This window comes from Chelmon rostratus, chromosome 5 (assembly GCF_017976325.1).
Source record: "Chelmon rostratus isolate fCheRos1 chromosome 5, fCheRos1.pri, whole genome shotgun sequence".
Taxonomy (NCBI): Eukaryota; Metazoa; Chordata; class Actinopteri; order Chaetodontiformes; family Chaetodontidae; genus Chelmon; species Chelmon rostratus.
Genome location: NC_055662.1, coordinates 27,205,595 through 27,321,619, shown reverse-complemented (window position 1 = coordinate 27,321,619; position 116,025 = coordinate 27,205,595). Strand labels below are relative to the sequence as shown.

The 116,025-nt window shown below is 45.2% G+C and overlaps 6 protein-coding genes across 6 annotated transcripts; 3 read left to right on the top strand and 3 right to left on the bottom strand.

The window, feature by feature from the left end:
• Nucleotides 1-1,152: 1,152 nt before the first annotated feature.
• neflb (neurofilament light chain b) lies at nucleotides 1,153-3,339 on the top strand. Its single transcript, XM_041936493.1, has 4 exons — nucleotides 1,153-2,223; nucleotides 2,417-2,541; nucleotides 2,653-3,062; nucleotides 3,155-3,339. Exons 1-4 carry the CDS (start codon nucleotides 1,153-1,155, stop codon nucleotides 3,337-3,339), a joined length of 1,791 nt encoding a protein of 596 aa, XP_041792427.1.
• Nucleotides 3,340-9,406: 6,067 nt separating this feature from the next.
• Nucleotides 9,407-38,419, top strand: dock5 (dedicator of cytokinesis 5). Its single transcript, XM_041936296.1, has 51 exons — nucleotides 9,407-9,579; nucleotides 15,640-15,723; nucleotides 15,934-15,974; nucleotides 16,058-16,113; nucleotides 16,386-16,482; nucleotides 16,570-16,718; nucleotides 16,839-16,974; nucleotides 17,080-17,237; nucleotides 17,999-18,080; nucleotides 18,593-18,722; nucleotides 19,326-19,398; nucleotides 21,294-21,436; nucleotides 21,599-21,724; nucleotides 21,857-21,981; nucleotides 23,037-23,135; nucleotides 23,374-23,446; nucleotides 23,537-23,640; nucleotides 23,871-24,051; nucleotides 24,237-24,334; nucleotides 24,435-24,524; nucleotides 25,517-25,617; nucleotides 25,747-25,881; nucleotides 25,966-26,077; nucleotides 26,422-26,492; nucleotides 26,716-26,822; nucleotides 26,979-27,115; nucleotides 28,336-28,431; nucleotides 28,554-28,652; nucleotides 28,973-29,143; nucleotides 29,262-29,362; nucleotides 29,447-29,505; nucleotides 29,759-29,913; nucleotides 30,046-30,131; nucleotides 30,450-30,606; nucleotides 30,733-30,773; nucleotides 30,855-30,945; nucleotides 31,085-31,204; nucleotides 31,459-31,548; nucleotides 32,018-32,122; nucleotides 32,373-32,514; nucleotides 33,454-33,535; nucleotides 33,647-33,731; nucleotides 33,904-33,990; nucleotides 34,082-34,258; nucleotides 35,075-35,158; nucleotides 35,246-35,383; nucleotides 35,613-35,779; nucleotides 35,973-36,096; nucleotides 36,224-36,383; nucleotides 36,549-36,667; nucleotides 36,796-38,419. Exons 1-51 carry the CDS (start codon nucleotides 9,537-9,539, stop codon nucleotides 36,895-36,897), a joined length of 5,589 nt encoding a protein of 1,862 aa, XP_041792230.1. The 5' UTR covers nucleotides 9,407-9,536; the 3' UTR covers nucleotides 36,898-38,419.
• Nucleotides 38,420-41,008: 2,589 nt separating this feature from the next.
• LOC121606279 lies at nucleotides 41,009-41,986 on the bottom strand. Its single transcript, XM_041936492.1, has one exon. It carries the CDS (start codon nucleotides 41,984-41,986, stop codon nucleotides 41,009-41,011), a length of 978 nt encoding a protein of 325 aa, XP_041792426.1.
• Nucleotides 41,987-44,801: 2,815 nt separating this feature from the next.
• vsig8b (V-set and immunoglobulin domain containing 8b) lies at nucleotides 44,802-49,615 on the bottom strand. Its single transcript, XM_041937583.1, has 8 exons — nucleotides 49,540-49,615; nucleotides 49,157-49,236; nucleotides 47,534-47,703; nucleotides 47,203-47,404; nucleotides 46,844-46,996; nucleotides 46,149-46,271; nucleotides 45,823-45,961; nucleotides 44,802-45,733 (listed from the first exon to the last, which is right to left on the bottom strand). The coding sequence occupies exons 2-8, from the start codon at nucleotides 49,227-49,229 to the stop codon at nucleotides 45,499-45,501; spliced, it is 1,095 nt and encodes a 364-aa protein (XP_041793517.1). The 5' UTR covers nucleotides 49,230-49,236; nucleotides 49,540-49,615; the 3' UTR covers nucleotides 44,802-45,498.
• A 14,286-nt stretch (nucleotides 49,616-63,901) lies between these two features.
• On the bottom strand, nucleotides 63,902-65,904 carry lrrtm4l2 (leucine rich repeat transmembrane neuronal 4 like 2). Its single transcript, XM_041936491.1, has 2 exons — nucleotides 65,901-65,904; nucleotides 63,902-65,523 (listed from the first exon to the last, which is right to left on the bottom strand). The coding sequence occupies exons 1-2, from the start codon at nucleotides 65,902-65,904 to the stop codon at nucleotides 63,902-63,904; spliced, it is 1,626 nt and encodes a 541-aa protein (XP_041792425.1).
• Nucleotides 65,905-74,808: 8,904 nt separating this feature from the next.
• LOC121606277 (leucine-rich repeat transmembrane neuronal protein 4) lies at nucleotides 74,809-115,730 on the top strand. Its single transcript, XM_041936490.1, has 3 exons — nucleotides 74,809-74,860; nucleotides 75,320-76,860; nucleotides 115,512-115,730. Exons 1-3 carry the CDS (start codon nucleotides 74,809-74,811, stop codon nucleotides 115,728-115,730), a joined length of 1,812 nt encoding a protein of 603 aa, XP_041792424.1.
• Nucleotides 115,731-116,025: the final 295 nt, after the last annotated feature.

The window sequence follows — 116,025 nt, the reverse complement described above, 5'->3', positions numbered from 1 at the left end:
CTTATTATGGGCTTGAATAATACAAGCCATGTTGTGCTGATTGTCTTATCCTTTGTACTATATTTGTACACGTTCATTAAAGGAAAAAAACAACAACAAAGGTAAATGCTTTAAAGTTATCAATTAATAATTTATTACTTGGTAACTTTAAACATAATATTGAAATAATATATAGACAAAATTATTAGTTTAACTGGATACTCAGAACAAATGTTCAAACCTGTCTACATTGTGATAAAACATTGCTTAAAGTACAGATATTAGTCGATATTTATTTGTGGGTATCATTTCAAATAAGCCACCCCAAAACAGAATTTCAGTTATGCAAGAACATATCTTACAGCCTACGCTATTTCTACTGCAGGGCCGTCCCTTACTGTAGCATCTGAGGTACTAGGTTCATTAAAAATGCAGTCTATGTAGAATAAATCAGGGAATAACAAGGAGGGATGCATGTAAATCTCTTATACTAATAATTAATAACAAGATAGTTATCTTATATCAGTGTACTCTGTCTTGTACAGGTATATATATCTATCAGTACTGTGTCCCCTGCATAGCAAACAGACAACCACCAGAGGGCAAACCTTTATTTTATAATTGTGTAGGTTTTCTCTGAAATTGCTGTGCTATTTTTTCCTAATCACAGGATCTTCCAAATTACTTAGATCATAATGATATTGTCATTAATGTTTTTTCTAACACACAGCAGACAGATGATGCAAAACAGTACAGAGCAGTGTCATCTTTCACAAAAGATGCTTTTCCATCAGACAGAGTTTGTCCAGTTACATGACAGATACGTGATGTCTTTGTCAGGATTTATGGTGGGAAATTGTATCAACTTCTGCAGTTTTTCGGAGTAACAGAATACTGTTTTTGTCCTCAGTGACCCTGTCTGTTGCAGTCCCTCGATGCTCTACCGCGTATCCCCGCCTCCTCCACCCCCCACACCCTTCCTCATCCCACCCCGTCTCTCCCTTTGCTGAGAGTGGCTGGCTGGCACCATTATCAATTCCTTCTGTCAGCATGCCTGCAAAAATAGCTTACGTCATAGTCATTACTGGCTCTATAAAAGCCAGGGTAATGCAGATTCACAGTGCAGTCAGCCCAGCCACACTCCTAGAAGTAAAGCAGCCCGTCTCTCAAGTCATGACGTCCACCGGCTTTGACCCTTACTTCCCGTCTACTTACAAGAGGAGAGTAGTTGTGCGCAATGCAGGATACGGAGCTGGTGGAGGAATAGGATCTAGGTCTGCCTACTTCAGCCATTCTGCCCCAATCACTTCCTATGCATCTTCACGCAGAAGTTATCCAACACACACCCGAGCTATTTCCAGCTACTCCTCCCTGCTTTCTGCTCCAGTGTCTGCAGCCGCCACTGAGCTACGCCTTGACCAAGCAGCCCAGGTCAGCTCTGAGTTCAAAGCAATAAGGACCCAGGAGAAGGCTGAGCTGCAGGACCTTAATGACCGCTTTGCAAGCTTCATTGAGAGGGTCCATGAACTGGAACAGCAGAACAAGTTGCTGGAGACTGAACTCCTGCTGCTCAGGCAGAGGCAGACGGAGCCATCCAACCTTCGGGCCCTGTTTGAGCACGAGATCCGTCAGCTCCGAGCCGCTGTAGAAGAGGCCCGCCATGAGAAGCAGGCGGCCCAGACCCACAGGGATGAGATGGAAGATGTGCTGAGGAACATGCAAAAGCGCTATGAGGACGAAGTGCTCGGCAGAGAGGAAGCAGAGTGCAGGCTCATGGATGCCAGGAAGGGAGCAGATGAGGCTGCAATGGGCCGGGCCGAGCTTGAGAAAAGAGTCGGGACCCTGCTGGATGAGCTGGCCTTCCTGAAGCGCCTCTGTGAGAGTGAGATTGCGGAGCTGCAGGCCCAAATACAGTACAGCGCAGAGGTGTCAGTGGAGATGGAGGTCACCAAACCTGACCTATCCGCTGCCCTCCGTGACATCCGAGCCCAGTATGAGAAACTGGCTCAAGACAACCTTCAATCGGCCGAAGAATGGTTCTGCAGCAAGATGAATGTGATGACCGTAGGCACTGCTCGCGACACAGAGAGCGCACGAAATGCCAAAGACGAGGCTGGAGAATACCGCCGCCTCCTCAAGTCCAGGACGCTGGAGATTGATGCCTGTCGTGAGATGAGTCAAGCTCTGGAAAACCAACTACAGGAAGTGGAGGAGAAACAGAGTGCTGAGATCTCTGCTCTGCAGGTGAGGAACAGAATAAAGCAGCAGGCCTGCAAGTATCTCAGTGTCCTTTGTATGAGCATGAATGAATGAAAGTCACTCAAATATATTGATGTGAATTTTTATATTTTGTGGCTTTTGGATGAGCCTAACTGCCGGTGTTTTGCATCCAGCCCATAATATACCACTAACGTGCTACTCAATCTTTTCAATACAGGACACAATAAGTCAGCTGGAGGATGAGCTGAGGGCAAACAAGAATGACATGGCTCGCTACTTGAAGGATTATCAGGATCTCTTGAATGTGAAGATGGCCTTGGATATTGAAATTGCGGCCTACAGGTGAGTGACTCTCTGGTGTTTTGTATGCTGTGCTGTAACTGTGGGATTTAAATGATTTCCACCAGTAACTTAACATCTTATTTACTTGGGATGTGTGTTCTATTCTGTTAGGAAGCTCCTTGAAGGAGAGGAGAACCGTTTCAACGTGGCGGCACCGGGGTCTGTCAGTGTTTACTCCCAGGCCATGTACGCTGCTCCATCCTACGGAAGAACACTGTCCTCCATTCAGCCTCAGCTGAGCTCTGCAGCTCCGTACCTGCTGACCTCCCGCTTGTATGCTTCATCACTCTCCACTGAGGAGACGGTTTTCGCAAGCCAAGCACAGCAGGCAGAGGCCAGCCCTCCTCAAGAGGAAGAGGAAGAGCAGGTGGAAGAGGAAGAGAAGGAGGAAGAAGAGGAGGAGCAGGGGGAAGAGAAGGAGGTGGAGGCAGAGGAAGATAAGGGGGAGGAAGAGGAGGAGGAGGCGGAAGAAAAGGAGGAGGAAAAGCAAGAAGAGGGAGAGGAAGAAGCAGACGGAGAAGGTTGGTGTGGTGCATTTGTTTAATTGATATGTGCATGTGTGTGGCAGTAAATTAATTCTTCTCTCCCTCCTCACATGGTTTTGCAAATGAAGAGGGTGAAGCAGAGGATGGAGAAAAGGAAGAGGAGGTGGAAGGAGGAGAGGAGAGCGCAACTCAAGAAGAGGGGGACGCTGAGCAGAAAGAAGAAGAGGGTGAGAAGGGCGAGGAAGAAGCTGGAAAACAAGAGGAGGTGGAGGCTGAAGACAAAGATGGAAAAATCTCAGATAAAAAAGTTTAGATTTGAATGCTTTAAAAATACCTGCTAGCATTGCAGACGTCTTCTCTGGTTCTTTGTATGAACAGCCAAACCAAATGGAAATCTCTTGAAATCAGAAGACAACATGTTGGTGAACAAATTCTCTGTATGATCAGCTTGAGTGACTCACAGCATGTGTGCACATTCTACCAGCAAAGATGTTAAAACAACATAAAAGCTAATCAATGCATTTACGATGGGAGGACGTGGCGAGAGCGTCCAGTAGAAATTCTGCTTTGTGGAGATTTGTTTGCAAACACCTGTGTGCTTTACTGTCACCGATACGCGCCTGAACTACTGTCTGTATGTGCAATACTCCGTCTGAAATGCCTTAATTCAAGTCCTTCGCTGAGGCCTTTAAGTCCATGATGTGCTGCATTGAACTTGAATAAAGCCTTGAAGCCTTGTCAACCTAAATCTGGCCCCAGGCTTTATACTTGGAACAGGAACAGTTGCAATGGATTAAATCAAATAGCATTTAGCATAAATAAACAAATTAGCAGAAAATCATATTCAATGTCCAAGCTCTGTGACTCACTTTACCCTGAAAGCATAGACAGCTTTAGTTGCTAATTAGCCCGAGGCTCCATTTTCATTCAGGGTTTAAAACAAAATGTTCCTTTTTCACCAGACTGTTAATGGAAGTTAATGGAAAAAGTACACTGACGGCAGCCAAAGAGCCCTTGGGTCTATCCATATTGATAAATCAGTGTGCCATTGACTGGAAGGGAGGGTGGCTGCAAACCAGCAGCAAGCCAGGAACCCTGAGTTGTTTAAGTTCTTCCTGCAAAAGACGCCAGAGCATGAAAACAAGGTGTTGAACAAATCAAACGTTTTCAACACGATCTGCTAATAAAGCCTCAACGGATTTCTCTTCGCTTGGTGACACTGAAGTCCAGCGTATAAGAAATGAGTTACAGAGGCATTTTCGTCTTTATCTCCAGTCAGCAGGTCGTGTCTGTTCTGATGTGCCTACAGTCTCTGTGCGATCAGCTGACACCGGTGTTTTTCCTGCTGCCTCGCCCTCGTCCACATCACTGTCCATAAATCAGGGCGCACTGAAACCTTTATGACTCAGCTCGTCTGCTGCACCAAAGAATCTGGCCAAGTGTCAACTCACGCAGGACGGCGAGAGAGTGAGGGAGAGCAATTTCATTATTTCACCGGGGAGAGAGAGATTAAGGAGGAATCAGGGAGAGAGAGGGAGAGAGGAGAAATATCTCACTGCGCTAAATGTTGACAGAGGACAGAATGTTTTTCTACCCAGCAAAGAGACTGAACGACCAGGGGCTTGCTTCAGGCCTCTGCAGAGATGCAATCCCTATCACACACACACACACACACACACACACACACTCCGTCTGCTCACAAACATACGTTTGATGTATCTGAAACACACTTGAAATATGGCATCGTCTTATAATTGTAACACATGACTACACTTTTTGTGCATGTGGTGCAGGCTCGAGCCGACGTTGCGTGTGTCCGTCTGTTCGCAATCTCCGTCTCCACTCCCTCTTCATCCTTGTCCTCAGTTTACCCCACCCTGAGCTCAGCTACACCATCTTCCTCCCTCGTGTTGCTACAGCGCAGCCAGTCCAAAGGAGCACTCAATTTAATCATTAGAAATCCTACTTTGCAATGAATTTGGCTCCGCTTGCGCACACGTCTCACCACTCAAAGAGATAGCAATGCTGTTAATGTTTTCTTATTGATTCAAAGTAAACTAATGATATACGAGCGGCTGGATTTTAATACTCAGACCACCCTGCAGACAGAATGCTGAAGCGGTGATAGAGCTCGTCACAATAAACCAACAGCAGGATACATAAATACTCCCTCAGGTGCTCGTAAGGATCACTCATGTTTCGTGCAGCCGGGGGTTTGCAAGGCCATGTGTGTGTCCAGTGTGTGTGTGTTGGTGCATCTCAGGGCATGGGGGCACACTGACCCCCTGTAAACGTAGCAGTTCAAGGCAAAGCTGTATTATTTTTATCACATTTCATCTCTCTGATATTGAGCTCCATCCCCTATTTCATCCGTCACATTTGGAACAGGATATAAATCTTATAGCTCCCTCTTCCTCGTGTGGACATACACTGCGTCAGAGGGGAGGGGGCCCGTCACCGAGGCCCACCGAGACCCCCCCATCCTTTCATGGAAAACAAAGAGCTGAAAGTGCAGCTGGAGACATCAGCAGCCGCTGGTTTCCTGTGGAAACGTAAGAGAAATAAGTCTCAGTATTGTACAATTACCCCAAAATAGATTTGACTGTTTCCGATAGAAAAGTTTCTGCATTCAGATTCAAACATTACAGGGAGGCAATAACACATGTTGGGTCGTCTCATTATACTGTCAAATCGTAACACCTAAATATGACATTTGTGTTACAAAAAACTGGGGAAAAAATTGGCTTTCATCTCCTCCTAGAATTTAAAAGCACACTGACTAAAGGCTGGCTCGGTCCCAGAGTCATAAAACATTGTCTGCATGAGGAAAAGAATATCAGCTTTCAATTACAACAAATGCATATTACATTTCAGGAGGACACAGAATACAGTGATATACTGTCAGAAATCTAATCTTCAAAGCAGCAACACTGGTTGTCATCTGGTTTTCCTCTCAGGCCTCTGTGAAATGCTGGACTTTACCCACAAGCAGGCATCTGCAATAGGAAAAACATATATTTACATTCGATCTTTCAATGAATACTGAGAGAATAAATCAAAACCCAGAGTTAATGTGTTCCCGCCTTTGGCTGGATGATATTTTCACCTTGACAGAAGCAGCTGTCATCCGGATTATGTTCTTTAAACTGGAGGTGGTGTGCAGCCCTCTCAGACAGCTCAGGCCCTGGTCCAGACAGCGAGGGTGGTCATGCTGTAGTCTGCCTTTTCACGAAGCCACGCTTTGTCTCCACAAATAAAAGGAAGCCTTAGATAAGAGTTGTGGCTCCCTCTGCTGATCTGGGAGAATCACCTAATTAAAAGGCTCTGCCGAATGAGCCGTCGCATTGGCCTGGAAGACAGCAGACAGAGCCTATTTCATTTAAAGACATGGCACTCTAAAAATAGGTACTCGCCTCTCCTGGTGTACACATAGCCACGGTTTTCAGATGGCCTTATGTACCCAGTACAGGGGTACAAAGGATGCTTCACTGAGTCAGATGGAGACAAATGGGAAAGCCTCAGGGCACATCCTTCCTCATGCATCACAACCTGGAAATGAGATGTTGGACTGGATATAAATGTGCTAACCCTAACTCACCCGAAGAAGACTGACTCTGTGATCATGTGCAGTAACACTATATATTTCCTGCCGTCGTGTCTGTGTGTCTTCAGACTGGGCTGTATGAGAAACCTGCAGAGAGGCCGGCCTGTCGCTCACGAGCAGAGTAAAGCTGCAGGAATTCACAGGAGCCAATATTACCTGTGACTTTAAGCTTGTGACCACGGTGACACAGGATCTGACGTCAAGCAGCAAAAAGAAACGTATCTTTGCCACAACATCGTGGAAAAGTGGAAAAGTTTTGATATACCTGCACCAAACTCAACTCAGTCAACTGCAAATCAAATTCTGCCTCAGGACGTTGAGCCCTTGTGCACAGATAGTGCAGTGACCTGTAGTTGCTACAGCATTGCAGGACCAGGCTATTACCTGATTCTGCTGCCAGACAGCCAGGTGGATGCCGAGGACCAATTTGCCTCTGGCGTCATGCGGTCCTGGCAGCGGCCCCATAAATCCATTAGGCCTTTTGTCCGCTGTTGTCTCAAGAATTGAACACCTCAGTGGGGGCTACATCTAGTGTTTAGAGCCCCACCATGCAGAAGTCTCTGAGGCGTTAGAGCTCCTCACATCACAGAAATCACAGGTCACTGAGTTTAGTAATGTCAGCCACTGAATAACAAAGGAGTCAAGTCAGGTCAAGCTTTATTTAAAAGGTACATTTCATACATATATGGATGCTCAGTGTGCTTCATCTTTGTGCATCCCATAAAAGCAAAACACAAGCACTCAAGCATGCATGTACACAAACACTAATGAAATGCTGCAGAGTGTAGGACGGTGGATGGTGGATAGGAGCATACAGTATGTATTATTCTTTCAGCTGTCTGTCATGCTAAATGTTCATTCATGGTGTTCCTGTTTGGCGAAGCACTGAGAAGCCCTCAGGCAAAGTAAACAGACAGGAAACCCTTGTTTCAAGACAACAGCAGTGGCTTCATCTCTAAATAACCGCAGCCCACTCACACCACAGCGCTTCTTGTCTTCCATGCAAAGAGTGAGAACAATCAGTCTCCATGTTCAGCTGTTCGGGCTCTGCATCCACATGTGCACCTGTTTCCATTTATCCCACACATCTGCACATGTTTTTTTAATCACTATTACTAAAATGCTGCAGATAGTCAGGGGGGTTTCATGGAAGGATGTCTGAGACGTAGCATAATCTGAGAAGATGAGTGGAGTGGGGATCACCTGTGAAGGCTCAGCCTTATGGAGCATTCAACTCCAGATGAACTCAGCGCTGCCCGTCACACACACACACCAATGCAAGACCTGCACGCACACACACCCCGAGCAGCACACCAGCATCTGAATTTAATGATTTCGCTTTAAAGACTCTGTGGGGGGAGAGTTAAGTTAAAGGTTCACAGCAGCAGATATCTGAAATACCACGGCAAGCGTAGCACAACCCTGGTTTTATCAGGGGCGGCCTGCTGTATGCAATAGCACAGAGCAGTCAGTTGATGGCAATATTGTATTCCTTTTTGTAGATTTCATTGTTTTTAACTGAGCCCAATGACAACTCTTCACATCTGATCAGAGCTGTGAGAGATTTTGCAGAAAGAATAAAGAGAATCGTGGGTGAAGAGGGTATGAGCAGATTTAAAGCCCCTTACAATAAATTCAAATACTCAGCACCTGCAGCTCAGCCAGAAACAGGTCACAATAATCATGTATAACAGCTCGAGTCATAACCTTGGAAATTCTACATTTATCTGTTCCTGTGTTTCAGGATGAGCTCAGTCAGTGTGTGTCAGTCCTTTAACACAAATAAATTCCACAACTACACCTGAAAACAAGGAAATAATTCACATGTTTTTCTGTGCGACTTCGCTTCAGGATTATGTGGTGAAAATGATGATCATTTTTGTTTTCCTTGATTATAGTTCGAGCCGGTACCAAGCCTTTCATAACGCTATTTAGCAGTTGTCAAACATTCAATATTTTGTCCTTTTCAAACTAACAAGATGCAATAATAGGTTTCAGTCAGACTCTGCTCACCACAAGCTGCGTTTTAAAGCAGCGACACCACAATAGATGGAAAAAAATGGACATCACACCGTCAAAGGGAACAACAAAAGAGCTGGATGGCTGAACGTTATTGACAGCAGCATTTGGCCGACCGGTGGCAGCAGAAAAAAACACACATGATGGGCAAACAAAAGGCTAAGTGGGCTACCAGATCTCAGCCAGCAGCTGGAAATGACTTCACAGCAGTGAGGGGGGCTGTGATATACTGACATTTAAATGAAAGCCAGCTGCCTCACTGAAGGACACACGTGTTTGGCCATAAGTTAATTGTGCTGCTTGTGTGAAATCATATGCAGATTTAATGAAATATATGTCTCTGAGAGTGTATAAATCTGATTGTGGTCTCTCAGGATCAGGTCTCAGGTTTAAATGAGCCGGTGTGAGCTGCAGCATGGACTCACAATTCAGACTCATGTTAAATTAAAAACAATAACCATTTATTTATGACTCTGATGGCAATTAATTTCTCTCCTCCACATCAAACTGTGTGTCAGTGTTTCCACAGCTGCCAGGAGGAGTTCAGCCTCATTAGGCTCCCTGGACCCGCACTGAGTCCGGACTGCGGCTGAGACCAGTTTGCGGGTTTTTGGGTGATTCATTGATTGACTGGTGATGTCTGGGCGCAGCCCTGATGGAGTGAGTGTGCGCCGGCTTCGGGTGGTTGTGGGGGTAGTTTGGAGGCTGGTGGTTCACGCCTCTCCTCCTCTGCTCCCAGCCGTGTGCGTCCTCCTCCCCCCTCCCCGCGCACAAGTCATGATGGCGGAACTGTAGTCTTCGGGACGAGCAGGAGTCCGCCGCCCGTCCTCGCTGAACGATTGTATGTAGGTACTCATTTACTCAGCCAGCTCCACCGTTTCCGCGCGATGACCCGCTGGATCCCCACCAAGAAAGAGAAGTACGGAGTCGGTAAGTGCGCTCGGCTCGCGGAGCTTCGTGCGTTTTGCTCGAGCGAACTCCCAGAAAGTGAAGTTGGAGGAAAGACGCCTCCCGAGTTTGGGAAGTTATTGGCGACTTTGTAGCCGTCGGTACATGTCGGGTGGAGCCGGTGCAGCCCAGCTGGGTCACAGTTCAGACCAGGAGAGCCTCCGTGTTGTCTTTGGGACTCTGAGTGTTTGCTTGTAGTCAGAAATGAGGTGGTGAGGAAACATGGAAGGGAGCCAAGAGTTCAATGAGCATACCAGTCGTACTTGTTCTTAATCTCGCTGAGCCGACTTGTTCAAGTTAGGGTGAACTTCATTGAATCCTCATTTTGCTGGAAGGTCCCTTGAAGCCCCCTCAAGGGCTCCTGTAGGGCCCCCACATGGGAGCCTGTGCTGTGACTGTACTGTGTGCATGTCAGATAAGAAGGCTGCATTTGAATAGAGGCAGGCTGTGCCACTTACATAAGGCTGAGCTGCCTTTCTGAGGCCAGCAAACACTTTCTGTGCTCCTGTAACTTTCTGGTTTCATGTGCAGCGCAGAAAGGAGTGGCCCTCACATGTGCTCTGTATGTGTGTGTTTGTGCGCTTGCAAAATATGCAAGTTCCTGCTATCAGGTAGTCGTCCACACCCTGAAGGCAAAGGAGCACAGCCAGGAGGCTCGGTGAGAAGTTCCTCAGGTTGGCTGGTCACTGGTTACTTTACTGACTCACCACTGAATCTGTGCTGAAAGCTACAGACACTTTTACAGACAGTGTTTCCTGGTGTGCAGCAGATGTTTTACACATAGTCTGCCTGCAGTGAGTGAATCAGAGTCCAGGACTGAAAACACCTCGTCTGTGTCGGATCCTCTCGCCGACTTTATCTCTGTTGCTGTTGTGACTAGAAACATTTTTAACTTTTTTTTTATATAAATTCAGGTGGGAATGGAGGCCCCTGCAGCACAAACACTCCCTGTCTTAGCTCTATATGACCTTGTTTTAGCAGCTGATGTTGAGGAATTTTTGGTGTTAATCCTTTCAGATCAGAACTGTTGTGATCACTGTGTGATTGTGCGCCATTCTCCCGCCATTCGCCTCAGAAACAGGCCAGGAGTCACTTACACTGTACTTAATCCTTAAAATGCCGTCGGACCCCGTACAAGGTCTTACATTTTTAATCCGATTAGCCAACCAGGCTGTGCCCAAATCCAGGCGACTACATTCTGGGATGAAAGAAGAGATCCTGAGGTTTCTGATAATATCAGTTATAACAGGGAAATGTGGATAATGTGAGGCTTAAGATAACACAATCTTTAATGGTGAATTTGTGACACCGTCATAATAGAATAGCTTCCTGAAGAGGAGCCCTGCACCAGAGGCTCAAGAGACGCATTGAGATCAGCAGGTGGACAACCTGTGTGCTCGCTGCTTACTTTCATTTACTGCAGCTCTGTGGCCTCTTCACATTCTTTGCATCTATAGTAAGGTTCAGGACAGGTGTCCTTAACGAGTGATTAATGAATTCTTCCAAGCCCAGATAGACTGTTTTTATTAACGCCTGACGTGGTCAACATTAAAGGTTTGAGGCCAGCTGATGCCCTCGATGAATAACAGCAATCCAGGCAGCTGCTTGTTACACATCACAGTCTGTTTACAGGTCTTGGGGAAAAAAAGCTGTTCTAAGTCCTGTGTGGCTCCAGAACGAGCTGCATGAAATCTGATAAATTGCCTCGAGTGATGTCACTTGAGTCGGCGGGAGCTGGGCTGGAGACGACGCATCAGGGGATGTGGAGTTTGAAAGACGTGAACTAACCAGACCTCTGCTGTGTTGCCCTTGAAGCTTGAGCTCTGCGCGAGGCTAGCGGCTTGATGCTACATTAGCTGCTACTAGAATAACACACCAGAATGGTGGTGGCTGAGTTGCATTATGGGTAATGTAGGAACCAGGTTTCAACAAGGAAGAAGAATGTGTGGAATACAGACGACTCTGTGAGTTGAACAGTGGTGCTAACACCTCCAGAAACAAATAGTTTCACTTTAAAATGTACCAGGATGCAAAGTGGACTCTCATTGTACCGTTTGTGAACTGGACGCATCAGACGCATCACACTTGAGTTGCATTTCGGGGCCACGATTGGTCATCTCACACAGGTTGTGATGTCACAAATCAGGCTCGTGCGTGACCTGAGATTGAAGGTGAGCACAGAGGAGCTCCTCATCTTCATCATATGACTGTGAAACAGCTTTCTGGCGTCAAACTCTGCACAGTGAAGCTCAAACAACAGCAAGCAAAAGGCATTTTTGAGTGGAGGGTACCTTTAATGTATAATTGTTGTGATTACGAAATTATGATCCATCACAGCAAACCCCTGGAGTTTACATGTGCTGTGTTCTTATGTATTAGAATATTAATGTATTCATAATGATTCGAATGCCTCACAGTTACTTACAGGCAACTCTATTGCCTCCTGTAATCATTTTCTTCAGGGAGCTGCTGTTCAAGCCGCTGAAGTCATAAAGACTGACTAATGCTTGCACTCTCTGCACTCGCATGAAAAAGCTTTCAAGCAGCCTCAACTTCTGCTTAGTAATATTATGCAATAAATTATAAGCTTCAGCTTTACGTTGTTGGCCCTGCAGGTGTCACATGCTCTCTGTGGCCATCTTATTTTGCAAAACAAATCGAAAGGTGTCGAGATTCGCAGCCTCCATAGATGACAATCAATACATCCCTGTTTGTTCATCTTGCAGTGTCGGACCTGATGGCTGCCGGGGAGATAAGTGTTGCCCTTGTTCTCAGTTTTGATTGACTGATCAGGTGGTTGGTCAGTGCTTTAAAACTCACACATCGTTTCAGGGTAATTCTTTGGGAACCCGGAGAAAGACATCGGTGCTTTTTGCTGCTTCAGATAAGACAGTTGTAATTTTCTCTCTGTTAATCATTGCTGCAGCGTCTTTAGCCAGAATTCAAAGATGAGCCCACACAGGTCCAATTTTATCCCCTTTTGCACAGTTAGCTTTGAACTTGAGAGTTAACTTTCTGATTTATGGATAACCTATAAGGACTTATTAGCTGGAGCACAGTTTTAAGAGCCGCAGATCGTTTCTGGCTGTCTAGACAGTAGACAGGAGGCAAAAGGCTTTTCTACCGACTTCTCTGCCTGGGGAGATTTGGCTCAAAAACAACCTTTTAATAGACTTGCTTTTACCTAATGGATTTTAGTAGAGATACTGTACCTCTCCCTGCTTTGGCACTCCTTGAAATTAGTTTGCTTGAATACTAGTTTTATAAGAGAGGTGTGATACATCGCTGAATGGAAGCTAACTGAAGACCCGACAAATGGTCGCTGATGTAAAACGTCTGTCTTTCATTGATTTTTAAAGTAGAACACTACCCTTTTTTTATTGTGCTGATTTTTTAGGATGTAAAATGTTTTGTTAACAAGTGAAAATGATGGTTATTACTGTGTTAAATCAGTGTGTTTGTGCTGCTCACAGCTTCTGTGAGCCCCCTTCACTGCCTTTATTATTTCATTTCTTTCATGAGTTAGATTGAAGAGGTTTCCAGCTGAGACTCAGAATGAATTCAGTGGACCTATTTTCCGTAGGCCTGGTTGCTGGGCTCTGCTATCTCACATTATTTTGTGCGTTTCATTTGTTTTATTTGTTTGTGAATTTTTATCATGGCCATAACTTTGAATAGTTGTTAATGTGTAGCTCTCAGTCGGTGATGAGAACGATAGATTCTCATTGAGTTTGATGAGCTGCCGGCAGCTGCTCAAACTGCTCAGCCATGGTGTTGTTTAATTGTTTTCTAATCTACCTCTATGATAAATCATTTAGTGTGAATCAGGATGACTTTGATTTGGAATTAGTATGCACATTAACCAGAACCTACACAGGCAGAGGCTCTATTTACAGCAGCAGCGACGGGCTCAGAAGTTTAAGAAGCTGCGTCTCAGAGTCGTTCAGACGAGCCGCGCTGCCGAGCCACAGACTTGTTGCCTTGAGTTGAGACAGTGTGGCATCACAACACGCTCGACCGGCCTGCCGTTGGCGTACAGCCACGCTGTTGCCAGGCGCGGACACTGTGTCAAGTTGTTGAATGGACCATTGTCGCTCTCGGCATGACCAGAGGCAGATGTCATTTCTTCAGTGCATGTTTCATTCAATATTGTTCTGGCTGCACAAATAATTTCCTGGTGAAAACAAAAACTCTTTTTCAAGAGAGCTCACGGTATGTCTTCTTTTCAAATAACACATCGCAGTGTGTGACTGTGCTCGCGCCAAAGGCCTGAACTTTCTGTTCATAGCTTTGTTCAGCTCAAATTCCCATTTAGATTTAAAGATCTGGTGTGCAGGATTTAGTGGCATCTAGTGGTGAGGTTGCAGATTGCAACCAACTGACTCGCCCTCTCTTTCCAGGCGTGTAGGAGAAGCTACAGCAGCCTTAACTTCACTGTGAAAACAGGAGAGGCCTCATCCTGAGCCAGTGGTCGGTTCTGTTCTGGGATTGGTTATGTGGTTATGAAGCGCTCATTCTAAGCTGTGATTCTTATTTTCAGGTGATTATACACTAATGAAAACATAATCATGAACATTATATGCCATTTCTGCCTATAGGTCCCATAAATCCCTCACACTGGACCTTTCAGGGGACCAAAAAGTAAAAATGGGTCGTTGGTATTTCAGAGTTTCTGAACTCCTCCGGGTTTCAGTACTTGTTTCCTTTTTAAAGACCAGATGAGGGATCTCGCAGTGAAGCGTCATTTACCTGGCCAGGTGATATCCAAACAACATAGCCAGCATGGGTCTATACTAATACTTTAAGAGGCCATGGGCCGGTTACACACACACACACACACACACACACACACACACACACACACACACACACACACACACAGTTTGAGAGTGAAACCGATTTCCTGTGGAGGTGTTTTGTCCTGGCAAATGTGCTTTATAGAGAGCCTGAAAAATCTGTGAGTGAGGAGGAAGTCATGGAGAGGGAAGGGTAGTCGCATTCAGTCATGTCAGGTTTTGGTATTCAGACTGAGGTGTGATAAGCTGAGCCAGTCGAAGCGTGCTGTGAAATCTAGCCTCCAGCAACAAGCATTATCACCATGCAAGTCAGGGCAGAGTTCTGCTCATAGTTCCTCCGTCTCACTATGAGAACGAGTGGCGGCGCGCTGCTGCGGCTCCCTCAAGTCATGACAAAGACCTTTGGTACAGTAGTGTTTGTCAAGGTTTCTCTTTTGCAATGTGTGTGTGTGTGTGTGTGTGTGTGTGTGTGTGTGTGTGTGTGTGTGTGTGTGTGTGTGTGTGTGTGTGTGTGTGTGCACACGCAGGTGTGTTCCTGTGTGATCCCTCCCATACATGTCTCTGTTCAAGAGTTACAAAGGGAAGACAGAGTGGCCTCCAGGAGAGCTGTTAGGTTAATAAAGTGGGTGCAGGGGAGGGCAGGGCTCACAGGTGAGCCAGCTGGCAGACACACAACCTGCATGTGTAATTATTGACCAGAGGCCACGCTGGGATGATGGTATCAGAAACATAGAGGATGTGACGCCGTCGCCTCCTCAGCTCCGCTCCTCACTTTTGACACTGAGGCTACCTGCTGCTGCACAGTCCCGTTTACTGGAATGTTAAACGCAGCCTCGGGGTGTCCTTTTCAATTAAGAATCGCCAAAATACCTTAAAGGTTAGAGTCACACAGCTCTGCTGCACAAACACACAGCCTGCTGTTAGAGAGAGCAGCAAGATGAGGAATTAATCAAAGATCAAGATCCTTTATGCTCGCGAGTCCAAGTTTTGCAACGAGGAGGGTGAATTGGTTTCGTTTCCTCAGAGGAAGCTCTGCAAGCCTCTGATCCAGAACGTTTCTAAAAGCAGACTTGCTCCTCTGTGCAGTGAGTGATTGGAAAGGGATTTGGAGTTTTTCTTAATCCACCGGACCTTGAGGAGGAACAGAACTCGTCAGTCAAACTGTCGGCCGAAATCTTTCCTGAGCAGCTTTTATCTAATGTTGTGTGTGTTTCCCATAATGAGACAGTCCCGCTTTGTCCTTCAGCAATCTACAATTATGGTCCCAGTGGCGAGCAGGAGCTGTGTCTGCAGGTGGGGGACACCGTGCACATACTTGAGAAATTGGAAGGTGAGTTAGTCTGAACACACAACAGGCCCTGACACATCCCCCCCTTTTTCCTGCTCCAAAGCAAGCTGCCACAGGAACATCAATGAAGTGCTGCGCTAACCTGCACTGTGCATAATGTTGTAAATGAGTCCACCTCATTGTCCCCCTGATGGGGTGGACGGTCATTACTCACACTGTAACATGTTCCTCTGTTAATTCATCTTCCCTCAGGCTGGTATAGAGGCTACACGCTACGCAAGAAGTCACAGAAGGTAAGAGCATCATCAGCTCTTATTATTCTGTAACCAAAGCTGTGATGTATGCGTATATGCTGATTACCCCGTTGTCTCCTCAGGGCATTTTCCCAGCGTCCTACATCCACTTAAAGGAGGCGACAGTTGAGGGACTAGGGTGAGATCACATATCAGTAAACATATTGTGATGATAATCCACTTTGCTCTTGGTTTTTCCGCCCCGCCTCGTCATTTGCCAATAACACAGCCGTGCGCTTGTAATTATCATAAGTGAGGATTCAGTAATGCGTTTCTTGGCTGTGTAGCTAAACCGTCCAACTATTTGTCATGTATAGAAATTTTCTTGTGTCTGTCCAAATTATATGACATGACGTATGAGTGATGAGCCACTTTTCCAATATCTTATTTTCCTGTGTTTGTGGCTGCTAGCCAGCAGGAAATAGTCATTCCAGCAGATTTACCCCTGGTGCAGGAGCTCGGGGCGACTCTGAGGGAATGGGCGCAGATATGGCACGAGCTGTTCGTGGTATGTGCAGATTGCTTCTTCCTCATCGGTTTCTGTCATACCTGTGAAGGATGTATTGTGATGAGTGTCTACATGTTTATCTGACAGGCGAACAAAACCACCCTGTTCAGGAGCGTTCAGCAGATGGCCTACAGCCTCATCGAGTATCGATCTCAGATAGTGTCTGGAACGCTGCCGAAGGATGACCTTGTGGAGCTCAAAAAGAAAGTCACAGCAAAGATAGACTATGGAAACCGGTATGAATCCTGCTTCCTTATTACACTGCAATGAGTTTTCTTGTGACACCATTGTAAAGTTTTATTTGCCTGAGTCATGGCTCTAAGATCGTCCCTGTAAACTCAACCGATGCTGCTCAGGATTCTGGGGCTGGACCTGGTGGTGCGAGATGAAGCGGGAAACACGCTGGATCCTGACTGGACCAGTACGGTCAGCCTGTTCCGGGCACACGAGACCGCTTCCCGCAGTGTCGATGACAGGATACAAGAAGAGAAGGCATGATATGGATTTGTTCGTAATATCATTCACTTTTTCCGTAGTAGCTTTCCATTTCGAATAACGCCCATGCCCATGCGCCGCCCGGGGCTTTCTTTTCTGCAGACGAGGCTCCAGAACCTGGAAATGAGACGTCAGACCCTGTTCAGCACGGTGCACACCTACAGTCTGCTCATGAACCTGAAGAACTTTGTATGCAACATCGGAGAAGATGCTGAGCTGCTCATGTCTCTGTATGACCCCGACCAGTCTGAATTCATCAGGTCTGCTCCTCTCTTCGCTCTGGATTCTACCTTTAAGTATCAAGATGAGTTTCGTTTTGTCACTTGTGTTCATTAAAGTTTGTCAGATGATTCCAGTTGTGACCCGTGAGCCGTTTGACTTATTGTAGGTTTTGTTGCATCGGTCCGTTGGCCCAAAAAATGTCAAACTCTTTGAAGAGTCGCAGGGCACAGGATTAAATTTTTAAACCCAGCGAGCAGAGAATGATTACACTTTGAGACGGCCGACAGTGACCAATAGGGGATGTGTCGCACTGCATGAGGCAAAAAAACAGATTAACCAGATACTGACTGTCCCCCCTCCATCAGAGAAATGCACATGTGTAGCCAAGTCATGTGAAGTCCATAGTTCAGTGTCTTTTTTCCAGAAAAATGCATTTAGTTGTGACCAGCCTGTGCAGTAGTCTGCTGTGTAATCAGCACCTTGATGTGCAGCACCTGTCAGGTGGACGGATGATCTTGGCAAAGAAGTGCTCACTAACACGGATTTGTGAACAACATGTGGGAGGAATTAACCTGTTGTGTACTTTTTAATTAAACTCATAAAAAATGGGAGCGAAAACATAATAGTAGCATTTATTATTGTTGTTCAGTGTAGAATTTTCTTGATGGAAAATTTGGATTTTACTGATAAAATAATGTGGTTTTGAGTTTTTATATTAGTTACTGTTGTATTTTTCTATTCCTCCTGATGCCTGAGCTAATATGATCTCTAACCGTGATTCTTATTTAAATTCATGCAGTGAGAACTTCCTGGTGCGCTGGGACAGTATGGGGATGCCTAAAGAAATTGAAAAACTCAACAACCTGCCAGCACTATTCACGGTAACTGAATCCCAACCCAGCGACTGTGCTCCCTCAGCTTCGGATTGAAACAATCCAAACGACGCCTGAAATCTGTGACAAAGATGACAATTTGCTGCTGGAACGCTCTAATTTACTGGAAGTTTCTTGAATGGCTCACATTCACGGCACATCTCTGAAACCTTGAATACATTTGCTTCCATTATAATGCTGCTGTTTATGTTAAAGACGCAGTCGGCAGTTCCCTGCAAACCCTGGAATTAGTGTTCAGATTGTGATAAAAATGGCATTCATCAAGGCAAAGAGCTGAAATTTTGTAGTCACATTTGCTTCCTCATGCAGTGAACTAAATGCATGAAGATGCTAGAAAGGTGATATGTTTGAGGGTTTTGCTGCATGCGTTCATCCTGTGATATTTGCCATCTCTTCTGCAGCTCCAGCCGCATTAATGCACATAATAACAGGCTCATGACACATGCAGCCCACCTGCTTCTGTATGCTGTGCTGTACCTCATCTTTGTGTTTGTATCCAGGACCTGAGCAGCAGCGACTTGATGAGACCGCGACTCTTCCTGGTGTGTCAGATCATCAGAGTGGGCAGCATGGAGCTCAAAGAGGGCAAGAAACACACCGGAGGCCTGAGGAGACCATTTGGAGTAGCGGGTGAGCCTCTTTTCCTAATATTTGTTTTAGCAAAACAAAAGTCACTTCAACAAAAACAGCCCCCACGTGCTGCTATAGTTGCATGAACAGTTCTGTCGAGGTGTAAAAATGAAGGATCCATGTGCTGAATGAAAATGCCTCCGCTCCGCCTTGGCAAAGCAGTCGGTGGAAATTGGTTTAGCACCCGTCTGTTTGTTTTTGGCCGGATGATTAGTGGATTTGATGAGAAATGGTTTCCTCGGCTGTTCCAGCAAATGGACTGAAACCAGAGTCAGAAAGAACGTTTTACTCAGAACTCACATTCTTCTTAGCCAAGGGAGAAAAAAAAAAACGCGTTAAAGAAAGAGCCGAGCGGAATGAACAATCCAAGAACCTTCAATCTGTTTTACGATGCCGTCTGTCTGCAGTGCCAGGCGACAGGTGAGTGAGATCTAACACCTGGCCTGGCTTCTGTTTAAAAGTAGAAACTACAGTTTGCAAAGTTAGACTAAATGAACTTTTAAAGAAGAACTATTAAAGCGGCTGTTTCTGCGATAACTGAAAGGCTGGATTGCGTCTGCTAAATCCTGCTGCCTAACCGTGATGTTCCCTGTGTCGCTGCAGTGATGGACGTTACAGATGTCGCCCATGGCAAAGCAGACGACGAGGACAAGCAGCACTTCATCCCTTTCCAGCAGTGAGTGTCTTTGATGTCGTCACACTTCGTACACGGCTCGCAGGCTCGACCTTGTTTCGCAATGTCACAATTGAGCACAAATAATGGAGAAGAATTGGAATAGGACTTCACTTTTATTTGCTTTTTTTTGGCTGTTTTTCCAATGTTGTGTTTCAAGGACAAATAGAAAGAGTGCTCACTCCTCTCAAAGACAGGCTTCAAGGCCACGTTGTCATAGTACCTGCACGACGGGGGGATGAGGACGGTGATGCATTCACAGGGAACTGAGATGGAGGAGCCCCAAAAATATCTTGACTGATTCTCGACATCTAAACCAAATTTTTCTAAGGTTTAGCCTCTGTGTCTCCTCACTGTGTCACAGTCTTCTCGAGGAGGTGCAGACAAAAAAAAAACATGCTTTTGTTGGATTCATCATTAAATGTCTGGATGATTATTTTAGATATTGAAGTGGGGTTTCGTGACATTTTTCTAACCTTCAATAAGAAGCATGCTGTATCTGGAGGGCTAATGCAGACCGAAGCATACTTTGTGTTTGCTCATACGTGGTGTTCTCTAAGTGAAAGTGACTCAAAGTTTCCTGGACGTGCAGTTTTCTGCCCTTCAGTATTCTCTAAGTGTTTCTTACAAGAGACAAATTGTAGCACAGAACAAGCTTTCCAGCCTTGACAAATGAATTTATATTTCATTAACACTGAGTAACTTATTTGCCACTGGTAATTATGTACTGGATAATTACAAATTAATGACAAAAAAGTCACGCTAAATGAATTTTCCAATGAACAGTGGAAAGAGTGTGTATTTCTAAGCTTGAAATAACAACAGAAAACAGATTTTTCTCAGTTGCTGAAGCACCTTTTGCAGTTCCCAAAGCATTGAGTGCAATTAGCACATCAGTCTGTACTACGACACTTAATTTGTCCCGCGAAAGGCCGTCAAAGCATTTAACTCATGAGTCATAAGTAAATATCAGTGGATTCATCACTGCCCCCACAATGACACGTCCTATTATCACTGCTTAACCAAGACGACTGTCTCAGGAGCTGTGTCAATTAAGTCCACTGACATTTCATTTCTCATTTTAACTTTCAAATGTTCAACCTCCTCTACAGCCAACTGAGTGTTAGTCATCAAAGCAAATCAAATGCCAGTTTCAACACAGTGTCTGCAGGGTTAGCTTCTGTTCTCATAAAACCTCTTCACAGTAATGCAAAATCCAAAAGAATGGAAGCTAATATAACATTGTACAGTAATCAATACAGCAGGTTAATGCAAACCAGGAGCTGCTGTCGAACAGCCACAGCATTTCATCTGCATCACAGCTGATACGTACGATACGCAAAGATGTTGCACCTGTAAACAAACTAAGTATTAAATGAGATAAGTTGAAAACAAATTGCGGACGAGGAGCCTGCTATCAGTTCTTTATTTGGTCATTTCTGTGGAGACCAAACCAGCCTTAGCTGTAGTTTGTGTGATTGCTGATTAGCAAATGTTAGCATGCTAACATGCTAAACTAATATGGTGAACATGGTCAACATAATACCTTTGCAGCGTCGGCATGATAGCATACGGACATTAGCCTTTAGCTGAAAGCACAGCCTCACAGAGCCGTTAGCATGGCTGTAAATTGCTTCCATGAATGAAACTTTTTCGTTTGCGAGGTCATGAAAGTTGGCTGAAATATTTTGTCTGAGAGGATTTACACAATGAGCTTGTCAGTGTCTGAGAGTTCCTCAGTTCATTAGGGAAAATTGGTCACTAAGACTAATTGATGCACCGCTCGATCAATTCAAGACGCTCCTGCAGTTCATTAGGATTCAGTTAAACACCACAATGTCTCCATCCGTTTGTTTGTCGCCTGTCAGAGATGATGATTTTTCGTACTCTCGTCCCAGGATAGCTATGGAAACCTACATCCGTCAGAGGCAGCTCATCATGTCTCCGCTCATCCCGTCTCGAGTCATCGGAGAGAACGAGCCGCTCACTGCTGTCTTCAACAAAGTCATCGCCACGCGGGAGGTCAATCACAAAGGCCAGGGTAAGATGAAGTGCTCGCCGACAGCACGCTCCCCTGTGATCTCTGAGGGTTGCTGGAAATTGACCTTTTTGTTTTGAGGGAAATAAATGATGTGAGAGGGGTCTACAGGGTGTGTCCTTTCACGGTCTGCCTCATTGAATTTCTTTACATGTTCGCTGGCAGGGCTGTTTGTGACCCTGAAGCTCCTCCCGGGGGATCTGGCTCAAGTCAGGAAGGACTACCCCCACTTTGTGGACCGCAGCACGGCCATCGTCAGGAAAATGGGCTTTCCAGAAATCATCCTCCCAGGTGGATTTCGGTCTTTGTTGCCGGCCGTTGCTCTACATGCGCCTCGGTCATGCTCATTTTAATTAGAAAACCGCGAGAGGGGTTCATAAATTCTCGGCACATCCACCTGATCATCTGTTGTCCGTTCTCCAGGAAACGTGAGGAATGATATTTACGTAACCTTGCTGCAGGGAGAGTTTGACCGTGGTAAAAAGAAGACCCCGAAGAATGTAGAGGTCATACTGAGTGTGCACGATGATGAAGGCAATCCCATGGAGGTAAAATAAACAAGCGAGGATGCAACAGCTGCTCTCGTTTTGTAATTCTGCTCTAAATGTTAAACTTCTGTACTGTTGCCATGTTAGCAGCGTGGCTCTATGGAGAGAGAGGTCAGGTGGTCGATCCGCCACTTTGGTCCCATGAAATTTTGTACCAACGTTTGTGGTCCCCAGATGATGAATCCACCTGACTTTGGTGAAATGTCTCAACAACTACATGTTGGATGACATAAAATTTGGTCCACACATCATCAGTTCAAAATTTCCTCTTGTCTTGTCTGAGTTTGGTTTCTGACCAAATATCAAAACTAATGTCATTTCCATGAGCCTTGTGTACATTGTAGCACTGCGTTTAGTGCTAACATACAATGTGCTAATTAAGTGCTAATTAGCACTTAACACAACATACAACTATGTACGTTGTATGTTAGCACTGTTTTCAGTGCTAAAGTACAATGTGCTAGTTAGTGCTAATCTAGGGCTAATTATCACTTTAGACAATGTGCAACTGTGTACGTTGTATGTTAGCACTGTTTTTAGTGCTAAAGTACAAAGTAAAGTGCTAAAGTTAGTGCTAATGTAGCATTTCTAAGTACTGAACACAATGTACAGCTGTGTAATTTATACATTAGCACTGTGTTTAGTGCTAACGTACAATGAGCCAGTTAACGCTAATTTAGTGCGTACTAGCACTAAATGTATGTTGTACATTTGGACTGTTTAGAGCTAATTAGCACTAATTAGCATGTTGTGTTTAGTGCTAATTAGCACTAAACACAACATACAACTGTGTATATTGTACGTTAGCACTGTGGTAATTAGCACAAAACATAACTACACTAAGAAGGGAAATGGTAAACATATCTGGTTAGCATCAGAATGTTATTACTGTTGTTGTAAGCTTGCTAGCATGCCAACGTTAGCATTTACTTTACTTTATTATTGTTGTTCATATTCTAATGCTTCTGTGGGTGACTATGTTGGCGTCTTCTTGTTTTGATGCTGTGGCATCGCTCCTGTCATGTTAACTGATGTCCTTCCTTTCATTTCTGCAGAAAGCCATATTTCCTGGAGCTGGTTATGATGGCATCACAGAGTACAAGTCTGTCATTTACTACCAGGTGAAGCAGCCTTGCTGGAATGAAACAGTCAAGGTAAGCTCACGTCAAGGTGCAGCTATGTGCTTCCAACACGATATCTCATGTTCTGTAATTAGTTTTTTACAAAATGGATTTTCTGTAACTCAGCACAAGGAAATAATCTTCCAGGGAAGACGTTGGCACAGAATGTGCTACTCATACAAATCTCCCAGCAGATAGCGCTTCCTCCATACGTATAATCCTGTATTCACACTCCCCTTAATTCCCCTGACTTTTCTCCCCTCCCTGCAAGGTGACAATTCCCATTGAAGACGTCTGCCGCTGTCACCTGAGGGTGATGTTTCGGCACAGATCCTCCCAAGACTGTGAGTGATTGTGCCTTATTTGTATGACGAACGCCCACGTGCAATCCTGCACCGTGTTAAACACAGTGTGTGCTGCTGTGCTTCTTTCAGCTAGGGACAAATCAGAGAAGCCCTTTGGTATGGCCTTCGTCCGGCTCATGAGAGGAGATGGAACCACGCTAAAAGATGGCAGACACGAACTCATCGTCTATAAGGTAGTGTTGCAAGAGTGTGGTTTTTATTTTATATAAAACTCAATTCACTGCACTTCTTTAAAATAAGCAGGAGATTGTTTTTATCTTATTACACAAAAATTGGCGTCTTGAATAGCTGACAGTGGGTAGATGGATTGTGCTCGAGTCTCTCCTCAATCGATAAATATGAAATTAGATCTCCATCGATCAATACGCATCATGATTTATTCCCTATTTTATGAGTTTTTTAGGTTGATGTGAAAAAGGCAGAGGATGCAAAGGTTTATCTCACCTTGCCTGCGGCCTGGACTGAAGTGGAGGAGAAGGAGAGGCAGACGGGGAAGCAGTTCCACCATTCGGGAGTGATTCCAGTGACTAAAGACAGCTTCCAGATCGCGACGCTCACCTGCTCCACCAAACTCACCCAGAACGGTAGCAGCATTTCTGTTGAAAGATGTCCAAAGCCTTGTTAAGAAATGAAACGGGGTGGCCGTCCCACCATCAGACTGCCTTGAAGTTAACTGATTATGCTGAATTTTCAGTTATCTGAAGTGATGTTGTGACAGGGGAGGTGGTGCTCCCGTCCCTTGTGTCCTGACATGCTTCATGTTTTCCAGTGGATTTGCTCGGCCTGTTGAACTGGAGGTCTAACCCTGAAGATCTGGACCAGATTCTGCAGAGGCTGATGGAGGTCGAGGGAGGGGAGATCGTCAAAGTGAGTTTTACGTGATAATGTGGAAGATGCTGCTGTGTTTTCTGGTTGGCATGGCGACCTTGTCTCTGCCGCTTTGGTAACGGGTTTCTGTTCTGTGCAGTTTCTCCAGGACACTCTCGATGCCCTGTTCAACATCATGATGGAGACCTCAGAGAAGGACACCTACGACACCCTGGTGTTCAACGCCTTGGTCAGTATGTTTTCAGGCCGTAGTGTCAAAGATTACATCACACTCACCTTTCTGCCGTCGTGTTTGGCGGTCCAAGTATTTCTTTACCTTTCTGAAAAGCGACAGTCACACCTGCCTCACGCGGCGATTGGCCAGGCGTGCGGAGGTGATGGTGTTGAACTTCACACTCTTAGCTGTTTCTGTCGTCTCTCACGTGTCCAGCCGAGTGCAGCACTCTGAGAGCCCTCCAGGAGAGGCTGTCTGTGCTGCTACACCCTCATTTCACCAGCGTGGCCCTCTCAGTGACGGCTGGCTTTTAACTCCACCTTTGAGTGTGCTTGTTTGAGACACTTTCGCCTTCGCACGGGGTCAGAAAACATGTCGTACGAACCGGTTCTTGTCTGGCGCAACCTGCCGGTTAATGTGAAGCAGCATCAGTGGTGATGAGTGCAGTAAACAGTGAGGCTGCGATCAATTACACATGAGTCTAAACACGTTTCCTGTGAATCCCTGGTGCATGTGAAGGTAATTTTGAGTCCAAAAAACAAATAAACTAGCACAAACTAATTACATGCAGAGGTAATTAATAATCACATTGAACAGCATCAAAACCAGCGTTTGAGTTGATGAAAATATTAAAGAACCACTGAGCCTTTCAATCATGATACTCTCACCTGTTACCAGTCCACCTGTTTAGCTGTGGAATGATCCAAACAGGTGTTTTTGGAGTGTTCCACATCTTTCCCAGTCTTTAGTTGCTCCTGTCCCAACATGTTTGAAACCTGTTACTGCATCAGATTCAGAATAAGCAGATATTTGCAAAAATCAATGAAGCTGATGAGCTCAGACATTAAATATATTGACTTTGTGCTGTTTTCAGGTGAGTTTCTGTCAGAAAGGATCCTGTTCTATTTATGTTTGTCACAGCCTTCCAGCTTTTCTGGATTCAGGGTTTTATGTTCTTCCAACTTGAACCAGGCTCTGATTTTGTTCCTCCTCTTGTTTCTAACCAGGTTTTTATAATCACACTTATTGGCGACATCAAATTCCAGCACTTCAACCCCGTCCTGGAAACCTACATCAACAAGCACTTCAGTGCCACTTTGGCTTACATGTGAGTCTCCGTTCTGTTTCCCTGCTTTGATCACTTACGTCCCTTCAACCTGTTTATTTTTAGTGCTTCTTCTCCACCCACACCCGAATTACCAGCAGACACTGATGCCTGACTCATTCACTTTCTCAGGAAGTTAACCAGGGTCCTTAACTACTACGTGGGCCACGCCGAGGAGCCGGTCCTGACCGAGAGGCTCTACGCGGCGCTCAAAGCTCTCAAGTACCTGTTCAGGTTTATTGTGCAGTCGCGGGTCCTCTATCTCAGGTACCGGAGACGCTGCCTCATCAACTTTTCACTCTTATTCTGAGGAGGACTGCTTGTGATGCAATGCCTGGCCTTGATTCTCAGATTCTATGGGAACAGCGAGGATGGAGACGCTTTCTTCAACTCCATTCGCACCCTTTTCCTGTCGTTCAACACTCTGATGGACAGACCGCTGGATGAGGGGGTGAAGATAAAGGTAAGCTGCTTCCAGCAGCTCTTTTTCTTTTATTTTTTGTGTTTTTGGACTGAAAATCATGTGGAAACATTCTGAGATTTCATCAATTAATCATTTTCTGGCTCTGCAATAAAATGCAGCTCGTCAGACTCGTAGCGTTTCTGTAAAACAGTTGTTGCCGTTGTGCTGCTGTGAAAATGTCTCACGCTGTTGTGGACAAGTTATTGAAAAGTTTTACAAATTAACTGCACAATAAATGTGGTCTCCCCGCCGGCAGCCTCAGCAAGGTGAGGAGCAGCTTGTTTTTAGGATGAAAGACATCCTGATGCTTCTGGCTGATGAAACCTCATTCTTTGCTTTTTCAGGGAGCAATATTGAAATACCTCCCCAGCATCATTAACGACATCCAGACTGTGTTTGATCCCGTGGAGCTCAGGTAACTCTCTGGAGGGTTTGCACAGCAGGAAATGATAATTGCCTGTCTCAGTGCAAATTATCATATTTACCTCTAAGTAAAGGAGGCGTTATTCTCCATTCTTGCTGCTGTGATATCAACCTGTCATGTTCTCATTAGCCCTCCGTGACAATAATTAGTGGATGTGAAATATGAAAAGCATTAGAATAATCACAGCTGCTCTTTTCTTTCATTCTCTTCTCAGTGTGCTGCTAGCCAAGTTCATCGAGAGCATTCCTGACTCTCAGCTCGTGCGTCAGAAGCTGGGCTGCATGTGTAAAATGGTGGAGAGTGACCTTTTCAGGCAGCCAGGTAGGAGTCCTCCAGGCTCAGAAATCACATAATGACTTTTCACACAAAAAAACTCCCTGCATTACACCGACACAGGCGTTTGTCGGGTCAGCTCCATTAGAGGGAAATGTGCCGCTGATCCAGTGAGGACCGTCTTTCTCTGCTCTGTTGCCGCAGATTGTCGAGATGTGCTGCTGCCGCTCGTCACTGACCAGCTGAGCGGGCAGCTGGACGACCACTCGAGTAAACCCGATCACGAGGCCTGCGTCCAGCTGCTCAGCACGGTGCTGGACAACCTGGACCGCAAGGACGTGGTGAGGGGCCAGAGTTCACCTTTGGACGCACAGAGAGTAGAAGTTTTAAGGGAAAAAGCATCCAGTCAGAATGAGATTGTGGATCTAAGCGGCTGCAATGAGTTTTCTTTCACTCCCTCACATGTACTAAAGAGCTCAGATGTAAAACTGCTGCTGTTCTGCATTAAAAGGAGCCGGTTGAGGTGAAACTGGGCTTCTTTAGATTGGTTTTCTGGGCATGTCCACTGGAAGGAAGCCTAGAGGCAGAGCCAGAGTATCCTGGAGGGATTTCATGTCCCATCTGGCCTGGTAGCATCGAGGTGTCCCCCCTGTAGGAGGAACGTCTGGGCTACGGGTTTAGCCTGCTGTCATCGTGACCTCCACCCAGACACTCAGGGTTTTTTTTTTGAGAGAGATCTGTCTGTGAGATTTCTGCCACTACCCAGATACAGTGGAGGTGACTGTGAAGCTCACAGCAATGAAACACGGCAACAGCATTTATTTCCACTCTGGATAATCCATGAACGTCACTGAGATCAGTTTTCAACAGTCAACATCAGAAAATGGTGACAAATGTCCAAAACACAAAGATAATTAGTTAATTATAACAGTAGCACAAAGGGCTGATGTGTGTTTGCTTGCAGAATTACTAAACTGGTTAATCAGCGATCAGACTTGTTAGCAATTAAAAGAGATTTAGGAAGTCTCTTCTAATTTAAAATACAGACCAGCAAAACGGTCTCTGACAGTCTGACAAACACATCATCAGTCTGGATTCTACCCTCCAACAGGTGGGGCTCAGTCCACAACGCAGAGCGGGCGCCCTAGAACCAAAGCATAGAAAAAATACTGTATTAATAAATGAAATGAAGTTGCAGATTAATTTTCGACTAATCAATAAATTGACCAGGCGTTTCACCTTCAGTCTGTGTGCTCTGTCTCTCGACAGAGTGGCTCATCCGCAGTAACTGGAACGACGTTTCTACAAAGACTCGCTGCTGTTGAATTTTTTAAATCTATTTTCTGTCAGCACCACAAAAGAAGTTGTTTCACATCTGTTGTGTCGTAGTGGAGGCAGAACTCTCTGAGACAGGCCTCTGAAAACCTGAGCCAGTAGAACCAGAACAGTCCTCCACACAGAGACAAGCTGGCTTTTCCTCTTTCTCTTCTGATGCGGGCGCAGCAGCTCTGCAGCAGCTCTGCAGCCGCCGATCGTACCTGAGGCTGTTCTCTCTGTGCAGGGTCCGACCAGAGGCCACGTCCAGCTGATAATGGAGCGGCTTCTTCGCAGGGTCAATCGCACCGTCATCAGCATGGACAGATCGTCCCCTCTCATTGTAAGACACTCTCAGCCTCAGCCTTCGCTTCGATATGAATCAGAAATACCTGAAAATACGAGTGAACGTGCTGTGAATGCAGTTTCTTTGCACGGTCAAATCATGTGACTCCTCTGCCACAGGGCCACTATCTCGCCTGCATGACGGCCATCCTGAAGCAAATGGATGACATGCATTACGCCCACTACATCAGCACCTTCAAGACGAGACAGGACATCATCGTAAGTGTCCCGGTTCCTCCCCTGCTGGCTACAACTTGTCCTGGAGCGTCTCATCAATAACAGGCATTAAACCACCCAGGCCACTTACTGCTCCTTAAGAGAATATTGATTATAGACATTGGACTGACATGATGAGGATGTCAGTGGGCCTCCATTAAGCTGTGGGGGCTTTATGTGTGTGAGACATGTAGCAGCGCTGCTCTGGATCTGCTCAGCGTGGTTTAAGTGTGGGCGTGTTGGGTATTAATATTGTTGTATTTCTTTAAAGCGACAGCGTGGAAACGCTTACAGTGAAGATTTTATTCTCCCGCTGCACTCAGGACTTCCTCATGGAGACGTTCATCATGTTTAAGGACCTCATGGGAAACGTCTTCCCCGCCGACTGGATGATCATGAACCTGGTGCAGATGCAGGTCTTCCTGAGGGCCATCAACCAGTACTCGGACGTCCTCAACATGTACTTCCTGGACCAGGCGCACTTTCAACTGCAGGTGCGTTTCCTCCACGCCTTCGTAGAGGTCACATTTCTTATTAAACACAAAATCAAAAGCCGGTGTTATGAGAAGGTAATTATGGCATTAATATTTGAAAACCCTGCTCCCCTTGCAGCTGTGGAATAACTACTTTCATTTGACTGTGGCGTTCCTCACCCACACGACGCTGCAGCTGGAGTCCTTCTCTCAAGAGAAACGAAATAAGATTCTGAACAAGTGAGATCATTTACAATTCATCAGAAAGATGATTTAAATGGAGAGAACTTAATTTAACCGTTCTTTGATTTAAATTTGCCACAGATATGGAGACATGAGGAAGACTATTGGATTTAAGATCAGAGACATGTGGTACAATCTGGGTGAGTGTTTTGTCCCGTCTGATGAAGCTGCTATTATCGTAGAGTTTGTGGAATTGTTTGCAGAGCGCCTGCCGGTAACGCAAAGGGAACAACAAGACAATATTTCCTGTTGTCCAGTTTCACAGTGTGTTGTTGTTGTGTTTGCCACGTTATTGGATTTGTCCTCTGTTTGTAGAGAGATGAAGGTGCAGCTTATTGCCTTCTCAAATCAGACTGTGATATTTCTGCGTGATAATGTTTTGTTGTCCCTCAGGCCCCCACAAAATGAAGTTCATCCCAGCCATGGTGGGGCCCATTCTGGAGGTCACGCTGGTGCCGGAGCCCGAGCTGAGGAAAGCCACCATGCCCATCTTCTTTGACATGATGCAGTGCGAGCACAACTTCAGCCCCGGACGCACGTTCCAGACGGTAGAAACTCTCTCAGAAGTTCAGCACTTTGGTGTTTTTTGTCTGAGTTCGACTGTAGCGGCCCCCCGGCTAAGTATGACATTTGTGATGTGTATGATGGGGTGTTTTTTAATTCCCTTCTTATCTTTGCAGTTTGAGAACGAACTGATAACAAAGTTGGATCAAGAGGTAGAAGGAGGCCGAGGGGATGAGCAGTACAAAGTCCTGCTGGAGAAAACGTAAGGCCGGGGGGGGGCATTAAACACCAAACATTTCTGTTTTCACCAAAGTTGTTCGAGCTACAACACACTGATCAAAAATCCATCAATTCTGTGCATTAGCGACTCCACGTAGGACTGCTTCTAAAATACAACAAAGGCCTTTATGATGTTTTTTGAAAAAGTCCTCGAGGAGCCAGAAGGACGAGCCGGTCTGTTAGAATTGTAAGCAACCTGTAATCAATAGAAACCCCACAGACAAAAGCTGGTTTTAATGACTCTGGCAGACTGATAGACGACATACAGATGTGGCCGTTTACTCTTTGTTTGTATGTGCAGCTTGCTGGAGCACTGCAGACGCCACAGATACCTGTCCCAGTCCGGAGAGGAGCTGGCTCTGCTGCTCAGCAGCCTGCTGGAGAACCTCCTGGCCTACCGGACCATCACGCACGACGAAAGTCCCGAGCACCGCATGAGCTGCACGGTCAACGTGCTGGTACGGCCCCCGCCCGCCTTTACAAAGGGTTACCTGTGCATGAACTCACAGCGGCTACCTGTGATCTTCAGTTTGCTGGAGAAAATGTGATGAAGAATCAGCATTTAACGTTTTTCTCTCTCACAGAATTTCTACAAAGAGAAAAAGCGGGAGGACATTTACATCCGGTGAGTCCGGCTGAGACACGGAGCATCTGGCCTCTGGACCAAACGGCTCGCTGTGTGTAACTCATGTGCTCTTGTAACCAGGTACCTGTACAAGCTGCGAGATTTGCACCTGGACTGTGAGAACTACACGGAGGCGGCCTACACGCTGCTGCTACATGCTGAATTACTGGAGGTCTCTGACACATCAAAGCCTTTTTTCCAGCTTGAATAAAAGCAGATTTTTTTCTGTTTGAGCTGTTTAATCTTTTCTAATGTTACCGTTCCTCTAAATGTTTACCTGAATGTTGATTTATGGTAATCCTCTTTCCCAGTGGTCTGACAAACCCTGCGCTCCTCACCTGATACCCCGAGACGGGGAGCATGTCTGGACCCAGCAGGAGCTCAAAGAGAGGCTCTTCCAGGAGATCATATGTTACCTGGACAAGGGCAAGGTGAGCATCACCTGCTCTGCTCGTGTGTTAGAAGTTAGTGCTGTGAAACTGTGAGGAAGCCGCTGCAGCCTGTGTCAGTATTCAGATCTGTGACTGGCTGCGAGGTATCAACTGTTCTCCCCTGAAGCCGCGAGGCCGGGGTTTCACCGAGGACAGCCGCAGGGGCCAGATGGCAAAGTCTAGCTCATGCTCCTGTGTTTTTATGTTCTTGTTTTATGTCCCCTTTTAACTGAGCGGTGCACATGTCTTCTCAGATGTGGGAGAAGGCCATTGAGCTGGGCAAGCAGCTGGCCAAGATGCACGAGAGCCACATGTTTGACTTCATGGAGCTGAGCCAGCTGCTGGTAAGAGGAGGCGTGCAAATAATTCAGCTGTGCAAACAAAGCGCCATCACTCCTAAAACCTCTCAAAAAACGATGTCAACTTGATGATTGTGTTGGTACGGCCTCGTTACACTGTTGAAACTAGCGTGCTGCGTAATAGTGGACGAGGGTTGCGTTCCAGTCTGTGTGAGGCTGAGGAGGAAGAGGTGGTTGTGTGTTATGCTGTTTACACAACCCGTCTGCAGCCACAGAGCGAAGCCGTGCAGCCTGAAGAACCTGTAAAGTCCCTCAGCGTCGGTACTTTACTGTGATTGTGCTCCATAATCTTTCTCGTAATGACATAAAAGGAAATGAAAGCAGCCACATTCCTTTTTTGTTTTTGGAAGTAATTTATTTTGAAAGATTTCATTTTGCTGCCACTCAGAGACTAATTACAACACTCTGCGTCTGCTCTGCCGCCTCACCTTCCTCTTTGTTTCCCGTGTCACAGAAAAAACAAGCCAAGTTCTATGAAAATATAATGCACGCAATGCGGCCGCAGCCGGAGTACTTTGCTGTGGGATATTATGGCCTTGGATTCCCCTCTTTCCTCAGGGTAAGGAAGTGATTACCTGTTTCAGTAAATAGACACTATCATGTGCTGCACTTATGCAATGAGCTGGCTTTCTGAAACATTTCTCAGGGCAATAATGGTGATGAAGGTTATTGGCTTTTTGATGACACATGAGAACGTCGGGATGAAAGCAGACACAAGGACACCTCTCATACGTTTTATTATGGAAAAAAAAAAAAGCTCCATCATCATTCTGCCGTCTCATTTGTTGTTGTGAAATCTTCCCCCACAGAACAAGATGTTCATCTACCGAGGGAAGGAGTACGAGTGGCTGGAAGAATTCAGCTTAAAGCTGCTCTCTCAGTTCCCCAACGCGTCACGCATGACCAGCACAGCGCCCCCTGGAGACAACATCAGCAACTCACCTGGACAGTGTATCCTTAGATAGTAACTCACAGGAGGGCTGCTTCGTTATCAAGGATTTTAGGGACGGCAGTGAGGTCGACGGCTGGACTGAAATACTGAAATATCTGTATCTGTACTGTTGGATGAATTGTCCCCCTCAAGATAAACTGTAATATCTTTGAAGATATATCAGTATTTAAAGATCTCCTCCACACAGATTAATGTCTACTTTAAATGATAATTTGTTTACTTTACAAAGTTGAGCTGTCTTTTTAAAATCCTTAAACTGACATCCACTCCCTCTTCCTTCATCATGAATTATTCTTCATTTTTAGTCAAGTTAATCTGCTGGACACGAGATGTCCTGCACTTCTATTCATCACTAATCAAACGACAAAGGCGACATCTCACATATACAGCTTGGGAGGAGAACAAACACGTATTACATTTGAATGAATTTCATCACGTCAGGTTGAATATTGGACCAGAATATATTACTGCACTATTATTTTACTGTACTTTTTAGCACCATTGTAATGCCATTTTTGTCAGTTTGCTGCAATGTCAAGGAGCCAAAACCAAAGAATTTTACAATCTCTTATACTTGTACATTTGACAAGTAATAATAATAAGTCCAGAGTCTTGAAATTGCAGGCCGGCCCCCTTTAAACTGGATTTTCAGTGAGCTCAGAGGAAGTTTCGGTAGATGAAAGTGAAAACAGCCTTCGAGTGTCAAACTCTGCTCGTACGTCATTCTGCAGAGTGAAGCTCAAACACGCAACTGTAGGAGGAAAAACACATTTCTGAGTGGAGGAGAAGTTTAAACTACTTGGTGTTTATTGCTAACATGGCTGTGGACTCTGAATCTTGACAGTTACAGGTTAAAAAAAAAAAAATCTGATTCACTACAACTTTGCTTTTTCTGCTGCGCCGCACTGTTCCTGCTCGTATCCTGAGCTGAACTTCAGACATCCAGTGCTTTACTGTCAAGCCTGTTCTCACCGTGCCGCACCAGTTTAAAGACAAGGGGGTTCCAGAGCAGATATTAAAGTACGTAACCGAACACTTAAAGGCTGATTTATTTTCTCGTGAACACTCTGGGATTTATAGTTCTGTGGTCAGAGCGCTAACTCGCCGCTGTCCTTCCCTGTTCTTTTGCAGCTATTACAGAACTAATGAAGTGGACCAGTTCCAGTATTCCAGGCCCTTCAGGAAAGGTGAAAAGGACCCAGACAATGAATTTGCAGTGAGCACTTTTTAAATTTACTTTAAGATCATATATGTAAGCACACACTCATAAATCCACAAAAAAAACTGCATCAACTCTTCTGTCTTTGTGCGCGCTTCACTCTGAAGATTAGTAATAACATTAAAATGTCACGCTCTGAGTTTTCTTTGATGTTTGTTCTGCCCTGCAGACCATGTGGATCGAGAGGACAACCTACATCACCGCCTATCGCTTCCCAGGCATCCTGAAGTGGTTTGAAGTCAAATCTGCCTCGGTGGTAAGAAGCGACCTCGATGTTGAACTGTGTTCTTACTCTCACTGTAAAAATTCCCCACGTTCATTGTTCGTGTAATTCTCCTGACGGGCAGGAGGAGATCAGCCCTTTGCAGAACGCCATCGATGCCATGGAGACGACCAATGAAAAGCTGAGCAACCTCGTGCAGCAGCAAGCTTGTGATCGCTCGCTGTCCATCAACCCGCTGTCCATGATGCTCAGCGGCATCGTTGACCCCGCCGTCATGGGCGGCTTCTCCAACTATGAGAAGGTTTGACTCCTTTGTTTAATAAGATAAATAAACGGCATTATTTAATTGGGCCCTCTCATTGGGACTGAAACCTTGAAGTAACCTTGGAACAAACAAACAGCTAACACTACATGCAGACACAATAATAATCACGACCTTCAGAGGAAATCTCATCAAAAAAATCCTGACAAGACTACAAGTCTGCAGCCGCGCTAGCGCTCGAATGCTAACATGCTAATGTTTAGATCTAATCTTTACCACCATCTTAGTATAGAGTGTTAGCATGCTAACATTTGCCAAAATAACACTGACCACAGGCTGAGCTAAATGCTAACATCAGGATGCTAATACGCTCACAGTGACCAGGTTAACATGCATGCTGAAGTTTAGCAGGTATGATGTTTTGCGTCTTAGTGTGCTAACCTTAGCTAACCAGAGTCATTGGGGTGCATCCTCTGGGGACCACGAGCCCCCAAAATTCATCGTCCCACCTATCAGGCTGCACAGCATTGGTTAGATTTTAGCTGCGTACTAACTTCGGGTTCAGGTTGTTTGCACAGTTGGCTGTAAAGTAATCGACTCGGAAAATAATGTATAGTTATCAAACGGTGCCAAACTACACGAACAACAAATAAATCACACAACTGCAAACATTAATATGAATTTGTGAGTCCTTTTTTCATTAACGTGAGCTCTGACTGGCCTCGAGCCTGTTATGAGTTACAAAGTTATATTCATCAGGGGACACTGTGGCCGCTTTGTCATCCTGTTCATTTTTGCTCGCAGCTATATTTAAAGCCAGCTGCCCAGTTTTCATCCTGTTTTCATCCTCTGTAGGCTTTCTTTACTGACACCTACACCCAAGAGCACCCGGAGGACCACGAGCGCATCGAGGTCCTGAAACACCTCATTGCCCTGCAGGTAAATCCCCCCGCCGTCACTGTCATTGACACCAGCCTCAAAGCAGAACGTGTTTTCTAATGTTTTAGTGCCCGTGTTCCCGTCTAGATCCCTGTCTTGGCAGATGGGATTCGCATCCACGGGGAGAAAACGACGGAGCAGTTGAAGCCCTTACACAACCGTCTGGTTACTTGCTTCCAAGACCTTCGGGAGAAAGTGGAGAAGCATTATGGCGTCATAACCTTGGTGCGTTGCCAACCGCAAACTCAATTGAATGTAAGAGGGTGCCAACTGAAGCTATTGGCCCTCTTGCCTTCCTATCAAACGCTTCTCATTCAATGCAGTGTACATTATATTAGCGTAGGACCATAAATCTTCCTTTAGCCGGTCCATTGCAACCCCGGTTTCGCCTGTCATTGTGCTCCTCCGCTGCCAAGATTCCCCGATGACGCTTAATCCCATTTGTGTGTCCCAGCCCTGCTCCCTCACTGAGAGGAAGAAGAGTCGCGTGGGCTCGGTGGTGATGCCCTACATCCTGTCCTCCACCCTGCGTCGCATGTCCACTGTCTCAACCCTCTCCAACGCCTCCTCAGGCCTCTCCAGCGGCTCCTCTGATGGACCCTCCTGTGTCTCCTCCCATGAGTCAGTCCTCGTCTCCTCTGTCTCCTCTTCCTACCTGTCCCCCGTCTGCTTTCATCCGACATTGTGTTGCCACCACAACAGACACCGCTTTCATCAAACGCTGATTTTTTTTGTGTGTTTGCTCAAATCCAAAGCGCTGTTTATCTGTCTGCATCTGATTATTCACCGGCAGTTCCTTGTCGTCCCTCCCCAGTGATCGCAGAGCCTCGGTTTTGTCCCGCTTGGAGGAAGACAACAGGATTGCTAGAAAGAACAGGAAGGAGTGGAGCGTGAGCAAATCCCAGGTCCTACTGGAGAGGCAGTCTGATGCAGATGAGGTAAGTTATAACAAAGGCCATACCTTCCTAATGTACGTTTCTGTGATTCAGGTGTGAATCGGGGGCACCTCCATGACTCGTGACTGCGTCACATCTCTATGTGTTTGTTTTCCGGTTTTTATTCCAGACTCCTCCGGAGAAGCAGCAGAGACCCAAGAGTTTGCAGTTAGGAGACCGGCGGCTCACCCTGTCCCTGTTCCAGGGGGTTTCCTCCCAGCTCAGCCTGTCCAACCCCCTCAGCCCGCTGCCTGCCTCTCCACACACACCGCACACACCTCGCAGCTCCAGTACGTAGCAGCACGCACCTTTTATTTCCTCCCCAGCATCATGTCTGCTCACCTCGTGTAAGCACGTTGTGGTCTGTAGCCCCCAAATCAGGTCACTCATGTAGCGGGGGCACATTCACAGATGCACGCGGTCTGACGGCTTTGATTTGCTCTCTCCTGTGGCAGGTTATTCATCGCTGCTCAGCGACAATGATGTCAATAGCAATGACACCCCGGGGACCCCCCCACCCATGCCTCCAAAGAAACACCCACATGAGATTGACAACCCCGGGTTCTCTTCAGAGGTACATCTGCTCTGAGAACATAGCACCCCCTCACTAATGCATATTTAATGACGTGTAAACGTTAAAATATTCTGTTTTTATTTTCATTTGAAGTCCTAGCGTGAACTCTCTTCTCTCTCTCCCCACAGTTCACTCCTCCGCTGCCAATGAAAATCGAGAGCAAGCCTCCTCCGCCGCCCCCGAAAACGCGGAAGTCAATGTTCCCGTCGTACGAGCACCCCCCTAACTAAGGCTACACCCACAAGTTCCCGTAATTCTCAGATTTGGCTGCGATGGAAACAGTTTGTGGAAGCAGATGCAGGACCGTCTACTCAGGGTGTATGTGAGGTTTTCACTAACAGTTCTGAGCAGTCCTTTGTTCTCAAGTGTTAGCTGTTGCTTTGTATTTAAGCCACAGGGAACAATATGTCGGGGGGGGGTGTTGTGAGAGGGTGCTGCTGATTGTGGGTACGTGAGGTCACTGCAGCCCTGCACTCAGTTTGTGTTTAAGAGGTAAAGAAACAGTGATTAGATGCTTTTTTCTTGAAGAAAAATCAGTTTATTGTTCATCACTCGCAGGGAAACGGACCAATGCTGCAATGTAATATTTAGCTTTTATGTGTTGGAGCGACACTGGATGACTTTCCCCCCCCCTCGCCGTTTACCGGTTTTCCACACAGGATTCATGTCAAACTTGACCACGAGCAGGGAATTCAATGTACAGAGTGTTGGTGTGAAACGTTTTCCTAAAGCACGATGTGTTCGAGACACTGGATGGCATTAATGAATGTGCAGCACATGATGCATTTGCTTTGAATACTGTCGCTGGAGCTTCCACGATGATGTTGGCGTTCAGTGGAAGTTACAGTCAGACCACTCTGCGCGGCTGGAGCCAGCAGCCGGTTAGCTTAGCTTAGCATAAATACTGGAAATTGGGAAACAGCAAGCCTGAAGCTCACTGATCAACACCTTAAATCTTGTGGGTCGTCCACTGATCACAGGGTTGCTGGTTTGACCCCGACCTCCTGGCAACACGTCAAAGTCTCCAGTCGAAATGACACTTTGGCTCATGTGACCAAACGTGACATGATGATACAGTGTGTTTATTAGTGAGCTTCAGACGGCTGGTTGGTAGATTTTGTTGCCGTCCCAGAGGAAGCCACCCTAGCTGTTTCCGGTCTTTATGCTAAGCTAAGCTAACTGGCCGCAGCTACACATTAGCAGACATGAGCATGGCATCGATCGTCTTTAAAGAACCCGAAACGCTGTGTGGTACAAGCAGAGATGCCTTTGAAGTTCACTTTAGTTTTCTACTTCAGGTGTTGGACTTTTTTTTATCAGTTCATTATTGAAATTTAAATTATTGCTATTCATGAAATTTTAATGTTTCCATTGTTTTGCACACCCAGCGTGTACAGAGATGGTTTATTTTTATGCATCGTGAATGGAATCTAATTACGACACACTGCTCGGCTGTGCGCTGTCTGCGTTTTTATAAAGAAGCCAAACCGTTTATGTGCCTTCTGAATGCTACTGTAAATCTATGCATGTAAGCTGTTTTGAAAATGATCAAAGTTGAATCAGTAATAATGGTGTCAATATTTTAGTTTTATGTCTAGATTTTGAATAGTTTTACCAGGGACTCACTCTTTTGTACGATGCACATTTCCTAACGAGCATCAGAGAAATTTTATACGAAGAAAGCCTCGAGAGAGATGTAACGATGTTTTTTATGAACAAGCTGTACAAAAATAAAGACTTGTTCAAAGAGCAGCATTGTTTGGCGGCATTGATTATTTTAGAAAGGCGTCTTCTCCATCTCTTAACAGTGATCGTGTCAGCACAGTGCATGCAGATCACTCTCCATGTCCTCACTGGAAACTCGCCGCTCACACGCTCTCGTTTGATGCTGCCAATAGAGTGAAAAATGACCCATTCGAGCTCAAAATGTTGAACAAACTGGTGATTTGTGTATTTCAAATCCAGTCAGAGCAGGTGGAGGTGCGTCTGCAGCTGAAGCAGGAGCTAAAGAGGCGTCTGGGATGTTTGCGGGAGTTGTGCGATGGTTGCTGGTCTTGCTAATCTGGACCGCTAATGGCCTGTTCCTTCCTGTCAGATAGTGAATTACGGCATATCACTCTCCCTGCAAGTCTCAGGAGCAATAACTATTTGAAGCGATGTTCACCCATGCAAGGAGAGCAGCGGTGCAACGGCCAGGTTCAGCTGGATGCCCAGGAGCGTCGCCATGGAAACAATCTCCATACATGTTTACAGCATCAGGCTGTATAGAATCTGACACCAATCAGTCTCTTTCATTTCATGTACATCGCAGACGTCTCTCCAGCCTCCTCTCAACTGACAATACGTCAATGACACGTGTGTGTAACTCTGAGTGTGAGGTCTCACACACACACAAACACACACACACACACACACAGTTTCCATTACCCTGTGACAACACTCGCTGGAAAGCAGCTGGAAAGTGTTCTCCAGCAGAGAGCTCCACAGATGGCCGCTTAAATATAATTTTACAATACTGGAACATAAGTGCTTTTACTGAAGTTCTGTGTTTAAGTGTAATTTTGAGGTACTTGTACTCACATTTCATGCCACATTATTCTTCTACTCGACTACATACGGAGAGGAATATTCTGCTTTTTACTGTGCTGCATTGATCAGCGGAGGCTTGTAGCACCGGCCAGCTGTTCAGACCTTTCAGGCTTGTGACCCTTTGTAATAAAGCGGCGTTTAGTCGGAGCTCCTTAGCAGCTCCATCAAAGAGACGCTCGCTCTCTGAACTTCTCAGATGGGTCCATTTAAATAATTGAGGCCCATAACGGTAAAATTATCCAGCATTTCACAGAAGAGAAAAACAAGGATTAGAGAAAAGTGAAGACAGATCTGTGTTAAACAGAACTTTCTTCTTTCTTTTTATATCGATCATCTCGTGACCTCTCAGATTCATCGAGGGACCTCTTGGAGGGGGCTGACCCCTATCTTGGGAACCACAGTGCGTAGCTGTGTGTACAGTACAGTTAACCGGCTCCACCTCGAGCAGCTACTACAGTAAAATGCTGCGTATGCTAAAAGAACAGTAGTTACATCTAATAAAGTCCTAGACTTTGAAATGTGGAGCCATTTTTCTGCAGACATAGTACTTTTGATACTTCATTTTGCTGATAGTATTTGTGTACTTTTTGAATGCAGGACTTTTACTTATCAGTTGTCATATTGGTGCTTAAGTAAAGGGTCTAAATACTCCTTCCATACTTTCATATCCTAAACTAAGAGGTATAAAGAATAATATAGTGCAGTATTTTAGGCTATTGAGGTTTTTCTGTCTCCGTCATGCTGAACTGAGCCTCCTGTCAGAGAGGAGGACAGGACGGATGAAACCCCCCCTGCATCAAAGGGAGATATGCCTTTTCTTACTTTGTCCATTTAGCTGCTGCAGGGATCCCGAGCCTCTGTGTGGAGAGGGATTAGCTGCACTATTGTATCTCTGCTTTGAACCTCACTAGGTGGTGCCAGAGGGTGTGAACTAATGGAGCATTGCAAAGAGGCCTGCTGATTTTTTTTCTAAACTCTGTGTTTACTCAGGCTGGGTTTGCTGGGTATGAGCGCACCTTTCAGGAACGGCCAGCTTCACGCACACAGTTACACACAATCACACCTGAGAGCTGGCGAGCACAGGCGCAGGTGCGCCCGTCTGCTGAGGGCCGACGTATAGACAGCAGAAGATGGCGCTTTCCGTCGTCACGTGTGGTTTTTTCTCCTCAAACTGGTGCAGGAGTTTGAAGTGGCGGCGTTCCAGTTCCTCGCAGACTGCTGCTGACCCCGTGTGCACCTTCAGCTATCTGCAAACTGACGGGGGGAAACTCTTAAACCCGCTGCGATGGAAGAAAAAACAAGAATTCAGGTTGTGCATACGTTCTTGTTTTATTAATACGCTCTGTACGCTCGCCACAGTCACATGTATTTTTTAACATTTTTAGATGGGTGCAGAGTTGCATCATGTCCAGGCTGCCATGCTCGGGGATCCACCTTTCAGGCCTGACTATTATTTGTCCTACTGAAATATTAATTCATAGGTGCAGTGATGAGCTTGTGATTTGGATGGAAAGCTGGTTACCTGTGATCAGCGCTTCACTCTGCCCTCCCTGCTCTAACCGGCTCGCACAGCTAAAATACCTTATTGATGGGAGAAATTGTAATTAACAGTGATACAGCAGGACAGTGGTAATTACTAAAATTGCGAGCACAAAAGATAAAAGAATACGTTTCTTCAAAGTTTTTAATAAGTTCAGACAATGACCAATTGATTTCAGCACAAAGACCTCCAGTGTGAAGCAAATTGGCTTCTCAGCTTTTAACTTTTGCAGGAATGCTGGGTTCAGCCTTTTGTTCAGGCACCTTCAGACAAGACAAACACGGATATTCATCCAGGCACACGTTAAACTCGTGGATCAGAGCTTTCCAAAAAGTCTTTTTCCCATAGATCAGCACCGTGGCGGTGACCGTCGTGTAGACGGACGTGAAGAAGAACGTGAGGGTGATGACGTTCTCGTGGTTCACCGCTATCTGGTATTGGACGTAAAGGTCGACCACGAGGAAGACGATGAAGACGGCCACGAGAGATAAAGCCATCTGGATCACCCTCATCTGAGAGCCCAGCTTTGGGCCGTGGGCTCCGTTGGTGCTGGCTTTCATGTGACGGAGATGGATGGCCAGGTGGATGGAGATGGAGATGCAGCACTTCACCATGAGCACGCCCGGCAGCACATCGGCCAGGAGCAGATACGTGGCTTCGTAGGCCCGGCCCGAGTCGGTGTCGGGCACTAAAACCCCACAGTCCTGGTTGGCCGCGGTGTGGTTCTCCGGTTGAAACACCACCAGCATCGGCATACAGGTGCCGAGGCCGCACAGAGGGATGAGGAGGACGGCCAAGGTGACGTGCTTGAGGATGGTGGCCTGGATCTGGGTGTAGCAGTGGTTGGGGGTGTTCACCAGCTTGGTGCTGTAGTAGAACGTGAGAAAGCTGGTGTCCCACATGATGGTGAACTTGAGGCTGTAGATCAGCAGCAGCATGATGGTGTAGGGCGTCTGGGCGATGTGGCACTCGCTGTCCACCTCATCCATGCTCATCCAGAAGTAACAGAGCAGCTGGTGAGCCACGTCGGCCACCGACAGAGCCGTGATGATGGTTTCACTGGGACTCCACTGCTTCTTCTGCCTGTAGTTCCTCAGACTCATCAGGAAGATGTAGACGTTAAAGAAGACGGTCGTGACGGCCAGCAGACCTGTCATCACCCACAGGGCCAGTTTACTTCCCCCAAACATGACGAGAATCTCTTCTCGCATCTGCAGCTTAGACCTTGAAGTGAATAAGTCAGACCTCTGTGTAGCACGCGGCGGTCTGTGTGGGGTCGTGAACTGAAAAATTATGCACACACACACGAAAGCAGACGATTCTTCATTTGTGCCACAGAATGGAATCAGTCACAGTTTGTCAGCGGGGCCTGAGGAAGAGATTCATACATTTAGCTCATGAAATGCACAGAATGGATCCTTTAAACTCTTCTGTTCCGGATTTAAATGTATGTGAAATCTACAGATTAGACGGCCACGTGCGAGGAGAGGAGAGGTGTAGCTGAGGTCTGCGCTCTTCCATTTTTACCTCAAATGAAGCTCCCACAGGTCGGACGAGGCTTTTCATCACTCAAGGTTTCTGCTTTTGTTTGCTGGCTGCGAGTCATCACAAACACGTTTCTGACTCAGTACCGTCGGCTGCAGCTGAAGAATCCTTTGTTTTGTTTATCCAAGCGTTAATCCTAGCCTGAAGTCGTGTGCAGGATGTACACAGCAAGGTGAAGTCCTCGGATATCAGCGCTCCTTCACTTGGATTTAAATATATATGAAGCGGGTGTGATTTGCATCAGTTACGACCACAGGTGGTGGTGATGGTGCATTTGCATCCGCACGGGGTGCAGGATGCGTCCTCATTATGAATATCCGGTGACTTTACTGTATGTCGATCAGTGCAGCATGACAGCTCAGCCAATCCTCCGACCACACACCACCGGACGCCGCATGCAAATGGTTATTCCTGCAGCTCGGCCACATATTAACACACACACACACACACACACACACACACACACACACACACACACACGCCTATTTACCTGATAAGGAAAGTAAATCACCTTTGAATCACCTTCAGGAGCCTTGCTAATGCTTCACTGGAGTCTGTGCTGCGGAGGACACCGACCTTGTAGACAGACTGAACAAAATGTTGACTTGCTGAATTGCTGAATTGTATTTAAGTTCATATTTTATTTAAATATTTTCTGTCCGTGTTTTACATACAAAAACTATCCAATCCTAGCTAACGGGATCCTAATTACAGAAACAATTAAAAAGGCAGGCCAAGGTCCTCGTCCATGTTTTTCTTCATGAGCAGCACCTTGACTTCATGACTGTACGGCAGGAAAAAAGCTCCTTATTGCAGAAGCTCTTTGAATCTAAATGCGAGGGAACACGTCAAAAACAAATGAACCCCGTTAGAAGTTGTGCCCTCTACAAAACTTATTATTGAAAGAAGAGATTATGCGGTTTCTGCGATGAGGTTTCCAGAAAATGATTTGTAATTAATTATGGTATCTGTTTCCTCAGTTCACGCATGAATCGAAGGACAGACGTGTGCTCGCACATTAAACGGCTTCTCAGAGAACTGCTCCCTCACAGACCTGCTTTTCCCCAGCAGACAAACATACAAACATGGACACAAAACTTGATTTAATTTGCCTTCGTTTGAAGTAAACAAGTGTGTGTGTGTGTGTGTGTTTGTGGGCAAATGCAAACTTAAGTGCTGCTGATTGAATTTTCAGGCAAAGCTCATCTGAAATTGAGGGCCGCTCGTCTGAAATTGAAAGTCTAATTTTGCTGCATCTTCTGTCTGATAATGTGAAACAGTAACACAGTTTGTGAATAACCGTCCAGGCTTTCATGCAGGGGGGGCTCCTGGCCTTCAGGGAGCCCCTGGCTGAATTTATCACCAAGGGCACGCCGATCCTCGCCACTTCTCGCAGCTCTTATTAATTCAACACGCACCTTTTGAAGATGAGAGCAGGCCAGTGGGCCGCGGGCAGAGTGCTGACTCTGGATTCAGAGAGCCTCCTGCAGGTTACAGCGACTAGATGTTACATTAATAACCAGTTTACTGAAGCTTTGCAAAAAATTGGCGGAACACACAACACAAACAAGGCAATTTTGCAGCATTTTGTTCTGCAAATGAAACATTTTCCAGGAGGCAAATACACAAAGAGGATCAGAGGCAACACTGACTTCACCGTCTGAGTCACAAGCAGCTTTGAAGCTCGAGTTCATATCGATGCAGTTAGTGCCCTGGAAACAGCCAATCAGCACACAGATCGTTTGTCTCGCTGCGTTCATCCACTAATCAGAATTTCAACACGTTCAGCTTCTTCATTTTAGCTCAGGTGAAAACTGAGTTCACTTTACTGCGTTTTATAGCTGAAGTAAAGAAAAGTCACCTGTACTGTTTGTGCTTCATTTAAAGTCTGTTTGACAGATACTTTTAAAAAGTCTGCTTCCAAACAGACGTCAGTACATTCTGCAGTACAGTGACATTTCAAAGTACTTATAAAAGTCTACTTTATTGTGAGTATATTATACATTTTACTTCAGTCTACTTTTAAAAAGTATACTAAATTATATAATTAAATACTTTGAGTACTTAAGAGTATTGAAGAGTACTTGTGAAAAGTGAACTTATTTTCAGGTCCTTTTGTAAAACACTATCAGCAGCTTAATAAAAGTGAACTTTAATTTCACTTCATTTTAAGTGTATTTGAGTATATTTTGAACACACTGGTGCTCATAAATCCGGATTTTCACTGGTGTACTTCAGTACACTTTACACTTACACAAGTTTGTAAAAAGTTAGCATACTATTTACACTTCAAGTATGCTCAAGTACTACTCAAGCGACTGCACTGTGTGCTGTACATTTACATATACTCTAAGGTGACAAAAATAGCACAAAGTCTACTTAGTACATTCTTCAAAAAGTCTAATTTAACTGTAATATTTTTCACGCAGGAAGACGCTCACACACAGGATGATCCTCTCTAATCAAGTTTTAATTGAACCTCTGACCATGTCGACAATTTGACTGCTTTCATATGTATAAACACACGTGTGTATGTATATACACACACATACATATATATACATTTACATAAACGTATATTCACATATGTATATATATACATATGAAAATCTCTATATACACACATGCAAATATATATATACATATGTCAGATTCCATTCTGACTGTTGTTGTTCAGAGATAACAGATGTCTCTCAAATGTTACTCGACTTTGACAAATAAATACTGTGAGAAAAAAGAGCCGAGATGAGATGATTCTCTCATCTTTGACTTATCACTGAAAATGTTTTTATTGTACTCAAAATTGTTTTATTGTAAAAACTAAGAAGCTGATTGAGCTACATGTGGCATAGAAAAAAAACATCAATAAAAACACACATTTTTTGATATATACATGTACAGTTTTAACAGAATCAGTGTCATAAAGACTTGGATTATGATTCTATACAATACGCTGCAGTGCATTATGAAAGCCAGCCTGTGAAATACTATGAGTCCCCAGTAGTTGGATACCAGCGCTCCCATTACTCTCCAGTTAAATATCTGGTATTGCACCATTTCTCACATCCATACTTTACATAGAGCATCCTTTACAAAGAGTCTTTCCTTCAGAGGGTGTAGTTTAACACTAAAAGTAAAAAAGTCCACCTGGACTGGATTATACAGGGTATCCGTATCGATGGTCGTATTGGAGGGGGGGGTTCACCCCTGCAGTGGTGGGCTGCAATGTGCCGTTAGTCCCGGCCGAGTGGATGGCGCTCCGGCCTGATTCTCTGACGCCGTGGTTCCTCACGGAGCTGTAGTGCACCCCGGGGTGGGTGCGGTACCCCAACACTGAGCGGAAACTGGAGTTCCTGCTGGTGGGTCTGCTCTCCGGGGCCTGGACATCCTCCCTGAAGCGACAGGCCACACAGGGGTCAGTCACATGATCGTCAGGTTATTTCACGACTGCTCGAGCTTCTCTGCAGACCCGATACGTTACCTTATTTCATTGGCAACCTCTTTCTCATAGCGACGCTTGTGGCAGCAGCAGATGAGGAGCCAGATGAGGAGCAGGAGGAGGAGCAGCAGCAGGAGAGCACCAATCACCGCCCCGACTATGACGCCCACCTTGTTGGTAGCTGGAGGAGAAGACGTGAGATCAAAACCAGTGCAGCTCTCCTTCTTTGCAGTCATGAATGAGGCTCACATGTGACGCTACAACTCGCTGTCAAACTAGAGCAAATATTTAAACGGTGCAGCAGAAAATGGTTCCTCCGAGTGTTCAGCGCTTTGGAGTAAAATTAGATGATGATATCACAGACTTACGGTTGTATGCATGCAGAGCGTATTTACACTGAGCTCTGCCGACAGCGTTGTTCACCTTGCACACGTAGCTTCCAACGTTGCTGTCTGTATGGTTCCTTATCAAAAGCTCCCCAGTCTCTGAGTCTGAATGGAAGAAGGCAACATTCAGCACAAGCATGCGATACAAACACAGCATCTGTCTGTCTGCCTGTCTGTCTGCACTTCATGCTGGGCAGGTGTATTTCTGAGGACCAGAGGAAGTGCAGTGTTGGACAAATTGATCAGTAGTGCATCACAACCGCGAGAAGTACACACTGTGTAGGCTAGCGTGCTCAGAGGGGACCGTATTAACAGTTACAACATTGATGCAATAGCATGCTGGGTACAGCGTGCTCTCTTTCCTTTTGTTCAGGAAATAGCCTAGTCCCAAATCACTAAATAGCCCAGTCCCAAATAGCTAGCTGTTAGCAATGACAGCAGCCAGGTGATTATCGCTTTCGTTTGATGTTGAAATGCCCATCCCTAAGTGGGTGTGAGCTTCTGGTGGTATATATGTACATTGTTACAGTACGAAACTATGTCATGGGAGGTGTGCTACTCAGGGCCCGAGGACGAGCAGGGTGGGGTTTAGATGAGCGGCTCTGGAGGAAGCAGCGGGCGCTGCACTGGTCATGTATTGTGGGAAAGCCTTTTCGTCTGTCAGGCCGCTGCCTCACCTTGGGTCGCCATGGATGGCATCGCACCTCCAGTCTCTCTCATCCACACGTAATTGAGAGGGGTGGAGCCCTGAGAGGACTTGCAGCGGAGGGAGACTGTGCCACCTTTCTCCTCCCCGCCTTCCACCCAACACTTCGGTGCCGACGGGGGCTCTAGTGAAAGGAAATGAATACAGTTTTAGAGTTGACTGGTTCAGGTGTTAAAGGTGTGCCTATGGAGACAGGTGTGTTCAGGTGTGAGACAGGACTTCAAAGCAGAAGCAGCCTTTACATTCCACATGAGTGAGAGCAGCTTTTCAAAGTAGAACAAGACGTCTGAGAAAATGAACAGGTCAAACCGGTCAAAAGGAATTCCTCACCCATCACAACCAGAGTGACTTTCCGCGTGTCCACACCCGGCGCCTTCTTCACTTTGCACTGATAGGTGTCGGTGTCCGACACCCTCGCGTCAGAGATGGAGATGGAGGCGTCGCCCAGCGTGGGGTTCCCTGTGAACTTGAATCTGCTGGAGATGCTGGGGTCGCCGTACTGATGGGTCTGGCCCCCTGTGAAGGATAAGATCTGAGATACGACGATGGTCTTGAGTGATGACACATCTTCAGAGCAGGTTTTTCCACTGACACAGCCCAAAGGTAAAGGATCCGCTCTCTCTATGCTAATGAAGGGCAGGTTTCTCTACGACATACACACCAGTTTGTCTTTCTGCGTCATGTCCGGCCGGACGTTGGACCACTCAATGTCCAGCTCTCCTGTGTCTTGGGGGCCGGGGGTGTAGGTGCACCCCAGGTTGACCGTTTCCCCCTTGGCCTTCTGAACAGTCTGTGGCCCAGAGGATGTCACCTCCATCGCCTCCGTCACATCTGATGGTTGAGAAAAGTTCAGATTTGTTTAATTCATAAACACACTCGTCCTCTCCTCGCCATAATCGTCCCCCCAGGCCAAAAGACGGACGTAAAACAGACTCATTTCTCTCTCAAACACATTAATATTGTTCCATTTAATGGCGTTCCAGCTCCGGGTCTGTGCTCGTAAACAGTCTCAGACAGGACGAGGTGCTGATCTGAGACTAATTGGCTCTTAAGTCAAAACTGAGGACTTGGAGCTGGAATCAAAGTGATGTTTTTGTGAATAAGAGTTACGTATTAATCTGAAACTCTCGAGGCTCATTAGTTGTCAGAAATGTACTGTATCAGTAAATGATGGCAGCAGATGAGCAAACATGAAAAATGCACCTGACAAGCGGCAGTTACGAGCCGTCTGTGCTGACACACACCCTGCTGACTCACTGTTTTACAGCCATCGATTTAATTACTGCTCATGGCTCGACGTTTATAGGAACAATGCAATCCTGATTATTATTACGTGGCAACACATTTCAACAGATCCAAGTCACTGGAAGGGAATGTCATTCTCAGACATCTGGAGCGAACCTCTTTTCACCAGTTCCACATTTAGACCTTTAACCTTCGCTAAATATCTTAATGGACCATGTTGATAAATCAAATCAGCCCCTCTTTTGACACCACTCATGACATCCACTGCAGCACTTCACTGCAACCAAACAGAGCACGTCAGAGGTATTTATGAAAGCGTTTGAGCAGCAGATGTGATGAAGGGAGTCTGAAAAAAGCTCTAATTAGTCACTCAAATGTTTACGCTGCCAATGCCCCCCCAGGGCGAACTGCAGGAATCTGAGGAAGGCCTGTTTTCCCTGTAGAGAGGCGGCTAAGCTAACTCGGTAGCGAGCACGGCCCCTGCAGCCTTTCACATGTGCGGCCCCTCACTGACCCGGAGAAAACAGGTAACACTTTGGTGCAGCGTGAAGCTTTAAGCGCTCGGGAGGTTTGTGCATGTGTTCTGTACGTACACTGCTCACTTTCACTCTGCTGCGTGCATTCAGCTCGATTTCACCTCTGTTTTTATGCTGCTTGAGGATTAAAACGGACGGCTTGGATGGAGGCCTGGGACTAACTCCTCCACTGGGAACAATAAAGTTTTGTTTAAAAAAATGCACACACTGGTTTGACTGTTAGCTGCAGGAGTGTGAATGAATAGAGCTCTGAATGTTATGCGAGGTATCTGTCCGCCACCCACATTCTATGCACATGGTTCATTGAGCGACTGCAATGCTATTCAGCCGGCGGTTTAACTGCCAGATCATCAGCTCAGAGCACGTCGGACTGGTCAGTCTGTTGCCTGAATCACACAGGTACTATCCAGAAAACACACCTGTTCTGTTAGCGATCATATATTCTCTGCTCTCAGGGCAGTCAGCGGCTGAAAACAAACCTGAGATAAAGAAATCAGACTCACCTGTCTTCAGGTGAAGCGTCACCAGAAGCAGCACAGCCAGCTTTAGCCCCACGCTTGTAAGTCCAGGCTCCATAATGACCCTGAGAGCAACATGAAAGGAAGAAGTGTAAGTTCAGTGACTGTCTCTGCCTTTGAATGTTGTTTACTGCCTCTAATTTAATTTCATGGCGGTGCAAAGATCTCTGCTGTTGCTCTCTGATCCAGTGTTATCTTACAGCTAACATGCACCTGGAATGAAAGAATTACTGCTCTTATGTTTGTTCCCTTTTAAGGTTGAGAGAGGTCTAGAATGACGGTGAATATCAATGTAAAACAAGCAGAGGGAAGACGGACTGTTTGATTCTTAAGTACACACCACCAAGACAGACAGAGCTGTGACATACCTGAGAGTGAAGCCGTGATCCGCAGTGTGTCCCCTCAGGCCTGCCGCTGCTGCAGTACTGGTGAGGCAAACTTATTTTGCTCTCAGGTGAAACTCAGCGGCAGAAACCGTGACCACACCCTCCCTGTCCATAGTACACCTGTGGCCACTCCTCGAGCTGCGGCGTTTCAACCCTCCTTCAAGCAGCTGTTGTTTTTGGGGACTCGTTTGTGTCGATTGGACATGTGTTCATTTGTTCGATGTGATAAAAAGGCGTTTTGTTGGTGCTGCTGTCTGTGTTTGTCTTCTGATCGCAGACGTATGGACGCAAGCTGCCGACTGAGATTAATGATTAGCTGCTGTCATAAACTCTGTCATCTGTCATTCCACAGTGACGCATATCAGAACTTCCTGTGCATATGGAGGCTGTGCATCTGCTCACTCCCAACTTGTTCTGAAGGCCTGTAGCATCATTTCTCAGCACGCCGGGCTAAATGAACACCTCCTTACACCTTCAACATAAAGCCTGTGAGAATAATAACACACAGGTGCTTCAGGTGTGAAACTGTCACACTGTGGTTTGGTTCAGGCACCAAAACAAGCAGGTAAGGTTCAGGAAAAGGTCAAGGTTTGTCTCATCCCACCAGACTTCACTCTTATCACTCTTTATTTAGTCTGTCGGACTCCCTGTGTGAGAATTGGCGGTAAAGGGCCTGATCAAGCGTAAGATATATATATAATATATAATAAAATGAAGTTTTTGTAGGTTGCAATGCAGTGAAATAGAGTTCTTCAGGTTTGAAAGGGCCAATAAACAGTTGGTACACTTCCTCCACCCCTCCCCGACACACCCTCCTGACCCGCCCATGAAAACACACTCGCTGCTGTTTACCGCCAGACGGGAAGACGAGTGGATTCTACCTCAGTGCCAAGACGTCACAGAGCTGCAGGCTGCAGTGCAACCACTGCTCAGGCTGTAAATAAAGCCTCTATTAGACGACTGAGCTTATCACAGTGATCGCAGATAGTTTGAGCGACTTGACCTGGCCTGACAGAGGCACAGCTTCTTATCAGCTGTGAATGATTTACCAGAATGGAGAGTTTCAAACAGCTCCGGATGAGCGCTCACTGGGGTGTACATCATCTGTTTTAATGTACTAACTCTCTGAGTGTCTGACCAGACAAAAAAAGAAGAGATTTTCACTAAAGTTAGATGGGGCGGTGAAATTATTCAGTATTGATTGTCTGTATGAGAGTCTACAGTGTGTGATGTGAGCACAGAGCATGACGTTAGCCATTAGGAAACTTAAGTGCTGGGTTAATGCAATCCTGCCAATAATGTTCATTAAGAAGATGAACAAATTAGCAACGCTCGGGATGAAACACGATCAGAGAGCAAATCTGAAATGAGCCCAAACCTCCTTCTCCTTCGCTGCACGCTGTGTGTTTGCAGGTACCTGAGCGTCCTGCAGCGGGCCGACTGACGCCACGTCTATAAATCAGCGTGCGAGCGTGTTCATGAGTGATCCTGCAAATGTCAGGGTGTGTGTGAGGCTTTGCGGTATGGCTGCTCTACCAGCAGGTGGTTAATTGCCCCACTCCCTCCCCCCGGTGTAAGAGGAGGCTCTGGCACCGACGCTGCTGAACAGACTGTGCGACAGGACAAGGAGGGACCAAACAGACAGGACTGGGACAAGACCACCATTAAGACTGCAGGACGGTGTCGGAACAAGCACGATGAATGTGTTTTCTTTTTGTCACCCGATGATTTCTGAATTATCCGACCAAACTTGGTAGATGAGAAGTAGCCAAAAGCCCCGGGCTTTGTCTCCACAGCCAAGACTTGCTATAACCCATCTTGCTATGAGCCAGATTTGGCAAAGGTAGCCTAATCACACCACAGGGCAGCAAACAAACCACCTTGACAGATGTCCAAATTACAAGTAAACAGCCGAGCAGGGGAGGCAAACAAATGGCCGGAGCAGGGAGGGGAGAGGCTACAGAGCGGCTGAGCAGCCATGAAATAGCACGGCAGCGTGAGTCACAGTGTGTCAATGTCAGGGAGCCAGTTGGGCACATATATTCGTCTTTTTAAGGTGGAACGCCACTGGGACAAGGATGGCGCTCCTGGCAGAGGGAGGCAGTCACTCAGCCCCTCAAAGAGCTACGTGAGTGGAATGCAGCCGGTGCGCTGTGGGCCACACACGCTGCATTCATGACCTGCTGAAGCTCCGCAATTAAACGTCCACCCTGACGGTGAAATTGATTTTTTGTCTCCTTAACAACAATCAGTCTTTATTCAGCGACGTCCTGGCCGTCATAAACACACACTCTGCAGCCCGGGCGCCGTTACTTACACCTGGCTCTAATGAGTCCAGAGTTAACAAATGCTGCAGCCGTCATCCAGGTTTAACTGTGAAACCGGTGATATGAGCCGTGTGTGCGAGCAGCCATGCCACATGCTTCCCTGTGCCACGCTGCAGGATAAATAATAAAGAGGCAAATGCAAGGATTCCTCCCAGCCTCTGATTCTTTATCTCAGTGAGTAGCCCACTGAAGGAAAGGGCACATCTACCATCAAGGCATGCCTGACTGATGCTGCTCACAGCAGGACCAACTCCCATTGGTGGCCTACCATGCTCTCATTCTCTAATATTAATGATATTAAAACTAGTGCAGCCACAGACAGTATAGTTTATTTTTACATCTGCAGCATAGAAAGTGGATATAAAAGTAGATGAGGGCAAAAGAGAAAAAGAGATTAACTTCAGCTGCAGATGCAGCATCCCACACTGCCTGGGCTGAAATCTGTGAAGGGTGAGGAGGGTGAAGACAACAAACAGGCAGCAAGGACACAAACACGGCGTGTTTCTGTCCCCGCAAACCACCCCCCCTGTGAATCTCTGAATTATGGACCGTTATGTCATCAGCAGAAAGTCCGTCTAACCGAGAACGCCTGCCAAAACCTTATCCTGTCCATGCAGACAAAGCGCTCCCCGAGGGCTGAAATTAGACAGGTGCAGTTAAATCCACGCGAAACAAGAAAAGCTTTGCCGCCGCCGCCGCTTCGTTCGGCTGCTCCTCGGCCGCTTAAACTTCTAACCTCTGAGCATGAAAAGGCAGGCCTCTGTGAGAAATTCTGCATAGGAAATAGGAAAGTAAATGGGAATTCATCGTGTATTTACGACTCCATCCTTCCCTCGGTTCACAAGCTGCCCACCCACATATACCCCTGCACACACACACACACACACACACACACACAGCCTGCAGCAATATGAGCACGGTGGACCCCATAATCCAATAAGTTGTGCTTCTTGTGCTAAACCCAGTGAAGTCTGGCACACACAGAGAGTCCATGGAGAGCACGGTCCCCTAAGCCTCGCTTGCAGGAGTGGGATAGAAACTGTACTCTCTGAAAAGAACTTCAGATCTCTCCCTCTCCCTGCTTCTATGATGGCTCATTCCCCCCCCCCCCCCCCCCCCCCCCACCCCCCACTCCCACACACACACACTGGAGAATCATGATATGATGATGTAAGTTAATGCTGACGTCTCTTTTTTAATATAAATTAAGAGGAATATTCTTGGAATAACATGCCGGTCCACCGACTGTGTAATGGAAAAAGACTCTTTGTTTATTGTCTCTTGGATCCTCAGTCAATAAAAAAAACACACATTCATTTGGAGAGGAAATTATTTCTGCAGACTTGAAGCTCAGTTGAATGGATGCGCGTACACGCTTGGCCGTGCTTGAAAGCAACATAATAATTCATAGAGTAACAGCAATTTTCATCAGAACGCTCACAATAGTTTTTGGAGTAGAATTTGCATTCGTTTGATGCTGTTTGTCTTTGTTGTCTGTCACAGCTACAAATTAGTGAACTTGACTTTGTTGTCGTCAGACAGTTCGCGTCTCCCCTGTGCAGAACGACAAACAGTAACACTCGCGCTATTAGACGGGTTTGGAGGACGCTCCGTCCACCGTCGCTACGAACCAGCATCCTGTCCAAGTAGCTAAACCACTTTCCATGTACGAAAGGAGCAAGGTGGTCTCTGTATTTTATTAAGCACAGGTAAAAAGTCACAGCCCTGCTTTAATTTTCTCAAAGCTGCAAGCACACGTCCACATTTTGAATGAGGTCACATGACCTGCCAACGCCGCAGAGGTGTCTGATTGAACAGCGTGCAGACGTTCCGGGTTGGCTAACCTGCTGCTAGCTCAGTTAGCAGTAGCTGTCTTGTGGTGAGAAGTTCATCAGCTTTGTTTGTCAGGCTGCTGTGAGAGGAAGCCGTCAGGCTCTTCTCACTGCGTTACATTATACGACCCGTCAGATATTTTGAATAAAACCAAAGCAGCAGATCAATCTAACGACACATTCCCACTTCTGATGCAGACATGAGGTGAAGGATCAAAAGTCAGGCTCTTCTTTGGGTCAGTAAAGCTGATACGGCTAACACAGGGGTCGGCAACCTTTACCACTCAAAGAGCCATTTTGACTATTTCACTGAACAATGAAAAAATATGAATATATGCTAAATAATAGGCAATTAAAATATTAATCAAACGTGGTTAATGTGATTTCTGCTCCTGAACCTCAGCGCACAGCGTCTGCACATCAGCGCTGTGCGCCGTCACCTGCATCTTTACGCCTTATCACAATAGAGTGATACCATTCTTGTTTTTATGGGTTGGTCTCACTCAGGGGATAAATACTTGAACCTAACACCATTGCATTGGACTAGAGCTGTCCTATCTAGTCTGGTTGCGTACGAACTGATGAAGCCTGCTCGGATGAGAGGCGAAACGTCTTCTAAGACAAACTGACGAGGTCCAGTTGCGAACGATTGAATGCCCTAAAGCTTACAATGACCTGGATGAATGAGAATATTCACAGGTACGCAGGATAAACTGTCATCTGTGAGCGTGCGCGGTGTTAAACAAACTAAAATAAAATACATTTTAATTAAATGCTCATTAATTATTTTCAGGAGCTGCATCAGAGGGATGAAAGAGCCGCACGCGGCTCCGGAGCCGCGGGTTGCCGACCCTGGGCTAGCATGTTAGCAGACAGACATGGAGCAGTATTAGCATTCATGTATAGTCAGGTTTGTGTCCACCTGGTGCAGTAAGTCCAACACTCACTCCTTATTGTTCTGTTTTGTTCTCCACCGGCTCCCAAAGGAAATGTGTGACTCTGCAGCAGCTGAAGCCTCCACTATTTTATTTTAGATCTTTTCTATTGTATATTTGTTTTTTTCCTTTTTATTCTCGCTGTTGTAACGAGTACATTTCCCCAGCGTGGAATCAATAAATTCTTATCTTATGTTCATCAGTTAGTCGCTGAGGTTGATGCTGAGCAGGTAGAGTCTGTTTTTAGATATTTTTCACTGTTTCAGCTGGAAACTGAGATTAAATCAAAACAAATCAAAACAATGAGCTGAAAAGGCTCCATAAAGCTGCTGGGAGCTAATTCTCTGAGTGAATGACCTTTCACACAAGTCTCAATACAATAGAGTATTGATTAGAAGCCGGATCCTGATTTAAATCACACTGCAAACCATAAACTCTCCCGTTCAGAAGCAGGAACGAGCCAGAAGACATCACATAACGCTGTGGAGGTCTGAAACGTCTTCCCTCCCTCTCACAGTCACACCATCCCTCCACCTGACAGGGTGGTGTGGGTGGATTGTCTGCTCTGAATCGAGCTTCCCATCCGAACTGGAAAGAAAAAGGAGTTTTGACACAAGTCTGGTGGGATAAAGAGAAAGAAGTCGGACAGAAATGCTCAATGCTTTTCATCTGTGATTCTGCTGAACTGAGAACTCCAACCAGAGGAGCCTTCGCTGTTACTCCCCTTCACACACGATGCTGAATAACACACAGTTCAATACGGATTAGGTGGGCAGGACCATCCAGCCTCTTCTCCATTGTTCAGATGAGGAGCTGGAAACAATAGAGCAGGTTCTGACAATAGGCGACACAGACGGCATAAATCTCAAGTCCTCATAGCATCAACCAAATAAATAACCAGGTCGAGAGCTGAATACAGAAAAGAAAAACAGCCATGTTATTAATAACAGAGCATGAATTAATATTATAGTCACTATCTTGGCCTGACTCCATTAAACTCCTGATTAATCCAAAGGTGAGGTGAAGCTTGGTTGATGAAACTTTGCAGCTGTCAGTCAATGTGGCCACACCCATATTATGCATGACTTTAAGCCTTGATAGTATCACTCACTCACTCGTTTTTGGAGCCTGCCTCAAGTGGCCATTCATGGAACTGCAGTTTTTGGCACTGAAGGTTGCTGCTTGGTTAATTCAGTCACACCTAGCTGTTACATCTCTATATATTATAGCCTACTACTCATAGATCTGTACAGCTCTATATCCATCCTGTCAGTTACATCAAACTCTAGATTCATCAGATAAAACAGCCACAACACGTGCCTCATTTGTTATGTTGCCGCTGAAACATGGTTGTCTGGGATTTCAGCATCCAGTGTGTGTGTGTGTGTGTGTGTGTGTGTGTGATAATGTACTGAATGCTCGACCAGTTGCGGGTCAATCCTCATCAACATGCTTAATGAGTATTTTAATGACTCACTGCACAAATTAGCTGAGAGGATTTGTAAAGGTTATGGACTTCGAGGGTGTCCAGTTGTCTGAATCTGCAGCGCTACGCAGGCTATCGCACTGATAAAGTTTTATTCTTAGAAATGTGATACGTTGCACTGAACATTTATCCGAATTCTGTGTTAGTCCGTCATGCAAAATCTAATAATCTGTGCATATAATTAAAATGTGCCACTTGCCGTATTTATATTGCTTTACTTAAATTAAATTGCATAAATGCATTGCTGTATTGCATCTTTGCAAGGCTTAAATAATAGATGTAATAGTCTGACATTTTATTTCATTATGATAAATAAATTAAAAAACAGTCAGAGCAGCAAATAAAAAATAGACCCCAACATGTTCACTGTTTGATCTGGTTTAAGTGACGTGTGAAACTCCAGCGAGCAGCTGTTTTCTGGGATTATGAAGCCTTGTTTTTTAATAAAAGTTTGCAGTCATGAGCCTTTCATAAAGATTCAGCTGGAGGCAGCAGGAACCACAGACAGGCCGGGGAACGACTGACAGACGGACAGACACGGTAGTGCCTTCGGGCTTTTAGTGGGATTTGTTGACAATCTCAAAAATACAGACTATTACCACCCTCACCCTTTAAGTGTTTAAAAGACATGATTTCACAGTGCTGCAAATACTCAGAGTTCAGCTGCTGATATATGAATTTAATACATGAACATGATTTATTTATTCTTACACTGGTTTTGCAATTCAAATTCTAGACGTACAGACGATACGATAGTGTGTTAAAAGTTAAAGCAATATTTCTACAACTCCAGCAACTCCCGCACCAGATAGCTGTCCTTTAGAGGTTGCTTCCACACACACACACACACACACACACACACACACACACACACACATTTCAAATAACCAAATAAAACTTGCTGTTCTGGCATTCTTCCATCCATACACCGAAGCAGATAAATAAATAAAATCTGTTTAAAATGTTAAAATGTCTTTCTAGTCTAACCAGGCAAAGCAATTCGCCATGACAACAGCCACTGCACATGACGACACAAATCATCATAACATTATAGAGACGGCTGCATTCGGCACAGCGTGCATGAACATTACGGTAATGTATTTTAATAAAAGAATTTACATATTGCATAAGATATTAAAATGGAAATCATGCTAATTATCCAAAAATAAAAATGATTCAATAGATACCCAGCAGTGGTGAATTATTTTCAGAGCAATCAGGGCACTAAAGTCGAGAAAAAGAAATTCTCATCTGTTAGCCGCTAATGAATTAGTTCAGTTCTTCAGTAATCACTACACTCGTGATGATCTGCACAAGCCCGCTCCTATCTCCAGGAAGCACAATGCCAAAGGTATTTCAGTTAAACCCTCATTCATAAATGTCAGGAGGTATAGATTAGACTGGGGAAATACAGAGCAATCATTACCTCGGCTAATTAATGTGTTATCGAACTTGATGTAAGTAAAGCCTTGAACTGTGGAGGGAAAATTGGATCGTATAGATGAAAAGTGGGTGAGTAGCATTCCTCAGTCTGGTTTGTTATTTTGAAACATAGAGGAAAGAAACTGGATGTTAATCACTGTTATTAAAGCATCACAGGCTCTCCGAATAAAACACACGTCCTCACGTCGGCTTGTTCTGCTGTTAGAGGAAAACAGCAGGAACAGGTGTGCAGACGGTCACACCTGAGCTGCAATCACGTCAAAACAAAACTGGAGTGATTTGTCAACAAGTGAGAGTTTCACCGTCCTGTCGGTCAAAATGAGCAACACGTTTGTTAACAGAGCAATGGAGGACGGAGGCACGGCCCCAGTTATTCGCTTCTCGAGCCAAGAAAACGTCAACATGACAAAACAGCGTCGTAATGACGCCGCTGTCGAACGTGATATACTTCCACTCCCGCTGATGGATCTTTGCTCTAATTAGCAAACACGCTCTGCTGAAAATGTGCTTTTATTATTTATGCCACGGCGTCGGCGGTGCCAGACGGATGCCGGCGTGGCCACGGCGCGTTGGTTGCCAGCGGAGGTCAGTGGATGCCACAGATTACTTAACGCCACTTTACAAACAAGTGAAGGAGAGTCTGCGGCACAGAAATCAAAGGGCCCTGCAGGGGAAGCCCCCGCCGCCGTCAGGTTCAACACCTCAGCAGAAACCCTGTGGAGTCTCTGTGGTAATAAAGACGGGTTTGGCGCTTTTTATCTTTATTAGGATGTTTCAGAGCACCGTGGCACCGCATGCCTCTGCTGCTCTAATGCCGCCATCATTCAGAGAAGCCCGAAGCATCGAGCCTGAGGGACTTCTGTCGAGACGAGTCCCTACGCAGAAAATACTTAACAAGAGCAATATTTTACTGCCGTTTATGATGGCAGCGTTTCCGCAGTCTGAATGTGCTGCTCTGTGGTCAAGCTTCTCTAATCTGCCTCCTCTTTTATTTCAGCTCCTCTTCACTGAAACCAACAGCAGCGACGATGCAAACGATCTGGACGGGACGAGTCCGTATTTCACATATTCTGTTTATTGTTGTTGTTTGTTTTTGCTCCAGTTTTGTCAAGTCAGCTTGTCTGTCAGTCACTGAGACAGCTGTCACATCACAAAACCGCCTTTGTGTTTGAGTCCTGTGTGTGTGTGTGTGTGTGTGCGTGTGTGTGTGTGTGTGCTAGCCTACCAAACAGGAAATTTCTTTGCGCAGGACTGAATGACTTTCCTTTTTTACCTCCAAAGTGGCTCCTCCGCGGACACTGCCTTTATCATAGGCACCATAGTGATGTTTTATTACACAGGAAACAACAATATGAGCAGGTGCGCCGCTTATAAATCTTATACATTTAATTGTTGTTGGCTTTTGGTTGATTTCCCCGGTGTGGGAAGCAGAGCCGTTGAAGAATCCGGGGAAATAAATCAAAGAAACAACGAAACAATGAGACAACCTCTCCAAAGAAAGCACTATATTACTGTTACATCACACAGCGTGCATGTACGCCATGTGTGAGATACAACATCGCTTAATCTAAGTTCTGAATCTGTGACTACAACATGCATAAATATTACATGAGGCTCTAAATGCAGCAGACTTTCTGTCAAAGGGAAGCAGAAATGCAGCTGTAAAGGTCAAGCTGTTAAGTAGGTTTACGATGGAAATGATTTCCTCATGTTAACTAAACGGATCGCGCTCGTTATGGATGAAATGTAACTCGTAAAAGGAAACGTTTCACACTAAAAGTTTGGGACATTTGAAGCTATTTCATTGGGATGATCATGAAAGAGAGCGAGGAGAAGTTTCTGCTGCTTTAAGATGAAACGCAGAGCGATCTACATTCCTGCTCTCTCATTCAAGGTTCAAGCGTCTAATGAATCGGAAAGATGCATATGAATGAATGAATACGTTATGGTACAAAATCATTTCCTCTGAAGCTATTTCAAAAATCTTTGTGGCGACACTCTAACTAACGTCCTCTTGTTGGAACAATGATGCTATTCAGTGCTTTTAGTGCACACACTGAAAGGTCTTTCTGACCACCACTTTAATATGAACAAAGCAGCACGGAGCCATTTCTTCTCCTCTGAGGGCCAACTGGGACATGTAACAAAAGCTGTAAGCATTAGCATTCAAATGAATTTTACAGGTGACATACAGTGCACAAAAGGTGGAGTGACAAAGAAATCCTGTTTTGGGGCACAGGAGACAGGACAACTATTTCCCCCCAAACTGTCACAAACTGCCTTTGAGTACTTTCATACTTCACTGACTCTATTTTCAGCCGACGCTAATTTAACTTTAACAGCCTGGGACTCATTATGTTGACCAGCTCGCTTCAAGGTACATGTCGGCTCCTAAAATTCATAGGAGAGTCGACGTGGTTTTACCAGCTGTTACGAAAGAAAGAAAGAAAGACTCTCTTCTGTCTGGTGAGCTCATTTCGTCCAATTTAAGCCCTCCTGGCTCGGTCATCCTTGAAGAGGATGGTAGGCTGCTGAGGACAAACATAAGAGGCCGAGTGTAATCATGAAATATGCTCGGGGAGAAGGAGCTTTGAGCATTTCTAGAACTTATAGAGCTTGTTAATTCACTTTCGTGCACAGGGTCAGATGAAAAGAGTGATGCTAAATATGAAGCTACAGCCTGTGGCCTGTTAGCTTAGCTTAGCATTGCTGCTGGAAACAGGCACTCAGCCTGGCTCTGTTGTCACTGTGAGGTTGCCAGTTTTTACTCCTGGATGGATTAAACAAGGCAGATTTAAACTGTTTGCAGTCTTTATGCTAAGCTAATTTCCGCTAAGATATTTACGTGACGGACATGATGTTGATGTTGTAGATCTTTATACATTTGTCTTTAAATGACTTACCTCATAAAAGGAAATCAGGCCACCAGATATAAAGAAAAAGTCATGATGTTTAATCTATTAGATTTGTGTACTTGGACCAAATGTTCCTTTTGTTTTGTGATACTTAGCAGGACTTTCAAACTAAAGGTTGAACACAGTGTAAAGAGCGAGAAAGGATGGATCAGTCGCAGCAGACTGGGGTTAGAGCCTGCTGTGAAACCAGCAGTCAGCTAATGCAAGAAGGAAGTTTAACCAAACCAGATTCTTTTCCTAAACTTGAAATGTTTCTCAGCGGCTTTATTTTGAAAGTCTAACTTCATATTGCATGACAGTGAACGTGGTGAGTGGTGCAGCCTCAGGAGAAACTTCCAGTTGAAATACATTTGTTTGAAAGTGGATTGTTAAGAAAAACATGAAAAATTTGTGTCCGTGTGCACAAACATTGTGACAAGCTGACGCCAGTCTGTGGCTGTTTGAGGTACGCTGACGATAACCTGAGAGCTCGACACAATAAACCGAGAGCAGCAGCGATGGAGCTTTTGAATCGGCGCCATAACCTTCGGTGAAGATGAGCAGAAAGTTGCACACGTGTTGCCTTAGAAAAGATCCCCGGTGAGAGATGTAAATCAAAATTTCATGGCTGCCAGTGACGGCTGAGCGAGTTACTCCTCACAGCGAGTGTTTACAGGAAACACAGAGAAAACATGCTGTACTTCTGCAGCTTTCAAGGCAAGAAGCCACAGATTCTCATTTCGGCCTCGCTCATCAGCCCGCTATGACGAACATCGATTCATTCAAACAGACATTTTTCATTTCTTTGAGCGTATATGCTGTTTTTTTGTTTTTTTCCTTCACATTGTGCTGCTGGAGTGCGGGTCTATTTGTGTATTGTTATAATAAGTCAATACTGTGGACTCCCACAATTTTTCATCCAAACAAATATCCTCAATAATGATCTGCAAAATGCAGAGCACAGCTCTCCGATCAGCGTTCTTTTCTTAGCTGCACAACACCGAAAGACTTCAGAATGCAGGAAACCGCTTTTCATCAGTCACAATATGACAAATCAAACACTAATTACAAGATCTGCCAGAATTAGATCAACAAATCATTTGTTCTGTTCATATTACACTTTTTGTAATGGCCTCGCAGACTTTCCCATTGGCCCTTGAAAGAAATTCATCACATGTGCAAGTGCTGGAAAGTAAATATATGGATATGAATTCTGTTGGCAGCGTGCCTGCATGCCCGCAGGGTAAAGAAAGCCTGAGTCATGTTTAGAAAGTGAATTATGGGAGATCATAAATCCTTATCTGAACAACCTTTGACCAGGAAGAAACTTTAACCGCACCGCACACGGGAAGTGTGAGCGCGCTAATGGCTGATAACAAGGAGGAATCAAACGTCTGAAACCAGCTGACAGCTGTGGGGGAGGGATTGTAGGGACCGATGGATTATTGTTGTTAGTTTGATGTTACGCAGGAAAAAAAACACCTTTTTAAAAGCTCCCACATTCCAGCAGCAGCACCTCCTAATCCTGCTTTGATGCTAATTTTCTCTCCTCACACCGAGCAGGCTGGGAAACATCTAGCGGCGCGCTCGCAGCAGAGTGCAGATCTCTGGCACGTGTGTCTGGAGGCAAACTGAGGCGGTTGTTGATCACTCCTGGCCCCCGCTGGCCCCCGCTGGCCCCTGCCGTTAACAGGCGTGAGGAGTCAGCAGAAACCGAGCGCTCCACGAAATAGGTCGTTCAGAAATGGCGAATTGCCGCCACCATGAGAGCTTCTTGAACATGCATTCATAAATGTGCAGGACGGTCTGGTAGCGTGAGAGATTAGCCGCAGGCAGAAACACACACACGATCCCCTGAAGGCTCATGCCTGGCGGAGATAATGAGGCACAAGGAAAAGGGAGGAGGAGACGGCAGACCGAGGTGGGTGATATCTTCTTAACAGCATAACTGCTTTGACCCGTAACACCTTCCGTCCTTCGGCGGCCTGCCTCCATTCTCTGTGTCCTCCCGCAGCACAAGAGCAGCGTTTCCAAGCCGACAGAGGATCCGTGGTTATATAAAAGGGAGATTCTCAATCCCGTCTTGGTTTCAGGGACAGGAATGTCTCTCTGCCTCCTGAACAAGCACAGACTGGCACCACCCGCTCGGCCTCTGCTCGCTGTTTATGAGAGTATAAAACAGCTCGGCTGTACACCGGCTCAGCGATGTCCCAGGGACCGACAGCGGCCCCCTACCCCGAGTTTGAGGTGTGTAACTCAGATGCAATCGATACCGTTGTCAATACTGTAGTGCCAGGAGGGGATAGAAGAGGAGAGAGCCAGAAAACAAGACGCGTGATGGAAAATATGTCAGCTCGCTCTCATGCAGCAGCAAATCCAATGATGTGTAGCCCATCACGTCCAGAGCACAATGTGTGGATTCAGAGGGATTTCTTCTCTCCATGCGATGCACCAGGCGTCGATATTCTCATCACACACACAAGTTTTCATCAATTGTCAGTGTTACGTTTAATTATACAGTCATAATCACATAGAATGCCTTGTACCCATACTGTCATGTGTTACACAAACAATGCATAATCATGATGAATAATAATAATAATCAATACAAAAGTCTTCATGAAAATCAACATCAGTACTTTGACACATCGAGGTTGAAACTGGACCTGACAGATTTTTACATGTGAAAATATCAGTCCTGAGATTTGACTGGTGAGTTTGAACTGTAGCTAGTTTGGTTTGAACCACAATGAACCGAAACACAGCTTTTACCATCAATTAGAACTGATCATTTCATAAGAGAGGGAAGCATCTGGAGCAAAGAGGATGAATTCATGCAGAACATCTCAGGACACGACGCTCACTGTTCCCTCACTTCCCGTCTGATCGCTCAACGCAAAACAACGGGACAAACAGTGTCTGTGAGAAGAAGGTGCAACTCGTCCAACCAGAAGTAAGCAAACCAGGAGGTTCAAGAGATCAGCTGCCCCCATCACACACACACACACACACACACACACAGATCCTAAACGCTCGACAAGCTACGTAATAAAAACCAAACCTAGCGAGTAAAAAGTGGCTTTGTTTGTTTCTATGGCGATATAGTTTGCCTAAGAATAAGGTCAGCCCCTCTGCAGAGCTGACTTCTACTGCAGCCGAGGTCCAGACGTTACTTCAGATCATACACACCTGGCTGACCCCGCCACTGCTCTCCTGTCAGTCAGGGTGATAATTAGCTCCAAATATATCTCTCCGATCCAGCCTTCTTTTCCGTGCACATAATTATATTGTACTATGCCCCCCAGGTATCTCCTTCAGAGCCGCAGAATCTATCATCTCACGTTAGAGATAAAATCACTTAATCTCGTGGAAAAACCGTTTACCTCTGCTCAGCAAATGCAGTTTTAGTCTCGGTGGAGTGGGCAGCTCAGACCTCACATTCTATGGATCCGGATATGGTGCAGGTGCACGGCCTGGTCTCAGTCACCAGAGAGTCCATCGTCTCTGAGTTTGAGTGGTAGCTCAGGTAGTACTCCTGCAGCTGAGAGTTAAGGTCCTGCTCCTGCTTGCGGCCCTTTTTCCGGCGCTTGTGGTTGACTGAGTGCTGCTGCAGCTGCCTCATGGTGTTGGGGTAGCGCCTCCACGACACATAAATAACCAGCAGGATCAATGACACGGACAGGAACAGGGCTACGCTGCCTGCAATGATTTTATGGAAAGCCATGTGTTCAAACTGTAGCTCTGGGATAAACGACGTAGGGGGTTCAGGGGAGATGGGCGATGTGGAGCTCACGGTCGTGGACTCCGTCGCCTTTCTGTCCGTCCCGCTCGGACGGACGGGTGAAGGGGTCGATCTCTGCACAGGTGAGTCGGTGCCAGGCAGGTGTGTGACACCAGAGGGGGAGAGGCGGGCTGTGATGTTCACAGTCGGGGTTGAAGTCGGCGGGACGAGAGCGGTTGCTGAGAAGACACTGGACACATCCGCACAGGTGGAGTGGTTCCTCACTACATCCACGACCCTCTCGCCCTGCACAGACTTGGGGCTGCTGCAGATCATGCTGATGTCTTTGGAGTCCCTGAAGGTTCTGAGCCAGCCCATGAGAGGACAGATGCTGGGGCTGCAGTCCCAGGCGTTCCCTGCCAGGCTGACGGTGGTCAGTGACGTCCACGCTGCCACAGCTTCCACAGGCACGCTGCTGAGCTTGTTCGATTCAAGGTTGAGTATTTGTAAGTTTGGCATGCACTGGAAAACCGCTGGGTCCAAGATTTGGATTTCGTTCCCCGACAGGTCCAGTTTCTGTAGTTTGTGCCAGGTCCAGGGCACGCCTTGATTGATGGACCGTATGCGGTTCCATTGCAGGTAAAGCGCCTGGAGGTTGGTGAGGCGAGGGAAAATGAAGAAATTAATCCTGGAAAATTGATTGTGCTCTAAATGAAGTTCTTTCAGCTTGAACAGGCCTAAGAACGTCGTGCGGGTGAGGCTCCGCAAGCGATTATAACCCAAGTCCAGAAACTCCAGGCTGCGGCACTCCAGAAAGGTACGAATGACGATCTGCTTCAGTCCATTAGACCGAAGGTGGAGATTTTGTAGCTTGCGCAGTCCGTAAAAATGTCCTGGCTGCAGAGACTGCAGCTGGTTGTAGGACAAGTCTAAATTTCGCAGGTTTGGTACGGCGCTGAACGTGTTGTTGTGCAGGTGGCTGATTTTGTTGGAGCTCAGGATCAGTTCCTTGAGCCTGCGCACACCATGGAAGGCTAAAGCGTCGATAGCGTTGATGGCGTTGTGGTCCAAGTACAGCCAGATCAGCTGATTGAGATGGGCGAACTGGTAGGGCAACAGAACCACCAGGCTGTTATAGCGCAGAGACAGACCTTGGCATCCCGTGGTGATGTTTTCTGGGATGTCTTGGAAGATGCCAGATTCGCAATAAACAATCTTTCCTTCGCAGCGGCAGCTCGCGGGGCACATCCTCTCCCCCGTGCTGAGCAGCAGCAAAACAGCTGCCTGCAGAAGAAGAAATGATAACCTCCAGTCCAACATCACAGAACCTGTTGGGGGTAGAGTGGAGCACAAGCAATCAAAGGGGTGACTTGGTTTTAGACAGAGTGGGATCAGAGACGTTCAAACAAGCAAAGGTGAGGAATGATTCGTGCAGCGAGGAGCAGCTTCAGGTCTGATGTCTGAGACGCCAGACCTGCTTCATGAACAATTCATCAACACAATCTGATGCTACTACTTTTAAGATGTGAGCACGAACACATTCAGACACAGGTGGAGGGAAAAGCTAATGTGATTTCAGCTCATGTTTAAATGAACAGCAGAGCTCCTCATCCTTCACATGTGCACATTCAGTTTAAGAACTCATAAAGCTGTCAGTCAAAACTGATCATAGCTGCTCTGAAGAGGCAGGAACACGATGACTTACCCATGGTTACTGAGGGAAGGAGTAATCCTCGGAAACAAATGGATGAGGAGCACATTAAACTGCTCTCGGATGAGAAAATCGCAGTTCATGCAGCCTCGGAGTCGATCCGCATACCGAGCATCACTTCTGTCTCCAATTAGCGGACAGAGTCAAGTTTTCCGCAGCGGCGCAAAAGCGCCTGATGTCCGTCTGCCGCTCGCGGAAAGGACGCACACTTCGGTCGGAGTTGGAGTCGCGGCTGTAGTTCAGCTGCTGTGCGCAATAACCGTCTGAGAGACTGAAGCACAATCCTCCACTCCATGCAGCCTCTCTGCCTCTCTCTCTCTCTCAGTCTCTGATCTCTCTCTCTCTCCTCTCTCTCTCCCAGTCTCTGTCTCTCTCTCTCTCAGTCTCTGTCTCTCTGTCTGTCTCTCTCTCTCTCAGTCTCTGTCTCTCTCTCTCTCAGTCTCTGTATCTCTCTCTCTCTCTCTCTCTCTCTCAGTCTCTGTCTCTCTCTCTGTCTCTCTCTCTTTGCGTCTCTCTCTCTCCTGTCTCTCTCCTCTCTCTCTGTGTGTGTCTCTCCCTCTCTTTCCCTCTCTCTCTCTCTCTCTCCCTCTCTGTCTCTCTCTCTCCCTCCCTCTCCCTCCCTCTCCCTCCCTCTCTCAGTCTCTGTCTCTCTCTCTCCCTCTCTCTCTCTTTCATGCCTCTCTCTCTCTCTGTGTCTGTCTCTCTCCCTCTCTCTCTCAGTCTGTCTCTCTCTCTGTCTTCCTCCCTCTCTCTCTCTCAGTCGTAGGCGTCTTTAAGCACATATATATAAATCAGCCATGTATTTTCAGCTGTTGTGAAATATCTTTTCTCCATTAATTCTCTATGTTTTATGTCTCATCATAGGTTGAATGAATCTATAGAAAAAGGCAGTAATTTAAGTTGAGCTATATTTATCTTGCTCAGTAGGGGGCCCCCCATGACTTATGTGTCAACAAAATTTGGTCTAAAATTTGCTGTGTATGTTCTCAGACCCTCAGATTTTTTAAATGCAGTTTATTTTTTCTGACTTTCTGAGTTTATTCGCTTTAAATCTGAGCCTTGTGACACGAGGGGCCACGATATGAAGATGGCATCACACATACTGCTGACCACGACGATGATGGCACAGCTTCTGAAGTGTTTCCTTCCTTCAGTTCATTAATACCTTCAATCACCCAGTGAAAAATGACAGGAAAGTTGGGTGGTCAGGATTTTTGCTCGTTAAAATGATAATCGTCGTAACAGCTTGTTGACATGCAGCATCCATCCACACTCTCAGGCTACAGGGGGAGTTTATGTAGATAAACAGTTAGCACCTCTTGCTGTGTAGAGATGCTGCTGAAGAGGTGGCAGCGGTAGGATTATTAGTATTCAAATTAATGGTTCTTATGAAGTGGGCAGTCAGCAGACAGCAGGAGGGGAGTGAAAAAACACGCTTAAAGCAGGAGAAGATGGAGAAACCTGCAATGCTGTGCTCATTTCATGCTCATTCTTCATACTTTGCTCAGTCTGCTTTGAGCACACATCCATCACACGGGGTACAGCCGTGTGGAAAACACCAGCTTTGACTGCACAGCTTCGGAGAGTCTGAGGTGTAATGTGTGGTAACAGCAGCCCCTTGTGCACGCAACAAGAAATGTCCTGTTGTAAGAGCTGCTGACATTGATGCACAAATGCATGACTTCAGCAAAGATAAGAGTGAAATCAGCATCCGGATCAGTTTCGGTTAAAAGAAATGAGCTGATGAATTCAGAACGATATCTGGCTGGTGTGTGTGGTGAGATTTCCTCGGATGCCTGTGGATTGTATTAAGAAGAAATGATTTTTTTGAAATCTGCTGCATGTACAGCGCAGCAGGGATGAATCCGAGAGGTGTGAACATGAGCCATTCTGCTAAGATAATACCTCCCAGACTTATAGTGGCACATTTTGAAAATGAATGTCAAACACAAGCCGCTCTTCAAAGGGGGACGCTGCGTCACACGGGCCCTGGGAGATAACGTGTCATTCAAGAAATGTGCACCAAAGTGTGAGGCTGCTTCGCGACAGACTGTCAGCTGCTCCATCAGTTTATGGACCAGATCTTTATCTGGTATATGAAAGTCTAGAGAACGACTGTGTGGCCAGATCGTGGAACTTGACAAAGTAATCATCGTCAGATTGGTGACGGCCGCTATCTTCTGGCTGCCAGTTACAGAAGACGTACTGTTACCTGTAAAGATTAAAATGAGTCCACCTTGATGATGCTGATGTAGACCTTTCTGAAGTTGCAGCAGCAGCTTATGAAAAGCTGAATTTTGAATGCACGCATGTGTGTGTGTGTGTGTGTGTGTGTGTGTAGTCTGACTTGGCCTGCTGCACACACTTCACGCTGTACAGCACCTGCAGATTCTTCATTGTTATTAATGTAATATGCAGACAGATGGATTGGCAGATGGATAGTCAGATTTATTCCTCCACTCCGTCATGTTTCACTGCTCTTCCACTCAGTCTTATCTTCTAAAAGGTGCAGCCATGTCACCCGACTAAAGCCACTGTTGCAGCAAACAGCAGATTATCGTCAGTTCTTATGTTTGGAAAATAACCTTTGGTGATATTTGAAATGTCTAAGCCGGAAGGTACTCTCTCCCTAAAAGTCAGTAGCCTTTGTCTTGAGATGGGAGGATAGCGTTACAGCGATCAGCGAAAACCTTCTCCGTCTAAAATCTTGTGCACACGTCACGTCATCTCGCTGGTGAATCTGCAGGTTTCAGCTCAGGTTCAACACGACAGCAGCAGAGCAGGGAAACAGGAGCAGCTTCAGAGGCTGTGCGTGCTCTGCCACATGCTAGTGTAATCATGTTTTCTCATATTTGCCAACTATTTTGCAGGGGTTTGTATGTTACGTTTGCTTTTTTTAATATTTCACTGCTATAAGACATGGTACACTGAAATTAACTGAGTGCCTAAAGACCCATTAAATTACTGATAGTGAGTGCAGGGTTTGAGAACATCCCGTCGCTCTCACTTAAACTCAGGTGCTTCATTAAATTCTCATTTCGTTAATTTTATTTGCACGTAAACAAGTCGGTTATAGAAGATGTATCACTGTGTGCACATTATGAGAAAAAGAAAGAGACACATGTTTGAGGAAGGAATGCACGTCATAAAATCACAACTTCAAAAAGTTTTTACCAAACTGTGTTTACCCTCCATGATACTTGGGTGACAAACTAAAAAGTTCTTTGTTAAATAGCAGGAATTAAAGAAAAAGAACTCAGGTGCTGAAGCTAAATCCAACCTGTCATCACTAGTCTATCACATTAACTAGTCATTCATGTAAAATGTTACCTGTTGCAACCTTAACGTACCTTTTCCCTGATGGAGAAGAAGCACTGAGCCTCGTCTCTCATCATGTCTGAGGAAATGAAACAAATTGAAAAAGGTGTCTTTCGTGATGCTTGGTCTGCTCCTCCTTCCTGCCTCCAGCCACTTCTCACCCCCCGCAGGCCCACCCATCACTGAGGAACTCCCCACACCTGCCATTCTCCACAAGTCCACCAGATGCCCTTGGACTTTCTCTCCGACTCTCCTGACTCCCGCATCCACCTGCTCACCTGTTCTCGTTTCCCGGATCACCCCCACCTGCTGGCACACCTGCCTCTCATTATCTCAGCAGTCCTTCGGTGTATGCGACCAGCTCGCTGGCTCTTTCTTCTCCTCTGCCACTTCCTCACATTGAGCACTTGTTTTCAGCCGTCTGTACCTGCTATCAGCTACCTGTGTTTTGACCCGCCTCGCCCCTCCCTCCTCGTCGTGTGAACCGCCTCCTGACTGTACGCCTGTTCCTTTGAGCTCTGAAGTGCTTTTCCTCCGACCTGTTCTGCCTCAGTGTCTGCGTTTGGGTCCTCAATCCTGTTGCCTCATACACACATCTGTGACTGTTTGACGCAGGATTTAAATGCAGAAGCCCATTATCATCCTCTCTATAATGCATTATCAACTGATCCTTGCAGACTTCCTTGCAGAACTGTGTTTTCTTATGCATGAGAACGGTATTTGAAAAGGTAGACTATCACATAAAGGTTAGGAATCCTCTTCTGTTGCATGTTGCTGGGGAAAAGGCTGCTGGTTTAACCTTTGATACGGTGCTTTAATGGTGTGTTCATCCACCTTCCTGCCGTTAACTTCATGGATGTTGTAGCACCTCTGCTGCTGGAGCTTCAGCGTGTGAATTGGCCTAAAGAATAAGAAATGAGGTGATTATCATACTAAAGGACAGTACGTATAAAACAGAATATGAATCCAGGCCAGAACAGCTTTTCAATCATCTGAGAACTTCAGAGCGTCGACCAGCGGAGCCACAACTTTAACAGCGTAAATAAGACTCAGACACGATGAGCAAGCTCAGGATCCAATCACATCACAGCCCTTCTCCTATCAAAAGACAAAAAGAAATGTATGCAGTATTTTTTCTCCTCATTCGAGTGGTAGAAGCAGCGGGAGATAAAGAGCCAGATGTTCTGGGATGAGCCCTCTGACATGTTTACCTGCTGCTGATGTTCTGTGGAATTAAAGCTACACATTTAGACGTCAGGGTCAGAGTGAATAGAAGCTGCTTCCACGCTGTTTTAAGTCTCTCTTTGTCCTAATTGTTTTACTTTTATACATTTTTACAGTCTGTTTCAGTGGGATTCATTACGCTGCAAAAAAGCAGGTCCTTGCCTTGCTCTATTATTCAGGGCTCAGTCAGTCACAGACAGTCATTAAAGTTTCATAGGAAGCAATTTGGTGGCTGAGTTATTTGCAAAGTGAGGTGAGTGCATATGGTGGTAGCATACCTTTGTTTATGGCTTGGCTTTCCATGCTTTCATGTCAAAAAAGTCCCAATCTGTTCTCTCGTGGGGCTAATTTTTACTTCATGATGCCTGAGAAAACTTTATCATGAAGATGATGATCATGAAGGAGTCGAATCACAAGTCAGCTCATCTGACGAGTGTTTTTAAAGCTGTGCGATAAAAAAGTCAAGGCAACCTTTGAGTTAAAAAAGCTAAAGTTGTGATGTTCCCTCTAATGTTCAGAGTTGAGTATAAATACACTGTGAAACTTAATTATTGATCCATGCATCTCTGCATCGCTCGCATTGCCGGTTATAGCAAATACTGAAAAAAAGCCAGATGCAAAGTGAAAGTGGGTCATTTCGGATTTGTTCGACAACATAAATAAGAATTGATGAACAGACCACGGGGAATTTAAGGAACAACAGATGATTGCACAGCGACGTGCTGTGAGTTTAAAGAGTGAGATTAGAACAGGAGAGAACAGTTCGCCCATAACAATCTCTGACTATTCATTTCTATTCATTTCTATATATCATTAATAGATCTGACGACGCGTAGACCAGAATGACCTTTGACCTGTGGATAAGGAGGGAAGAGACCGAGCGCATCAAACTTAGGATGGAAAGATGAGAATTACAAATATTCTCACATATTATTTGGTTTAAGCCATAAATAAACCACAGACATGTGCTTTTTTGCTTTAAGGTGATAATTGTATGACACATTAGTCCAATGGAACAGTACTGTACATGTGACCCTGTTTAATGTCAGCAAGGTGAGTCTCAGGTGAGACATTGTGACATCATGTGACATTTGTTGTTTAATCTGTATAGAAGTCACTGTTTCACTGAATTATAGAAATTAAATGAGCGTTACATTTAGTGAAATTAACATTATTATTGTTGTTACACATCATTTAACTTCCGTGTGAAATAGCTACAAATCTGAATGTCTTTAATTCCTTTACTTTCTATAGTTGGGACCTAATGGATGGCAAACATACAGTGTCATAAGTCACCACACCCGAAATGAAAAAATAAATGTTCTGTTGTCTCAAAAGCTTTGAGTTAAAGTGGCTTGATGACAGTAACACAGTGGAATATGATAATAATGATTTACTGTAGAAAAGTGTAGCTCTGACACAAATATAATGCATTCAGGGGCACCTCAAGGCTCCGTTCTCAGACCGTTGTTCTTTCTAATTCTCCCTCTAATGACTCTGGCTCTGATGAAATAAAACACAAAATTCATTTAATGCAGGTCAAAAGTGTCAGAGAAGCAAACTCGGGTTTGGAAAAATTGAATAGTTTACAGTATTTGCATTTGGATAAAAAAAAAGTCCAGATTAATGTCATTCAGATCATAGTTAAGTTGATGATGCGTAACGTTACATACCTATAAACTTATATTTGAGAAAGCCGATAGATGAATGTTTCCGGAAAGAGCCACTAGGACTAAAAAGGAGGCAAAAAGAAAGCAATATATGAAAAAAGACACACCTAAAAAATCAAAGTTTTTAACTTTAAAGGTATTATCGGCAACATTTCCACATTAAAACGTCTAAAAGCGACTCGGCCTGTCACGTATATTTTGTTTTGCTTTGAACTGACAACATCCCAAATGTTTCCGACAATGATCAGACCAGAGAAATCTGTAGTTTCATTCAAGGTAACGTTTTATTTGCTGCCTGTCACTATGACCTCACAAGACAACAACTCCCATGATTCCACGGTGCTTCATGACATCATCGAACTGCGCCCCCTAGTGGCATAAATGACATACTGCATGTGTAATGACTGCAAAACTGGCTACAGAACTCTGACAGCAACATCCTGACCAGCTGTTTGTTGTATTAAAGAGATATTTCTGCTTTTACAGATTTATTTCTCATTTCTTTTCACTCATTTCTTTTCAATTCTGAAAATCTGATTAATCAATATATTTTGTATTCATTATAAAAATTCATATCTTTTTAATCTTATTTACCGTGTTTAGTCACAGCTGTGTCGACCACAGATTTAATGAATGAAAGAAATTCGGTTGTTGCCCCGTCCTTCAACTCCAACTGCTGGCTGATTGATCGAACAGTGGAAATTAAATCAGCGGCAGTGGAAGATGCATCAGTTTTATTTTTGTTTCTTAGGCACAAACTATCTGTGATTTGAAGTCAGATGCTCATTAACGTCCATCGCTGGTAATTACGCTACTCATTAAGTTGAGGGGAAGAGGGACCCATTAGGAGTGATGACTCTGACCTCGACTCAGAGTCCCATCATGAGGCCTTGAGAGCTCCCTTTGTTTACGCACGAAGCATTTCAGAGTCAGAACAGAGAGAGAAAAGACCTTCTGAGCTTCCTCACCTTTCATTCTTTCCACAGACTTTAAAAATGACACTAATAAAAATAAAAATATACACGCTTTGCTACCTGCAGTTTCCTTCTACCTGCTGAAACTGCATCATTTTCATATTCCTGGTTAAATTTCAAACAAAGTTGTTATCGTCCATCAGAAAATAGAAGAACATGTGAAATTAGAAATGTTTCACTGTCTGCTTGTAAACACTGAAAATCTGGATCTTTTAGAAACAGACAGAAGACAGCAGACATGGTTTTTCTTGCTTGTTGCTGTTTTTCATGGTGACACAGACTTAAGCTTTTAATAAGTTGACCTTTTCATTCCAGACCTCTCTGCCTATGAAGCGCTAATTAAGGACCATATTAAACCCACTGGGGGTCAATCAATGGCTGCACAGCTCAGGCTGTACTGATGCTGTTTCAGGTGTGACAAACATACCTGAAACAAAGTAGTAATGAATGAAACGACAGGCAGTACAACAGCACACCATGCATCAGCTGAATCACCAATGAGGGAAATAATTAATTCATTTTGAGGTATTCTACTTTACTGGAGTATTCATTTTAATGCTGCTATTAGCATAAATAGCATCATACTTGTGTTCCACCACATTTTGGAGATAAAGACTGTAGTTTTTAGTCATGTACATGTATTTCACACAGTTACCAGTTAATGCAAATTAAGATTTTTGTACAAAACATATGAACTTATGGTGCATTCTTACAGATTGAACTGTCCTGTGGTATAAAAGGCATAAATCAAAGCATCCAAATGCTCCTTAAATGCATCAGTAATAATATTCCGATGCACACCCGCACACAGTATTATTACTGATACACACACACACACACACACACACACACACACACACACACACACACGAGCATGAAATTCGTTAAATAGGCCATTTCTGCAGAAAGAGGACTTGTCATGTGTGCTGCATCAGAATTTAGGTCATGACAGAGAGGAACTTGTTCCTTTTCCTGTTTGTCTGATCTTAAAGCGCTCAGTTATCGGCTGGCAGAGCATCTCCACAGAGATCTAAATGCGGAGCAAACACACTTCCAGCTCCTCCGCTTTAATTGATATGCAGCCTCTGCTAACGGGCACAACGGAGTGCGCTCCGGCGTGGGCTGCGGAGACTCACTCAGTGACCAGGAGAGGGCATCTCAAGTCCTGAAACGAGCGCCAGCGAGCTCAGTCTAATCCGGCACCACATCATTCCTGTTGCTATACAACTCATTTATTCTTGATGCTTCGGTCAGCGGGTCTAATCCACAGCAGACTGCGCCTTTCCCCTCTCAGGCGGGATACAGACAACTTGTCGGGTTTGGACGACAGTTTTTTCCTCTCAGATTTCTTCCCTCGGTGTCTTTTCTGCCACTTAGCCTACGTTTAACAACTGGCGACTCGGTGTTTAAAATGCATTTTAAATGTCTTTTATGGCTCATTCTCCTGCGGCTGCGAGCCTGAGCGCGTCCATTCAAGGGCAGTCTGAATATGCTTCATCAGGCTGATGTTGTGCGGTAACGCAGGACACTACAGGCAGAGGTTGATGCACACCTCCTGGAGCTGCCCACGTCTCCGACAGGTGTGCGGCCGTGCGCTAAGCGGATCCGGCTGCGGCGCACAGTGCGTGTGTTCCCCCTTGAAGACAGGCGTCCTGGGTGCGTGTCCAACTACTTGGACCGAACGCTGAGCGCGTCTAACATGTGGACCTGGGACGCATGCAACAGAGAGCCCTGAACATGAGGAGGAGCCGACACCGCGCCAACATGGGTATGTAGACTGATCCGCAGCGTACTTATGGTCCGCAGTTCTGCGCAAAGTCTTCAGTGGTTTGCCTAATTAGCGCTTACTTAAAGCGAATGTGGCTCGTGTCTTTATGAATGATGACTGCAGGCTGCAGGATCTGAAGGAGGGTTTTCTCTCAACAACTATTAGACGAACAAAGCCTGATGCATGTGGTCATCAATCACCTTTCCAATGTGTGAAGAACATGACTTTGACTGTGATCATGAATGGAAGTGTGTGTGTTTGTGTGTGTGTGTGTGGATGTGCTGTGAACACAGATGAAGCAGGCTGGGAATAACCTCAGTGTGAACAAGCCTTCAGCACATGATGTTAGCGTTTGGTTCCCTGATCCAGCGTCATGCCTCCTCTTCTGTTTTCTGTGTATTTGGGTCCTGGTTTGTAGTGTTTGATGCTCTGAAGTCTCTCACTTTTCTGTGTGTGCAGGACTTCTCGAGCTTTTCAGATGGCTTGTATTCACCGTGGCGGTGCCCGCCTGGCTGCTTGCTGCTCCGAGCGCCATCCGAGAGCGTCCCTGCCCACAGAGCTGTAGATGTGATGGGAAAATAATATACTGTGAATCCAACGCCTTCCGCGACGTGCCAAGCAACGTGTCTGTAAGCACACAGGGCCTCTCCCTGCGCTACAACAGCCTGGCCAACCTCAGAGCCCACCAGTTTGCAGGCCTGAGTCAACTGGTTTGGCTCTACCTCGACCACAATTACATTAATGCTGTGGATGGCCAGGCTTTCCACGGGATACGCAGGCTCAAAGAACTGATTCTCAGCTCGAATAAGATCACGCAGCTGAAGAACAACACTTTTCACGACGTCCCGAATTTACGCAATCTTGACCTTTCCTACAATAAACTGCAGGTTCTCCAGCCCAATCAGTTCGTGGGTCTACGAAAGCTCCTCAGTTTGCACTTGAGGTCAAACTCCTTAAAAACTGTCCCGATGCGAGTTTTTCTTGACTGCCGCAACTTGGAGTTTCTTGATATTGGCTACAACAGGCTCCGGAGCCTCACACGTAATGCCTTCGCAGGACTCCTTAAGCTCATCGAGCTTCATCTGGAGCACAACCAGTTCTCAAAGATAAACTTTGCTCATTTCCCCCGCCTGACTAACCTGAGGGCGCTCTATTTGCAGTGGAACCGTATCAAACTGCTGACCCAGGGCCTGCCGTGGATGTGGACTTCCTTGCAAAAGCTTGACCTCTCAGGAAATGAGCTCCAGGTGTTGGACCCGAGCACATTTCAGTGCCTCCCTAATCTGCAGACTCTTAACCTGGACTCCAACAAACTCAGCAACGTATCCCAGCAGACGGCGGAGGCTTGGATCTCCCTCACCACCATCAGTCTGGCTGGTAATTTGTGGTACTGTAACCCCAACATATGTCCTCTGGTGGCCTGGCTCCAGGCCTTTAAGGGCAACAAGGAGTCCACTATGATCTGTGCGGGCCCTAAGGAGGCACAAGGAGAGAAGGTGACCGACGTGGTGGAGACTTACAACATCTGTAGAGCGACACCAACCCCCATCCCCTCAACGACATCGCCCCTCACTTCTGCATTTCAACCCGAGCTGCCGCCTCTCCCCACGCGGTCTGTGGGGGATAAGAAGCCGATCTGGAACGGGACAGCCTCCCCTGCTCCCTCCGAGGCCTCCCCCACCGTCCCTCTGCCAGACACTGAGTACGTGTCCTTCCACAAGATCATAGCCGGAAGCGTGGCCCTCCTCTTATCTGTGGCTATAATTCTGCTGGTTATCTACGTCTCATGGAAGCGCTATCCCAGCAGCATCAAACAGCTTCAGCAGCGCTCGGCGGTTAAAAAGCGGCAGAAAAAGGCTCGGGAGACCGAGCGCTCCCTTAATTCGCCGCTGCAAGAGTACTATGTGGACTACAAGCCCTCACACTCAGAGACTATGGATGTGCTGGTTAATGGGACAGGACCTTACACATACACCATCTCAGGCTCCAGGGAATGCGAGGTATGACCGTTGCCCTCCAAAAATCCATTTCCACTGCGAGGCATGAGAGGTAAATTTTCTAACGATCTGCAGAGAAAAGAACTTTTTTCTCCTCTGCTCTTGTCTGTTTTGGGATAAGTAGGTAAAGGTCAGTGCATGGTGACTTGTTCTGCAGTATGCTGGGTTTGTTCAGTTCCATGTGAGTACCCAGCTGTTGAAACATGATTCCCATCAGCTGAAACTGCAGCTCCTCTTCCTGGATAACTTACATACAGTAAGATGCACGATAAACAAACCGGGTTCATCATCCCGGGATGATAAGATAGTATTCGATCAAGTCACTGTGCAGGTTGTCCTCTCTTATCCCGTGTGTTTGCTACGACGGCGGAGTGGCAAACACACCAGTCATGTGAGTCTGATATTTGTCTGTTGCTGTATTAAATGTGGACGTATTTACAGTCACACCAGCTGATCATCTCCATTTCTGCTTCCAGCAGTCGTGTTCGCACGATTTTACTCATTAGTTGAATTTACAAAGTTCAAACAGTCACTGCAGGCTGGAGAACACTCTAACAGCCTGCGGCCAAATCAAAGATAAATTAAGAATTTTTGGGCTCAATTTCTGTCTGGCTTTTGTGTGCTGCTGCAGTAATACTAATAGTAATAAAACTGCATTATGCTGAAGCTCAGAAATATAAAGAAACTATTGGCCAGCACAAGCTGAAACTCTCTCAGGGTCCTGAGGCCGGGGTCTGATCAGCTGTCCAGTGCAGGGGGACGGAGACAGACGGCCTGGACAGAAACACAGATCGCTCTGCTCGTGCTTGATTTGCCACTTTTTGTCTCTGAATTCTTTCCCCCTCTAATTCTACACATCTGTCTCCTTTGTGCAGCAGCTTTTTTTCATTTGGCAGTATGTCTCAGTGCGATTAACAGGACATGTTGCGTTGCAGGCTTCACCTTGTGTCGGACTGAGCAGACTTGCTGTGGAGTACAGGAGACATTTTTCTCTCTGCGTCAAAGTTTTATCTCAAACTGCCACGCAGCTCATTTCCTTTATTCTATGTGGACCATATAAATCATTTTAGAATATGTCTCCAGTCAGTGCATCGTACTGTAGCGCCGCTTCCATTCTTGTTGTGTCCTTTGCTGAAGTTACCATGGGGGCTAGCGCAAATATGTTTCATTGTTTTTCGGTAATGTAACGTGCTACGAGCTACAGGGGTCGCTAAATCAGCTGTTTGTCAGATTATCTGCGGCAGAGCATTTCTCAAACGCGCCAGAAGCTCGAGGTGCGATGGCCGTCTTATCAATCTTGTAGCTTTCATGTGAGAATGTGGCGTGGGAGCATTAAATGGCAGACCTAATGGGGCTTCTGCTAGCTAGAATAACTAATAGCCCATCAGAGGTAAGGAGCCGAGACTTCCCTCAGCTTTGTTATTCCTTGCCCTCTGCAGCTCAGGGGAGCAGCCTGAGTACTTAAACTGTGATGGGTTTTTTTCTCTCTCTCTGTGTGTGTGTGTGTGTGTTGTATTTTGTGCCAAACACACAGCAATGCAAAGAACACACTGAACGACGCGTGACTTTCAAATCCACGACCCGGTTTTATGCACGTTTAAGCTCGAGTGGTGCGCTTCAGACTGCTTGAATCTGCGGCATTATTTCATCCGTGTTTATTAGCCGTGTAACGTGTGTGAGAATTCAGAAGGTGCAGTGCAAGACGGCCGGGCTGTGCAGCGATAGTGTCTGGAACTATTTGCATCACAGCACAGGCAGAGCAGCAAATCTCTCCTGATGCATTTCGGTTGTGTTGAATGGCACACGGCGGAGAGCTTCAAGAAATAGAGATGCTGTATGTGAAAAAAGATTCTCTGGGGTTCAAACTCACGGACTGAAGCATATTGCAACCCAGTGATCCCCCTCCACATTATTTTAGCTACCCCAGATAGCAAGCACTTAAGCTATTAGCTGCATTTTCAATTAGGAGAAAGAGCTTTGTAATTGAAGCCTGTTATCTTCCGCACATGCCCAGACCGACCGACTTGGAGTAAATTTGTTTCTATAGATTTCCTCCAGCACAGCTCAGCAGGTCGGCTTCAACACTGCAAACTGAACTTGGCGAGTGTGAATTTTGATGAACGCTTTGAACTGTGCCGTTCCATGGTCTTCCTGTGGCACATTATTAAGAAAAGCCCTCTCTCCCTTGTACGCCAGCCACTTCTGTGCTCACAGAGCAGCTGCAGTGCTGGCTGTCCACCCACAGATCATCCTCTGCAAAGTTAGTTCAGAAAATATTAAGGTGAAAATCCCACCGTCTCGGCCGAAGGCGATTCTTGTACTTGGGCAGAATTTGCAAGCATTAATAAGGCGAGGGGATCCTGCTCGCAGATAATGAAGGTGGGCTGTGTGAGGGCAGATGAAGTGAGGAGAAAGGAAGGTGTGCCGCCGACTGATGCAAACGCTGCTTGAAAGACTGGACTCCAAATAATTACAACTCTCGCCTGGGTTCGTTTTTCAGGCTGGCGAGGTCAGAGGCGTTGTGACGAGCAGCCTCGCTGTTAAAGCAACAATTTAGGCCGGCACGAACTCTAATCATGCAGCGACTTCTTTTCACTTTTCTCAGTTTGCTCTCAGAAATGCGGCGCCCTGTGTGCCCCTCCTGGTTATATTAAAAGCTAATGGCTCTTATGGATCTAATCAGTGTTTGCCTGGGACAGCTGCGGGTGCATTTCACTCACCAAACATTTGTTTAATTTTTAGACTGGAGAATCTGAGCCCCGTCTCTAAAATGTCAGGAACAAGAAACAAAGATGATGAGCGATGAAAATATCGAGCCTCGGCTTGCCAATATGGCAGCTTGCGCTTCATCTGTGCGTAGATGCACAGACGGCAGGCTTCCATCATGTGAAGGGAGTTTGACAGTTTTCAATATTTGCTGTTTGCTTGGCAAATAAAGGTTCGCCACGCGAGTAAAGTGGCCTCTAAAATAGAATGTGGGTTTTTAATACATCAGTTAGCGCGTATGCTCTGCAACAGCACACATCGGTGTCACAGTTATGACAAGACGACGCGACGTACTGAGACTAAATGTCGCAAAGCATTTGACAGATGACGCATCACGTTGTGTTTTTACTTCCTCCATCAGAAAAACTGCATTTGACGCCATTAATTCTCATTTTGCTTCTTGTTTGGCGGAATTGAAAAGGGCCGGGAGTGCAGGACTGGCCGGTCCGAGAGTCCACGGAGGAGAGTGCTTAGCTTTTATCATAGCTGGTGATTTTGTGAGAAATGGGCTCCGTTCAAACTCAACTGCAGCGAAATGCAGGAAGACTCAGCCGTTTAAGTGAATTGGCTGTAATGGCTGTTACGCAACGTCGTTTTTTACTGCCATGTCTCACTTATCGTTTTGCAAGTGGTGACTTGACAAAAATGGCTGTAATGGATCTTTGTGTGGGATCAAGTAGATCACAGTGGATTTGTTTCGCTGGGGACCTTCTGGAGGATCATAATTATAGAAATTTGAGTCTCAAATTCACAGTCAAATGAATTGCTCTGAGCAGCAACAGGCTCAGAGCTGTAATTGGTATTTAGGGGTTTAAAGGAACACTTTGGGAAATGCTCTTATTAAAACGGCAAAAAAAGTGCTTTTCTAATGATTCTTTGAAATCGGCTGTAACATCAGCTCACTCAGCTTTACTCCAAACTAACTCTAAAAATACCACACGTACTGAATGAAATGTGGCCGAAACACACACAGCTGGAGTTGCACGGCGTGCCCCCCCCCTCGCTCTAGTCAAGGCTGCGATTTCATGCCGAGTTAAAAAGCTGCAGTGGGATTCATTAGCACAAAGGCACATAATCAGACCTCAGACCTATCTTTGGTGTAGAGCACCTCTCAGGCTGCTGTGTGCGGGGGTGAGGTCTCCTTCAGATAAACACACTCTGCGATATGCGCGATTCTGACAGATGTTCCTCTCGGAGGTGTGATGTCTGCTCTGGTGAGGAGGTGGAATACATTTAACCAACAGCAGATCTGTGCAATAACAGCCTTTAATCGAACATGGCTCGTTAAAATGAAGACGGCAGTTCTGTTGTTTCTTGGTAATTAATCTTAGCATCTCTTCTTTCATCCCACTGATGTTTTCATGATTTTATTATTCTCATTATGATGTACTAATAGCACACGTCGCAGCCTGCTAATAGCTTAATCTGGCACAGGCGGAAAATATGATGTTCTTCCTCCACGCTTCAGCACAGACGATATTGAATTTCACTCTGGGTTAGTTGTACTTATTTACAGGACGTATACGATGAACTGCCGTTTGCGTCTCTGACGGATCGTTACAGACTCTCGCAGAAGCCCGAAGCCGGCGAGAGTCGAGATCTCTGAGAAAACATTTAGCCGCCGAGCAAGAAGGAATGAAAGTCATCGCTTTGTCGACCTCCAAACCTCTTTTAAATTGAGGTCAGCACTGATTGACAACATCATTAACTCCGATATGCACTTGATATTAGACGATAACTTAGCCCTTCACTTAAGCCCAAGATCAAATTAACCTGTCTGTTACAAACAAATCAGGTGAGTGGGAACGTGTTGGGACTGTGTTTTAAATATAATACACCAAAGAACTATGAGAAGGAATCAGAAGGCCCGTTTGAACTCAGACTAATTTGGGTACAAACGAAAAAGACCACAGAGATAAATCAAACTAAGTCTGCAGCGGTCCTCCCCTCCTGCAGCCACACATAAACCAGGATGAAAATTTAATGTGTTATTAAACTTCAAGGCCATTTTGTTCAGGCTGTGGTGAATCAGCCAAAACCAATTTTGTGTTAATTAGGCGAAGGCTAGCCTGTGTTTAGATGGAGCTCACGGTCAGGCAGTGAAAACCTGCTAACGTCAATAATCAGCTGCATGTGTGACTGAAGACGAGGCCTGAGCATCAACAGCAGCACGAGACCAGCAGTCTGCAGCCATGCACAGTTTGAGCTAGTAATGCTAATTAGCACTGATCACAATGTACAGCGGAGGCTAAAGTGAATGTCGGTAATTTGGTCATAACTCTGATCCTAAACGGTGAACCGACCCACCAACGGGCCAACAAAGCCGTGGATACGACTCAAGTCCTCCACATCAAACGAGAAAATGTGTCGTTCGTAATGACGACCAGGAGGAGTTACATTATAAACGCTGCTGTGGTGCAGGCTGGTCCAAACGACGTGGGTTAGTGTTACAGTCGAGATTAGGGGACGATAGCCGACACCCACCATCAGTAGGAAACTGCTGAACTTCCTCTCTGGCGCTATAACACTGCAAAAAGTGATTAACTGAGTAAGATGAAATGTTCTTCTTCTTTCACTTGTTTCAAGCTGTTTGATCGACACTGACCAGAACAAAGCTGCTTTGTCGTGAAATTTCCTGTGCTGTTGGCAGATAATTTAGCTTATCATAAATATTGCTTCTTCCTTTTTTTTTGAGAGCTGAGTTTTTGCAGCATTTCCGTGGTTGCTCCCAGCGGACGGCGGTCAGCGCTCCTACAGCCGTTAGTGCTCATTCACTTCAATGTAAACATCGTTTTGGGACATTTACTGAAAGAACTGCCGCTGTTGTCCTTCTTGGGTCTTAAATTGTCGCTTTGCAGTTTTATCTGAGCAATTAATAAAACGCCTTAAAGGAAGTACTTCATCGAGCTGCTTTAATGCTCTGCTGCGGGCCTTTCCTTCCTTTTCTGGGCTGATTGTGTTGTTTGAAGATGTAATGCCTCGTCCACGGCAGCGTTTCCACTTGGCTGTAACTTCAGGGGTGAACATCTAGTTTTGGTGTCACACACTCTGAACGATTGGCTCACAACTTTACGGCGGCATTCAACAATCCATCATAAAAGAGAAATGCATTATAGACGAGCCACAGAAAGCAATTTCTCCCCTGACAGCAGCCTCAACAGACCACAATGCAGTGCAGCGTCATGAAAAGCTGCAGTCTGAGTGAGGGGTGTGACTCTCGCTGTCTACCGTCACCGTTTGCTATGTGCTCTGTCTGCAGACATATGGCCCAACGCAACAGGCTCACCCCTCCCTCCCTGCCGCTCGTCAAACCAAGCAGGAAGTCGCTAACCGAAGCTGAAGCAGACGCGGCCAGCTGAAGGAAGTTTGGTACCCAGGAAATAATTTAAGCCACCTCGATGCAGAATCAGTCCTGGCATCCACTGAGCCTCACAGGCTGATGATACGTCGCAGTGCAAGTGTATCCAAGGGTGGATTTTTCCATTAAGTCTTCAGTCTGAGTTACAGCCGAGGAACAAAAGAACGATTTCAAGTCTTGGCGAGTCCGCACGGACGTTTCCCTGGAAAAAAAATGTGTGCAAAAATCTGTAAATTTCTTAAAACTTCCCAAAAAATCTGAATCCCATCACTCCCTATCGAGCGTCCTATTATTACAGCGTATCTATCAATCAGCAATCTCGCAGCCTGGATTCCCCCGGTTAAAGCGTCTGTTCACTCAATCAGCGACACTTCTGCTTTAATGGGATTTGACAGCTTATCTGGCACTTTATGAAAAGTCAGGCGCCGCAGACAGAATGAATAATATAACGTGGAAATATTAGACGTAACATTTTATGCTGTTTTATGGTCGCAGCAGCCACGTTCATTTTTCTGCTCAGCTTAAAGCAGTTGCTGCCATTCAGCCCTTCATTTTATTATGATTCATTTAATTAGGGTTATTAAGTTAATTTGACGAGTTGCTGTACTTCTGTCTGCTCTGTCGCTTCTGTTCATTTGAAAGTGATCCTTAAAGAGGGCGAAGCGTTGACTCGGCACATTAGCCCACGTCCCGGTGAGTCGGTGGACCGCGATTTGTGTCTCCGCCCTCGAGACGAGACGGCGTCTTTCATCTGTTTCCGCCGGGAAGGATTTTGATGTGACGCTGAAGTCTACCTGGAGAAGAGTATTGTGATTTCCCCAGAAACTGAAAGCCTTCATCGTGCAGCTATAACATCTCGGGCTGTGTGATGGGACAAAGTGATGAGTCAGTCAGCACAAACTGAGAATGATGCAGCATCTCCGCCAACTTCTGCTCCTTTCAGCTTCTTATGAAACGCCTGTCAGGCAGCTGCATGTGTGTGTGTGTGTGTGTGTGGGGGGGGGGTCTGTCCCCAGAATAAACATAACCTGGCACACTTCTGGTACCTACTTTTTGGCAGTTTTCTTACTTTTGTGTGGTTTTTACAGTGCTGACACAAAACAGAGCTCAGCAAGACTCGGTGCTTTGAGCTAAATGCTAACGTCAGCATGCTAACGCTCTCGCAGTCAACGCGGCTCCATGACAAAAATATTACAGGTGTAGAAAGACTTAAATCATGACCCTTCATGAAGTGACTTCTGCTCCAGATGTGTCTGATGAGGAGACTTTAATCCTCTTCAAATCAGCACATGAAGCACACATCATTACGTCATCTCCCTCCTCTTCCGCTTCTTCTTCGCTTTAATGGCGCCTTTACCTCCCACCCTGATGTTCCCTGCACATATCTGCTGTTTATTGTCTTTATTATATGTATGTGCTGTTTATTTATTGCTCTTTATTGCCATTTCTGGTCCAATGAATCAGGTTCTGATTCTGATGAACTGCAGCGGCTGCAAACCCTTCGGCCAGTTTCAGTTAAAATGCACGTTACATTTGGATGGAAGCTAATGCTAACGTGCTGATGTTGAGCTTTTCTAATGTATGCCACGTTCACAGTTTTAGTTCAGCCTGTTAGCATGCTAGCTTTAGCTTTAATTAACACAAAGAGACTAATGAGAGGGTTGTTAAGCGGTTTTAAACCAAAAACAAATGTCTTTGAGTTAATCACGGCAGCCGTGACGATGGACAGCATCACGTCAGGAACATGGATTCATGGAAGTAGTAAGGAGTGAGAATGTGAACCTCAGGAAAAGTCGCAGGATCACTGGAGTCATCAGGATTCTGTGTGCACACTCTGAGCCAATCCATTTGCAGAATATTGAATATTTGCTGGCGTATAATTTGTTGTGACATGTATTGTGCACAGGTGGAGGGAGAGGAGGGATTCATGTCTCGGTTTTCCCTCTGGGTGCCGATGTAACCTTTTCAAATCAAACAAATGGGTCAGCCCTTTGTTCCGGCAGAGTATTTTTACTTGCCCTATCTGAAAGGCATGTAATACGCTCTGATCAGCAGGGTGTTTCATCCCAAACGCTGTCAGATTGGAGACATCAGGCAAATATTAAGCTAAAGTTTCATTGTGCGGCGAGCAGAAAACGGCGCAAAATGACAGGAAATGTAGTTGTTGACGGAAAAGAAAAGCAAGCGAACACGACGCAGTGTGAGGCGTTCTCGCTGATCACAGTTTAAACTGCTTTCAGGCCTTCCTCCCCTCCATGTCTTCATCCCCCAGGTACCCTGCTCCATGGTTCAGTCCAGCGGCATCCTCCTCTCGTTTCCTCAGAGACTGAAACAAAGAGGCAGACAGACAGACAGGCAGGCAGGCAGGCAGACAGGCAGACAGACAGGCAGGCAGGCAGGCAGACAGGCAGGCAGACAGACAGACATACAGGCAGACAGGCAGGTAGGCAGGCAGACATACAGGCAGACAGGCAGACAGACAGGCAGACTGGCAGACAGGCAGGCAGACAGACAGGCATACAGGCAGACAGACAGGCAGGCAGACAGGCAGACAGACAGTCAGACAGGCAGGTAGGCAGGCAGGTAGGCAGGCAGACAGGCAGACAGACAGGCAGACAGGCAGGCAGACAGTCAGACAGGCAGACAGGCAGACAGACAGGCAGACAGGCAGACAGACAGGCAGACAGACAGACAGGCAGGCAGGCAGGCAGACAGACAGACAGGCAGACGGACAGGCAGACAGACAGAATGACAGACAGACAGACATACAGGCAGACAGACAGGCAGGCAGACAGACAGGCAGGTAGGCAGACACGCAGACAGACAGACAGGCAGACAGACAGGCAGACAGACAGACAGGCAGGCAGACAGACAGACAGACAGGAAGCTCCACCAGCAGAATTTCAAACCTGAAGCTTTTCTCGAGAGCTCTTCAGAGTAAATCTGGTCTGGTTCTGGTCAGGGGGAAGAATCTGAGGAGGGAACTCATGAAATCGACTCAGAGAATTAGCCAATTTTCCTGGAGATGAGCTCATCTCTCTCCTGCCATTATACTCCGCAATCAAATTAACTCGCGAATGACATATTGAGATAAAAATTCTATTTTGGTTTTAATGTTGGTAGATGGGCAAGATTATGTTGAGAATATTGAGAGCCCGAGTGAAGGGAACTTTGTTATGAGGTGAAATGATTATTTAGGGATTTTTTCTCTCCCTGCCGTCCAATCAGATCAGTTTTGATGTACTCACATAACACGTCTCGTTTCCTGAAGCGATCCCAGACTCGATGCCGTATCACCAGGTAGAAGCTTCAGGCTGCTCTCGTTAGCCTTTAGCTTTGGGTCGCTGCAGTCTGATTCCTGTGGGGTCGGTTTGGACTGGGACCAGGACCAAGACTGAAACGAGGGTCTCGTCGCAAACCGACCACAGAATATTGTGATAGAAGACATTTGATGTTAGCTTGAATACAAACTTAACTACTGTTAGATCCATCTGCTCCATCTGTGAACTGAAGCAAGCTGAAGCAGTACGCTATAAAAAGTCTGGATCTCGTGTTTTATTGACGTTCTTCTTATTCAAGAAGAATAATTCCAAGATTAACGCTTTCACTGAGGAGAAAACTGTTGTTACCATTTTCCCCCTGAAATCCTTCAATGATGAATCCAAAGCATTGTTGAGTTTGGCTCTAAATATTAATTATTATTGTGTGATTAAAGATTTTCTGCAGTTTTCTCGGGGGTTCGATTGAACAGATGAAACTTTGTTTTGTCAGTATGTTCAGCTGATTTTCTGTGATCCAGTTCTAATAATTCAAACTCCAGACCGACCTTCTATTTGGAAGTTTTAAGAATAGCTTTGCCGAAGCAGCACGCCTGATAATTCCAGCTTGTTGAAGGCGTCATTGTGCACTTGACACCAGAACAGGAACACGTTCTTCTTCCAGTCTGATTTTAATGCTCAGCTTGATGAGTGGTGATTTCTTATATTCTTATTTCTAATTTGACCTTTCTTTAAAACAGGGACAGCAGGCTCTATTTAAACAATGACGCCCTGCTAACGACACGTATGAAATAAATCTAAAACAGGACATCAAGAGAGATAACATCATGTAGAAATCAGGATATTTTCTGCAGCGCGTTCATACAGAACAATAAAAGCATGAAACGGCGTCCTCTCAGCCATCTGACTGTACCGAGTCGAGCCTTTGTGCCTGGATGCTGGAAACAGTAATGTGTATATTTATGCAAATCATCTGGTAGCTATGGTAACACATATGCACATCAGCACGTGAGTGTGTGGATTGTCCCTGACCAATCAGAAGAGCCAGAAGGAGCTAGAGTTGTTGATCTTGTGTCTTATTCTGTCAAACAGAAAGACAGACCTCTGATCTTCATTCTGTCTCTGCATGTTTGTCATCGTTTATCACAATGAGTGGTTGATTTCAGGTCTGAAATTACGAATAACGTTCGTTATCAGTTCGTTAGGAGGTCTCTGTGATAGCAGGGAATACAAATATATACGTGAGAAGTGTTAAAGTGCTGCATGATCAGTGCGTATGTTTAAAGCTCATGATTCACCGTGTTCTACTGTAATGATTACGCGTTTGTACAGAAACGTTTTAACGACTGCGCCCGCTGCCCTCGAGGGGTCACCATTCATCGCTGTGTGAAAGTGGAGGAGCTGGAAGCCGCTTTGAACACCAGGCAGTCGCACCTGAACAAACACTCCAAAGTGTTTGAGAAGTTTTTTGAGTCCACTTGCCGGCTGGCACGGCTCATATGTCCCCCCGTTAGAGGAAGGTCACGGTTTGGATTGAAGTAACTGCAGCGTTAAGGTTAGAGAGCCTCAAACGCTCAGCGGCTGGATGACCTCGTCAGGTAAGAGTAACCAGGTTGACAATAGGCATTCTGGGGGGTGGGGGGGGGTTGACAGTCTCCTGCATATATCTGACGTGATTTTGTGTTTGTGAGCCTGACGTGCAGGGATGCTGCGTTCTGCAGAGCATTCCCACCACAGAGCGGGTGAGATTATCCCTGGTGCCCGGAGGGGGGGGTGGGTGCATGTTTGACACCTGACACCTGCCTGTTTCTGGTGACGTGTGGATCTCAGTCAAGCTGCATTTCCATCGAGCACAGAGGCGTAAGCTCGCCGCGAGGTCATGTGCTTCTGTTGCTCCAGAGGTCGTTTTTTTTGTCCACCCACCAGTTCAACTGTTTTTGTTTTCTTAGTTTAACACATGCAAACTAGATTTTGTGGCATTCAGTCAACAGGAATCCAACAAACTTTGAAAAGCAAATGATGTCCTCTGTATTAAAGCAGCTTAACAGCGGCTGTAATGTCTTCTTAAAGGTATTATAGAATCAATGATGGAAGCTGTTTTCCTCTGCAGAGCATTTTATTGCCCACAATGCATTTTTAGTGGTGATGTTTTCCAGCCACATTTAGTCTGTTCTGGTGAGACGACAGCACGTTCTCCAAAGTGTCTCTTTTTGCTCTGACTTAGCACTTCAGTGCCACAGCTCACTGGAACCAGCAGAGAAAGAGGCTTCATGCATCCTGATGTCTCAAGTGAGCAGGAAACAAGGCGGCTGCTACGAGTCGAGCAGCGTTTAGTTCAGTCTGCATCACGTCAAGCCACGAGTCAGAGAGATGTTCACACACACACGTGTGGCACTTACATCCGGCGGCAAAGTGAGGAAAGCAAGTTCTTCCTTTGATTGTGGAAGCTCTGAATAAATCCTCCATCATGTTCTGTTTGTCAGCAATTTCAGAGTCAGGCGGCCGGCGGTGGCGACAATTACCGCCGCAAATACTGGAAAGCCATGAGAGGGGCCCGAGAGCAGCCCCTGAAGCTAGTGTGGTGGAAAAGGGCCAGCTGACACCCCGTCATGTTCCTGTTAATATACTTGAAAGATGCTGAATGGAGATTTTTCAGTCTCATGAATTTCTCTCTCGGTTAACTGTGTATTTATAGTAGCGCCGGCTACAATCACAGAAAGGCTTCTCTTCTCCCGGGCAGTCATGAAAGAGCAGCAAGGGCCACTTTGTGGCAGAATTCATTTTGTAATAATAGTTCAAATTTTGCATAATTCACAGGATTTAATTATGTCCTGAATTTTTGAGTAACTGTGAGGATAAGAAAACCTCAGACTGCCGTGGCAGAACTGTGAAATTGGAGAAAAGCAAATCCTAAAGTTGAACTTCCTGACATCTCAAAATTACCTCCATTAATCATTGCTTACGTGAAAGCCAACAACCATGAGCTCTATTTACAGGAGCCAATGGTGCAGGTTATCAGGCAGCTGAAAAGCCTCAGCCAGCCCTCTCAACGTGGAGCCGCAGGACCATTGAACGTCTTCAGACAGTGAATCTGGAGCTCTGCTTTGAGTCTTCAGTCCTTCTAGCTGCCATAATAGAGCCATAACTTTCACTTCACACATTCATTACAAGAGGAAGCCAGAATGCAAAACGAAAGACATTTCATTAAGCCACGCTCACGTTTTTAGTGTTTATCTCTATAGAAATAAGTCAGATGGGGATCTTCAAGACTGTATTTTGTATTTTTATAGTGTGCAACTGGCTTTAAAGCTGCATCAAGCAGTTAATGACCACTAGGAGGCAGACAGCTCACAGACCCACAGAAACAAACCTCGCAGCGTTTACTCCTTTATTATGTAAGAGATTAACGTCCGACGAGGCGTCCATCATCAGGAGTATTGCAATCAAAATCTAGAGTTTCCATGGTAACATTTGAGGGTTTGACTAATACCTGGAACAACCCTTACCATCCCCTAAAATACTGTTCACTACACCAGTAAATAGGATGGACCTTAGATATGACTTGGCAACAGGTGATGTCATAGAACTCCCCCCAGAAAGCTAACATTATGCTAGCTGGTATGAGTTTCAGTTTAGCTTGCTAGCTCCGTCTGTCCTTCCCATCTGCCTCGGAGGACCGGACAGCATAAACCACCTCCTCTTCCTCGTTTTCTCTCTTCAGCTGCATCTCAGTCATCAAAGTTGTCAGACTCTCCGAACAGGTTCAAACAAATGTTAAAGTCACTCATCGTTGTAATTCGATGTTAGTTTGTCCACGTGTCCCTGTTGCTATGGTTACTCATGTTAGATACAGGCTGCGCATTGATTTAGAGCAGTGAACAGACAGTTTCAGTGGACTCCCTGCAGCCAATCAGAATCGAGTGTTGACCCACACCGTGGTGTAGTTGCTGGTATGGTATTGGTATGGTATGGTATTCTTCTCTTCTTCACAAATACATTTTTTCATTTTGAATATGATGAAGATGCATGAATCAGATTGAGGACAGTATCAGTTTGGTGTCCATGTAAACTCTGCTGAAGGCCTCAGTCAGGATGGGATGAGGACACATCCGTCTGTCCACTCAGTAAGAGACACTTTTCTCTGCAGCGAGCAGGAAACTGAGATTCCGGACTCTTATGAATCATCATCATTTTGACAGATGAAGTGTTACGAAACCATTAACTCTGCATCGACAAGATGCAACATGTTGCATTGTTAGCAGAAATTAATGTAAATCAGATTCAGGTTTTTTGGCCGAGAATGTGTAAAATAGAGGGAATGTGACTCTGCTGTTTATCTCTACTGTACTCTGCGGAAACGTTTCTGAGGGCAGCACATCATGAATACAGTAAACCCACCATTCAAACAGCTGAATCAAATGTCAGTTTAGTGCACTGTGCAGCAGTTAGTGCGTTGTGATTCTAGCACACTCACTCATCTATAGAAGCAGAAATGTTAGATTAGCGTTAGCATTCGATTCATCTTGTTGAAATCAGTTGAATGCAATCTATGATTATAAATGCAGTTATTAGATTCAGATTCAGAAAAACTTGCTTTGTTGCAGTATAAATTGTTAAACACACAGTTAGGAAGAAGGATGAAATACTCAAAAAAACTACAAATAAAAAAACAAAAAAGTGCAAATGTGAATGTGCCAAGGGTGAATGCAAATGGAGACTAAAATGATATTTTAAGAGTAAAAGATAAAAATGCACAATATAGCATAAATAATGCTAATAAAAACACTGATAATTAGATATGATATAAGATCAGATGAGCCTTTATTGATCCTTCAGTGGGTAAATTTGCTTGTTATTTATGGATAAACACTTCCTGTTTAAACGTCGACATTACTGTATGAGCATCAGAACTCACGCAGTTGGTGTTAACAGGGCTTGTGTGGGTGTTGCTGCACCTACACCTGTTTGACTCAGTGTGTGATAAGAACATTACAGTAAAGCAAACACAGGAGCTGCATCGACCACGCTGCTGCTCTGCTCCCCGTCTTCTCTCCAACCGTTAACCAACGTGCAGCCGCTCAGCAGCAGGAAAATTACAAGTCGTGTGCCTCATTATGCAAATAGCCATCATGCTGAATATTGACAGATTGGCACATGAGCCTACACACACACACACACACACACACACACACACACACACACACACACACGTTAACACCTACAACATACATGAATCTCACAGATACACAAACCACCCACACAATCACCAGAACTAAGCCAGGTGCATGGATGACTCCAAATCACTTATACTGTAGCTGTGACTGACAGTGTGTGTGTGTGTGTGTGTGTGTGTGTGTGTGTGTGTGTGTGTGTGTGCAGTACCGGAGGCCTGTCCACACTGTTTTCCTGCCTCTCCTGCACACTCTGGGATTGGCTCCAGCCATTGGACATGGCTGAGACTTACAAAGCAGCACAATGAAAACAGATGTCCACTGTCACTGTGAGCTGGTTCTGTCCAGAAGTGCAGCTGCATGTTGACAAGAAGAGGAAACTGGGAGCGATGTTTGTCTGTGTGGCCACTGATGTGTGGGCAAACCGCATCTGAATATGAAATCCAGGTAAAAATGAGTTTATGTACAGTTGGAATAATCATTTCTAGGAGCCTCATTAGAATATGAATCATCAGCGAAGTGGAAACCAAATGTCTGCACAGCTAACAAGGCTAAGATAGTTTAGCACAGCTGGACACACGCCTCGACACACACCTCGACACACACAGCTCGACACACACCTCGACACACAGCTCAACACACACACACCTCGACACACACACCTTGACACACAGCTCGACACACACACACCTCGTCACACACAGCTCGACACACAGCTCGATCATGAAGTGAAACAACACTCTTGCTGAGGGAGGTTTTTGTTACTAAAGGAGGAAAAAAACAGGGTACATCTTTGTTAGCCGGGCGGCCATCGAACGCCGCTGGCGGTGGAAGCTCATGGAGCTCATGTCCTTGTCGATGTACTGACTCCTATTGGTTGGCTTCAGCAGGAGGGGGGCCGACTGAAGCCCCCCCCCCGTTTAAGACTTCCTGCTGACAGGAAACAAAGAAAAGAGGCAACGACTTTGACTGTTTTGAAAGAGGCTGTCTGTCTAATTGGCTGACTGCTTACGTACATTCGTAAATGTGACCTTACACAAGTTCATCACTTACATAATACAGGCCAGTTTGAATGGAGCGAGTGGGGGCTGAGCATTTATGGGAGGTAGAAGAAGGAGGAGGAAGAGAATGAAAATACCTCAGCATGTGTCTCTGTGCCCGAGCGGCAGTGAGGTGTTCATCACCTGGGTCTCGAACTCACATCCTTAATGGCACATTGTGATCGTGTTGAGTCACCCAGAGAAAATATCATCTATTAGTTAAGAGTCCCTTGTGATAGATGCATGTAGGTAAACGCACAGCCCCCCTCAAACAAAGAGCACATAAGAGCTGCATCAGCCTTAATGATGGTGCGCACTTTAATTTATGGATGAGTGGTTCAAGTGATCAGAGACGCCAATATTCACAAAGAAAGAGAAAAATAAAGAAGAAGATGAAGAAAGAATAATATAGTAACTGCTGGCAATTACGAGCAGGCCGGCCTGATGTAGCTTAAAGCTGCATCAAGCGTTTTCCAGCTACTGGAGGGGTGACAGAAACTGCAACACGTCTGTAAAATACAGCGAAGGACAACTAACGGGCCCTTCAGGACAGACTGTGCATAAAGGCTAACAGCTAGGCTAATAAACCTGTAGGAGTGTGCAGGAAGAGCAGCAGAGAAGAAGAAGAGGAGGGTCTGTCAGCAGAACTGCCCACCCCAAAATGATTTAAAACTTCTTAAATTAAAAATATGTCGTTACACAGCTCAGCACCTGAGGAGCGTGAGAATGTTTACTCTGCATCATCCAGGAAGTGAACTCACAGCCTCAGACACCAAACAGCAAGTCATGATCATGTTTACCTGCCAGGTGACAAATCACTTCACGACGAGCAGCCACCAGGGTCGCACATAACAGCAGATTTCAAACGAAATCGCTAATCGAGACACGATCCTGGGAATTTGTGTATTTCATCTGGAGAACCGAGAGACATCTGTCATTTATTCATTATTCTTAAGATCTGCTGCTCCAAAAGGGACGAACTGATGTTTATAGATGCTCTGTTTCTCATTTTTCATGAACATTAGAGATTTATTTAAGCTGTTTCCAGGGACACATCTGACGTGCTGTGGGCTCTGTGTTGTTTGTGGAGGACAGTCTGAAGATGCAGTTTAGAGAGTTTGGTGTTAACTGAGCAAACAATGTGGGAGGAGATTCAGTCGGTGGACTTTCAGAGAAACAGAGCGGTGGACTCATTTCCTTCCAGCTCAGAGTGTCTGAGCACGCCTGCTCATTCATTTTAGCGAAGGTTGCAAAGTCGTAGCACACGCGACTGATTTGCTACGAGTTTTCAAAGTTTAGATGGCAGCTGTAGCGCCACCATCATGACTGTTAGCCCACAGTTTTAGGTGGGGAAGTTTGGAATCGGACTGGACCTGCATGCAAAGTTTGTGTCGTTTACTTTGTGCATGGGAAGGTAGATTTCCTTTGGCAAACGCAAGAGAGCCTGACTTTTATCTTTGACATAAGTTTTAGCAGTCAAATAATTTATTTATCTAATTTATTCAACCTTTGTTTAATCAGGCAGAGTCCGTGAGATTGAGATCCCTGTTCCAAGAGAGACCTGAGAGCGACGCTACAAAATCAATTAACAACACAATTACACAATAAACAAGGAATTCAGCCACAAGAATCATAAAATACGTCAGAAAATAAAGCTTTAACATCTTCAGGGGGGTGTAGGACTGTAGTCGAGGGCAGTCTGCAGTTTGCTTCATTAAAAGGTTGAAACTAACGTCAGTGTTTGCAGATCTGACGGCCAGTGTGAGAGAGGAGATGTTTGGAAGCTACAAAGAACAATACAAGACATAAGATGAGCAGCTCTGTGAAGCTTAGCTCAATGCTAAGGTCAGCATGCTAACATGCTTGCAATAAAAATGCTAACATGCTGATGTTTAGCAGGTAATATTTAGCTTGGTCACCATTTTAGTTTGGAATGTTGGTGTGCTAACATTTGCTAATTAGCACAAAGTACAGCTGAGGCTGATGGGAATGTCATCCAGAGAACCGGACACGCTAACTTTTGGCCTGATGATTGAAGTCGGAGGGTTCAGCAGAGCGATGAGGCTCCGTCCTCTGGGGACCATGAATGTCTGGAGAGGATCTCATGGTGAGCTGCCGTGTGTTTGTGTAGATCCTGGTCTGATTTGCAGGCGTCACAAACCGGCGTTTCATCACACGCCTCCACGTCTTATCTGTATGAGGCGCCAGACGACCCGGGATGAGGAAATCTTCTATAAAAATAACTTGTTGTTGAAACTTGTTTCCTGGCGTCTTCGCTGCTTTGGGGGAAAATGTTCTGTCGACACCAAAATGTTTCATCACTGACCCAAACAAACACAGACAGTTAGCGCGGCTTAGCAAATAGCATTAGCTACATCTGTGCGCGGCTTCGTCGATGTAATCCCACTGTGACTTGACTGAACGAGTGGTTTCACGCGGACGTGAGACAAACCGCCGACTTTGATGTTATAAACTGTGAAAAGATGAGTCGGTGTGCATCTTTTGTACTTTTCACCTTTGCTGATGACACTGTAGCTTGACGAGTGCCAGCACCACGGGGCTAATTAGTCTCTCTGAAGTGACGGGTATCAAGGATGGAGACCTGCCAGACGAGTAAAGCCTGTCGTGACTCATGAGCCACGATTGAGCCTTGAAGTCTGGAGAATTGGTTTTGGAGTAGGAAGATGTCAGATACAGAAACATGTTTGAGAGTCTCTGCTGCCGAGCAGGACTTCATTTATCCTGATGGCACATGGAGAGGAGAGCAGCGTGTCTCAACAGCAATGTGAGGATCTGTAAAGAGAATCTGAAACTTTCTGAGGTTTAGAAATGATTTGTCCCTGAAATAAAATTAAATAACTAAAAAAAAACGTGTGTATTTATTTAAACTAATAATAGAGCACATGAATAGACGTTTTGTCACATTTTTATGCATTTATCTTATTAGCGGAAGTCAATCTAACCCATTACTTTCTGTTATTTATTTATTTATTTATTTTCCCAATGTTCAGATTTTACATAGTATAAAAACTTTGACCTATTGTCCACACTGTGAAACATCAGTCTCACCTGCAGACAGGCAGAAAGACATGTGAGGCTCTGATTGAACTGATGTCTGGTATTCTTTAAAATGACTCCGACTGGAGGCCAATAACATTTCTTACAGTTCTGCCGCCAACAAACTCACATGAACACACAACATTTCTTATTCACGGTTACTAATTATTTTTAGCCACCATCAAGTCAGACTTTGGCTTGAATAAAGAAAAGGTGGAATCATGGCTAACGTCATTTATTTAACAGTTTTATGCACATTATTGATTAACAAAGTGATGTTTAACTGCAGGACTTTTTGGATCTGCTCTCTGAGTACTTGATGGATTCCTGACTACTCAAAGGGAAGATGCTTCTCATCACTGTGCTGTAAATGATTTGTTCTCTCATCGCTCCTCTGAACCAAATCCTGGGGAAAATTTAGGGTGTATTTCCCTAAAGCATCTATCAACGACAGGACATGGCTTCTGCAGCTTAGCAGCTGGAGAAGTGTATTCCTCCATCTTTCCTGTCAGATAGCAGCTACAGCAGTTTGTGACTGTATTGGGAATCCTCTGGAAGCAAACGTGTCTCCTTCAGCTGTCATTGTTTCGCTGCTATATTTAGTAACTCCAGCGCCGGCTCTGATTGGAGCCCATCACAGGGTTACTTTCTTTTCCCACCTCCATGTGAACAGCTTCATTAGTTTAACACAACACTCGGCTCAGTCCGTTCTCCACTTTCTGCTGTCCTGATGAAGCGTGCAGGTGCTCCACGTCTCCAAGTGATTGCTTCTTTCAAATGGGAAATTTCTGAAAGCTTCACTAATTAATGCCGTTATTTCAACACTGGATCAAAAGACTGTGTGTAGTGTAGAAGGTGTTGCTTGGAGCGACAAACCTGCAGATGATTGTTAACGGACTTAGATGCTAATTTTGTTGAGTCACATTAGAAAAGGTTGATTGAAAATCCACAAAAAAGTTTTTGTGCTCATTTGAGGTGAGCTGTTTCTACGACTACGAAGCCAAAGCAGGTGCAGTCCAAATTATTTATTTATTAATTAATGAAAGGCTTGTGGGAAGGTGAAGCAGGCAAAGGTCATATTCAGTGCAAACAGGCCAACAAATCCGAAAAGAAAGCAGAATCCAAAAGTCTTTAAAAAAAACGAGGTCCAGGGAAAAAAACAAAGTCAGAAAACTCTAAGAAACACCAGAAAACAGGGCGGGAATGCTTGACACACGAGGTACAAGAATGAACTGCCACTTAAATACAACAAAGGTGGGAAAACACAGGAAGTAAAGCAAAAGATAACACATGAGGAAAACGTTCAACATGAAACAGGAAATAACAAAACTAACTCCAAAAACCACGACAACTTGTTTTCTTTCTTTTCTTTTTTTTCAACTCTATGAGGATCAACTTTTAATTCTATCATCTTCTTTACCTTCTTCCTCTGCTATGATGTTGTGGTTTTATGACCGGAGAATTGGCGCCACCTACTGCTCCAACTCCTAATAATGGTAGTGGATAGAAACAAGCATTAATTCACATTTTATTTGCCAATTTGTTCAAAATATGGTTAAACTTTATATTTGGATGCAAACCCAGCTACTGCCTGACTGTGCAGCATTTTAGCGACTTTCAGCTCATTGTTTTGGTTCACTGTGATCACTCTCAATCTCTGAGTGGAAGAGCTCTGACAAACGTTCTGTCCACCAGCTGTCTAACATCAAGCTACCACAGAATGTGTCTCAGACCACCTCCTGCAGTCATTTAGGCAATTTCAATCTGTTCTTAATGCATCTTGAGTGTTTTACATCTGCTTTCACTTTCACTGTAAATCTCTATCTGGATGTAATTTGACTGCTCAAGATGCATGACAACATAAACGGAGTCAACATTAAACTGTGTAGATGGCAGAACAAATGTGCTGTAGAGTCAATGTGCTATTTTTACAGTCAACATGACAGAATAACAGTTTGTGCACAGTTTGATGGAGCTGCAGGAAAGTTCACGGGGTCACCAAACTCAATACATTTCATTCGTTTGCTGTGTGAATATTCATAATATTTCATGTCAGTCCAGACATTATGTATTGAGAACAATAGATTTTTCAGAGCCAAACAAGTAAACACACAGAGAAACAATGAGATGGGCAAAAGTGAGCACAGAAGCAACAGAAATAGTACGTCAGCAGGTCAAAGATGAGTCTTTACTGCAGTGGATCTTTATCTGGCACGAACAGTAATATATCATGTCTGAGATAAACATGCATTTCATAGCAATGCAATTACTTTTCATCCTGATTGTCTGTTCTATGATTTCCTGAAGTCACGTACTTCAACAAAACATTTAATGAAAAAGAATCACTTTAGTTTCTCAGATATTTATACTCCCCAATCTCCTGTTTTTAGTCCTCTTCTTGACCCCTTCACTGTGGTTTGAAGGCATGCAGGAAACATTTCAGAGGCCCCCGTGGTCTGGATACATACAAACCGTCTCATTGTCCCATAAAATGAAATCTGTCCCCTTATTTGCACCAAGGTCCTGTAGCTCCATCTCTCCCACAATGAGTGAAAACGGCCACAAGGCTGGCAGATCTCGTCCATGGGCAAGAGGTTCAATTACTTCAGTTGTCATGGAGCAATAAATGACAAATTAAGTGGCTGGCACTGAGCACTGCTTGAAGGAGGCTGTATCAGAATACTAATGTCAGCTGTGTCTGACGGAGGGTAAAGAGAGACAAAAAAACCCCCAAACAAATAGCCCCAAGTTTGGAAAAGGAAAAACAGCCTTTTTTTTGCTGGATATTTTCTCTGTCCTTGACCTGGATTCAGAATCCTGTTAGTTCCTCTGCTGAAAGACGGTACAGAGATGCTTGAATTGCCATTTAAAGAAAACCTTCTTGTTATTCATAGATACTATAAGCAGCTATACATCGTTCAGTTGTATTCATCTACATTAAAGGAGCAGTGTGCAGGACTTAGTGGCATCTAGTGGTGAGGTTGCAGATTGCACCCAAATGAAACCCCCTCGCCTCCTCCTCCCTTTCCAAGCGTGAAGGAGAACCTACGGTGGCCATGAAAACAGAAAGTCCCTCTCTGGAGTAGAAACATGGCGGACTCTGCTCATTTTAAGGTACCAAAAACACAAAGAGTCTCATTTTCAGATGATTACACACATAATGAAAACATAATTATGACTATTATATTTCATTTCTGCCAATAGATCCTCCTAAATCTTACACACTGGACCTCCAAGGCCTCTGTCTTGTTTTATTCTTCCCAGCAGTCCATGATCTTTGCTAATACAGACTGGAACAGACATTGTAATCCTGTAATTAGCGGAGTATGCACACAGAATTTAAACACTGACTAATGAAAGTGCTCTGTTGTGCCAGTTTTCATCACATTAGAAAGCTAAAAGGGTTATATAAAAGGGTCTATAGCCACACTAGCGTCCCTGTGAGGTTTTAATGCTCATTACACGCCAGGAAACAAAATGACTGAATGAAAAATGGAAGCATTTTGCTCCTGTCAGATATTTGTGTACAGTTTGACCTGATGGTGGCGCCAGAGAAAACATCACACCTCATCTAAGTCAAAGGGTTTATCCACTCAGGACGTCTCAGGCTCAGCTCATCAGACTCAGCTCAACACTGTCAGACTGAAAGTCATCATGAAACAGAAGTTAGACCATCTTTATGTTGTGTAATGTGACGTTGTGAAAGAACTTAACGTCAACTGGCGGCCGGCGGGTCGTATCCTGGAAAAGGTCCAGTCCAACCTAAGAGTGATGGTTGCGCAGCTTTCCAACCCCTGGCAACAAGCCAAAAAGTCCATAATTCACAGTTCAGCCGCTCCATGGATACTCGCAGAGAATCACAAAGCTTGTCTACTAGATGCAGGATGCATCACAAGGGTTTATTTTCTGTTCTCCTGTTGTAAAGTGTTGTATTGAGTCCCAAACTGAGTACTTTGGTTTGCTTTCTGGGATCCTGAAGAGGAGTTTTTGTTGAGATAAGGACTCATTCACTGGGAGTTGAACTGTGGGTTTTGTATGGAGCACGGAGGTCAGAACCTAGTTTTTTCCATCTGTTTTAGGAGTCTGTTCAAACTGATATAGACTCAGAAAAACAGCATCAATTTTGTAACGAAGTGAAATTATTTAACAATAAAAGGCTAAATAAATTCTGGCCCTTGGACAGATGCAGCTGAGGACTGCTGCTGCGTTGTGAACGAGCTACAACAAGTTGTGAAGTGTAACGTTTTCTGTTGATCAATAAATTGTCAGAGATGGTGAATATTCAGAGTAGCTGGAGATTATTCACAGTCATCCTGCCGCCGGATGAATTTGGTTTTAATGTGGCTTATTTCCCCATCGTTGACATTGTCGTCATGGTGACGTTAACTGCTGCAGAGCTTTGTGTGTTGTTGCTGCAGAGTTCTACCAGCTCCTAAATCACACATGCACAATGTGTCTCGTTATCTCTCAATAACTAATATAAACGTAGCTGTAAGAGACTGTCCGAGCCTTGGCCGTCTTGGTTTCATGCCGCCCAATCACAAGAGACGTGATGTTAATTAACTGATTAAATATTATTTAGTTATCGCCCATTGTTCCGGACCTATGACCTTGAATAAAATCTGATGCAGACCTCTGAGACTTTGCAGAGTGGCTTGATATGGAGCTGTACAGGACTGCTGGCCTCCACCCACACCTCCCTCGCCCACCTTATTAGAGCAGGAGGAGGAGGGCAAGGGAGAATAAATAGAGTAGAATAAATTAGGACTCCATTGTGGTCTGTGGAGTTCTTGCAGAGTGAGAACCAAACACACACCTGCTGCAGGCTATCGGTCTGCTGTCACTCAAAGTGGTCAAGTGCAGGTTCATGTGATGGACGAGGGTCACCAGGCGCCCCACATCACATGTAATTGGATAAAAGTATGTACAGCCCGGACTTTAAGATGAGTCATCAAAGCTTCTGTAGTGTTTTACAGGAGGGGAGAAGAGAGGGAGTTTGATATAATAAATATTAAAAAATTATTCAGGATTAAAATGCATAGTAAAATTATGCAGCATAGAGACAGAACTCCCCTCAGGAAGACAATATGGGGTAACCCATAGCAACGAGAAGCATCTTTAAGACATCTTTTATTCCATCCTTCATTATCTGACTGAGGAAATGACTGTTTATTAGATATCAGTGACCTCTCTTGTTTTTTAGGGTGTCTCAGATTATTATTTTTAGTTTTTAAGTGTAATGTATGTCTGTGCATGAACTGTCTTCTTCACGACTCTTCTTCATTCTTATTTTATCACACCGTGTGCTTTGCTTTGAAGTCACAGATGACTTTCCATGCGAGAGGACAATAAAGAGATGCATCATAAAGCAGAGATTCACGAGCAGTTAGCTCAGGGACACAGGATCTGAGTCTGGGTGATGTTTTCTTTCATTTCGCTGTGACTTTAAAGGTGCATTCATAGATTTTTTTTGGCCATTATTCACTCTGCTTTTACTCCTGTTCTGGTCACGAAGCAACATCTGAGGAAAATATCTCTTTAGCTACTAGCTGCTAACAAGTCAGCTTGTCGCTAACTTTGTGCCGTGTGGTGGCAGACAGGCAGAGGACCGTGGGTTTACCGGAGCCTGGTTCCTCTCCTGAACACAGACGACAAAACCAATGAGCTGAAAGACAGTAAGGAGCTGAGGAGCTGCAGGATTGAGTGATATTTCTACACAAAGTCATTTCCCTGTTAATATAAAAATATTGATCAGTGCAGATTTAAGTCAACACTTGATCTAAAGGCTTGCTCAGACGTCAGGTCGGACCAACAAATTAGCCAACCATTCTGTCATCCCCGCTGTCAAAGCCTGAAAATAAGGATTTCAAACCAGAGCGGCGTTGGAAGTTTCTCAGTTAATGTGATTGCTGACCACAGTAGATTAATAGTCAGCCCTTAATCTGCTTGTTGTTCATACCCCTTTGCGAGCACTGTTAAATAATCAAACGGAGACCAAACTGAACCTCGAGATCTTGTAATTAATTACATTTTCAGTCTCCAAACCTGCAGAGCTTACAGAGCAGATGCAGGGATGTGCTTTTGGCCGACAAACAGAAACTGGTTTTATATCACTGCAGGATGCAGACAGACCCCGCCGACATCCTTTACGCCTCCCTATCCTTCATCATATCAGTGAATTTAAATCTGTGTTGTTCAGAAAACATCGAGGTTGCTGACCTCAACTCCCTGTTCCCTTCATTCTCTCTGCTTGTTTTCCTTATGTGATTTATTACTGTACATTCTGCTGGGTACATCGCAGCCCGCTCAGCAGACAGAGTGTAACTGAGTCATGCTGCAGCAGGTTTGTCAGGGTAACAGAACGTTTGCACTGAGACTGTGAACCTACATCCCCAAGGTGACCCCCAGGGAGATCCCGTCAGGCTACCCAAGGTGACAGCTGAGCATCTCGAGTCTGCCGCACACACAGGGGGTGTTCTGCAGGGAAATGAAGGAAGGCGTCACATGGATGAGATTCATTCATCTTAATAAAGTTGACCATCAAACTGATGTGGCTGCAGAGGTGCTAGTTAGGCAGAGGAAGAAATGCAGGGAGACAGCGCGAGGGGAGGAGACAGGCAGACAGGGCCATGGGAATGGCTTCTCGGCTGTAAACACAATGTTCTTTTCCCAGCATCACTCCTCTGAATAGAACAGTACCTGTCTACCTGTTGGCAACATCCTGGCAGAAGAGCTCATTTTGTAGAACTGCTGCAAATTTGACTCCCAGATGCCTGGCAGCACAATTATTCTTATAAGCAAGAATCTGTCAGACGTTCACATAAATAAACGTGTTTTTCTTCTCCACATCGTTGGCAGACAAACTGTAGAACAACAGTGATTCAAAGCAGAGTCGCTTCACGAAGGCTGTTCCTGTTTTAAACATGAGAAATCTCCTGTCACGCAAGGAGCGGCGTCTTTTATGTTGCAGCAGTTGTGATAAATCCTGGGTAGTTAGCACACGCAGTGAACAAACAAGGACAACAGTAGCACCCACAGACGCTCAAGTTCCATCAGCTTTAACCTGCAGTGGAACATGATCGTGATTGCCCCGCTGGTCACATCTTTTATTGGCCCCGCCCCCGTCACGCCAAGCACATGGTGGAACGCTTCAGACAGCTGCTACGAAGAGGCTAACCATGCAACTCCCATCCTGCAAACCCAGCTAGAACCTGACGGTGCTAAGACAGCATAACGCTGCAGGTCGAGCACAATAAAAGGCTGTTAATTTACTGCCGGAATAAACGAGCCCACCTGGCGTTTGAAATGTTAGACGTCAGAGCTGTGATGAAGTGTCACAATCATGCCGTCACAAAGCGGGAAGCAGCACCACCCAAATCCCACTTTATTACACCCGTAGTGATGAGAACTACGAATGAATGGAAACAGTTCAGAGTTAAGCTCCACTGTTCTCGGCCCTGCGTGGGCCCCTGACAGCTCCAGGGCCCCCAACAGCTCCCGGGCCCCGATGTAGCTGATTGCATTGTCGACGTTAACACCACCGACTTCAACGGGAAATGCAAAGATGTCACTGTTTGATTGGAAGTGATCTCATGCAAAACCACTACAGCAGTGACAATTTGTGCCGAATGCCAGTTCGATCCGTTCACCTGCACGAGTGCTTTTCCTTACATAACACGATGATGCAAAGGTGCACCGAAACCATAAACCTCCCCGTCCAACCAGCTGCCTCCTTCTCTGTGAGGTTTATGATCTCACAAAAACCATCAAACGCGTCTCTTGAAGTGGACGGATCTTTGAGGAAGCAGTTAGTCGCTAACCTCGGTGACAAGGCTCTTCACAGTAAAAGCCTCTCAGTTGCTCACCGCTAGTGGCAAGTGGAAAGCTTACAGGGCATGAAGAGCAGCAGCTCAAAGTGTTCTGGCTGCATTAACGATAGAGTGTGGTGGCAGAAATATAGGCAGCGCTGCCAGTTCATGTAAAGAGTACCTGAAAACCAGTGAGTGGAAGTAGAGACACTTTCCAGAACGTCAACTATTTCAATACCACTTGAGTAAAAGTCTTAAAGTGTCTCATTGTAACAGTATTAAAGTATTGAAAGTATTTAGCTCGTGTTGAATGTCGGCTTGTTGGTGTTACTCTGTTCTACTTCTCAAAAACATGCACTTCACAGAAGAAACAGCTGACTTATCAGGACACACAGCACACAGGTGCCTCTGAAGCATCCCTGAATTCAGCATTTACTCTTAAAGGATGACAGCAGGGCCGAAAAGGGCTTGAGTTTACTGCGGCTTGATGTAGCCCTCAGTCTCAGAGGAGGGAAATCTTTCCATTCAACTTCAACAAAAGCAGCTTCACTAAGTTCTTATTTTGCATTCTCGCTCTTCTTGGACTGAAAATTAGACCAGCGGTGCTAAAAGTGTGCTCGCAGGCAGCAGGTGCAGGCAGGACAGCGTTGAGCATTAATATCTGTGTTTGCACCAACGTTTTTTATGCAAAGTTTGAAGAATCACACTCAAAAATCTCGGAAACAGCTCATTTTAAAGATGGGTTTGGCCTTTTTCTAAAAAGAGCTGGTGCACTTAATAATGAGGTGAACAGGTAACTCATATGACTAATCACCTATTTCCACTCTAACAGAAGAGGAAGAAGAAGATGTTTCTGCAGACTGAAACATCCTGTAGCCTCACAAACCAGAAAGATCTTGTCATTCAGCTTCAAACAGGTTTCAAATAGGTTGTTTAGTTTATATGATGTTATGTGACCTATAAAATCCAGGCACAGGTGAGCTTCAGATAAGAGGCAGAGCAGAACCAGGAACTGAAAGCACATTTCACTGCAGCTGAAGCTCCTCAGAGCTCCTCACAGTGAGAAAATGTCTCTGTCGTCGTTTGGTGGAGACGTAATGCGACGGTCCTGCTCTCACTTATCCACTGCTATGCAAAGGACGGCGAGGTAAGAGCGTCCTGCTGAGCGGCAGCCCTGTGGGGGGACGGCCTGAGCACCGCCAGGGACACCGGGTCAAAACAAAATCCATAAATCTTGCAGATCAGTTTGGTGGAGATGGCAGTTTGAGACTGCTTAAAGTGGGGCAACACAGTTTCATCAACATCAGTCCTTTCTCTGGCAGGGGGAAGAATGACGAGACGACGTATGGGTCCACGCAGCGGGTGTTGCATCGCAGCACTGGCCTCGCGCCATTTTACTTGAGTTATATATTATCCTTCTGCAATATTCACATCTTATCACTGCGGACGGATCTTCGCCGGGCCTTGGCCCTTAATATCAACCCATCCTGCTAGTGCAGATCGTTCTCTGTGGAAATATCACGGGAGGCCAGCAGCTGGCTGCAGTTCATCTCTTGTCGCCTCACATTTTCAGCCACATCAATATTGGACAAGTCTGTTCAAGTTCAGGGGCGGTTTGAGACTGTAGCACTTAAACAGATGGCCGTCCTCTAGGCCTGCTCTGAAGGAAGCAGACAAACAGAACACGGTTAAACCCAATCTGCTCCTCTCCAGTGTGTCGTTGTCTTGAACAGTTTGTGCAATCAGTTGTTTCATAGTAAATATATCAGATCTTCAACCAATCATGAGGGGGGAGATCAAAGCTAGAGCAGAATAATGGTGTGTGTGTGTGTGTGTTCCATATGATTTCTGGTCAATATCCTCAAAGATTTAATATCAGAGTAGAAACTAAAGGGGATATTCACATAATGACAGAGCATTCCACACGATATTTCATATGCTCTGTGTGTGTGTGTGTGTGTTCCACAGCATTAAGAGTAAGACATACAGCCCATTCTTTAGAGTTATCACCATGGAAACTGGACAGAGTGAAAAGCCTGTGGTATGGTGGATGGAGCAGCGGCACGGCAGCATCCTGGGTCCTACACTGTGACATTCACATGAAATGTTTCAGCTCAGATCATAAACTTGCTCTGCCGACCCCTACGAAACAACAAATATATGAATTTGCTTTCCTGCTGTTGAATCTTCGCTTGGCTTTGACTCTGTGGCGCCCCTGAATTGATGCAGGTCAACCTGAGATGTTAGAAGGGGTCAGAAACAAACATGGCAGTGATAACAGTAATAGAAATTCCTCACTATTCAGTCATACATCAGGAACCAAACTGGTTCTCATGTTGCCTAAACCCCGAGCTCTCACATGGTTGCACAGCTGGATTAAAGGTATTACCTAAATTCTTTCATGCCTCAGCAAGTCAGTTTTTTCAGATCCTTAAAGACCTTTTAGGACATACAGTTTAAAATATTCTCCGATTCGATGCTATGTTCATTGTTATTCCCCTTTATTAACACTGTCTGAAATGTAATCTGACAGGTTTGCAGTGATAAACTCACAGAGAGTGATCACCTGTGTGATCACCTGATCACCTGAGTGATCACCACCTCTTTCACCTGATTGTTTCTTTACGATCCGCAGCTTAACATCTGGCCGGACTGACATCAAACAGCTGACAACACAATGGAGCTTTTAGCAGCTAAAGAGACCAAAGGGTGGTGGAGACCAAAACAGAGCTAAAAGAAAACTTATCCAAGTGGACAGAATGGTCCAACGTGTGGACAAGAGACTACAAATAAATGCTGATGTTGCTCCGTATCTGCTGAAGCTAAGTTGGGCAAACACTGTAAGAAATGTTGTATAATTCCAACTCCAAGAGTAGATCATCAGGTTATTAGTGTTTGGGAGCATGTTGTTGATTGACAGGCGTCTAAGCCTATCAAACTGAAGCATGGTTACTGCTGCTTCATCATATCCCTCCTCGACTCTGCCCCTGTTTCCCGATCTGGATTTTCTGTTTCCCATGAGCTCCCAAACCATCCCTCAATCACAGACATGTAAAAAAAAAAATCCTCACATGCAGAACTTCACTGTGCTCACTCTAAATATAATACTGGAGAGGAAATTAACTGAGAACAGTTTGCACATGACTAATTACCTGCCGCATACACAGCTCAGGTATTTGAGTTTTCCTTAATTAGAAGATTTTTGAGCTTCGCTGCTTCGTGTTGCGGCGTCATGACAACAGAGACTGGGAGGAAGCAAACAGAATGTGGAAGTGAAAAAGCCAATGGGAGGATTACAGCTGCGGTTTCTTTTGAGTCAGGCTGAGTTCAGGTTATTCCCAAACCCAAACCTTTCTCCTCTCATTACTGTTAAATTCAACAGTAATCCTCAAATTAACCCCAAACTTGGATTTACGTGTTTTGCATAAAGTTTGGATGTGGCTGTTCTCTGCAGACTTGTTACTAACAAACAGCCACTAATTAATTGGACAATTCAAATAAGTGGTGGGTAAATTACCATATCTGTGATGCCTGCGAGTACCTGCATGACGGCGTGTTCACGCAGATTAAAGACACTTCCGGCTGCAGACGCCAGGTCCGTGAAATCTTCCCGTCAAACGAAATGCTGCCCAACTTCTGTGAAGCAGTCATCCACACAATCAATGAGCATTCAGTCTGAACCAAGGTGACCGCATCACTGCGTCCATTAAAGCACGTCTGTCAGTCTGTTTTGAACTTACAGTTCAAAATTATCTGTGATTTTCAGCTTCAGCTCAGTATCTCATCTAGACGAAGCAAGGCTGATAAACTCCAGAGATCCATTAGAGAATAATGAAGTGGCTTTAAAAGGGTGCACTGAATCCCTGAAGTCTTTTTTTTTTTTTTTTTTTTGGTATAATTGTGTCTCTTGACAAAACTTTTTTCCTGTGGTGAAAAAAATTGAAAATAAGGCCAAGAAATATCTTACATGTAATATTTTGTATTATACATCTTTTTAAGTAACTATTCCTACAATAGCTGATTTTTTGGTGGCCACTTAACAACAGCAGAAAAAAGCTATGAACACATCACTGACATTATCACCCTTAAAGCTGACATGGCTAATGAGTTAGCCATATCAACTTCAAATGTGATTAGAGTTGCTTATTTGGACATTCAGGCTGATATGGAGCAACATTAGCAACTTGGAGTCATGTTTCTGGGAATGTCGGTCCAATCGTCTCCCTCTTTTAGCTCTGTTTTTGGTCTCCACCAGCTCCTGCTGAATGCGCCGCTGTGTTCACCTGCTCGTTGCTAACTTTGTCTGTACGCTGTTTGGGCTTTTAGCTGAGAACGATGCTTTGAGAGAGATGAGAGAAGCAGAAGTTTTAGGCCAGAAAACCAAAACGATGAAGTAAAAGATGCTAAAAAAGAGCTGAGGGGGAGTGCAGAGTGGGTGATTGTCTGTGGGTTCATCTCTATAAGTGACCTCTTCCACATACAAACAGTCATGTGATCCATCGTAAATATAAAAATATTGATTATAGCAGCTTTAACTGCCCGGAGGAAGTCCATTGCTGTCCGGTGGGTCAACAGTTCATTCAGCTTGTCACATTTTCTGTGTGTTAACGGTGGATATGGCTAAAATATTGTGGTGCTGTGTTTTTCTGGGTTTTTGCTTCGGAAGATAAATGGTCAAAGATATTTCTTGGGCGATTCAAGGCCAGGAGAACACATTATTTAATTTTTCCCGATAAAGCAGAGTCGCTCTACCCATGCAACCAGAGCCGACCAGCATGCAGCATTGTACATAAAAAAAATCTCTAGCAGGTTAAATTTCATGTTACATGTTTCATGTTTCATGTCAGTAGAGCATCTGGCACACTATCAAATTGGATTACTTTGGGTCTGAATGCTCTAGATTTCTTGTCATAAAGATTATTGGAATTGCATCAAGGACAGCAATATTTGGTCCTCAGCGCATCGCATGTTCCAGAATGAAAGCGGCGTTTAGCTTCACTTCATGTGTGCCACGTCCGTTACATAAATTAACAATGAAGCCTAAAATAAATATGAAAGAAGAATATGATAATATCACAGCTCCAGATAAACAACTGTGACCTCAGAGGCGCCATATTTTTCGTTTTTTCAGGGTTGATTCATTTAATGACTGTTTTGACAAGCAGCATCAGCACATACTGTGTGTGTGTGTGTGTGTGTGTGTGTGTGTGTGTGCGTGTGTGTGTGTGCATTCAGGAATGTGTGTGGGAGGGTGAAGAGCGAGAGAAAAACAGTCAGCGAGGAAGAACCAACCACACGCTGTAGCTCACATCTTACTGTATACCTCCCGTTGAATGAGGATTAATGTATGCATCTATATTTCTTGGCATCTATATTCAGGTTACTTATATCTATATGCATCAGGAAAGACTCTGTTGTGACTCATAAATTGTCCATCCAGTAAATAACAGTAAATCTCAGCATGCATTGCCAACATTGATGAGCAGAAAATGGGATGAGCAGCATTAGGAGAAGATAAATCCCCACATCTGAAGGATTATGGTTATTTTGACAAATGCGAAGCGCTTTTCAAATAGAAATGTAATTACATGGTGAATATTAAAGTCAGCAAAAGATGATCTTTCTGGAATTCTAGCACATGCAGTACTACAATGTACAACTTTCGGTTTCCTTTCAGATGGATGTCAGTTTTTTTTCCCTTCTGAGTGCTAAAACCTGACAGGCAGGATGCTCATGGTCTTATAATTGCTGGATGGTTTATTAAATATTACGTGTTACCGTGCAAGCTTTTTTATGCACATTAAAAACATAATAATGTACAATTCACAATATCTACATGTGTATTTCGCCCCACTTAATTAAGTATACTGAGCGCTTGTTATCAGCTTCATGTCTGTGTCACTTACCCTGAAGTCACTTTTCTATCTGTGCTCAGAGACAATCACAGAGGGGGTCTTGCGGCCATTAGCATGCCGTTCAGCATCCACGCATGTGTAGCCGAATAGTCAGCAATGATAATAGAGGCTTGTCTGTGCTCCCTCGCCACAGTGTTGACCACTGAGTGAATTATCCAGCTGACAGGGAGCAGCAGCACAGCTTAGGAGGCGGAGGATGTTGTTGATATGCCAATGAGAGCTCATGCCTCCCCTCCCAGTCTGAGGCATGCTGGCATGGTGCAGCTGCCTATCACCTAATTGGGAATCATTTAGCAGCAGCTTGACCTACATTCAGAGCGGTGCAAAGGGGGACCACCTATGCGAATGTTAGCAATCCAAAGCTAATAGCTTGGGAGTTACGATTAATTGCCGTGTGCTGTGTCACGAGAGTTTATATCGTTGTCCTCTTCTACATCTGCAGTGAAGTGCTTTGGAGAGAGTCGGTCGAGTGCTTTATTGGAGAACTCTGCCTTTTGTTATAAAACAGAGACGTAGTTTTATAATCCTGAATCCTGTGATAACTTGCTAATCCAGTATCATGATTGGGTCTGAATCCTCCATCCCAGGATGGAGCAAGGTTTGTCACACTTTGTGAACACATGATAGGATAAATTAGATTAATACCTGGACTCAGGAGTGACGTTTGAATGTAACGTCGAAGGTTTCTGTTATTAGGGCCTTGCATTGACACAGGCCTCTATTCAGTGACCTTCCCTTTAGACGAATAGTTTGATATTTTTGGAAACACTCGTTCACACTGTAAATGTCCAGTAAATAGGAAGCTACAACTTGCAGCTGCTTATCTTAGCTTAGCATGAAGACAGGAAACAGGGAGACAGCTAGCCTGGTTTTATCTAAAGGAGGCAAAATCTGCTTACCAGCACCCCTAAAGCTCACTAGCAGCAGCAGCCGCACAGCGTAGCTTCTTATTTACCTTACCGTACAGATCTCATCTCAGTCTCCACAAGAATAAAGAAAGCGTATTTTCCAAAATGTCAAATATTCTTTAAAACATCACCTCTGGGTAGTCAGATCTACTGTATTTTTGCAGACAGAAATGGCCACAAGAGCTGGTAGTGAATAATTTGTCATGTTGCCTGGGGTGAGGATTTCAGTGCTGAGGGCAGACTCTCACTACGTCTTCTGCCTCTGCTTCAGGCATAATTCTTTTTTTTTTTTTTTTTGTCATTTATGTCATTGCAGCATGTTTTTGTCATTTATATTTCATGATTTTTGTTTTGTCAAACAATCACATTTTTAGCACTTGTTCTGTTATTTACACTCAAACAGCTAAACTCAGATGAGATAACTTGAATTAAAGACGATTGCTGTTGTTGATACTCGTAGCTGCTGCTGCTGCCACTTGAAGCTGGAAACAATTCCCAGAATGAATGAGACGATAATTCCTCGACAGTTTAAACTCCAGAGGTTTCCAGTAAGAAAGTGTGAGCCATTGAAGCTTAGAGGAAGATGTAAAAGAGAAGGGTGTCATGAATTTGAAATGGGATGAACGGAGCTCAGGTGTGAACTCACAGCACAGCACCTGACATAGAGGCTCGTTTCCACAGGTAGCAGCCTCTGGACAGGACGCTCACTTCTCTTTAAATTCACTTCAGGGTAAACAGATTGACAACAGTTAACGTAAGTGAAGACGAGATCAGGCCGATGCCAGATGCCCGCTTTATTACCCTGGCCGCTCGCCAGTGACTCACTGAGTAACGACTTCGGCTTGTCAGGAGGAAACAAGACTATTCTTAGATAGCTATTGTAATCAGGAGATTTGAATTCATTTCAAATTCATCCGGTTTAGTGCTCAACCTCGTTGGAAAGGACTTCCTAAGCTTAAGGTTGAGGAAAGACGGTGATCACGCCTCAGGCGAAATCCGACTGTATGTATGCGGCGCTCAGACCGAAGCAGCTCTGCTGGCGGCTGTCCAAGCTATGCTAGCCAATGACTCACCTCTCCAAGAGCTGCAACCAGAACAGCCAACATCCCCCCAATACTCCTGATTAAACCTGAACACTCACTCCGCTTGGCCAGCCAAAAAGGCTTTTATTCTTTTCTTCTATGCTAAGACATGAAACTGATCCTGTTGCTGTTTGCTGCTGCAGAAATGCAGACGTTTAGACTTCATCCTGCTCATGACGAGCTGCTGAGACGAGCTCAGAGTGGAAGTTTAAAATCATGATCATACAATGTTTTGTTGACACGAGAGAAGCAACATTTATCCATATATTTAATGACTCTCCGAAGAGAGCTGACATCGAGTTTGCTTTGACATTTTGCATTTTGTATTTTGGTAATTATGGGATGTTCTTTTCCAGAGAGACTGACGTTGATTTACAAAAGCTGTTTGAAATCTTTTACAAATAAAGGCGACCGGTTAATTGAAAGATATTTTGATGTTTAAGGAATTAACCTTTTGGTTACTGAACAGCAATAAACTGACCAGCTTACTTCCTAAAATGTACTGTGGCTTCATTTTGTATGAACAGCAGCATCGGGTGCATTCATCTGTGCCGCTTCAGTCCTCATCATTCTTCCACAGTTTCTAGCTGAGTTTAGCCTCACAGCCGGCTCTGCGGAGGCCGGTGTTGGTCACTTCATCACTTTGATCCAGACAGAATATCTCAACAGCTAACAGATGACTGCTTTAGTGCAGATATTCATGGTGAACTCGACTGACTTTAGTGATCCTTCTCCATCGTCATCATGCAACTGATGAAGCTCCCAGCTGCTGTACTTTGTGTTCAGTGCTAATCAGAAAATGCTAGCAAGCTATCATGCTAAGCTAAGATGGTGAACATCATACCTGCTTAATATCTTAGTGTTATCATTGTGAGCATGCTAGCATGCTAGCACTAGCATTTAACTCAAAGCTGTGCCTACATGCAGCCTCACAGGGCTGCTAGCATGGGGGATGCAGCAGGGGGCCAATGCAGGGGCCTCCAACACAAAAACAGGGCTGTCCAGCGTCACTGCAGATTCTTTGTGGATTACTTTGTAAACTGAAGGGCACATTTCTACTGTCTTATAAAATAATTGTGGTAACTTCACAGAGAAATACGAAACCACTGTGCAGTGTTTTGACATCTGGCATTCTGACTTCCTGGATAATCTGTCATCATCATCAGCCTGCTTAGTCTTAAATAGTTTACAGGACAGTGTGCCAATATATACAGGAAATCAGTCATTAAATCAATAAATGTCATTAGCGGAATTCACTTTTCACGTTTTGCTCACTGAAGAATTCTCACTTCGTGTTGAAGAGCTCCAGGTTCAGTGACGTTTCAGTCTCTCTTTAACTCTGTAGTGTCTGCAGAGCTCCCGCTGTGATCAATCCTTGTAATGAACTGTGTTTGTAAAGTGCAAGTCACACGGCTCAAATGTTCCAGTTCCACCTCACAACACTAAAGAGGGAAAGGATGCAGATACAACGCCATCAGCTGTCGATGGAAAATAGTGGGGAGGGCCTCACTAAAAATTAAAGACCCCATGAGATAGAAATTAGAATTTATTTCATGCTTAGCGGCTCCATGTGAATAAAAATGATGTGTAACTTAGTGAAGTGCAGAGCAGGTGACAGTTCAAGCAAAGTGCTGGAAAGGAGGCGTTAAAAAACAGAACGAGGTTGTGACACTGTGGTTGTTTTTAACTTGTGTTAGCAGCGAACCTGCAGGAAGAGCGTCTCTGTATACATACATGTATGTACACTCACCGGCCACTTTATTAGGTACACCTGTCCAACTGCTCGTTAACACAAATTTCTAATCAGTCAATCAAATGGCAGCAACTCAATGCATTTAAGGCATGTAGACATGAGAGCACCCTTGGGATCTGGAGAAATGGGAGATTCGCATCATGGATGTGCAGCCGACAAATCTGCAGCAAATGCGTGATGCTATCATGTCAATGTGGACCAAACTCTCTGAGGAATGTTTCCAGTACCTTGTTGAATCTATGCCACGAAGGATTAAGGCAGTTCTGAAGGAAAAAGGGGGTCCAACTCGGTACTAGCAAGGTGTACCTAATAAAGTGGCCGGTGAGTGTATGTGCTTTTGGTAGCAAACAAATCTACGCTAGACAAATTTGCACACTTGCTATTCAGTAAATGAAATCTTGCCTATAGGTGTAACAACGCTGCAGCAAACCGAGGCATTAGCACACACGTTGCATCACGCGGTACCTCCTGGCCAATCAGAACCTCTGCTCGGTCACTGGTGAAAGTTCAGGTTAATGTGATTCACACACATAAAGTCTCTTTTTGTACTTCTTTGAGTTTAAAAAAGGTCCAATTCCAAGCAGTAGATTGCAAACAGAGAAAAACAGTTGACGTTGATGCATCTGCCACAGACTGAACATAATGATAAAAAATGAGGAGCCACTTGAGTCGGCCTCTTTGAGAAGGTTTATCCTGCTTACCATCAGCAGTGATGGTAAGCAGGATACACGTTATGTTTGAAGCACAGCAGAAATAACCTGACACGACGCACAGTCACTCTCTGAGCTGTGCATTGTGCACTTTTTAACTATTCTACATTCTTTTCTGACAACTCTGAACAACACAAATCATTCAAAAACCCGAAATGCTATCTCAGTCCCAAACAAAGACTCTTGGCTGTTTAAGAGAGAAGCTTTTTATGCTCTCTGGACTGTTCATGCTGTTTACAATGAGGAGACCTACATAATAAAAGCACTACACCTTTCTTAAGGTGTATTTATTTATGTATTTACAGATCTGTAGAGGTGAGGCAACAAAGCCTTTTATTGTCTCAGTTACTGCGCTTCAGTTTATTTTATGGCGCCGTTGGATTTCAGCCGGGACAAACTGGCAGTGTGGAAGTTAAACAGAGGAAGCGAGAGATGTTGCGGAGACAAAGGTTGTGAGTGTTCTGCCAACTATTGCTGTACACAGAGGGAGGGGCTGCTGGTTCAACCAGCCAAGCGACCAAATCTATATTGACTGCACCACTTACATGTTTGACTTTTTACTACTACAATAATTGGAGAAAACAAGTCCACCATGTAGCCTTTCCCCTTGACAATTTGTCAGAGAGCACCCGATCCAGACCCCGCCTCCCTCGACTTGGCTCATTTTGCATTCAGAGCATTGTTGTTCATGAATTTTTTATTAAGTCCTCTGAAGTAGTGTGCAAAGTTCAGCTGCTGAATTTGACAATAGAGTGTTTTCAGCTAATCTTCGTATTAAAGCTGAGAGCAAACGGAGCGCGATCGCTTCCAGATAGGAAAACATAACCTTTTGAAAGCTGAGATTTTAAATTTAAGGGTCTGGATGGCGACGGGCTCGTGAAACTTGACCTAACCAGATACAGTGGAAACCTAAATCTAAATGCCATTTCTGCATCAAATCAAGTAAGTCCTTCTGTGAGCCGGTAAAATAATCCAAGGCAACATATTTTACAGTAGAGGTTCTGCCCACAAATCACATTACAGACATCTGTGATTTGTCAAGCAGACACTCAGAACACTGTCGCCTGTGATGGTTTAACTGGTGCAAACGCTGGAACAACAATAAGCAATATTAGCTGTATCAGCATGTTCATTCATTACCCCGCAGTATGCTGTTAAAGTTCATGGAAACGTGCAGAATGTGTGTCTCCATGTGGATTTGAACTTCACCGTGGTGCATTCAAGTGCTGCACGTGCATTATCTGACACATACGAATGTTTCTATCCATTGTATCATGTTGATTTGTGCATTCGAAGATGCATGAGTGCACCCATATTTTGTGTGAAGGCATTAATAGTCAATAGAATATTAATATCAATATCGCACAGACCACGATGCAGCTTTGTCCCTTTTAATTGACATAATTCAGACCACACTAGCACGTAAAACTAAGAGGGGTCTTTGAATCAGCAAAGTGCTTGTAATGTAATAAGCACTCGCTTCTAAATGGAGCCTTGACTCCATTTGAAAGAGGGCAGAAAATATGTGTGCACTCTTGCTTAAGGCTTTCATCTTGCATATAAATCACTCCAGCTGAAAGTGGGTGTTTGAGCGCCACAGATTTCAGGTCTTGGGGCGTGCACTGTATCAGCGGCCAAGGCTGCATTAATGACAGCGCCGCGCCACGACTGCATGAAGTAAATTAAGCCAATTCCAAAGACTCTGCGAGTGGGTAAAATGATGAAACAGAGGCTTTTCTGGCTGATTTGGAAGGTTTATGTGCGCCTCTCTTCCTCTTCCTCCCCCTCTGCTTTCTGTTTCTGCGCAGGTTCCACGGCAGCTGAGCGCTCTGACGTTGTACAGGTGTGAGCAGTCGGTTGTGGATTACTGCCACGCCCACCTGTCACTGCACCTCAACATGGGCGTGGAGCCCCCGACTCGGGCGCTGGGAGGTCCGAGGCCAGCCAAGTACCGCCCGGGCCTAATGGCTGCCCTCCCCTCTGAGCCTGTGCTGCCTTGCCCCCAGACCCACTCCCTCCACCAGTGAGCTGGGGACACTGTGAGGCTCTGTGTCCAAATTACTATCGTCTGCTGCACAGAAAGAAAGCTGTGTGGGGGGGAACTGGGACTGGTAAAGAAGCAAAGGAGACAATTAATCTACTGCAGAGCATCCTGGACCCAGGGTAACGACAATGAAAATATTTCTCAGTGGAAATAAAAGGGTGCAGCTGTATTGATTAGCGAGCTTCTGACCTACCTGACCGCCAATGTCCTCAATTAGCAAAGGAGGCTGAGCAGCAGCATGACTCCACGTCCTGCTCCGCCTCTCAAGGAGCATTAAG

What these genes read in the sequence shown, in the direction of transcription:
- LOC121606279 (XM_041936492.1), bottom strand. Translation starts at nt 41,986, where the DNA reads ATGTTTGGGGGAAGTAAACTGGCCCTGTGGGTGATGACAGGTCTGCTG.
- neflb (XM_041936493.1), top strand. Translation starts at nt 1,153, where the DNA reads ATGACGTCCACCGGCTTTGACCCTTACTTCCCGTCTACTTACAAGAGG. An exon ending in ATTGAAATTGCGGCCTACAG is followed by an intron (nt 2,542 to 2,652) that starts GTGAGTGACTCT and finishes CTATTCTGTTAG; the next exon opens with GAAGCTCCTTGAAGGAGAGG. An exon ending in GGAAGAAGCAGACGGAGAAG is followed by an intron (nt 3,063 to 3,154) that starts GTTGGTGTGGTG and finishes TTGCAAATGAAG; the next exon opens with AGGGTGAAGCAGAGGATGGA.
- vsig8b (XM_041937583.1), bottom strand. Translation starts at nt 49,229, where the DNA reads ATGGAGCCTGGACTTACAAGCGTGGGGCTAAAGCTGGCTGTGCTGCTT. An exon ending in TGACGCAGAAAGACAAACTG is followed by an intron (nt 47,405 to 47,533) that starts GTGTGTATGTCG and finishes GTCGTATCTCAG; the next exon opens with ATCTTATCCTTCACAGGGGG. An exon ending in GCCATCCATGGCGACCCAAG is followed by an intron (nt 46,272 to 46,843) that starts GTGAGGCAGCGG and finishes TCTTCCATTCAG; the next exon opens with ACTCAGAGACTGGGGAGCTT.
- LOC121606277 (XM_041936490.1), top strand. Translation starts at nt 74,809, where the DNA reads ATGCAACAGAGAGCCCTGAACATGAGGAGGAGCCGACACCGCGCCAAC. An exon ending in CCGACACCGCGCCAACATGG is followed by an intron (nt 74,861 to 75,319) that starts GTATGTAGACTG and finishes CTGTGTGTGCAG; the next exon opens with GACTTCTCGAGCTTTTCAGA. An exon ending in CAGGCTCCAGGGAATGCGAG is followed by an intron (nt 76,861 to 115,511) that starts GTATGACCGTTG and finishes GTTTCTGCGCAG; the next exon opens with GTTCCACGGCAGCTGAGCGC.
- dock5 (XM_041936296.1), top strand. Translation starts at nt 9,537, where the DNA reads ATGACCCGCTGGATCCCCACCAAGAAAGAGAAGTACGGAGTCG. An exon ending in CATACTTGAGAAATTGGAAG is followed by an intron (nt 15,724 to 15,933) that starts GTGAGTTAGTCT and finishes ATCTTCCCTCAG; the next exon opens with GCTGGTATAGAGGCTACACG. An exon ending in TGGAGCTGAGCCAGCTGCTG is followed by an intron (nt 31,549 to 32,017) that starts GTAAGAGGAGGC and finishes CCCGTGTCACAG; the next exon opens with AAAAAACAAGCCAAGTTCTA.